Source organism: Ptychodera flava, chromosome 5 (genome assembly GCF_041260155.1).
Source record: "Ptychodera flava strain L36383 chromosome 5, AS_Pfla_20210202, whole genome shotgun sequence".
NCBI classification, from domain to species: Eukaryota; Metazoa; Hemichordata; class Enteropneusta; family Ptychoderidae; genus Ptychodera; species Ptychodera flava.
The window spans coordinates 39353754-39497932 of record NC_091932.1 but is presented as its reverse complement, the minus strand read 5'-3'; the positions used below and the strand labels follow the sequence as shown (position 1 = coordinate 39497932).

The following is a 144179-nucleotide window of genomic DNA, read 5'->3' as shown; positions in this document are numbered from 1 at the left end:
TGTGAGCAGGGAACGACCTGCAAGTGAGCGAGACAACAATGTATCAATTTCGGACAAAAGAATATCGATCGATAACGTTCACTACACGACTACAGTGGAGACTCTGTGCCCGTTCGCCTCCGTTCTGTGTTATTTTTTTCAATTTTCTGCAATTTCCATCGTTCATATTCGCCCAAATTTTGTATAAACTACAACAACTTGACAGGTATTTGGTCTGTACAACTTACGAGACGCTTACTGAATAAAATGCGTCCATTCATGACCCTTCTCTGTATATGTAAACGCTGTCAGATCGCCATTTTATTGAGGGCAGGAGTAAATTTCGGTGATCGGAATAAATACAATGCAAATAAAACAAGTTTCGTCAAGAAATTCAAATTCAAAAATCTAAAACCAAATTAATTTTGTTTATCAATCAGAGGATCACCGTGCCAATTTTCACCGTCATTGGTTCAGAATTGAGGAATTTGAACCGGCGAGAAGTGTGCAATCTGTTTGTACATTAGACGCCATTGTTTTCTATGGGAACTCGAGGTTATTCGCCGCGTCGTAAAATGAAAAATACATCTGAAAAAGCAGTTGGTTCAACTTTGTCATTTCGCAGTCATATTTTATAATATTTGAGATTACACATCTCATGAATGTTAACTAAAACTCTGTGGTTTTATTTTTTTGAGTTTCCGTCTTATTTTTATGAAATGACGAGTTAACGATCGTTTGTGTTGTGTTTTCACGTACTTATACATATGACTATTATCGCTTAGGTATTTTTGCAATTTGTCCGTGATATTCTTGTAAAAATAACATAATTGAAAAGGCAACATGAAAAGGAAATGGAGTATGCAACTTTTTCATCAATATTTTTCTGTGCAGCGAGGAAATCTGGCGAAATTTTCAACACGACGAGGGAGGTGGAGTTAACTCTCTGTACGCGTACTCAACGTATGCGTGGCGAAATGTGTATTGCCAAAATAGGGCGCCTTTGGGCAGTAGTGTTTGAAATTGCTTTCAGGGTCAGTAGGGTCTGCTAGCAACAGGAATCTGGTAAATTTCAGATTGCTTTCGTCCATGCGGGCATTGAAAAATGCTTTCTCAATATCACTGATAACCGCAGCATCATAAAAACGAAAAAGCCGCCATATATCATTTAACAGAGAAGACCCAGTTTGTAAACAATCTTTCAAGCTTGGTGCGTCAATTGATTGTCGACAGCTGCAATCATAAACATTTCAGCTCCGCGTCCACACGAAAATTGACCGATTTGGGATTTTAGCCTGTCAACTAATTCTATTGTTCCCGATATTTTTCCTCAAATATTCGGTTCGTCCGATGTACTTGACACCTTTCAGGAAAACTTGCACCTTAGTGGTCTGAAGGGCTCTTCCGATTATTTTTTTAAGGCCCATTGTGTTGGTGACGTGCTAAAACTTCCTTTTGCCAGTAATAAAGTCATAGCTATAGAAAACTGAAAAGAATTACAACTGCATAGCATCGTTTGAGACGTCATTGAAGGTTTCGCGGTTGATTGTAAAGTAGAGGCTCTTAACGGTGGTAACTGCAGGGCCAAAGGATTTGTCAAAGAAGTAATTGAAAACTAAGGGACATAAACATATCTGGTTGGGTTTAATGGTTTGATGGCAAAATGGGACCGTGCTGTTAATGAAAACAAGTAAAATAAAAATAAGGAGAAAGTGGCAACACACCTCAACTACTTGATTGTGTTTAGTTTTAGTGTGTTTTGTTTGTTGCTGCGTGTGTGGCGTATACCTTTTTCGGTGTCATTTTTTCTGTTGATTGTTTCTCTGTGTGTTCTATTGTACATAGTATTTTGGCAATTTATGTAAGGAGTGTATCGGATCAGTTATGTTTGAGACGACGTGATCCTTAGACGCTTTCGTTTCGGAGCCCTAGGTGTTTCTTCATCAGTTGCTTGAGTTGGGTGACTATTGGGTGACTTTGGTTTGCTATAATCATGATTAACGCAGGAAAAGGCACGGCGACCAAAGCCCATAGTGATCCATGCAGGCCACACACGTAGTTGGTGTCCGTTGAATTTTCTTCGTTTCTAAGGCTGCATTCAAAAACACGCCGGAGGGGGATGGGAGATTCCAAAAAAGTTCTTACATTTTTTCGAATACCCCTAACAATGTCGCAATGTGTTCAAGTCCCCCCCCGTTCTGACTAGTTTATAATTTTGATGGCTCTCCCCCCCCCTAAGAAAGGCAAAATTGGCCAATATGGTGCTTCAAGCAAAATATTAAGTTATGATACATGAGAGTCTATCGGGCAAACTATTTACATAAAACAAACTATATGTTTACATTGATATGTGTGCGGTAATTCATGTAAATGTAAGAAGTGACTGGTAAAAAGTGCATGTATGTACAAAAAAATTTGATTGTTGGATTTTATCAGTAATGTGAATTCACTATACAGGGTAGTCTAAAAGAAAACTATGAACGCGTATTTTCCTATATAAAACTAGCAATATTTGTGCTTATATAGACTCTGAATAATTGACATAATTGTACTCGATTAGAAGAGAGTGGTTACATGTACATTTGTGTACAAGAAATGTAATTTTTGGATTTTTGGTCATTATAGGGGACAGTTATGCACAACAGAGGAGATTGTAAGTGGAAATCATGACAATCTAAATCTTTTGCTTCAATGTGGCTGCTTAGATCATCAATAATTGTACAATATACCCTGAAACTTGTGCCAAAAGGGCGCGTCAAAAATGGAAATGGCAGAAAATGAAAGTGCCTGAAGGTATTTTTTCTTTTTTCTCAGTATTCCATATTCTTTCAATATGTGCACACGCAAGTTCAGCTTTGATGCATGGAAAAAGGTGACCCTCCCCATAAGCTAAGGCTTGCACAAAATTTCATGGTCATTCAAAAAAGCTTAGGCGAATTATGACGACCTACCCCCCCCCCAAAAAAAACAAAACAAACCCCAAAACCACCGGCCCACCCCTCTGTAATTACTGTCAAGTCACTTAATTTTAAGTCGCTTTTGATAGCATTGCGGAGCTGTTTGAATATTTCAAATTGTTCATCGTCGAGTGGACGGTGAAGCATTGTTAGTAGATTGGGCGGAATTCGAAGTTATTCCAACACTATGATTAAGATAATCGATTTGAATCTTTCGTTTGGAACTTCGAAGTGGTATAGATGGCGAACGTACGTTTTAAAATAATCATGAAATGTGGTCAATCATTCGAGTGTGTAAGCGGAGTTTTCCAATTTGTAAAGAGCTTTAATGTTAGCTGTGGGTATTTTTTTCCGATTGGCAATAGTTGTTCACATAAGATTTTTACCGCGTCTTTATAACTATCGTTTGTTGACTGCAGCCGTCCCTCCAGTAGCGAGGATCGAGGACCAACAAGGTTTGCTCTCAAATACCATCTTCATGGTTAAGAGATACGAAGTTATCGAAAAAGCTTGGCAATTTCATTATTTCATTATTTCACGAACTAGTCGGCTCGTCAGTATGCTTTCCAATAAATTTTCGATACAGAGTCAACTTACTGGTGATGTCATATTCATATTTCTATTGCTTTAAACTATTCTTGTAGTTTTTCTTTGTTCTTGATGTGAGAAAAAATTTCGTCGTATAGTTTCCTGATTATTTGTATTTTGTTCGAAATGTTGTAGCTGATTGAAAATTCAATTACTTTTCTTGTGGTTTTTTGGCGGTTATGTTGTCGGCTTGCTTCTGAAGTTTCTTATCCAATCGCCTTCTAATTCTAATTCTTTGGCGTTCCAGCTCTGAAGGTTTCTTGGATCCGTAGGACCCGGAGGATTCGCTGTTTTTCTATCATTGATGGTAGGTAGTCTCGTAATCTTGGTCTCGGTACCAGAAATTATGTGTGGAATATTACCAAATCTGAGAAAGCAGTCGGGCGATATAGTTGTCTAATACTATAAAGGACTACTTTATTACTAGACTAATAATCGACAGTAATTGCATACAGTGAAGCATAACACGAGCGAGAGAAACCGTGCATAGAATCCAATGATGTGAAGGCTCTCTGTTGAGGGTAGAAATGACTCTGATTTGGGAAGACGAGGTTTCCCGTAAATAAAGCACTTTTTGCGGGAAAGTTTCTGTGGGTCACGAGAAAGGCATATGATGGATTATACGTATTGTCTTAGCAGATGGAATCACTGGTCGGTAAAATAAACAGTGATGGTAAGCGGTGCCTCAGCTTAAATCTTAGAAGAAATATAGTTTGAATATCTAAGGTAAGGCACTGTACAAATAATGACGTAACACAAAAATATATTTCCTAAAAATAAGCTCTCTGGTATATATACACATACAAAATGTGAGCTGAATGAACTCGAGTATTTTTCAGAGCACCTCATGGACAGTGATTTTGTCAGGCGTAGCTACACGTTATTAGGTAAATATCCCCATTGGAGCATTCATCAATAAACATTGCGGACATTATTTTATCAGGATAAGCTCGATCATCTACAGCTACACAAAAAATAACTGTTTCTTGACAAACGACATTGGCAAAATGGTAAAGCTGAACACCCGTGCTTCAGCGAGAAAGATACCCAGAGGAGTGGCCAAGCAGAGTGAGCGAATGGTGTTGGGAAAGCCCCTGAGTGGCTCTTATAGTTGATATAGTGTTGTTGCACCGAAAGTAGATGAATTCATTTGTCCTCACGGCTAGAATGACAATTGCTAAGGACGAATGTATGTATGTATCTATGTAGGTAGGTAGGTAGGTAGGATGGATGGATCGATCTGGACAAAATGCATGATATACGTTCAGTAAATTTACTTATATTGACACGTATGGAACACAACATTAGTGGTATAATTAAGCAATAACCCACGCCGCAGAAGGGTACACACGAGATTTTGGTACAATGCGCGACATATAGCACAGCCGACAGGCGAGTGCTATATGGAGGTAATTGTACCAAATCGAGTGTATACCCGACAGCGGCGGGGTAATTGCTATTATATTATATCAACTTGTGTGTCTTTGTTGTCGCACTTTGGTATTTTCGTCACTTTAAGCCCAAATGCAGAAGACGGACGTCTGAGCGATAGAACGTCGGAAATTCAGCGCCCGAGACAGAGTATTTTTGTAAGTTGGGATTGCGTTGACAACACACGCACACAGTATCCTCCGCACGCTGATTACGTTCATCAACATTGCATTTTATTCACATGCAACGCGAACTCTATCTTTGTAAAAATACTACCTGCTGCAGACACAGAAAATAGGTCAAGAGTTCAAATCAAAAGTAAAAGTAACATTTTCTTTCATAAATTTACATAAAACAATAGTCTTGGCTTTTTAGCATACAAAAAATAGAGTACCGTTGCGTCAACAGTCGCAACATTCAGAGGTTACAGGAGCTATTTTTGATGGATAATTTGGACATTAATTGTACCAGAAAACAAGCAGTTCTGAAATAATCCAGGTGTTGGATGACAGCAGCTGTGATGAACAGTTGTGCAGAATGTGTGGCCCGAATTAGCGAGAGCTGGACGCTAACACTGCTAGTTGCATCTGATATCAACTTTCGTCACAATTGTAGGAGTCGTCGCATTCATATTTTGAACGTCTTGGTCTACATCGTTAGAACTCTGGTTTGTTACAGGCCAAACTTCGGGAAAGAATATCTGACATACCGTTATTTTGAGGAAGTGTCAATTTATGCGTCTTTAATGACTACTATCTTCATTCGAAAGAGATGTATGTCACGTCTCGAATCCGCTGAATCAAGCAAAAGAGCGCGGTGTACTTGAACCTAAAGGCAGCCTTAGTTGTTTGTATCGAAATGTGGTGCAATTTTCATATTTGTATTTTTGGCAATTTTCCCATTTTTAATTATCATTTTCTCTGAAATTGCTTTGAAATTGCTTTGAAACTTGATCTGCATATTCCCAGGGGTAAACTTTGTTAAGTATACGCGCTTTTGCCTTTCACATCACAAAAAATTGTGACCCAAGTGTCATTGACATTGTTTTATTCTAGTCATCTGAAGGAATTCTTGTTTTGCGCTTCCCTGGCATGAACGGAACGTCCGTTTTTTAAGAGCAGGTAGTTTTTGCGTTATTGGCGTGCAGTGGTAGCATTGATGTTTGAGTTACTGACTAGCGTCATTGTTGTTATTAAGGGGTTGTCACATAACAAAGCATTGAAAGGAAGAGAAAGGAAGTGCCTAAGCAATTATTAGCAGATCAGTGAACAAATCATCATGTAAATTAGCCTGTGTTGTATTTTTTGTAGGTATATCGGTTAAGCTCTACTAAACGGAGCCAATTAGAGATTTTTGAAAAATTGACCTTTCTCCCAGTTTCTTGTCTTTAATCCTTTAGTTGACAATAAGTATGCGTATTTTTAGTGTATCTCCAACCTCATAAGAGTTATTTAGGTCATTTTCCCCCACCCGTGACCTGAGTTTAAGTAGTCTAGAACATTGTTAGTGTCATTCTCCTTCATAACCTTGGATTCAATTAATCATGTTTTACTACAAGTGGAAATATTTTTAGAACATCAATTACCATACCAATAGAAATTCTTGATCGTTCTTAAACCTTTTGGATGGAACCATTTTTGTTTAAATACGGTCTGGTGCAGCTCTTCAGGCAGACTGTTCGTGATCACGTCACAGTGTTTCCTTCAAGACCTTCACTCTCAAGCTTGATATATTCTGTGAACATTATTGTACAGATCAACTTCAACCCTGGAAACCAAAGGACTTCTCACTTATCAGTCTGTCTGACTCACCTTTGGAGCTTTGTGCTGTCCCTGCTGAGATAAGTAGGTTGCAAACTTTTGCAGTTTGTACTTTATCACTTGATTCAGTGATTAGTTATAATAAATTTAATTTGAAGGAAAATTTAACTTCACATTTTTGGACGTAAGACATGTCACACTTTGAAAGTTGTTTCGTGTTGTAAATGGTAGTGAAAAAAATATCTACACATCGACAGACAAAAAATTCAGTTGCCTACTGACTTTTGCCTCTAAAATGTGGTGACGATCACAGTGACTCTATATAATCCTTGGCATTCTATATCGTTCATACATGTTTTTAATATAATGAATGTGACTGATCAGGGTGTGAGTCAGGTATTAAAGCTATCCCAGCACCACCAAATGCTACAGCTGACAATACTTATTCAGAAATGATGGGCATATTTAATAGAATTTTATCATATATTGACTCAATCCCGAGTTCACCAACATAAATTACATCTGAAAGCTCTCACAAATAATGCTTATCTAAGTCCATCACAAGGCAATCTATAGAGAACTACACTAAAAAGTGTAAACATTGGTAAGCACATCGTTGACACCACATGAAGACATGTGGCAAAATCTGTTTCACTTCCAATTATTACAGTAACACCAGGCTCTGCAGGGGCAGTTTTTAATCCTATAACCTACATTTATAATGGCAGTAAAGAAAGCCAAGGGGCAAACGTTTTACTATAAAGGATGGGGTCTTAAAGAAACCCGTATTCACTCGTGACCAATCATGGGTTGCTTCATCAAGAATGTTTTCATTCAACAACATATGTGTATTTGTCGCAGAAAAGTACACTAAATATTTCTATACAGACAATATGATTCACAAACAAGTACAAGTATATTCTATGCAGTAAAATGTGAGTGCAAATTTCAATCCTTCATTATGCTTAATTTTCCTCTGAAGAAATAAAAATCTATCATTGTACGGAATGATTAAATGGGCACAGTTATTGAATGACTGCCACACTTTCATGCCGCACGTGCATAGCACAGGCGTATTTCAAGTATGCAAAATCAAAAGTCTCAGTTGTGAACAGCCTTTGCGTTTTGAATCTGTTTAACTAGCACGTTAAGTGTTAAACTGTACCTTAGGAATTCATCACAAATACAAGATAGTTTATTGTGCTTGCCGCATTACTTCTGCAACTTCTTCCGAGATCTATATTTTTACAAGACACGGCAATTACTTGCGCAGCAAAAAGCAATTCGCCTCTGCATGGACCCCTAATCAAATCACATGATTAGAGGGTAATCGTCCGAAACCAGCACAAAGATCGACCAGCTGTTTGCAACAGCAAGGCTAAGCAGGATAATGGTATTCAGAAATTAAACCAATTTAATGGCATGCAAAACAAAGATATTACTGCAGGAATTGCAACAACACCTCAACATCACAAGGTTGATTTGCTTATATAGTCCTCACAGACACCGTCAGATGGACTTATTGGTTTGGTCATGTTTGTGCGTCCGTTCGTTCACGCAGATATCTCGGAGATGCCTGGAGCGATTTCATTCAAACTTGGTACAAGGATTACTCAATTTATTTTTTGATACGATCCAATGTGGCCGCCATGCGGCCATCTTGTTACGATTTTTTCATGTAAGGAGCCAGAACTCCGGCACATCTCAATCGATTTCATTGTAAGTTGGTACAGGGACATAACCCTTTGTCATACATATGCATGCTAATTTGTTTTACGATACAATTCAATATGGCCACATGGCGGCCATTTTATTAAATTTTTTCATGTCATATGCACATGTATTTGTTCACAATATGATTCAATATGGCTGCGTGGCGGCCAGTTTTTTCATTTTCTTTCATGTCCAGAGCCATAACTCAGGCACATTTCAACCGATTTTATTGAAAATGGTACAAGGACATTGACTTATGTCACACACACACACACACACACACACACACACACACACACACACTATATATATATATATATATATATATATATATATATATATATATATATATATATATATATATATATATATATATACACACTTCGATTTAATTACGGTGAGATCAAATACAACGGCTGTGTGGCGGCCATTATTTTACGATTTTTTTATGTCCACAGCCATAATTCAGATATGTATCAACCAATTTTATTCAAAGTTGGTACAAAGACATTGACGTATTGTCATAGTATGTAATAGATATGCATGTCAATTTTTTTCACAATCCGATGCAATAGTGCTGTGTTACGTGTTTTTCATGTACAGAGCCATACCTCAGACATATTTCCGCCAATATCATTCAAACTTGGTACAAGGACATTGACCTACGTCATACATATTTTGACCAATAGTTCATTCCAATGAGGGTAGCTTGCATTTTACACTTCTCTCCAAGGAAAGACTTCTCACAATAATTCCAATATGCAACCATTTATTCCACTGACACATAAATAGAGGTACAAATGGGCGACTACTACAAAAAAACCCTGTCGCACAAAACAAAATTACAATTGTTAAGTGACAGACAAAAATAAATTTCTTTATCATGTAAAAACAATAGACGTAGCGTCTTGTCTGTGGTCAATACATGGCTTCAATAAATTCGACGAGAATGGTTTTTATACATATATCAGAGTCCTGAAAGTGTCCATATTCGACTATGAGCTTACGAATGATTCACAATGGAAGCATATATTGGTCTACAGAAACTCACCCCACCACTTGTAGCTTTAACGGAGAGGAGAAGGCCTCCAAAGTCACCATCTTCTACCTTAGAAAACTGCCACAACTGAACAGCACGGTTGTGCGTGAGATACTGAATTGACGTTCAATTTGGCAATAATTTGGGTGTTCTTTTATAGTAAGTAACAGGTGTAAACAGACCAATAACGCAGCACTGGGTAGTAAAAACGATTTGAATAGTTTCCTTGCAAATGCAAATATACAGTGGGAGTTTTGATCGATAAATTTGCAGTCACACAAATAATATGTTCAAACAGGTAATTAAGCAATGAAAACGCCGATATCAGTGGGACACAAAAATACAAATATCCAAATTTATTTTCAATCGTCACAATATGCACAGCTCTATGTGTGTCATCTCGAACACACCAGTCTAGACACCTCAGTATTTTTTCAAATTCAGCATTTACATTTATTTTGTTGATTGTAATCATCCCTCCAGAAGAATTCGTCCAAGTTATCGCTCAATGCAGACACAGCATTACTAAACTCATCAAATTGATTGGCAACCGTTGCTGGGATAGGTTCTCCAGCGACTGCAAATTGAAGGACTGACCTCGGAAATTTATGAGGGTATGGGTTCTTACCAAAGTTTGACCTTGTTGAGCGCTGAGTTGGCGGTCTTTCCTCTGTTACAGTTTCCATAAAAGTCTCATTGCTTCGATCTTGAGAAACTGTGTCAGTTATATTTTTGCTGGGCTTCCCTGCTCTGCATGGACTCTGTCTCTGCTGGTTTTCATCAACAGGCACTTCGGGACGTACAACAAAGTGTCTATCGCCATGACGACTGGCAGGTGGTAGTTGAAAGACATACGATTGGATATCTCCGTCACTACTTGAATCAGATTCTGGTTCAGATTCAAAGTCAGATTGCCTTTCTCCCGGTTCTGGCATTTTAACCATAGATTCACCCACAACCTGTCCTGTGTCGAGCAGTTCATTCCTATGTACAGTTTTTGATTTTCCGATTCCATAAACTGGCACAACAGTGTACATATTTTCATTTGGGTCAGGTCGAGACACCACTTGTAGGGTAGTGGATTCCAAAAATCTTGGATTTTATTTCTCCCTCTGACCTTGCGATTATGAAGAAACACTCTCGCACCAATTTGAATAGATGCTTCCTTGGCAAATCGGTTATGCCGTTCTTGCCGTACATCTGCACGTTGCTTCATGTTGGTGGTAGCTTTTGCATAGGTATCACTCAGCCTTTCCCTGTGACTTTTGATCCAGCCATCTACTCCATCTTCATTAGACGAGGAAGCATCACCTCTCAGTATGAAGTCAATTGGCAATATTGGATCATGTCCGAACAGAATAAAGTTTGGAGATAATCCAGTGATGCATGAGGAGTGGCATTGTACATATACACCAGTTCAGATAAATATTCTGGCCATTTTCTCTTCTTGTCATTCCCAAAAGTACGTAAAAGATCATGCATTATACGATTAAAACGTTCACATTGGGCATTTCCTTCAGGATGATAGGGAGTTGTGCATGATTTTTCAATGCCGTACATTTTACAGAGTTCCTGTATTATGTCGCTCTCAAAGTTGCGTTCCTGGTCACTGTGCAATCGGCGAGGAATTCCATATCACACAAACACTCCTTTACCAATATTTTGGCAACAGTACGAGCCCATTGGTCCTTGGTTGGAATGGCCTGTGTAAATTTGCGAAATACATCTGTCATGATGATGATATTCTCTCTGCCATCTGTTGAATGCTCCAATACTGTAAAGTCCATTGCCACAATGTCAAATGGCTGAGATGCACATAGTGTACCCATTAGTGGTTTTACCTTTTGATAATGCTGTTTGGCATGCATACACCTTTTACATTCCTTGCACCAGTTATTAACATCTTTCACCATAGTTGGCCAGTAGCATCTGTTCTTACAAGAGATAGGCTGCGTTCAATTTCCTGGTGTCCTTTATTGTCATGTAGTGATCTCAACACCAACTTCTTCAGAACTTCTGGTAGCAATAGTTGGTTTACTTTTTTCTCCATCCTTGTATATCAACCTGTATAGGACATCATCTATCATCATTAGTTTAGACCAGCTTCGCAGCAACTTTCTTGTATCTTTTCCTTGTTTTAAGAGCTTACAAAAATTGGGTGCATGACCAGATTTCCAGTATTTCAATACCCGCCCTATGACTGGGTCTTCATGCTGCAGTTTAGACATGTTTGAGTTTGCAATAGTCGGAAGGGAAGTTACCGTTTCCAGTTCGATTGCATTGCTGTCAGTACCCTGGACGAATACAGTCGCCTCTAGACTGGTTTTAAGCTCAACGGGCAATCCTGAACTACATACTACCCTGACAGCGCAGCTTATACATCAACAAGCTTTACAGTATCATAGTCAGGACATGGGTGTCTGCGTAGAGCATCTGCATTCTTGTTCTGTTGACCTGCTCTATACTTGATCGTAATATTGAACTGAGATAGCTGCGAAACCCACCTCATCTCAGTAGCACCCAACTTGGATGTCTGCAGATAGCTGGGCTTGCTCTTGAGATAACACTGCACCAAGGCTTTGTGGCTGGCATCTGTTTCCAATCTGAAAGGCAGGGTAAAATCAGGGTATCCAAGTATAGGAGCTTTTACCAAGGAGTCCTTCAATTTCTAGAAGGCCTGGTGACATTCAGCAGTCCAGCATGATGTTCATGGTTTCGTTGACAACTGTGGGGATACGAGTTTCTTTTTTGTGTGTTTGGTGTCTGCACTCCCTGATAAAAGAGAATGTAATGATGCAACAATCTTCGAGAAGTCATGAATAAAGCATCTATAATACCCAGCAAGACCCAAGAATGCACGGAGTTCTGTTTCATTTGTAAGTTCCTTCCATTGTTCTATAGCTTTTATTTTTCCAGGATCTGTGGCAATACCAGACTCTGATACAAGATGTCCAAGGAAACTTACCACCCTTTTGAATAGATGACATTTTTCTTGTTTCAACTTGAGGCCTTCCTTTTCAAGACGACAAAAGACTAGATCCAAATGGGACAGCATCTGATTAAAGGAAGAAGCAAATATTAGTATGTCGTCAATATCCAACAACAAGGTTTCATAGTTTTGGTCTCCTAAACAGGCCTCCACTAACCTTTGAAAACTTGCTGGTGCATTACAGAGTCCAAAGGGAATCCGTGTAAATTCATACAATCCACCTGTACCAACTCTGAATGCTCTTTTCTGTATATCTTCTTCCTCCATTGCACATTGTAAATATCCCTGTGCCACATCAGGAGTGCTGAAGTACTTTGCACCTTGCAAGGCCTCCAATGACTCATCGATTGAGGAAGGGGATAGGCATATTTTCTTGTTTTCAGGTTGAGTGCCCTGTCGTCAACACATATTCTGAGTAACCCGTCTTTTTTTCTTACAAGAACAGCTTGTGATCCGTATGGACTTGTTCTTGATCTGATAATCCCTCGGGTCAACCATTTCTGAAGGTGTTGCTTGACCTCAGGCTGAAGATGAGGAGGAACTCCTCGGTGTGGAAGTTTGATGGCAGTATCATCAACAACTGGAATCTTGTGCTTGATTCTCTCGGTGTAACCCACGTCATTATCATCTAGGCTGAAAACTTGGGTGTGTCTTTCCAGGAGTGAGTGTAACTGGTTCTGCTGGCTATCTGTTAGATCACTACCAATCTTTCGCCGGTCAAATATATCTTGGGAGGTCTTGCGTTTAGGCTTCGCAGGAATACTGGTTGAACTTGGTCCAATTCGTACCTCCTCTTGGCTTACTTGCTGAATGAAACAGTTTCGAAATTGTTCTTTATCCAGTTCATCTACCAAATACATCTGTGCGAGTCTCGTTTGGGTTGGAGTGTTACATTTTCATTGCCAAGGTTGGCAACGCACTCGGGTACATGGCCATGTCGCACATTTGTACATGATCGTATTAATAATAAACCTTTCGGAAGTATGCAGTCCACAGATTCAATCTTTTTCCACCATGGCACAATATTCTCCACTCATGACATACATCCTGTTCCTTTGATCGTTTTCACCGTTCTTGCAGGGATTACCACTGGCCTTCTTCTAGCAACTTTAACGTAACCAATGCGGTCTTTTACATTCGATGAGTGTTGCGACTGTTCTTTGGTCGTCTTATAAAGCATCAGGACTTCAGCCCATCTTTTCCTTCTGGTTCCGAGACCACAGAAGTTAGAAAATTATCGCCCACTGACTCTTCCAGTGCATCATGTAGTCTACAGAGAATATTGCTGCCAATAATTCCGGGTACTTTCCTCCAGCGATTCTGTCTAGGGGATCTTCTATAACAAGTAAACCAACATTAGGCAGAGTGTAACCAAGCAAGGTAATATCTACTTCTATATAACCACTTATGGAATATTAATACCATTAGCTGCAGATATTTTCAGCCAGCCTGTTGTATCGCAAATTTCAGATTTGTCACTGACCAGTTGTTCTCGACAGAAACTCTCAGTAATTGTGGACACTTCCGCCCCTGTGTCAAGCAGACAATTGACTGGTGTAGATCCAAATAATATGGTAGCTTCAGGACAAGTACCAATGGCGTTTTCAAATACAGCTTGTCTGTCCAAATTTGCTATAGAGCCACAAAAAGTACCACCCACTGCCTGGCTCGTGGAAGTGGGTCCTCCTAGTTTAACTCTTGGTTTTCACTTGTCCTACCTGATGTCTGTCGACTTCTAGTTCCGGTGTTCTGACGGGTTTCAAGGACAATTTCTCTGGATATGTCCGGGCTTGTGACACTGAAAGCACACTTTCTTGGACTGAGATGTCTTGGCAGATGTTATTTCTGTCAGCTTATTGATCTGTTCTTGTTCTTTCTTCAAAACTTCTAGCAGTGATGTCATATCCGGAAAGGTATCTTGTGCAGTGGTCTCCCTTACCATTTTGCTATGTTTCTTGCTTCCATCTTCTCCCGACCATTGAATGGCTTGATCACAAAATTTGTAGAAGGACAGCTCTGGAGATTCTGCATCAAGTCGTCTTAATTCACGATGCAAGTGTTCATCAAATACCCCCTCAGTAAATTTCCCCTTCAATGTGGCATCACGTGTAAGGTCTGCATTCTTGTCTTTCTTGTCACTTTATCAAAAAGGCACATTAAAGAAAGTGAATATTCATGGATTGTCTCTCCTTGAAGTTGGTTTCGTCGGTAGAACTTCTCTTGCAAGTGAGTTACTGATTCTGGATCGCCAAACACTTCGTGCATTATACGGAGAATTTGCCAAGGGTCTGAACGATCTCTGGTGGAGCGGTATCTTACCTCGTACTTGGCTTGATCACGTAGATGTTCCATGATGAAGTCGACTTGTTCCTCCAAAGTTAGGTGTTTTGTTTTCAGATATCATTCAACATCTTCAATCCATTGATCAACGTCTACATCACCCTCGGTCTGAGGTCTTCCACCAAGTTTTGGTATTTTCTTCTGCTCCTTAGCCACCTATACCGTACAAGCAGGTAGACCATCAAAATGTCGTCCCTTTCTCTTTTGACTTCCTTGTCACTGTCTTTACGTTCAAGATCATCTAACTGCTTCTGTGTCTCTTCAAGTTTTTCTTCAGCCCTGTCTGCACGCTCCCTTTCTCTACGGAACTGCTGATCTATAGCCGATGCTTGAGCCACTACCTTCTGTTGGTTATGTACTTCGACACATAATCTGTCAATTTCATGCTGTAACTCTTCCATTTTCAAAGTTTACAGTTTGCAGTGTACAGTTTACAGTGATAAATAGCAACAATTTCTCGTATAGGGGAGAAAACTCAGTACAATTATTTTTTTTTTACATTTGTGTTGCTTATTAAATTGAAAACAATGTGACAATAACAAGCGAAATTCTACAATATTTCGCTAATTACAACACTTGATATGTACACAACATCAAAATCTAAACGACAGAATAACTATACACATATAACAATCACCAAATGTCTGAAATATACTGAAATAAATAAATATAGCAGTTCACAGAGTTGAATAAGAGTTCTGGCAATGATTTCAATAAATCTTCAACTCTGGCACTTGTATTTCCAAAGAGTCTAATAAATCGAAAGAAACGCCAGCGAAAAAGTCGGGAAATAATGTGCCATACGAATTATACAGAAATACTGCTTCAAAGTCATGCAAGATATATCATTAACTGGGAATAAAATTCCAAGTTATACTCAATGTTCACGAAAATAGCACAACACTGTTCTGAATTTTACTTCGATAGTTTTTTTTGCCTATGTCAAGGGAAAGTCAATATATCAAGGGGGAGTAAACAAAAAAAGAGTTATCTGATATACTTCGGAACGCCATTCCCTGCTTTCGTTGTGAACAGTCGTAGACTTCGGGTTTGGTCGCTGAATCTGCGATGGGGGTCCTTTTCAAAGCCGCAACCACATCACTGGATCCTGCCGACTACGCCAAATGTGACCAATAGTTCGTTCCAATGAGGGCAGCTTGCATTTCACACGTCTCTCCAAGCAAAAACTTCTCACAATAATTCCAATATGCAACCATTTATTCCACTGACACATAAATAGAGGTACAAAATGGCGACTACTACAAAAAACCCCTGTCGCACAAAACAAAATTACAATAGTTAAGTGACAGACAAAAATAAATTTCTTTATCACGTACACAGCAAAACAATAGACCTAGCATCTGACGAGAACGGTTTTTATACATATATCAGAGTCCTGAAAGTGTCCATATTCGACTATGAGCTTACGAATGATTCACAATGAAAGCATATATCGGTCTACAGAAACTCACCCCACCACTTGTAGCTTTAACAGAGAGGAGAAGGTCTCTAAAGTCACCGTCCTCTACCTTAGAAAACTGCCACAACTGAACAGCACGGTTGTGCGTGAGATACTGAATTGACGTTCAATGTGGCAATAATTTGGGTGTTCTTTTATAGTAAGTAAGAGGTGTAGACAGACCAATAACGCAGCACTGGGTAGTAAAACGATTTGAATAGTTTCCTTGCAAATGCAAATATACAGTGGGAGTTTTGATCGATAAATTTGCAGTAACACAAATAATATGTTCAAACAGGTAAGTAAGCAATGAAAACGCTGATATCAGTGGGAAGCGAAAATACAAATGTCCAAATTTATTTTCAATCATCACAATATGCACATCAGTTTGTTTCATAACATGTAGTAATACCATGTCAATCATTGAATTTTCGTAATTATGCCTGATATGTCAAGAAATACTGCATCAAATTTCATGAAACTTGGTACAGATGTTAAGGTCACATTGCTTTAACAGTAGATAAAGACATTTATCAGTGGCATGGTAATTAATTTGTAATTGCATATGTATAATGAACTTGCCTAATTAGAGTGATATTTCCACAAATACCGCATCAATTCGATGAAACAGATGTTGATCTCAATGACACTTAGCAGTATCGTTTAGATTAATTGCTAATTTGCATTTACGTGATGAATTTTTCGTTTTTAGGGTGAATGTCTAGAAGCACTGCATCAAACTTTATGGAATATGGTACCGGCGATAATCTGTCAGTGTTTATCATGATAGGATGCAAAATGTTTGGCAACATCCTATCAATTAATTACGAATTGACTCATTTAATGACCTTTGTAATTAGGATGGCGGCCTACGTTACTTTTATGTTTTCACCACCAAAGAACTCGATCATTCTCGGCCATTAAGACCCATCTGTATCGCAGTACCTTTAATCACAAACCAAATTAATGAACAGAACTCTATTCTCTCGAGGACTTGTAATGAAAGTACCCATTAACAAGTGGGGACTGTGTCGTTAACGATGACTTAGGTTAGTGAAGTTCGAATGGTTCCGAGCATACACCAGAAATTGGATTGTGTACGTAATGAAAAGCAAGGAAAGTAGAGCTATGCTGTATATGGACTGTGCATCACCCTAATCACCAGTCGACGTGTGCCGTAGATGCTTTGATGTATTCTTTTTTTGCAAGCTTTTTAGAAGTGTTTTTCTTTTTTGTGGGGCGCCAGTTATTGTTTTAGTTTTTCCTGCTGTTTTGCGCTGTTAGATGTGATTCCTCGTTGCTTCTTTAGTCCTGTCTTTGCCAGCTCCCCTGCTTCAATGTAGAGACGAAATAATGATCAAATTTGTCTACACGGTTAAAGTTTAAAGAGAGAGAATGTCTCTTGTTTTCTCGTTCAATATAAGATATTATGGCGAGTATTGAGATTATTTCCTTCAATGTAAACGGTCTGGCAGATTTCAATAAACGGAAAGATGTCTTTTCACGGTTACGTAAGAAAAAGTGTGCGATCGTCTGCCTTCAAGAAATTCACTGTAGTGCACCCGATTTAAACAGGAGGCAAGTTGAATGGGGCGGTGCATGTGTAATGAATCCAAATGCACACGCTAAAAATAAACGGGGTGTCGGTGTCCTGTTCATGCCAAATATCGACTACACGATTCACAAGACTATACTTTATAATGAAGGCCGTTACATCATTTTAGATATGTCTATGTCTGACAAACGTTTCAATTAAGTGAATCTTTCTGGCCCAAATGAGGATAAACCTGAGTTTTTTCGAGAGATTCGTAATATTTTAGACGAGATCAACAATGAATCCTGCGTTATCTGTGGTGATTGGAATGTTGTTAGAAATTATGAGAGTGATACCCATGGATACAGTCATCATAATAATCAAGCCGCAAAATTAGAAATAGATTCATGGATAGAGGATTATAGCTTAGTCGATGTTTGGCGAGAACTTTATCCCAACGCTCATGGTTTCACGTGGGATAAGAGAACACCTTTTAAACAGAGTAGGCTCGACTATTTTTAGTCACCCCTGATATTGCATACAGGTCAGACCATTCAATGATCCGCCTGAACATTCAGTTGTGTAATATTCAGAGAGGGAAACGGTTCTGGAAATTTAATAATGATCTTTTAAGGGACCTAAATTATGTAAATTCTGTTAAAATCGTGCTTAAGGAAACAGTAAACGACTATAATGTCTCCCCAAGTTCATCAGATTACGACCCTTGGACAGTTCATTTTTCAATAAGTGACCAGTTGTTTTGGGAGACACTTAAAATTAAAATACGAGGTATGACAATTCCATTTGCTGCTAGACGGAAAAAAAACCGCTTCTATGAAAAAGAACGCCATCTTGAAACACAAATTGAACGGCTACACAATGAATATCATAACTTGAAAGATATGAATAAGATAAATGAATACCAGAGAAACGAGACGAACCTGAACAGTTGAGATTAAGTAAAATTCATGATACTCTAGTTCGCTTTAAGGCAAATTGGTCATTGTATGGTGAAAAACCCTCGAAGTATTTCTGTGCTCTTGAGAAACGTCGCTCAATGAACAGAACGATGGGTAAAATTATAAAAGACTTGGGTATTTTTCTTGTAAGATGTTTAAATGAAGCTTACTCATCTGGTAGTTTGTCTCAAATACAAAAACAAGGCGTATTAACCTGTATGCGAAAGTCAAACAAAAGTGGATTTTACATTAAAAATTGGCGCCCAATTCTAACAGAGGCTACAAAATTGGATCTGCTGCCCTTGCCCACCGTATGAAAAAGGTTTTACCAAGTATTATTAGTGAGGATCAGAAGGGATTTTTGAAAGGCCGTTTCATCGGGGAAAACACTAGATTAATATATGATATGCTGGCTCATACTAAATCTCACAAAATTCCAGGAATGCTACTTTTGCTGGATTTTGAAAAAGCATTCGATACTGTGGAATTGGACTATATCAGAGAATCACTTCTGGCTTTTAATTTTGGAGATTCGTTTTGTAAGTGGATTTCAATTTTTTACTCCAGTATTTCAAGCTGCGTTTGAATAACGGCGACTTCTCACCATTTTTCAACCTCGAAAGAGGAGTTAGACAGGGTGACCCTTTGTCCCCCTATTTGTTTTTGGTAGCAGTTGAAATTTTGGCTCTAGCTTGAAAATCAAATAAGAGACTTGCTGGTATCTCTGTAAACGAGAAACAGTTTTTACTTGGCCAGTATGCCGATGGTATGTTCATGTTTCTGGACGGTTCAGTACAATGATTGCAAGAAACTTTGATTACGTTAGATAGATTTGCAGACGTGTCTGGACTGAACCCAAATTATGACAAAACTAAAGAGATCTCGGTTGGTTCTTCCTGCTACTGTGGCAGGATTTTACTTCCCGAAAAAAAATTATGTTGGATTGACGAGCCGTTCACTGTACTCGGTGTAAAATTTAATGTTGATTTGAATGACATGGAGGATCTTAATTATAACCCACAAATAGAAAATATTAAGAATTTGATTCACACCTGGGATAAGCGACCCCTTACTCTTTGGGAAAAATTACGGTAATTAAGACTCTAGCTCTGCCAAAATTAGTTCATACCATGTCAGTTCTTCCAAGTCTTTCAGAGAGCAAGTTTGTGACGTAGTGTCATGTGATTATTATTCATGAGCTGTCATTACTATTCATGACGGCATGTATATCTCTCTTAGCCCACGTGTACTCAAGCCAGTCTCCAGCTTACCAACACACTATGTACGTAGCTTAGAGCTGTAATAAAGTAGCATCTTAGATTATATAGTACTCGCTGTTTCCAGTCGTCTTTACATCCCTTCATCATTGGAATACCAGCCTTGCCGGCCCGACACGCTACCACTTAACCGACAATACCAACATAACCTCGGTTATATCACATTGGAGCCAGCTTATGGGATTCTAACTCACATTCTCAAGACGGACTTGGAGGAAACCTGGTGGTAACAAAGCTTAACCCGTGAGTACTATAAGACACTGATAAGCCGTGTGTAAGACACACTCGGAACTTTGACAAATAACTGTGTGCTACTAAAAGCTGAGAGACTCGGAACGAACGCTTCTATGGTTGTTGTAACCTGACTTTGCTACAAGCAGCAAGTTAAATATCCGCTGGAACTTTGGAAAGTTATCTGCAGGGGGAGACTGTTGTCATTTTATGTATGCATTGGTATGTGGACATACCATCATAGCAGAATCTCCGGTACCTGAGATAGCCCAGCAGGACTGAATTTGCTGATCAACTTAATACTGGTTCAGACGTCGCCGTGGGTACGTAGCTGATAAACCAGAGACGGGAAGTTGGATTTTGTGAGCACTGTCAACCTAGCGGAGAAATCAACCATAGCCAGTAGGAGCCAAGTTCACAGTCAACGGTGGACACATGGTGGACAATTAAGAAGACAAAAGAACTTTTGTGTGAAGTGAACTTAATTGAACTCTGCCGTGGACACTGTCTTAGAAGCAACCGGACTTGCTTATTTTTAAGACTTTGAAATTTCTTGAAAATTTCTGTGTGCAGAGAATTTTCACAATCTTTTTGTTTCAGTGTTTAATTAATCTTTCAGTATACGCGGGAAGACATACCCTGTTGACGCAAAAGACTGTAAGTACTAATATAAACACTTATTGAAACAAAGTCTTAACAATCTAAAGATAGGTTGTTTTTCTGGGGTGAACGCCCCTTAACTAAGTACCTGTGCAAATCGTACGACAGGAAATTTGCATTTCTGTGATTGTGTACTTGTGTATCTTTTCATTAGCTGTGAAAAGCAAAGATGAGAAGCCGTGGGAAATACTATTATTCAGTTGCATACAATTAAGAAATTTACACTGAATGGGTGGGGTCAACGCACCAGGTGGTTGATACCATTACATTCTATGGGTGACCAGGTAAGTGCATATCCCTTAATACAGCCGTGTGCTAGTGAATGAATGAGTATGTCCAATACGGAGGGTGAAGTAAGCTTTCCCAGTATGACAGAAAGCCAAAGCCCGACAAGTAAAAAAGAGCCTGTTGATGATTATGGCGCAACAAGTGGTTTAAGTGGAAAAGAATTAGCTGAAAACCTGTTGCATCAAAAGGAAATTCTTCAGCTCAAATTGAATCTGTATAAACAAGAGCAGGCAAATCACACGCAGCATTTAGAGAGAGAACGCATGCATCTGAATGCAGAAAAACAAAGACATGAGCTAGAAAAAGAAAAACAAAAACTTGAACTAAAGGCAGAAAGAGAACAGCGCAAACACGATTTGAAAATGAAAGAATTAGATGTACAACAAGCGAAAGCAAATTCGCATGATACGGATCGTGAGTTCAATAATTGGACTGCTAAGCTCCCTCAGTTCAAAGAAGGTGACAATGTTGACACACATTTGCGTACATTCGAGAGGCTAGCTCGAACGTACAGTTGGCCTAAGAAGATTTGGCCAAAGAAATTAGCTCCGACTCTTGTAGGTAAGGCCCAGGAGGCATATTCTAGGTTGAAAGAAGATGATGCCCTGGATTATGATAAGGTCAAAGTTGCTATACTTAGGAAGTATGAGCTCACCAGAGAGTCATACAGAGTTAAATTCAGAGCTTGCAAACATACAGATGAAGAGACATTCTGTATGTGGGGTGATATTGTTGCAGATACTTTTGACCGCTGGATGGAAACAAGTGGGGTTCCGTCCTTAAGTGGTGAAGAAAAATATGAATGGGTACGTGAACTATTTATAATGGAGCAATTAGTTGAAGGCGTGCCCAAACAAATGCAAACATGGTTGAAGGAAAGGGATCCTGAAAACTATAAGGAGTTGGTAAAACTTGGTGAGACATATAAATCTGCTCATTCTGGCGCTGTTAGCGATCAGACTGAGCGGAAGCGGGGTTTCAAAAGTTTTAACAACAAACATAAGCAGCAAAAGGGTGAGGGAAAGAAGTCTGATAACTCATCCTGGTAACTCATCCCAGAGTGGTGAGAAGTCAAAGCCCTCAGCTGCATGTTATACTTGTGGGAAAACTGGTCATTTGGCAAGAAATTGTCCCGAACAAAAGTCTGATAAAAATGCAGGTTCAGCAAAGACAAAGGTCGTTGGCCATGTCAGAAGTCAGGATGACAAAGGCTATGATATTTGGGCTGAATTTGGTAATGAGTATCTACTTGGGAGAAATACTTACATTGGGTGTTTAGACGGTAAACCAGTGAGTATACAGAGGGACACGGGTTGTTGTCAAACCTTGGTAAAGCCAGAGGTCGTACAACAATCTTACTATTTGCCTGGAGAGACTTGCAATATTAGTTTTGCAGACAAAACAGTACACGAGGTGCCTGTTGTCAAAGCCCACATCGAAAGTGAAATTTTCACTGGACCTTTGCGTATGGGGGTATGGAAAGGTATACCCAAGGACATTCTGCTAGGCGAGGATGCGCTTGCCTTGCAGGATCGCTGTGAGTTAGTGGTCACAAGACATCAAAAGAAAGCGCAGGATGAGCGCGAGGCTATAGTTAAGCAAAATGAATTGCATCTGGCGTGAGAGCAATACCTGTTGAGGAATTGCCGACTCTCAGTGAAGCGGAACAAAGTGATGATGACTTCGATGAGGAAGTAGAATCATCTGATGAAAGTAACAGTGCTTCAGAACACATTGATAAGGTCAATGAAATCCAAGAGTAGATGGGTCACGTGACGAACACGATGATTCCCTGGGTATCTCTAGATTGTTTGATGAGGACAATCTAAACGATTGGGAAGCGGATGATGTAAACAGTGAGAGTGAGTGTAATGATACCCCCATGATGCATCAGCCCTTGACGAGCCATTTGATGAAACTTCATCAGATCTGAATGACATCAGTGATGACGAGGAAAGTGATGACGTCATTTCTAAAGTGTCCAAGAATATTTCCACTGGATTAAAATGTCAGCAGGAATATGCTGAAATATTAAGATTAGATCGGGATAAGTTAAGAGAACTTCAATCGGCCAATCCTACTCTTGCAAAGGTGCGAGAGCATGCAGATGCAAATCAATTGTCAGAAAATCAAACTGGATTTTTCTGGCATGAGAAATTATTGTATCGTAATGGATTTCTTCACATAAGGTGCATGAAGTTAGACAAATTGTAGTACCGGCGGAATGTCGCAATGCATTGCTAAGAGTGTCACATGACATACCTCTGTCAGGACACCTTGGCATTGAAAAGACTAAACAAAGGCTGCTACAATACTATTATTGGCCCAGTATTTTCAAGGATGTTGCAGAATACTGCAGGACTTGTAGTCCATGTCAAAATCTGCAAGACAGAGAGTGTCTGAGAAAGCGCCTCTTGTTTCGATGCCTATTATTAATACACCATTTGAGTTAATTGCAATGGATATTGTGGGTCCCTTGAAAAGAACTCGACGCGGAAATAAGTTTATTTTAGTCATCGTAGATTATGCAACTCGGTATCCAGAGGCTTTAACTATGCCAGACCAGGAAGCCCAGACGGTTGCAACAGCATTGATCGAAGTTTTATTCGGATGGGATTACCTGGTGAAATTTTGACAGACCAGGGTACAAACTTCATGTTACACCTTATGACTGATATGTGTGCGAAGTTGAAGATCTCAAAATTCGAATGTCCCCATATCACGTACAAGGCAATGGATTAACTGAACGTTTTAACTGAACGTTTTAACGGAACGCTCAAGCCATGTTACAACGTTTCGTAGCGGAAGACCCGAAGGAGTGGGACCGATATTTGCCGTACCTTCTTTTTGCGTATAGAGAAGTACCGCAAGCGAGTACCGGTTTCTCACCTTTCGAGCTAATGTGTGGTCGAAGTATAAGAGGAACACTCACTGTGATCAAGGATCAGTGGACTGAGAAAGGTTCACAGGAAGAAAACTTGGCGCAATACGTAATAACGATGCGAGAAAGGCTTGCCGACATGAGAAAAATTGTCAAAAAGAACATGGAAAAAGCCCAAGCACGACAAAAAAGGTGGTACGATAGGGGAGCAAGGAAACGTTCTTTTAAGAACGGTGATAAAGTACTTGTACTCTTACCTTCCTCCACGCATAAGTTGAGTGCTCAGTGGCAAGGACCATTCACTGTGGTGAGGAAAGTCTCAAACATTGATTACGAAATTGAGCGAGGTGGCCGTAGAAAACCGAAGCGGGTTTATCATATCAACATGCTGAGAGCATGGAAAGAGAGAAATAAACCGGTGTATTTTGTTGACACTGTTGACGCTGTGTGCAACAAGGACATAGAAAACTCTATGTACTACACACCGGAGGATCAGAGCACAGAGACTTGGAGAGATGTAGTAATTGCGGATTCGGTAACTGCGGATCAGCGTGCAGAACTGTTACACTTACTGCAAGAGTACAGTGATGTTTTAACTGATGTACCCGGTTGTACTGATCAGGTAGAACACGATGTGATAACTACTGATGAAACGCCAATTTGTCAGAAGCCATATCGTCTACCGCAGGCAGCTAAACAGACAGTTAAAGAGGAACTGCAGAAAATGCTGAAAGCTGGAATTATTACTGAATCAAAGAGTCCCTATGCCTCGCCTCTCGTTTTAGTCAAGAAAAAACAGGGCGAAATTCGATTCTGCGTTGACTATAAAAGACTGAATCAGGTTACGGTATCTGACGCATATCCGATGCCTAGACCAGATGAATTGATTGAGGAAATCAGCGGATCGAATTATATATCGACGATCGATCTCACAAAGGGATATTGGCAAATTCCTTGAGCAAACTTTTCAGAGGTTAATGGATAAGACATTTAATCAGCCCAGAGAAAAAGCATATATGGATGACTTGGGTCCACATGATCATTCATGGGAAGATCATGTTAAACACCTGCGTAGCATATTTGAGAGGTTGCGTAGTTGTAAACTAACTGCTAGACCAACTAAATGCTATCTTGGTGGCAGTGAGGTTTCTTTCATTGATTACGGTGCTGGAAGTGGAAAAATAAAACCTATGGCAGATAAGGTTAGTGCTATTGTCAATTATCCAACACCAGTGACAAAGCGTGATGTCAGATCATTTTTAGGATTAGCAGGATACTACAGGAAGTTTATCCCAAATTTCTCTGACATTGCAATCCCATTGACTGAGCTAACGTGTAAAAATAGCCCAGCCAATGTTAAATGGACTCAGAGCTGTGAGGATGGTTTCCAGAAGCTGAAAGATGCTTTAGCATCGTCACCAGTTCTGGCGGTTCCAGACTATAATAAGCCATTTGTGGTGCAGACAGACGTGTCTGACCATGGTATTGGTGCAGTTTTGTGTCAGTATGATGACAAGGGAGAGGAACATCCGGTTCAGTATATTAGCCGAAAACTCCTCCCCAGGGAGAGAAATTACCCAACTATAGAAAGAGAGTGTTTAGCCATTGTTTGGGCTGTGGAAGCTTTGAATCCTTACTTGTACGGGAGAGAGTTTACAGTTCAAACAGATCACAATCCGTTGGTTTGGTTAGACAAAATGTGTAGTAAAAATCATAGGTTGTTGCGATGGAGTTTAATACTGCAAGAGCATCAATTTAAGATTGAGTACAAGAAGGGCAGCGAAAAATACAAATGCAGACGCATTGTCGCGAATGTGGAGCTCGGATGTACGGTAGTGAGTGAAGGTGCATGAATGATGTAGTGAAAGGGCTGTAGTGACCTGATATACACTGTTTTCAAAAATGCATGTTGAATTTTCAACCCTTATAGTAATGGTGTTTGCCCAGGTTGCTGTACCCGACTTAGTCAGTAGTTTTTTGTCATGTACTTTCTTTTAGATTCAGTAGTATTAGCATTGTATTATTTCATTTTGATTTTTGCTGATTTTCTGAATTATTTTGCCGTACTAGTGATGTAGACTCCCTGTCTCCATCAAAATAAGGAGGAAGGAATGTGATGTAGTGTCATGTGATTATTATTCATGAGCTGTCATTACTATTCATGAGGGCATGTATATCTCTCTTAGCCCACGTGTACTCAAGCCAGTCTCCAGCTTACCATCACACTATGTACGTAGCTTAGAGCTTAGTGTAATAAAGTAGCATCTTAGATTATATAGTACTCGCTGTTTCCAGTCGTCTTTACATCCCTTTATCATTGGAATACCAGCCTTGCCGGCCCCGACACGCTACCACTTAACCAACAATACCAACGTAACCTCGGTTATATCGCAAAGTTAAAGACTTAGAAATATCTTTTTTTCATTTCTTTGCAACGGGAAACCAGACAAGATTAGTCGGAGGAGAATTCAATCTGATATCAAGGACTGCGGATTGAGAATGACTGATATCAAGTCTGTTGCACACTCCCTCAAAGCAAGATGGATTTACAATTTACTTGATCATACTTATTCTAGTAAATGGAAAATGCTGTTTTGAAGTTTGTTAAAAATAGATGTGAATATATTATTCTACTTTGGAACAGAGCAGATAAAGTCTTTTTCGGCAGTCGATTTTTTTCAATAGAGCGACGTATTAGACTGCTGGGCAAGACTAACTACTGGCCCGAATAACCCTACAGATTATTATAATCAAGTCGTCTGGTTTCACCCCTCCATAAGAATGGCAAAAATCCTTGTGTTTATAAAGCTTTGTATGAAAAAACGGGGTATTTTTGTACACAACTTAATCGGGCTGATGGTAATTTTTTCAGTTATAAAGAATTTAAGACCATTTATCATGTACCTATAGACTGTATTACTGACTATTGATCAATATCAGCGAAACCTAGACATTGGAAAAGAACAATCAAGGAGAATATTGAAATTTTGAAAATTTGTAAATTACGTTTTTACCGCAGCCAGGAACAGCAATACATAAAGACACATACGAATTACTTAGTCAAAAGATCTTAAGTAAAAATAAGGAGTTCAAAGCTGTAAGAAACTGATGTGAACTGAATGAAATTAGGACAGATACATTTTATATTTTCATTTAAATTGCCGGTTCAAGTTACCAACGATTTTTCCCTCAGATATTTTCAATTTAAATTTGTACAAGGGATTATTCCCACACAAAGATTTCTTTTTCCCTGAAATATCTCTGATTCTGATCTTTGTACGTTTTGTGAGAGAGAAATTGAAACAATTAAACATTTGTTCCATGGGTGTACAATTAGTTGCCAATTTTGGAATGACATAATTCATTTATTAAGAACACAAAGTGGAATTTTCCATGGGTTAGCTAAAGTTGATATCTTACTCGGTAACCCAGAGTTTAAAGCTATTGAAAATGTTTTAATTATATTTACTAAAAGATATATTTTCCATTGTAAATGCCGTAAAGTTTACCGAGACAAATGGAAAGGTTAAATAAGTTGAGATACGAGTATGAGTCCGAACACAAAAAGGCTGCGATGACAAATGCAATTAGTACATTCCAGAGGAGTTTTGGTTGTCTTGCTTCTGTGTTGTAACATTTCCTTTGTTTTATTCTTTTTAATAAAGTTGCATGTTAAAGGGAAAAAAAAGTACAAATCATGCTCAGATCACTTTTTTGTTGTTGAAAGATTCTATAAGTCATTTGGTTTGTAAAGCTTCTTTTGCTACAAAGCATTAAATGAAAATTGCAAAAACATCAAATTTATAGTTCGCTATTTTCTCTACTTTAGTATATTATTCAGCACTACCGAGAGAGCCATAAACCACCGAAACATTTTTGTTACAATTTGTTTGATGTCATACCATAGATTGACTGGATTATCTAGTGATCATCAGGCTACTTTTACCCTCAGGACGTTTGCCTTTTATAGGGTATGGACGTACCATTATACTATTGTTCTAGATGGTGTTGCAATTCGACTAACAAATATTATATATCAAATTCAACACCACCTTAAACCAGAGTAGGGTGATATTTAAAAAATACTCGATATTTCTCTTGTGTAAAATGTTAAGAAGTTTACTTTATCATTCACTCGTACAATATTGGAATTTTCAAAACATCAGTTATCATCTTGAGGAACCAATGTTCAGGTGTGAGAAGATTGACGGGATTTTAATATTTTCTATTCCAGGTATTGATGTGGCAATTTCTGGAGTTGATGAGATTAAAAAACAATTTCTATTTGCTCTGATGAACCAAAAATAAGGGACTTGAAGGCAGAGCTCATCTCAAGTGATTTGGCAAAAGGAAAGAGTCTGTATATCTACAAACCTACCAGTATTGAAGGAGATATCAGTAAACCTCTAAGTGATGAAACATCCCTGAATGAACTAAGCAAGGTCGGCCTTATATACTATGCCAAGGGTGAAGCACTTCCTCGAGGTAAGTTTTTATACCGTCATTATTGGTAGCTAGAACATTGTAGTCTAAGTATAAGTCTATTCAACATATTCGAGAATGTTTTATTCGTTTGAATCGTGTAGAACATTATAAAAATGCAAATTTATCAAAATGTTTTGTAAAGAAACAAAAAAGTTATGGTAATACCCGATAGGTATTTTTATATAAGGAACAATTCTACGAACAAAATATGTAAAGTATAGAAGTGTCGTTTCATGGTAATTACTACATTCAACTCTAACAATCCCAACATAAAACAAATAACAGAGTCCCACTTTCACATATTCCATCTGTCGATCGGCTGTCAGAATACCATCCCACAACTCCTGATCATAGCAAATCGCTGCAGTAAAACCTACGTGATCTGCTGGTACAAAGTAACCTATCCAGCACTAAAAAAACCAGCAGGTTTCTTTAAATGCAATTTTACCAGAGGCTGCAATATGCAAATACTCAAACAATGCAACGGAATTCACAAGCACCACATGCAAAACAACACACATTTTAATAATACACAATATCACATGCAAACTAAGAACATAATATATTTCATAACATGCACCCGATGTAAAAAGCAATACGTCGGAGAAACCAAAACAGTGTTCAGACTACGCTTTTATAATCACCTATCATCAATCAGGCGAAATTTGAACACCCCAGTAGCTCTGCACTTCAACCAATCAAACCACACAATCCAAAATGTTGACATAATTGGCATAATTAAGGTCAGGATACCAATGACACCATCCGCAAAAATCTAGAATCCCAATGGGTAGCAAAATTATGTATAGAATATAGATTTTAATGCAGTGACATACGAATTGCAACTTGTAAAACAGGTAAAGGTATTACAGCTCCGCGTGGCATAGCTCTCTCTCTCTCTCTCTCTCTCTCTCTCTCTCTCTCTCTCTCTCTCTCTCTCTCTCTCTCTGAGTGGCAGGGCTATGTTAGGCTATCTTCACAAAGCATGGCGGGGGAAGGGGGGTGAAGAAATTCAAGGGGATTCGAAATTTTGTTTGGTTCCACAAATTTGAATGTCATCCAATGGTTCTAATGTTAGTTATAATTAAACATCTAGAACGATTTTGTCGCATTTCATGACTTTTATCCCCCAAATCTAAAAATGTATGAATGCCATTGAATACCGGTAGTGACAGTGATAGCTCTGACTGTGATGTTGTTGAAGAAGAGTTTTGGTTATAGGACGCTAACGACAATGAAACATACTTGTACACAGGATCGGGCCAGGGGCAACACATGAAAGATAGGAGACTTAAGGAATTATGAATTCTGGCATATGAGAACAATCAAATAATAAAGAAAAAAGATGGGGTCACCATGCTTGATTTTTCACATAACACAAAGCAAAACTTATTGACTCTAATTTAATGAAAAAAGAGTGAGTAAATGGAATTATTGACTTATTAGAAAGTTTGTCATTATCAAACCCAAATTTCAATGATTAAACGTTTATTTGATGGAATATTTTAACTTTCCAGTATTGTCAATTTTATAAAACATTAAGTCATAAATGTCTTGTACTTTCGAAAACAATATTTTTTCGGCAGGTCGCTATGCTCAGTTTTTCACAATTTGGCAAAATTCAGCCAGGAATTTACAATTTGCATGCTCTCTAATGATCGCCATTTTGTGTGCTCTTCAGCTGGTGTAATTGACCTGGACAGAGTTGGATTATCTAAAATCCGCTTAGACTGATAAAGCCAAAGGTCATTAGATGCTTTTAAAAATGAACCGATTTAAGAACTGGCCTCAGGGATATAGCTGTACAAACTGCTACCAACAGGAGGTGTCAACATGTGGGAGCAGAACTGTGCAATACATGTTTATTTTTTCTGTGTGTGAATCCCTATTAAATATGCGACTATATGATAATGGGGGCTTGCAAACTTTTGATGATATAGAGAGGGAGATTAACAACTCTTTGAGGGTGCGAGGGGGATCTGAAAAAATAAGATTTTAATCGCGATTCCGCCAGCCCCCTCACCATTATTTTTGAACACAGCCTTACCAGCTTCGGTCCTCCCAACATAGCTAGATGGAGAATATTCATATTAAAATATAGGACACCACAAAGTCACCAGTCCCTTGTGGTTGTTCGTTACAAAGTGAGCCTGTGTACCAATTGATATTTTTACCCAGAAGGGAGGTTCATCTCGTTGATTGGTGTTAAATTAGGTCTTTTGAAAAATAACCCATAATCGACACTTGTATACTACTCACATTATTATTTGTAGCTATTTTCAATACAATATTTCCCCTATTACCTTCAGATTTTCCGGGACAGACTTTTCGTAATAAGGATTACAGTTTTTTCCGTTTAGTGAAATGTATTTGGGATATGATTTTCTACTTTTTCTAATTTCTCTAATGTGTTAGGTGCCCTATGTCTGAATTTGCAATATTAAAAAATAACTCATCAAAACAAGTGTATAACTTAAAAAGAAAAGCAGATAAGCATACATTTGCAGATTTAACCGACATTACTTCACCATCCAATTATCCAAAATTACTTCTAGTCGTGCTGTATGCAGTTAGGTAATTAGGTGGGTACGAACGCGCGTACGATGACGTTTAAGTAAGAAACAAGATAATTTCATCATCGACATTTGAAAAAACATTTCCTAACGAAAGATTTTTCGAGGGAAGTGTGTGACATCAAAACCATCATTATAGCCTGTTGACTCCAAGAGATTATCACGGCATAGAAATCTTAGTTCCTTCCACCGACTCTTTGAGATTTGACATTTTAAATGTCAAAGTGCTTGCTGTAGTATGACAATTGTTATCACTTGTTGAAAACGGCAACTGAACGTAAGATTTTGGTAAATTGATATTTTCAGCCAACAAATAGTTAACGTTGAAGGATACTACATATAAAAAATCATAATATCCAATTATGGCGAATCAAGAAATCCTGTCATGCAATTTTAGCACCAATTTAAGATTTGTTACATGGTGTAAGGGGAAAATGATATTTCCTTTTTCACAATTATTGTCTTAAACATGTGGCATAAATATGCAGTTAGTTCATACGATGTTTCAAAGTATAGGTGAGATGTATGATGAATAGTACACTTCATCATTGTCGAGTGTTATGGTTTAGCTGTTATCCTGGATATTATTTAAATAGGACTAGAAGGCATGAAGAAATTGGCCTGTGGTCAAAGTATTGCCTTATTTGGAGCCCCAAGCCATGGAAAAAGCAGCACCATTAATACTGCGGGAAAAGTGAGTATTGTAATATTTATATCAATATATATATATATATATATATATATATATATATATATATATATATATATATATATATATATATATATATATATATATATATATATCAATATATCAATATATATATATATATATATATATATATATATATATATATATATATATATATATATATATATATATACATTTATTTATCTATTTATTTATCAAATGAACTGGCCCGTATCAACACCTGTGTCACATACGACAGCACAGATAAGAAATAGATATTACCCCTGTTGTACGTCATCAACCGGAACTTTTTTCCTGTAATGGTATATCGTTCATACATGCACGACGCGACACAGACTGATTTGTAATAATAATAATAATAATTTATTGCCATATGCATTAAAATACAATGGAAATTGATTTTTCACGTGCGCATCAGTGAAAGAATTAAAAATATCATAAACTGGAATAAAAATACTAAAAATAAACACACGTTAAAATACAAAGACTAAAAATACGAAATGTGAAACAAATATATTACATTTGATTTAAAATTCGAACTGCTGATGGATAAAAACTCTTGCGAAAGCGTCAGATTTTGTTTTGATGCGTCGATAGCGCCGCTCAGAAGGTAAAAGTTCAAAATATTTATGGGCTGGATGATTTTCATCATTAATGATAGATGTGGTTTCCGAATGGTCCTGGATCGATAAATTGATGGCAATGAAGGTAAATCTGAACCAATGATATTCTCCGCAGTGCTAACGACTTTTACTAGTGAATGAAACTCTGCAGTAGTGATATTTCCAAACCAAACTGTTATAGCATATGTTAAAATACTCTCAATTGTAGTGCGGTAAAAGTTAATCAAAATGACACGACTCATGCCAATTTTTCTTCAGGCGTCTCAAAAAATACAGGCGTTGCTGAGCTTTCTTAATTAGGGACTGGACACAAATTACAGGGGGGGTGGGCCGGTGTTTTTTGGGGGTGGGTCGCCATTTTTCGCGCAAGCATTTTTGAAGGGTCATAAAATTTTGTGTATGCCTATGGGGGAGGGTCACCTTTTTTTATGCATCAAAGCTGAACTTGCATGTGCACGTATTGAAGAATATGGAATACTGAAAAAAGAAAAAATACCTCCTGGCACTTTCATTTTCTGCCATTTCCATTTTCGGCGCGCCCTTCGGGCGCAATTTTAAGGGTATAATAAACAATGTATTGATGATCCAAGCAGCCACATTGATTTAAGTTGTCATGATTTCTACTTATCCAACTCCTCTATTGTGCATAACTGTCCCCTATTATGACTCTTTCAATAACAATTTGGGAGATCACTTATTTGATATCATTCTCCCATTGGCAATACATTAGGTATAGGTCGGTGTCAATGTTCATGTCGCCGTATGTACATTTTTTATTTTTTGAGGACATTGACAGAATACAAACTATTCAGAATAGTGCAAAATGTCATCAATAACAACTGGAAGCTTCAGGTTGAACAACTTTTGAATAACAATTTAGGATCAGATAACCTATGAGGTATTTGTAGTGTCCTCATAGCCTACAATGTATAGTGAATCAACATTTTGATGAAATTCCAAAATCAAATTTCTTGCACAACCATGGACTTGAAACCACTCTAGTCTAATCATTAACATTAATACTAATAATTAGGTGTACATAAATGCACAGATTTACTTAGTTTTGTATTGAAAAAAAATATTCATAGTTTTGTCATAGACTGCTATGCATAGTGAATCGACATTTCAGTGAAATTCCAAAATCAAATTTCTTGCACAACCATGGACTTGAAACCACTCTGGTCTAATCATTAACATTAATACTAATACTTAGGTGTACATAAATGCACAGATTTACTTAGTTTTGTATTGGAAAAAAATATTCATAGTTTTGTCATAGACTGCTATGCATAGTGAATCGACATTTCAGTGAAATTCCAAAATCAAATTTCTTGCACAACCATGGACTTGAAACCACTCTGGTCTAATCATTAACATTAATACTAATAATTAGGTGTACATAAATGCACAGATTTACTTAGTTTTGTATTGGAAAAAAAAATATTCATAGTTTTGTCATAGACTGCTATGCATAGTGAATCGACATTTCAGTGAAATTCCAAAATCAAATTTCTTGCACAACCATGGACTTGAAACCACTCTGGTCTAATCATGAACATTAATACTAATACTTAGGTGTACATAAATGCACAGATTTACTTAGTTTTGTATTGGAAAAAAAAATATTCATAGTTTTGTCATAGACTGCCATGTATAGTGAATCAACATTTCAGTGATATGCCAAAATGAAATTTCTTGCACAACCATGGACTTGAAACCACTCTAGTCTAATCATGAACATTTATACCAATAATTGAGTGTACATAAATAGACAGATTTGCCAAGTTTTGTATTTTAAAACAATTATTCTTACTTTTGTCATAGACTACAATGTATGATGGATGAACTTTTTATGCGAAATTCCAAAAACAAAGTTCTTGTACACAGATGCACGTGTTACCACCCTCTTCTAATCAAGTACAATTATGTCAATTATTCAGGGTCCATATATGCAGAAAAAGTGCATATTATTAATTGTGAAATAATTTTTTCACAGTTTTGTCATAGACTCCCATGTATAGTGAATCAACATTATCGATGAAATCTAAAAATTACATTGTTTGTACATGCATGCACTTTTTACCTGCCACTTCAAGCAAAGTACATTTACATGAATTATCACACACATATGATTTGAAATTTTTTGGACAAAGCGTTATATCAGCCACATTTTGCCTTCCTTTTGGGAGGGGGATTTCAAAAGTATAGCAAGTCAGAAGGGGGGTCTTGAACACATTGTGGGTTTGTTGGGGGTATTGAGTAACAGGGGAGGGTCATTTATTTTCATGCACGGATAAGGGGGAGGGTCACTAATTTTTGTGCATGAACTTTTGAAGGGTCACTATTTTTGATGCAGCAGTGTTTCGAAAAACACCGGCCCACCCCCCTGTAATTTGTGTCCAGTCCCTTAAAGACTCTGTATTTGTCTGCCAAGACAAAGTATTAGAGGGTTGAATTCCAAGATATTTAAAAACAGACACAATTTCAACCTCACTGCCTTGAGTCACGATGGAATAGTTGGCTGACTGACTTTCCTAAAGTCGATAATGATTTCTTTTGTTTTAACTGACATTGAGTTAAGATCATTTGTATCACACCATTCCACTAAGTTAACGATTTCTTTTCTGTAATTTGACTCATCATTATTGCAATCAATCCAACTGCCGATTTGTCATCTGCAAATTTTACCATTACATTTCCCTCAACATATTTGTACAATCATATGTGTAAAGTGAATACAATAAGGGACTTAAGACACAACCCTGAGACGCCCCTGTTCAGAACAATAGAAGAGGAAAAAACGGTCACCAATCTTGACCAGTTGGGGTCTTTGGTGCAAAAAACTTAAAATCCACTTGCATAATGAAGGATCTATTCCTAGATCAGACAGCTTTGCAACTAATTTCAAAGGCGATATTGTATTGAAAGCTGAGCTGAAATCGATAAACAGAATTCTTGCATATGAATTTCGATTATCAAGGTGAGCTAATACAGTGTGAAGTGTTGCGCTTGTAGTTCGGGGAATTACGAGTTGAGAAGTACCAGTCTGGATCGTAATGCTTTCAGTAACTGAAGCTGACACACCAAGATGTAGATTTAACACAACCTTGTACTTTATTGCAAGATGGCGACCGTAACGTTACCGTCCAAGGTCTGATCTCAAGTCTCTCCCTAGTCTAAGCTCTCTACAAGTTAAATACATATCAAGACTTACATAATTACAAAAGTTATCACGTGGTAATTTTCCCGCCAGTCTTTGATTGTTTCTTAAGATTAAATAAGATCACACCATGGAATATCCCGTTCTCGATTGTTCTCATTGAAATCACAACCATCACACTCTCTCTTATCTGCTTCTCGTACGATCTTAGTCAATGACCTTCACATGCCTTGGCCACGTGAGGGACGCTTCGAGATAAAATCTCTACAGGGAAGGGCGTTACACTCTCCCACCTTTTTAATAACCAGCGTCCTCGCTGGTCAAAACGAGTGACGAAGCATGGCGATAGCTGACAATTACAATCTACTTAAAATAAAAAATACATTAATCGTAAGGCAGTGGGGTTAAAATACGCAGAAGGTGAGTGGTTTCCAAAGTACCAGAAAATTCAACAAAAAAAAAAAAAGTCATGCATGCTTATTTGCGTTGCTGTCGGACCTTATGAGTGGGTTTACCTATAGTGGGGACTGTTTTTGACTTCAAACTTTCCAAAGCTGCGTCATTCAGATTCTCCTCCGGTTCCCATGTGTTATGTTTCGCGTCGTATCCATGCCATTTTATCAAATATTCGCGCTTTCCATTTCGATATCTACATTTTTCAATTTTCTCTATACCAAAGTACCTATTCTTATCATTATCATCACACTCATCATCAGTTTGTGATACAGAAAGCTGACTTAATCTTTCTTCAGCGGGCTCACGAATTTCGCGGTGACGTTGTTTGTTTTGTTGATTATTATCAGATGACTCAAGGGGCATTTCACTGGCACTAAAGTAAATGTCGGTATCTGACTCTAAGTGGTAATCTACAGTTGCTGGGTGTGGCATGTTGTGTACGTCGTCGATTGTCTCACTATCATCAGTGCTTTAGTGACTCGATTGCGAATCTAACAGTCGGCGTGGTCTCAGATGGGCGTGTTTCAATCGATTAACGTGAACAACATTTTTGTACGGCTTTACATTTCCTATTGGTTGTAAACGGTAGTTTACTGGGAACTTTTGACTTTTTCCGACATATCATCACTAGAGTGTAATTCCGCGCCTGTTTTAGATTCAGTCTCCGTTTACAATTGTCGTACATCCGTTACAACATCATCATCGGACGGGACACCTATTTTATTTACTGGGACTACTGATTCGTCCTTTGAATTTCCGTAGACATACCTGTACCATTACCTTCATTTGATTTTGTCGCGTCGAAATCAATATCTACTTCCGATTTCTCATCATCAATGACATCTCTACCACTGAAATCGGAACTATTGTCACAAACGTCCGAGTATTTCCTACGAGACAATCCGTCCGCATGCGCAATAGTCTTCCCTGGTTTATGAACAATTTCAAAATCATAACACTGCACTTTAAGTATCCAACGAGCGATTCTACCTGAAGGTTTCTTAATTCTGAACAAATACGGGATATTTGCGTGATCAGTAATAATTTGAAATTTGTTGAATGCAAGTAAGGGTCGCATTGGGCCAGACCATGTATAACCGCGATAGCCTCCCTTTCTGTAGTTGTGTATCGCTGTTGCGCTGCGCTGAGGGAACGCCCACCAAAAAAACGATAGGTCTCTCTACTCCGTCTTGCTCTTGCATCAATACAAAACCAACGCTATAGGCCGATGCATCTGTGTATAATTTGAAAGGTTCGCCGAAACGTGGAAATCATAGAACTGGGGCAGTAATAAGGGCTTGTTTAAGAGTATCAAACGCTTCCTGACACTTATCATTCCAATAAAATTTAACCTCCTTCTTCAACAATTTGTAAAGGGGACCAGCAATCTTTGCAAAATCTTTGATAAAACGACGATAAAAGCCAACACAACCTAAAAATGCACGTAATTCAGAAACATTCCTGGGGACAGGGAAATCTCGAACAGTACTCACCTTTTTCGAATCAACCAAAATTCCATCTTTGTTGAGGATATGACCAAGAAATTTCACCTGTTTCTTACCAAAGAACACTTCTGAGGACAAAGCTTCAATCCAGCCTCACGGAGGCGAGACAAAACCGCATCGAGATGTTGCAAGTGTTCTTCAAACGTCCTTGAGAAGACAATCAAATCATCAATATACACCAACACATAATGCCATAACATATTCCTGAAAATAAACTGCATAGTACGTTGAAAAGAATTAGCTGAATTTCTCATACCATGGGGAAGTCGATTAAATTCATACAAACCATCATGACAGACAAGGCCGTTTTGTGTGTGTCTTGTTCGTCAATGGCAATTTACCAAATACCGGACATCATGTCTAAAGTCGAAAAGTACTGGGGATTTTGATTACCTATCACTTCAAGAGACTCGGTAAGGTTTGGGACAGGGAATACATTTGGTTTAGTAAGAGAGTTTACTCGGCGATAATCTAAAAAAAACGATACTCGTTCGATGATGATGATTTTTTTACAAGCACGACCAGGGAAGAGAACTGAGAAGTGCTTGGGAAATTATACCTTGGGCCAGCAAATTATCAACTTCCTTCTCAATGACCTTGCGCTTTTCTTGGTCAACTCTATAGGGCGGCATCTTAACAGGTTGAGCCCCGGGACTAATTCTATTCTATGCTTTATGACATCACAATAACCCAACTTCTTATCATCACCAACAAATGCTTGTCGATTTTTCCATAATATTTCTTGCAAACTCTTGTTCTGTTGATCCTTCAAAAATGAATCACTAAAATCAAACTGACTCAGAAATCGTTGACGGGCGGTTTCATTTACTTGCTCATTCACATTCGTACCAACATCAACATCCAAATTATGAATAGTGGCACCCCAGGAAGAAAGCGGAACGCCCCCAGTTTTGTCCCCTTTCTTATGTATACATCCCTTTCGGTCGTATTAACTAATCTTACCGGAACTTCGTTCGTCTTTGTCATCGATAAAACACGTGCTGCCACGACTCCCAAATGGCTCAAAGTTTCGGTGTTTTCTGTATGTCCAAGAATTCCATCGGGCATATGACCATTAAACTTACCGGAAATTTCTAATTCTGATCGAGGTGGAACAGTGAAGCCCTCGGTAGCCTTGACAACCAAAGCCGAACGAAGCTTTAATCTCTTACTGGCAATATCAATTACAGCTCTATATTTCGTAAGAAAATCAACACCAATATTAACTTTTTTTCAGATTTTCAAACAAATGAATTGACATTACAACTTTCTTACCAGCAATATTAACACGTACATTTACAACACCCTTAATTGGAATTTGACGATCATCAGCTAATTTAATTGCGTTGTAATTTGATTTGTAAACTCTTTCATTATGTAATTTCGGAATTTCAGATAACAAACTCACCGGAGCAACCGTAATGGCAGCACCTGTATCAACAATTGCTGGAACACTTTGATTCATTATACTAACATTGATAACATTAATACCTTGTACACAACTATCATCAATATTCAAATTACATACACTCTTAACATTATCATTAACCCCGTTATCTGGCCGTTCACAGGTACCATCCCCTTGATTCTTTATCCAAACACCTGCCGGCTTTATTCGTTTTTTTCTTGGTATCCACGCCCCCTGCCAGACAGTTACGAGCAATATGGCCAGGTTGACCGCAATTGTAACAAACTTTAGCACCTTGCCCAACATTATTATTACTATAATTATTGCACAGACATGCAGATTTAACGTGCCCAACCCCTCCACAATTATAACAAACCACATTTGATTGATTTGCCGGTTTTGAAAAGTCTGTTGTCTCCCATTGTTCCTGAATTGCTGGCTATTGTTCCGTTGGTACGAGTAAGAGTTCTGTCTCTGGTCATAATTATCACTAAAATTAGGACGTACCGTTTCTACTTGTACCGATGCTGGTGAAATCCCGCTCACCGCTGCAACCGGTACGGCGACCTTCTTTTTTCTTCTACCAGCCTTTTATTCTGTTCTGCCAGCATCATGACGATCTTTGTCAGTTCTGATGTTGAATAACCATCGTCCTCGGCCAGATCAATCGCTAACTCGCCGGTCTTTGCGGATGTGAAAGCCGCCCTGAAGTCCTCGGGTCCCGTCCAGCGACGAACTTCTTCAGCTTTGGCCGCAGTCCCTGGAAGAAAGTGCTCAAAAGTTCGGCATCAGTTCGAACATACTGATAACACTTGTCTTTCAGGCGACCTGCATAACTCTCCACAGATTCATTCGGCCCCTGGCAAATGCTGCGAATTTCTTCATCATTACGCCACCTCGGTGTCTGTCGGTCAAACGCTCACGAAAAGCGTTTCTAAGGGCCTCCCAATTTCCCAAGATTTCCCCTGGCTGTGAGTTAAACCAACGCTCAACCTCATCAGTCAGCAGCAAACCAAAGACATCACAGATATTGTTTGGCGCTAATTGTCTTAAGTGCACGTACAGTTCACTCTTCCTCATCCATCTCGCCCGGTGTACCTTAGCAGGAGGCATGATATTTGCACTAATAGTCAAATTGTCAACGTGCCTACCTAGAGCATCCATGTCGGCCTTCTTGCCCTCGGTTTCGCAAACCCTGCACCTGTTGAAGTATCTCTCCGATGCGCTGCTGGAGGTTATCATATCGCTCATCCTGCTGCTGGTTCAGTCATACAGCTACTGGTATTTCTGCTTGTTCTGCCATATCTGGTTCTTGTCGCCCGTTGATTCTACCAGATCTAAGAATCATATATTCGTCCTGCTTCAGTATACTCCAGATTCTCACACCAATTGTTGCGCTCGTAGTTAGAGGAACTACAAGTTGAGAGGTACCAATATGGATCGTAATGCTTTCAGTAACTGAAGCTGACACACCAAGATGTAGATTTAACACACAACCTTGTACTTTATTGCAAGATGGCGACCGCAACGTTACCGTCCAAGGTCTGATCTCAAGTCTCTCTCTACCCAATCTCTCTACAAAGTTAAATACATATTCAAACTTACATAATTACAAAAGTTATCACATGGTAATTTCCCGCCAGTCTTTGATTGTTTCTTAAGATTAAATAAGATCACACCATGGAATATCCCGTTCTCGATTGTGCTCATTGAAATCTTAACCAATAATTAATTAAACTATCACACTATCTCTTATCTGCTTCTCGTACGATCTTAGTCAATGACCTTCACACGCCTTGGCCACGTGAGGGACACTTCAAGATACAATCTCTACAGGGAGGGGCGTTACAGAAGTACAAATGAAACGGCGTCCTCAACAGAGCGGTTGGCACGATACACAAACTGATATGGATCAAGAGATTTTGGCAATATGAACTTGATATATCTTAACACTATACGTTCAAAGCATTTCATAATGACAGATGTAAGTGCAACGGGACGGTAGTCATTCAGGCACTTTGGTTGTGGTTTCTTTGGACCTGGAACAATGATAGAGTTCTTGAAACATTAAGATACGATGCAACGGGAAATTGATGTATTGAAAATATCAGTAAAAACACTCGATAACTGATCGGCACAATGACGAAGGGCGCAAGACGGAATGCCATCCGGGCCAGCTGCTTTGCTAGGATCGACCCTTGAGAAGCACATTTTTACATAAGACTCTTCGATCGTAAAAGGTGGCTGTTCAGTGACAGTCTCCAGGGTTAAATGAGGCTCTGTTTGCTTCTTGTCAAAGAAGGCATAAAAATCGTTCAGAAGATCTGGAAGATTGACATCGCTATTCAAAATACTGTTTGATTTCTTCCTGTATGAGGTTACTGCTGTATCACCCCAATATGTAATAATTAACCCAATATGTAATACTAACCCAATATGTAATAACACTTAACCCAATATGTAATACTAACCCAATATGTAATAACACTTAACCCAATATGTAATACTAACCCAATATGTAATACTAACCCAATATGTAATAACACTTAACCCTATATGTAATAAAAAATGAATTTGGGATATAATACTAAGCAAAATAATACAAAAAATGCCTAACAACCATCAACACGTCCCTGTGTAGCCAAAACACTTCAAAACTTTAGATGAAACTGAAGGCGGCGATAATTATTGAGTTCAGTAAACTTGCAAAAATAAAGCTATGTCCGCCCAGGTACCATTAGCAAGCCGTCGGCGAGCATTTAAATTTTAATTGTGCCTTAATTTTCATACAGTGGAAAATACCTGAAAACACACACATTTCTTACAATCATTTAGCAATAATTTCATGACGGAAAGAAAAGTTTCACCAATATTGCTAGTTCCTGACCGCACAACAATCAGAAAATGACAGCAATGGTTCAAATCTTTTATTTGTTTGTTTACATGCGGAACGGTTGCAGCTGTCAACATTAAAAAAACCAAAGAAAATTTACGGTAAATTTGAAAGCGACTACCTTTACATTAATATGCTGTGTAATATCACATCATTATGAGCAAATAAACGGGAATATTATCCAGACATAAATGTGTCCACAGATTAAAAGAGAGAAGGAACTATACATGATAGCTCTGAAAGGCTGAAGTGACCAACTTTGATTGAATGATAATACTGGCATTTTGTTTATAAGGCTTACTTTATGGGATACAAAGAAATACACATTTATCTATTTTTGGTATTCTCTCAAAGTATGTGCCCACACACAATATTTTTGGGGTTAACCCAATACGTAATTAACCATCTATTTTTTGGTTAACCAAATATGCAATAAACCTTTCATACATTCTGCATAGACAATTTATTACATGTTGGCTTATTCAATATGTAATAAAATCCCGATAGAGAATGCATGGAAGATTTATTACATATTGGGTTAACCCAATATGTAATAAAGTCCCCATAGAGAATGCATGGAAGTTTTATTACATATTGGGTTAACCCAATATGTAATAAAGTCCCCATAGAGAATGCATGGAAGTTTTATTACATATTGGGTTAACCCCATGTGTAATAAGGTCCCCATAGAGAATGTATGGTCATTTTATTCCATATTGGGTTAACCCAATATGTAATAAAGTCCCCATAGAGAATGCATGGACGTTTTATTACATATTGTAATAAAGTCCCCATAGAGAATGCATGGAAGTTTTATTACATATTGGGTTAACCCAATATGTAATAAAGTCCCCATAGAGAATGCATGGACGTTTTATTACATATTGGGTTAACCCAATATGAAATAAAGTCCCATAGAGAATGCATGGACGTTTTATTACATATTGGGTTAACCCAATATGGAATAAAGTCCCCATAGAGAATGCATGGAAGTTTTATTACATATTGGGTTAACCCAATATGTAATAAATTCCCAATAGAGAATACATGGACGTTTTTATTTCATATTGGGTTAACCCAATATGTAATAAAGTCCCCATACAGAATGCATGGACATTTTATACATATTGGCTTAACCCAATATGTAATAAAGTCCCCATAGAGAATGCATGGAAGTTTTATTACATATTGGGTTAACCCAATATGTAATAAAGTCCCCATAGAGAATGCATGGAAGTTTTATTACATATTGGGTTAACCCAATATATTATAAATTCCCAATAGAGAATGCATGGACGTTTTATTACATATTGGGTTAACCCAATATGTAATAAAGTCCCCATAGAGAATGCACTGACGTTTTATTACATATTGGGTTAACCCAATATGTAATAAATTCCAAATAGAGAATGCATGGAAGTTTTATTACATATTGGGTTAACCCAATATGTTATAAAGTCCCCATAGAGAATGCATGGACATTTTATTACATATTGGGTTAACCAAATATGTAACAAAGTCCCCATAGAGAATGCATGGAAGTTTTATTACAGATTGGGTTAACCAAATATGTAATAAAGTCCCCATAGAGAATGCATGGACGTTTTATTTCATATTGGGTTAACCCAATATGTAATAAATTGACTTGTGATCGACTTGTGATGGTGATTTTACAACTATTTGAATTTTAGTGTATCGAAAAACAAATGAGAACATCTGTAAAATCGATGCGGTTCACGATTTGCTAATTACATTTTATGAAGAAAGACTGCATTGCATTAGACTTGAAGTAATCACCAGGCTGTCAGAGTTTACAAAGTGTTTACGTAAAACACCGAGAGTCTGGCGGATGACTGGCCTCAGGATTTTTAATCGTTGGAATGAAACCAAGTTTACTTGGTTCACAATAAAGTTTTGAAGTTGAACTAACTGTTGCAAATTTATATTTTACAGCTCTTCAAAGTTATATAGAAATTAAACTCAAATAAAATGGAAATATTAAAACTGGTATTTATATTATCGCCACCAGTACTCTATGTTTATTGGTTATTCTATGTTCTGCAGAACTTTTCATTTTGTCGTATTGTACTCATTGTTTGCTGACATATTTGTTGGCTTTCGCATGCTAAAATATTGTAGTCGTCTCTGGCGCGAAACTGCCAGACTTAAACTTGCCATAGTGTATCTTCAGTGTATCAACTTCACAGTCTCTATCGATTCCATAGTACCTCCTTAATTTATGTTATGTACTTTGAAAACATAGTCCATTTCTATGTCAAAAGCACTTAGAGGTTTAGAATTTAACTTGAAGATAATGAAGAAATGTCCCGAGGATTTGATGTTGAAGTGATTTTGTATGCGACTGTACGTATCGGGTTAAATGTTATTAATTACCATGCCCTGTCAATTGCGTTTCAATTGGTCGAATTGAACCACGTGACTGCCCACAAATACACAGTAATGGTTTGTTTTCATGTCCGTGAATATAAATAATATCGTAAACATAGTAACTTTACGGCTAAAACGAAAATTGTATCAAACACAAAAGAAAATGGAGCATTTGGGGGCGAAGTTTAGACGCATTTTTTTTTAAAAATATCTCCGGATTTGCAAAATTTTTGCAGCGCGCGCACTACTCACTGACAGGTTCTGGGGCCCCGTTGTCGTTCGCACGGGAAATTTTCGTAAATTTTGACGGTTTTTCGGGGTTCGTTGATAATATAATTGAAATAACAGACTCCGCGCTGACCATTAACGTTTATTTATGGGCGCGGGCGAGAGGAAAGCCAAATTAACGGCTCGGCAAGCCTCGCCCGTTAATTTTTGGCTTCCCTCTCGCCCCTGCCCGTAAATAAACGTTAATGGTCAGCGTGTCGTCCGTTATTTCTATATTACGTATTTGGGTTAGTATTATATATTGGTTAGAATGTTATTACATATTCGTTTAGTATTACAAATTTGGTTGAATATTATTACTTATTGAGTTAAATGTTATTGCATATTGGGTAAAAAAACCTCTAAAAACCTTTGAAAAATTATCAAATTTTATAAATGCTGCAGATTGTGAAGGGGCGTGATCATGGTTGCTATGCATATTTTTGTCATATTTTGTCAGTATTATATACCTAATTTAGTTTTATTACATATAGGGTTAAGTGTTATTACATATTGGGTTAGTATTACATATTGGGTTAAGTGTTATTACATATTGGGTTAGTATTACATATTGGGTTAAGTGTTATTACATATTGGGTTAGTATTACATTGGGTTAATTATTACATATTGGGGTGATACAACTGCCTCTATACCTTGCCACACGCGCCGAGATTCTCTTTCTTTAAACTGACTCTCGAAGTTTGTTTCAGTAGTGTAGTTTAGCTGACTTAATGGTTTTATTTAGATCATATCGTGCCTGCTTGTACGCTGTTACATCATTCGCTTTAAATAACATTTGTTTCGCTTTTACCTTTAAGCCAATTTCTTTACTGAACCAGAGCTTCTGATTGGGATGGCTTCGAATAAGTTTTTTTGGAACACACGATTCTATGCAAAAGTTCACATATTCTGTAACTGCATCTGTGTACTAATTCAGGCTATTTGATGATTCTTTGAAAAGCGACCAGTCGGTTGACTCAAAACACCCTTGAAGCTGCATAATTGAATCCTTGGACCATATGTGGACTAACCTGGTTATTGATTTAAAGCTTTTCAGTGTGGTTTTATAAGCTGGAATCAGAAACACTGAAGCATGGTCCGATTTGCCAAAGGAGAACTAGACACTGAGCGGTATGCACCTTTAATTGTAGAATAACAATGGTCGAGAATCTTTTCCCCTCGGGTTGGACAGGTGACGTGTTGGAAGAATTTAGGAAGCACATTTTTTAGGTTGGTGTGATTGAAATCGCCGGCAATTATTGACACTGCATCGGGGTGATCATTTTCGGACCGGGTGATAATGTTTGACAGCTCGCTGAGTGCTGTTGATGAATTTGCATTTTGATGGATATGAACAGCTGTCAGAATAACGCCTGAGAATTCTCGTGGCAGGTAGAAAGGCCGACACTTGATTGTCAGGCACTCCAAATCCGGGAAACAAAACTCAGAAATAATGGCCCCAGTCGAACACCAAGAATTGTTTATTAAGATCACACACCACCTCCTTTCATCTTGTTCGTAATTTTCCTGGAGCGATCCATCCTAAAAATTGTAAAACCGTCCGGTTGTAGAGAGTTATTTGGGACAGTTGCATCAAGCCAGGTTTCGGTGAAACAAAGAACACAGCAATTCCTCATATCACGCTGATTTCTAATTTGAGCGAACAATTCATCTAGTTTGTTGTCCATAGACTGCAGGTTTGACAAGTAGATACTTGGAAGAGGCGGATGTCTTGATGGATGCCGTGCTTTCATGGCATTTTTACAAAAAGGTGACCCCATAAATCCAGACATGGAAATATACAAAGGCATGTCAAACGAAATTTCGAGTCGCTAAAGCTTCTAGCTATTCCCAAGAATCAAATGAGGATACCGTCGATCGTTTTATTAATAGCGTAACATCACGGCTCCAGTCGAGTCGTAAGGCTCGATGTGGACCTTCGTACCTGGCGATCCCGGTTGTCGATAAACCCGAAAGATACACCTCAACGTAAGTTCAACTTAATAATTAAGTACTGTATAATCTTCTGGAAAGCGACATAGAAGGCACAAGCATTAAGTCATTCGACAAACAACGATAAATTTCCTTCATCACACAAAGAATTCTGTTAAATCTCGATTGGAATCAACCCTGCAGCGTAGGTCTGTAGAAGCTAAGTTAAGATCATATTTAAGCTGTTGAGCTGTAGCCTGAAATCTGCAGTGCAGCGTTGTGGAGTCCGATGTTTCCGAAAGTTGACTCAGACAACACTCTCTACAGAACAGAGTTTCCGTCAAGTAATAAAATTAGGATGTATCTACGGCGATATATATGTCACAGCAAACATCAAAATCCGTAAGACGAAAACATTGACGACCGAGATGGGTAATGACAAGCACTGTGCCCACACAATCGTACACTCTGTGTGTCATCGAACGGAATCTTTTGGGCTCGCCAAAGTCATAAACTTGTGATATTTTTAAAAGCCACGACATCTCTAAGAATGAGAACTACTGTTTCGATCGTGTCATTGCATTTGCTTCATAAATATATTTGTAAATATTCTAAATAACTGAAAATACTAAAGCTCTCTGTTGCTAGCGCGATGAAAGCTATGCCGCCGATGGCTGACTTAGCTTGTCATCAGTCCAGCGCGAGACAATGATTGACACGTTCATGTGACCGAATTCGAATTGCTGGATATATCATTCGATGTATCAAAATTTCAACCAGATCGGATTTATAAATAAAAGTATACCTGTAAACATATGCATATGTCTTGGGTGACAGGCTGCTTTACTCATTAAATGAAAGTAATCGCGACAAAAGTCATGCAATTTGGTACAATAACTTTGATCCATCCACATCAAAAGAAAAATAAGAAGACTATTAAAGGGACATTATTTGTATCTTTTGACCTAATATTGTTGCAAACGAGAGGTTGATAATGTTGTTCGACTTATTGAAAGATGTCTCAAGAACAGTCGACCATAGACAACTTCCATCCCGTTTGCGTACACTGTATAGAAAAACCTTGGGTCATAGGTTAAAGGTATACAGTCACCTGTAATCTAAATATGCCCATATGTGGTCAAAGGGCGTTCCTTGGTATTCAAAATGCCAATGTGAGGGCGCTGTTTTAAAAGCGGCCAGCCACTTAAAATCTGTGATTGGTTCGATTTTCGCTTTCCATGGTAACTGTGGCAAAATTGGAACAGGTGACAGTATACCTTTAATGGTGGGCTACCGTTGACCTGCAATCAGACCACATTGCTAACTGCTATCTAGGCCACTGTAAGCATCCGCGTGTAAAAATAAACCATACGAAGTGACAGTCGAGAGCGCAGTGTAGCAGTTTCGGGATTCCCTATTACCGATGCCGTTTGCTCAGTTACATTTTGACGGTCAGTTTTTCATGGAGTTCTTGACGGCCAATCCTGCTCTTAGATACACCATTCTTTGCTGCTACAGAGCATGTTTTTGTAATGGGCATTTCAAATGCCTACAAGCTGCAAGAAGCCGACGACTCGGACACGGCATATAATTGCGGATTTTTTTGTCTCGTTTGTACCTCCAGATGTAGACTTGCCCAAAGCCTATGGGCATAGAATTGTCAAAACAGAGTACAATGAAGGGATAACTTCAGTAGACAGTCACCTTATTGTCGAGGTGATCGCGAAATTGAAGCATATACAACAGAAGGGCCTCTACTATCCCGGTCTACTGTGTATGATTGAAGCTGCTTTGGCGACTGACACGTACCATCATGTACATTGTTGGGTGAAAGCTAGCTCTGCAGTTTCTCCACCAAAAACAACCCATTTTTAATCCCAAACTCGCACTGAGTTTCGTTTTTGAGTACACCCGCCTCGCCTGGGTACACGATTAGCCCTGCGTACAGGTCTTTGTGTTCCAGGCATTATACGGCGAGGAGGCCGTGTGACGCCGGGAACACACAGACCTGTATGCAGAGCTAGGTACACAATGTGCTCAGCTGCGCTTCTAAACTTTCGCAAAACCCACTTTTGGGAGGTACGGAGGCCGTAAGCGACGTATAGGGTCTTGGCATCTGTCATTGTGATGTACTCACTTTTGGTTCGAAATGCGATTAAACTGTTCAACTGATACAAATAATTACACAATGCATAGAGAATAACAACATTCGAACAGATCTTGTGTGTCGAGAGAAGACTCCAATGGCGAGCAGTATCAATCGACAGTACAGTACCCGCTCGGCGTGGTGTCACGATATCACAGATGCTACATTGTGCACTGTTCAGTCCGTCGAGTGCTATGTTTCCAAGTTCAACAAGTGATCATGTCGTGTTTGTAAAATGAACCAACGTAATGGCAAGAAATGCCCTAAAAATCTTAAAAGTTGAGGAAGATTTGTGAACGATCAAATGCACAGAAAATGCACTAATCTGTACCTGTTTCACTATCACTCAGCAACCTGACATCGTTTTAGTTTTACCATTGACCCAATTGCGTTTATGGTTTTATTTGTTTCACAGTCCGTGTCATCAATACTAAAATCAAACTTACAAGCAAATGCCCTGTTTATTTCACTATTTGACAGTAGTTTGTGAGACGTGCATTTGTTTATGACTTCATCGATGCATTTTGCTGAAGTTAGTGTGTAGGTGACGGCCGCTCAGCGCTCTAGCTGTACTTTGATAGTTTATACGTATGCGTGGTAATATTGGTTATGTGCTTGGGTTCCATCATGACTGTTGGTTCAAATCGCGCGGACGCCCTTACCAACATTGAACCTTGCCATAGAGAGCAAGAAGGTTGTTTTACATATCCTTGAAGCCGTTCATAGTCACAATTTAGCTCTCCTATTGATTTGACCGGGGATTTCAGTCATCGAAAAAATGAAAAAAAAAAAAGGAAAAGATACAAATAATGTCCCTTTAATGTGATAAATATATAATCCCATTAAATGTTTCTCTGTTTGACATCATCGTATACGAGTGTTTCTCGTGGGACCGCACAAGTTCACGCCTTCAGCTCGAAATTGTACGGCTCCGTGAAAAACACCCGAATACTATGACGACAAACAGAGAAAACAAGTCATTGTCAATGATATAGTCCCCGCAAAATATAAATTCTGTCATTGTAATACATTGAAAGTGCATATATCAAATAGTTGAAACATACTTCAATACAAGAAAGCATGTAGGTCTCACATCCACCGAAAAACACTTCTGTAGCATTGATAGGAAGTCTACAATTAGGTATGTGCATAAGGCTCAGGCGGGGGGCCCAGGAAAGGGTACGTGACCAAGTCACCCAGACAGGCCCTAGATATGCTGTTGGTTGGCAGCTATAAAGAATGTACCACAACATGGGACATATTTTATTATATGATAATTGTTTGAGTTAGCCTTTGATCTGTGAAATCAGGTAGGCTTCACTGTAGTCTGCCCAAATCGGAGAGGGTTATAGTATTAGTCCTGTGAAAAGTGCACTTGGTTTGTCCACTACCACACCTTGCTGTACAGGCCATAAAAGAACGTTTTCTTCAGGGCCATCAATATGGACGACTTGTGGTTGTTGTCTTGAGTAAAAAAATAATCAGACTCCAAGCCTACGCACATCCTCCAAAAAGAAAATATCAAAAAATAAAATAAATGCACACACCCACCTCCCCGACTCACACTTACACAGAGACGAGAGTGAAAGTTACAATAGTACAGAAATTGTATTTTTTAAGAAAAAAGAACTGTAAATATTATGAATAATGGACAAAGACACTGCTTATTTTACTTTTATTTATTTTTATTCAAAGCTGATCTCCTCTTCACCTTCACAAAAAAACAAACACACCTAATTTTGATCATCTCACCATGAATTGAAAAGTTCTGGCCTCCACAGCATATTGTTATGTAAATGATATGGACTCCAAAAGGTTAACGCATTTTGTAGACAATGTTAATATAAACTTGTACTGAACACAGTAACTGCTGGTTCTTGAGAAGAAAAATGTTGAAATATTAATGAATTGTTTTGAAAAATCTATCATGGCAGCCAAGGTCATATGACCACTCACGATTTGATTGGCCAGATGTTTCGGGCTAATGGCATGCATGCCAAATACCAAATTGCCAGTTGCAGTTTTTTGGAAGGAGCCATTTATAATATCGTGATAAAAGTTGACGTTAATATGTATGTCATAGTACATTGTCCTTCTGCCAAGTTTGAAAAACGTCAGATCAGGCGTGTCTGCATAATGGCTGAAAATATGAAAAATGCAAAAAAAGGCCGCCAGACGACCATTTTGTGTAAACGTATCGTGACAAAAATTGACATGCATATGTATGTCATAGTACATTGTCATTGTGCCAAGTTTGAACAAAATCAGATCAGGTATGTCTGCGTAATAGCGACAGACAAAAAAAACCGCAACAAAATGGCCATCAGACGGCCATATATTGAGCGTATCACAAGAAAATTGACATTCATATGTATGTCATGGCTCATTGTCCTTTTGCTAAGTTTTAACAAAATCAGTTTTGGCATGTCTGAGTAATGGTTTCAAACATGAAAAAATGCAACAAAATGGCCGCCAGGCGGCCATATTGGATCGTCTAGCAAAACGAACTGATGTGCATATGTATCCCACAGTATCTTGTCCTTGTATCAAGGTTGAATATAACTGGGTCTTGCATCTTTGAGTTACAGCTACGGATGCACGGATGCACAGATGCACGGACGGACGGAACCCAATCTAATAGTCCCCCCGGACTACGTCCGAGGGAAGGAATATCATGGGATTATGAATTATGGTTTATATATATATATATATATATATATATATATATATAATATATATATAATATATATATATAATATATTATATATATATATATATATATATATATATTACAGAGCTCGATGCTAAAGCAGAGCATTATAAATACACAAAATTATTTAAAGTACAAAGTGATACACAAAATTACTTCAAGTAATTAACTTAAGTAACAGATATCATTACTTTGTGTTTGGGTGTATTTATATCTATCTATCTATCTATCTATCTAGCTATCCATCTTTAAATATATATATATATATATATATATAATATATATATATATATACATTTATATAATCCCCCCATATTCCGAACGAGTGTTGCTGCATTGCAGGTGAGTGATTCCCCGTGTAGCGGCCGTATCCCTCCGAGCTGTAGGCGAGTGGGGAAATGGCTGCTACAGGGGGAATCTCGAGTCTGCGACACAGACACACAAGTGAGGAATAGGGGGAATATATATTTATCACAAGCATAGACCCAGTTTTCCTTGAATTAACCTTTCGGGAATGATAATTACTATGAAAGAATGAGAGGGAGTATCTTGAAAGAATTCATACGCTTGTGTTATGCGGTCGTGGCTTGGTCACAGCTGACTTGACTGCGCTCAGCTGTACATGTCGAGGTTAACTTAGAGCACGCTGAAGCTACTCCTATGGATAATTAGCATATCTCGTAGGGCCTTTTCTATGCAAATCAAGTGACACACATATATATATATATATATATATATATATATATATTATATATATATATATATATATATATATATATATATATATATATATATATATATATATAAAAGACCATGGATTTTTAATGCAAGGCATTTATTTGGTACTTACTATGGCATCATTTGAGTGAAAATTCATTCATAAAATTATTGGACGTGCAAGTGGGACTTCGCAACACTCAGCCGCAGCAACCGTGAACGGGTTATCTTTGTCAATATTCCAACATCATTCAGAGAATTCTGCTATGCAAAGTTTGTATGAAATCTTCTAAATTACCAATTATTATGTTTTACAAAATTATCAATTGTATGTTGTTCAACACAAGGTACGATACAGGAAACACACGTGATGCACAATATGCATGGACAAAACAATAGCTTTCACCTTTAAATGCACTGAAACCTTGTGAACTCGTCGCTCCTGAAAAATAAAATAGCGTTTCTCTTGATGAGTTTCAAGTCAGGCGTATTGTCCTTGCTGTCAGAAATGATGAACGCTCTTCGCTTCCTTGGCTCGACCCGGGGGTTTGATTCATTGACTGCTGCGGCAGCATTGATCGTGATGTTGAACTTGAAACCCGTCAATGTTGCTTCAGAAACATTCTTACTGCTGCAGGCATGATTGGTACGTGTCTTGGGTTATCGGCTATGCTTATTATGTTGTTTGATGGAAATCGACAGGGGCTCTTTTGACGAGGTAGACAACAAAAATGGCGGTAACATAGCGTATTAAAATGTCAGTGGTGTGGAATCAAATGTTTCAATCGCAAATCAATGACAAAGAAACACAAATTCATAAATATTCTAGTATCAACGGTATTTTGTATTTTTATACTCCATATTTCCTTATGCTTCATTACCCTCCAACTTTTGCATTTCAGGGATTTGAAAATAAGTTCTTAACAGTTGTTTTTTGTTTATGTTTTTTAAGTAGGTCCGGGTTCCATATCCACCACATGTGGAATATGGATTCATCCTAGTCATATTGAACGTGTTCCCGTTGAAAGCTCTGTTGAAGAGATTGCAAAGGAGGGTCTGAAGTGAAAATGTTATTGCTGCATCGAGAATGAATAAGTCCGTTGTTGTGTTTTTGGCAACACTCGGTAATGTTGAAAGTATATTTGAAACGAAATTTGCTTTGTTTTATGATTTAGTCGATGTTGAACACATGAGGAAATTAATTAGCGGCTTCGAAATTAATTCTGTCGAATGTTCCTTCTTTTATTCCTGATGAAGTTTTGGAAGAATATTTATGGAAACTTGGTAGAGTTGTTTGGAATATTAAAGCGATTCCCCTTGGCTGTAAAACGCTTCTCTGAAACATGTAAAGTCGTTCAGACGACAAGTTCATGTTTTGTTACACAATGAGAATATCAGTGGTGTGATTGAGATCAAACATGATGATCGTTTTATTCCGTTTACGTATCTGTCGATGAATTGCGTTGTTTTTCTTGTGGACTAAAAGGTCATATTCGTAAACGTTGTCCTCACTATAGATCGTCAGAAAACGACGATAATGATACTGAAAATGTTCAGAAAGACTTGTGATGATGAGAATTCTGGTTTAATGGATGTTGTTGAAAGTCGTGAAAATGTAAATGAGGATGTTGATCAGCATATGAATACTCCTGAAATTAACACCTCAACTTTGAGTAACACCTCAACGTCAACTCGCTTTGTTGAAAACAATGAGGTACAATCAGGGTCCGCTCACAAAGTCACATCTGTTGATGAAAATTCTGAAAATCAAAGACCTCTGCCTTGTAAAAACAGTCAACCCACTGAAGTCAAAGAGAAAGATAAAAGTGTTAATCCTGCTGGAGACGTCCATGCCGATGAAGACAGGGTACGAACCCCTGCTTCTCCTTCGTTCTCTCCACTCTTTTCAACTCCCGTTTTTTTTCTTTTGATCCTCCTTCATCGTCATCATCTTCACTTGTTCAGTTTCAATCCCTTGATTTTCCTGAAACTCCTTTTTCAGATGTCAAGTTGACGAGTCTCAAGATTTGTTTGCTTCTCAGTCCGAGTCTTCAAGAAAAGTTTCTCAAAGTCAGTTTCTTTGGTCTCCAGTAAAAACATCAAATTCGTTTGATGTTCTCAGCGAAGTTTCTGATCATGATAATGAGTCTGTTTCTTCTGAAATGTGTTATTTGTCAGAATTTCAGGAAAGATGCAAATCAAGTCGTCTACTTTACTTGAGTTTTAGAAAACATCAAAGGTTCTAAAAATATGATAGAAAAATGTAAAGATTATTGTTCAGATTTCAAATTCTCATAAAATCATTTATTTAACTTACACGGGTCTGATCTTGTCACTATTTGTAATGATATGGTTGTAGTCAAGTGATTGTCACATGGTCTGTACACGTTATTTCCTGTAACTTTTAGTTCCAGCATGGCTTCCATCGAATAAATAACATTTCTGTGGGACTCCGTCGTTGTTTGACTGTCATTAACCCCTCCCGGACATCACATAATGGCGACGAGGATATAGTTGTCTAACATTACTATAACAGAACGTACACAAGTAACTTTTGCGAGATTTGGTGACTTTACAGCCATGTTTTGAGTGTATGAAAATGCCAGAAACGGAGTCTACTCCTGTGACCTTGTCCGGACTGCCAGGAGTGGCAGGATTTGACTGTGAAGGTGAACCGGAGACCCTTCAACAAAGGTGGGAGCGTTGGCTTTAGGAATTTGAACTTCACGAACTCTACAACGTGTTGAAAGGTCTCAGTCAGAAAAATGTAACAACTTAGCCGGCTATTGAACCACTCTTTTTTGGGAGTGGAGATTTAGCCGACTGGTTCTGTCTCAGGCCTCTCAGCTAGGCGACTGATGCCGTATGTTGTGGGTTCGAATCCGATTGAAAACTATCCGTATTTTCTATCCTGGGTCGGTAACACTGCTGGTGGACAGAATTGTCCCCGAGGTTATCGTTCGCCCAGTTAAAGCGATGAAATTCGTTTCTTCGCTTCGATAAAGTGTGTATGTGCGATGTATGATAGTGAGCATGCGTGCGTGAGTGCTTCACGAACTCTACAACGTGTTGAAAGGTCTCAGTCAGAAAATGTAACAACTTAGCCGGCTATTGAACCACTCTTTTTTGGGAGTGGAGATTTAGCCGACTGGTTCTGTCTCAGGCCTCTCAGCTAGGCGACTGATGCCATATGTTGTGGGTTCGAATCCGATTGAAAACTATCCGTATTTTCTATCCTGGGTCGGTAACACTGCTGGTGGACAGAATTGTCCCCGAGGTTATCGTTCGCCCAGTTAAAGCGATGAAATTCGTTTCTTCGCTTCGATAAAGTGTGTATGTGCGATGTATGATAGTGAGCATGCGTGCGTGAGTGCTTCACGAACTCTACAACGTGTTGAAAGGTCTCAGTCAGAAAAATGTAACAACTTAGCCGGCTTTTGAACCACTCTTTTTTGGGAGTGGAGATTTAGCCGACTGGTTCTGTCTCAGGCCTCTCAGCTAGGCGACTGATGCCGTATGTTGTGGGTTCGAATCCGATTGAAAACTATCCGTATTTTCTATCCTGGGTCGGTAACACTGCTGGTGGACAGAATTGTCCCCGAGGTTATCGTTCGCCCAGTTAAAGCGATGAAATTCGTTTCTTCGCTTCGATAAAGTGTGTATGTGCGATGTATGATAGTGAGCATGCGTGCGTGAGTGCTTCACGAACTCTACAACGTGTTGAAAGGTCTCAGTCAGAAAAATGTAACAACTTAGCCGGCTATTGAACCACTCTTTTTTGGGAGTGGAGATTTAGCCGACTGGTTCTGTCTCAGGCCTCTCAGCTAGGCGACTGATGCCGTATGTTGTGGGTTCGAATCCGATTGAAAACTATCCGTATTTTCTATCCTGGGTCGGTAACACTGCTGGTGGACAGAATTGTCCCCGAGGTTATCGTTCGCCCAGTTAAAGCGATGAAATTCGTTTCTTCGCTTCGATAAAGTGTGTATGTGCGATGTATGATAGTGAGCATGCGTGCGTGAGTGCTTCACGAACTCTACAACGTGTTCAAAGGTCTCAATCAGAAAATGTAACAACTTAGCCGGCTATTGAACCACTCTTTTTGGGAGTGGAGATTTAGCCGACTGGTTCTGTCTCAGGCCTCTCAGCTAGGCGACTGATGCCGTATGTTGTGGGTTCGAATCCGATTGAAAACTATCCGTATTTTCTATCCTGGGTCGGTAACACTGCTGGTGGACAGAATTGTCCCCGAGGTTATCGTTCGCCCAGTTAAAGCGATGAAATTCGTTTCTTCGCTTTGATAAAGTGTGTATGTGCGATGTATGATAGTGAGCATGCGTGCGTGAGTGCTTCACGAACTCTACAACGTGTTGAAAGGTCTCAGTCAGAAAAATGTAACAACTTAGCCGGCTATTGGACCACTCTTTTTTGGGAGTGAGATTTAGCCGACTGGTTCTGTCTCAGGCCTCTCAGCTAGGCGACTGATGCCGTATGTTGTGGGTTCGAATCCGATTGAAAACTATCCGTATATACAGTATGTTATATGAAAGAAAGCTTAGAAACCCCAGTGTTCATACAAAATGATACATGAATTTTTTTAGTTTTAAATTTTTATTTTGGTTAAATTGTAATATTGCAAAATTCTCTTCAATAAAGAATATTTTCAGGCAGAATTTAACACAGTTGTCCAATGATGAAAACAACAGGATACCAAATATCATAATCACTCAATACATAAACAAAAATCTACATGGTAAGTTATATGTGGTATGTACTGTAAATACCACATAATCCTTAAGAAAAAGAAAAGTCAAAGGATTAATGATTTGAGAAATACTATTTTTTGAAAAAAAAATTAGATAGGTCAAATAGTGTGTGGAATGCGCAAATTTATCAAACCATGCAACATGACCTTGGAATATGAAATAAATGTACTGAAAAACATCAATACATGAAGGTTATTTCTCTGGACATTGTTTTTAAATGACAAGTTTCAAAAATGCCCTGACGAATTTCAGGAAAAGAAACTTACAATTTTTTGTTTGGTTTACAAGTCATACCACTGAATAGCTGCAATGTAGCCCATGGGCCCTGTTCAAGGTTTTTCTGTGTTGCCGTGTAGCACCGTGCACTAAATATTATAAGGCCATTACCTCAGTCATGTGTCGATCAGAAAGTGAGTCCTACGTTGATACATGCAAACACATTTAGAAAGGTAATTGGCTTGAAATCTGACTACTCATGATCGTTACTTGTATAATCATACATGTCAAGATGACAAAAATTTAATACCCTCCCCCCACATTGCTTGAGTAAAGCTGCACACACAAACACCTTTGGGGTATGGAGCAATAGAATCCAATAAAAGGAGCTACATTTTTTCAAATGACCTTCCTTACAAACTCACAAGTGTTAATTCTCAGGTTTCCTCTTCTGGCTTGCTATAATTTTGAAATTACCCCTCAAAGGGGTTGGACAGAAATTACTGGTGGATCGCAATATTTTTGCACAAGCGTGTGTGTACAAAATTTTTATATTTGGATTTAATTAAAAATCAGCTGTTGATAATGTATGTAATGGTAATGTATGAGAAAACTATCTAATACCTTTTCGATGCAAAACTCTATCTATGCATTTATAGATATTTGCTAATTTACATAAATGTACTTAAATGAAATAGGATTGTTACAACTGGCATGTGGACAAAAAGTTTGACCTTAGAATTTCACCAAAAATGTTCATCAACTATACATGGGAGTCAATGATAAAATTGAGAATAATTTTTTTTCCAATGAAAAACTTGGTATACTTGTACATATACAGACGTTCAATCATTAACTTAATTTTACCTGGTTAGAATATGATGGTTCAAGGTGCATATTATGTGTAAAAGAAATCTGATTATGGAATTTCACTGAAAATGTCCATCCACTATACGTGGGAGTCTATGAGAAGAGTATGAATATCTTTTTTTTTCCAATACAAAAACAGGTAAACCGTGTATTTACGTACTCTCGATTATAATATGATATTAATGTACTTGATTAGATTAGGGTGGTAAAAAAATGGATGTGTTCACCAGAAATTGGATTTTGGAATTATACCAAAATGTAGATTCACTGTACATGGGAGTCTATGAGGAAAATGTGAATATTTTTTTTCCAATACAAACTATCAAATCTGTGTATTTATAGACATTTGATAAATCATTTTAATGTTCTTAGTTAGCCTAGGATGGTTAAAGGTTGATATGTGTGCAAGAAATTGGATTTTGGAATTTCACCGAAATGTTGATTCACTTTACATTGGAGTCTATGAAAAAACTAAGAATAATTTTTTACAATGCTAAACTAAATTGATTTGTACTGTTATAGGTGTTTGATAATTGATACTAATGTACTTGATTCAAATAGGGTATTTAAAGTTCAGATTCGGACAACGATTATGATATTGGAATTTCGCCTAAAAGTATTATTTAACTTTTCATGGTACTAGTAGTCTCAGTACAGGTAACTGTTAAATAATTTCCCTGACAAAACTTGCTATATCTCTAATATGTAAGTAATAGAAATTGTTCATTGCACTCAGTGCAGTGAGCTTGATTTACAATAAGACAAGCCTCAGAGTTGTCAAGTCAAGATGTTCATGTGACAGATAATTATACTTTTGTTCAGATTTACAGTTAAATGACTTCAGAGAATGAAATCATGCAACGAATCATTTTTATCTCCCAGAATATTTCTGAACACTGACACTGCTTTTTGACGGGACGGATACTTATGAAAATTAAGTGACCCCCCTCTGAGCTGTTTGAAAAATACATGACCCCCCTTTGCAGTTTTCAAATTTAAGGTGACCCCCCTGGATTTTGCCGGCCCACCCCCGGCCATAATAACTGAACGCTCCCTTAGTAGCTGCAAATTTTGCCCACACCAAATACTACATGTCTATAAAAAAGGGCCTCGGTTGCTACTCTGGTGTCAGTCTGCACGCATGCTACATTGTTCTGTGCGGTAGGGTTTATAATACGGCTATGGCATAGTCATAGCCGAGCCCCGGAGCCAATCTCAGCACTCTTGACTCATACCGGCGTTAGGGCTAAAACCTTACCATCATGCATCGATATCGGTTAGTACTGTGACAGACAATTGTTTTCAGTAAATACTAATAGTAACCCCCGTTGTTTATTTTACGGCCACGTGTACGTTTTCCATGGAATTCTCTTCTACTTCAAGAATTAGTCGCTCGCTACGATCATTGGAGCCAGAAGCGGAGCAACTACCTCCATGCTATATGGCAAGCCATGGTTGGTGGATGGACCGTGGGCAAGCGTTAACTTGGTCATTATATGCTCAGTGTTTCAAATGTCTTTACAAACGGCTATGCTAGATCTGCATAGTTTTCCTTTTTGATGAACATTAGTATTGTATTTGAAGGGAAAGTTGTAAAAGCAACAATTTGTCTTGCTTTATTCGGAATCATAACTGTCTTACAAAGAGTACTCTTGATTCACTGCCCGCGTGCGGGGGTTGTCAACCTGATGTAATAGCCATTCCCCAGATTTCAACAGATATGAGTGTGTGCGTAAACAAGAAAAGTAAACTCATGAATTTTAATAGACGTGGTGGGTATGGCCGATTTGCCCCAAATAAGCCATACCCACCGCGTTTAAATCTGTGTGGGGAAAAGCTGTCATGCCAAGCACACTCTCCCTCTTTGCCAACACCTAACTCGTTATAGGCACCGTACTCCTTGGCATGAGAAGGGGTAGTAAGTTAAGAAGATTCTTGGCTGGCATGTCCCTTCTCATAGGCGGTTAAGCGGCATTTTCCTGCAAGATTTAAGGTGTTCTTGTCCTAATTCTTAGCAAATTTCTATTGCTCTTTTCTTGCTTCGGAAGTGTGTTTTGCTTTCTCCTATTATATGGAGAGTTTTCATGCACCTCGTATCTTGCCTTCTGCTAACGACAAAATTGTGTTTTTTCAGATTTCGTTGGTACCTTTCCTCATGTTGCTGTGATATAGCTACCTGTTTGCCTTTTTCGCAAGTTTTCTCTGACTTGCTTCGACTTCAGTGTCATATCCATTTTGCAGTTTTTGCTGTTATTCATAGTATCCACTTTGCTTAGTTTTTTCAGTAATTGATCATCATATGGTATTACGCATTTGTATAATTTCAATTGTGTTTTTCGTCCCACAAAATTGAAATAATTTGATAGGTACTTTTCTATACAGGGGTTTTATTTTAGTAATAAACGTTAATTTGAAAAATCAAAAATTCTTCTTCTTCTTCTTCTTTCGTGACGTTTTGCAAACTTCAAGGGCATAATCTAGTTGCTATCTTGGATTGAGCACTGTTTTTCAACATGAAGATTTTCGAGCTGCATATATATATATATATATATATATATATATATATATATATATATATATATATAAAATATATATATATTATGTGTGTGTGTGTGTGTGTGTCAAGTTCGAAAATCTTCACGTTGTACAACAGTGCTCAATACCTGTAGGGGATAGCATTTAGTGTAAAAATTGATGACAAGTTGAAAACAGGACTAATGTGTAACTCAGAGTTTTATGCTTCGTGTGTCCTCTGTAGCGATCATCAGACGAATGGTTCAGCTCAATTTATATTTGAATGTTTCGGTTGCATCGCTATTGTTATTCTGCTCATGGTTCTGTATGTTTTTGTTACGATTACGTGTGTTTCCACATTATGTGCTGGGTGTTCCATTTCTGGAGTACGGCTGTGATACTCAGAAAGGCAGAGTCTGTTCTCAGAGTGACATTTTAGATGAGCTCTGATCGTTTGTTTAGCAGCTTAGACTTGTGAGCATTGATGAGAAGCATTGTTTTTTCTGTCAGACGAAGGTTGCATCATTTGTTGCATTTAGTACGCATTGGCAATGCACAAAACAGACCAGCTAGTTGAGTGTTGCATATTTCTGTTCCTTATATCCCATACGTGTTTGGAAAGTTCTGTAATGTTTTTGCATTTTCGTGGGTGAATGAGAGTAGTTTGTTGAAGAAGCAGGTTTCAAAAGAATTTTCTGTGTGGCCAATGTAATTTATGCTGCCACCGTCGTTCGTCGATACTTTGGAATTGTAAATAATTTCTCTTGTTTGGTATTCACCTGAAAGCGGACATGTAGTTTTTGCCCGACAATATTATTGCAATCAGCTTTATTTGGCTCAACAGTGTGATTCCGTAAAGGAATATCTACAAAACCCGATTCATAGAGAAGGTGAAAGTGTGGTCAAACACATGAGATGTAAGGCTTTGTACTTCCTGAAAGATAGAGACAGTATTGATGAGCAGAAATAGGAGTTCAGACGACTTGTAGGTCTCTTCGTCCAAAACATCCTTGCACAAAAATACGACTAAAATCAAATCCATCTATAGAGAGACGAGGGCCTAGCTGTCTTCAAAATATCTCAGGTAACAATGCAGAGAAAATAAAGAACAATAAATCACTTTCTTCGATATAGGACTGAAAATACTATCGAGACTTTAACTTTAAAATAATTTACTTACTGGGATTTAACATTGAACTTCTCACATTTGAAAGTACTCTCCGTATAGAAAGCCCAACGACGTACCAGTTTATATTTTCAAACCGTCCAACCATCCTCCTGTGATCACCAAAACTTTACTGTCTGCGCATATCAGCGCTCTGAAGTGTTGAAAAGACATTCAACAAAGTAGCATCTATCATTTTGTACTCTTCCAGTTAAAATATCCATATCATGGTATGGAGAATTGTGACATTGTACTTGTAAACGATGTCTGATATAAAATGAAGTAACTGTACCGCTTGTAACATATGCTACAGGATGAATAAAATTTGTTTGGAAAAGATTACTCATCAAAGCCTTCACCCAGGTCTTTTGTTCAATTCTAATATGGATACGTACGGCATATAAATCTATTTTGCGTATGATAACATTGTACGCCAGAGTCTGCGACAGTTGTGTGATACTACAGTATAGCTATAGAAATGCAAGATCTTAAGATGTGGTTTTGATTCGTTTCTTGGGTAGTATCTCAGATAGCAAGAAAGTCTTACTACCTTCAACAATTACTCCACCACCTAGAAACGAAATTCTACGTCCTAACCATGTACATGAGAGTGTAAGTTTAATAATTATTTGAGTTCTGTCTGAAGACCGCAGGATGTATGAATGCATTATGCTCGAAGTAATTTGTTATATACAGGAGATCTGTGGGCTGCTGGGGCAAAATAAAACTTACACCACCCCTTAGCCTAGACTCACTCAGTTGGATAGTTTTGTGCAGCGTTTTAACCAATGCATTGTTAGTTACATTCGTACATACATGGATCCACTTGAAAATCAGTCAGATTAGCATAAGAACTTGAGTCGTGCAACCTTCGCATACCGTTGCATGATCCACCCTTCCAAACCGGAAACATAGGGGTAACGCCAAAGATGTTAATGCTAGGTATGGATTTGATATATCCACTAGATGTAGCAGTTGCATCTGACCCAGCGGATAGGTCAAAGGAGACAGATTTTGTCACGAATTTGAGGGAAAGATTGCATGAGGCACATGAACATGCCCGGACTAATCTAAAAACCACAGCTCGTAGGCAGAAAGTGTTATATGACCGTTCTGCTGCAAAGCATGGGTTTATGTAGGAAGCTGCGTGTGGCTGAAGGATGAAAAGGGGAGACAGGGCTATTCTCCAAAGCCTCAGTTGTTATATGAAGGTCCATAGCTGATTATCAGTAAATTGACTTATGAAGTTTACCGTATACAGAGAAGCCCATGAGCTAAACCTGATATTGTACATTATGAGAAATTAAAGGCTTACCAGGGGAATGATCTCACTTCATCGTTAAACAAGGAGACATTGTTGCCGGTTGACTAGAGACTGCTGATCGGTAAACCACCTTATAGGCTATCACCAAATGTTAAAGTTTTAGGACAGTAAATCAGATGTAGTCACTTCTAAGAGTTTTGTAAAGAGAGATAGAGTGAGCAAAATTGAAGATGACATTTGTCAGTCTTCTGACTCTAAATTGGTAGTTCTCCTACTCCAGTAACGGCAGAGTCAGTAAAAGTGCCTGGAAAAAAGTAATGCTCCGGATTTAGCTGAATTAATCAGTGACATAGATACTCGTGATAATTCTGTGGATTAGTCAGATAATAACAGAATGGGTTAGGTATCCTAGACGACAGAGAAGGTCACCATAGTTTTATAGATACAGTACAAGGTTGTTTTTTGCATTTGTTTTGAGAGTTTAGAAATTTTGTAGGAATTTCTTATATTTCAGAATTGTGTAAATTCACAGTTTTCAAAGTGATTTAATACGTTAGAAATTTTGAAAGAAAATAAAGAGAAAGGATTTTGACGTCAGAGTTTTTTAGAAGTTTTCTAGGATTTGATAAGTTTCTTGTGTGAGAGGTAATTCATTGCCCATTCAGAGAAGTTTCGTTTATGGCAGTATAGTTATATTTAGCGACTGCTTGACGTGTTTAGGACTATATTTTTGTGAGTTATTCTGATTAAGTGAGGATTTTTACTGTTCAAGTTTTGACTGTTTTGTGTTAGCAATTTTGTGTGGAAGCCATACATATTGACACAGTTTTTCTGAGACAAAGTAAATACAATTTAGGGATCTTTTGATAGATTTTTGCTGTAATTGTGGTGTTATAGTGTTTTCAGAGTTTAGTAGGTAGTATGAACTATGACAGAGCAGCTGGTTTGTTAGTTGAGCTGTTGTGACCGAGACTACAGACAGGTGACCAGTGTGCATTTTGCACACAGCAAGTTTTTGGTTGTGTTTATATACAACGGTTTATGTTGTTGACAGACGGTAGGGACCTTGTGGATATCGCAAGTCTTTCCCAGATTGTAGGGCTTTGGATTGGCTAATCCCTTTTCTTCTGTCTTTCCTATATTTTCGTTATTCGTACTCTCAAGGGACTTCGAATGCTTAAGTCTGAGGCAATGTTATGGAAACGGTAATGAATACGTAGCTAGTAGATTGCTCGTGTCACTGCGTTGCTATGATGGCTGTTGCTAAGCATGTCTAGAAAGGTTCTAGAAGGGAAGCTCTGCTGTGTTTTTAACCTAATTTTGCCTTTTCTACTGTGATAGTCAATCCAAGGCCACTCTATCGCAAGATCATAGTGCTGTTTAGCTGCGGAGATGGCGATAGCTTTTGTAAGTCAAGGGCAGAGCAACGTGCAGGTGTTTACTGTGAAGACCTCTCCGCTCAGGCGGGCTTGTTGTCACGCTACCAGAGTCGAGTGGAGCAGTTTGGGTGGAGAGATTTACAACATTACTTTAGTTCGGGGCCATGTACTAGAGTAGTGTCGACTATATCGTCTTTACAAGAGCCCCTATAAGTAATGCAATATATACTTTTAACAATGGTTATATGTCTGTTTGGTTTTTTTTTCTAATTTGATTACCAGCGTGTGTACATTTTGTTTTTTTTTCTGGTGAAACACAAGATCAGTTATATTTCCCAAGATAAATGAAAGTAGGTCCAATATTATCTTAACTTATCAAAATTATGTTTGATCTGGTCAATATACGAACATTCCTTATTTCCTAGCACTTCCTGACTGACTAAATGAATGTATTCAAAGATGCCCAAGGACATCAAAATTTGGGACAACATGTCCATATCCTAAAATTACACAAATAAGAACCATAGAAAACATCATTGTTATAAAAAAAGAAGATCGGGTTGCAAAACACAAAAAAGATAAGATGTTCTCTGCAAGGGTAGAAAAGCTTATATGTAGATATTCATCAGAACTTTTGAAGATTTAATTGATTGTTTTTAGAATCCATTTGAAGTGCACATGTTCTTTAAGTTTCAAAGCGGATGCGATCGCACGTCTGTCAAGAAATATGTTGCAAAATGCTGGGCATGTCCTATACATTTTCTATGCTGCCCTCTAGAGATCATTCATATCTATACATACTCTCGGGTAAAGGTTGCTATAATCAATGTAGACTCCATCATCTAAGCAGTTCAGCTAAATTATGGTCTGTCGTGTCGTTTCCTTATCTAATTAAGAGAGTAACAGATTATGATGATAAATATATAAAAATAAGATTTTCTGTACACCACTTTCATATTTTTTCATTGCAGGCTGTCGACTTTGGAGCATTTGCACAAACTACCAAAAACATGTTGCTGCTACAGAGGTGTACACACGGCATGCATTTAATATTCATAATGCAAAATTTGTACTTTGGGATGTACCAGGTTGTTCATTGGCAGGCTCAACAAAAAATTGACTAAGGTGCTGGAAAACATAATCAAGGGAAAGGAACCACCCAACTGTGACATTGGCACACAAACAGGAACCAGCGACCCAAGTAGAAGAATACATGCTGTTGTTGCAATACAAAATGGGCTATCTGATGTAGAAGCAATGCACTGTATTTTGCGGGACGTCTCAAAATCATTTGGTAAGAACCATAACTTTTAATGGTTACGATACATATTCTTATCCTAAAATCACATAGAAAAAGGGTTATATGATTTTTATTATAGTGAAAACTAGTGTTTGTCCTTATGCATGTCGTCAAATCAAAGAGGGAGAGAGGGAGTGATATGTTGGCTGGTCGGATGGATAGAAAGACGGACGAATGGTCTAGCTGATAAATCAATGGATGATTGATGGTTGTAATTATTATACATTCCATGCCTGTATTGCATGCTCCGATTGTTCAGACATTAGTGATATGAACACGTATTTTAACATGTTAAATACGAATTATATTTTCACTGTTACCGAACTACTTACAGCTACGCATACGCGTGACCTTCGCCGGTATGCGTGACCTTCGTTGGTATGTTCATATATACATGTAAACCAGCTGAGCGAATATGACTTATGACACTCCGAAACGTCATTATTATTGTGGTCAAAATTGTGTTGTTTGCAGTCAGTTCATGGGCATTGCACTTAGGTACAAGTACACTTGTACCAAAAACATACAAACCAACGCACCAAAAATTCGTATGTTCAGCCGACACCTGGTATCGTTCACGGCCGGCCCCATATGGCACAGTGCTTTCACGTCGTCTACGCTGCTAAAGATTACGATCCCGGTTGACAATGCATCATGATAGAACAGCTATACGACAAGTTTCTTATTGAAATATCTTACACTATCTGGTTGGTGAGTTACATCGTTTACAGGAATAAATGAGCTACAAAATCAAACAGCATTGAAAATACTCGAGACAGACAAGGTGAACACATATTTCCGATTTGTACCTGTCAGTGGGATTTACGGGTCATGATCGTGTCCAGCGTACCGGTGCGGGTTTTTGATACAATGTAAGATACTAGGGAAACTCAATTTTTGTTTAGGTTGTTGAAAGAAGTTTAGTTCTATTAAATAACGAAATATACGGGTAGACGATGTAAATACCTTTAAAATGTTTTTTTGTACATCAACGAAATCACGAACGAGTTACAAGGCCGCAGCTAAGTTACTGTGTACTTAGGGACTGGACACAAATTACAGGGTGGGGGTGGGGGTGGGCCGGTGTTTTTTGGGGTGGGTCGCCATTTTTCGCGCAAGCATTTTTGAAGGGTCATAAAATTTTGTGCAAGCCTATGGGGAGGGTCACCTTTTTTCATGCATCAAAGCTGAAATTGCATGTGCACGTATTGAAGAATATGGAATACTGAAAAAAGAAAAAATACCTCCTGGCACTTTCATTTTCTGCCATTTCCATTTTCGGCGCGCCCTTCGAGCGCCAAGGTATAATAAACAATGTATTGATGATCCAAGCAGCCACATTGATTTAAGTTGTCATGATTTCTACTTATCCAACTCCTCTATTGTCCATAATTGTCCCCTTTTATGACTCTTTCAATAACAATTTGGGAGATCACTTATTTCATATCATTCTCCCATTGGCAATACATTAGGTATAGGTCGGTGTCAAATGTTCATGTCGCTGTATGTACATTTTTTATTTTTTGAGGACATTGACAGAATACAAACTATTCAGAATAGTGCAAAATGTCATCAATAACAACTGGAAGCTTCAGGTCGAACAACTTTTGAATAACATTTAGGATCAGATAACCTATGAGTTATTTGTAGTTTCCTCATAGCCTACAATGTATAGTGAATCAACATTTCGATGAAATTCCAAAATCGAATTTCTTGCACAACCATGGACTTGAAACCACTCTGGTCTAATCATGAACATTAATACTAATACTTAGGTGTAAATAAATGCACAGATTTACTTAGTTTTGTATTGGAAAAAAATATTCATAGTTTTGTCATAGACTGCCATGTATAGTGAATCAACATTTCAGTGATATGCCAAAATGAAATTTCTTGCACAACCATAGACTTGAAACCACTCTAGTCTAATCATGAACATTTATACCAATAATCGAGTGTACATAAATAGAAAGATTTACCAAGTTTTGTATTTTAAAACAAGTATTCTTAGTTTCGTCATAGACTACAATGTATAATGGATGAACTTTTTATGCGAAATTCCAAAAACAAAGTTCTTGTACACAGATGCACGTGTTACCACCCTCTTCTAATCAAGTACAATTATGTCAATTATTCAGGGTCAATATATGCACAAAAATTACATATTATTAATTGTGAAAGAATTTTTTACAGTTTTGTCATAGACTCCCATGTATAGTGGATCAACATTTTGAGTGAAATTCCAAAATCAAATATCTTGTTCACATGTGCACTTGTAAACAACCCATGCTTATCAAGTATATTTATATCAGTTATTAAACATCTATAGATGAACAGATATTGCTAGTTTTATATTGGAAAATACACGTTCATAGTTTTCTTATAGTCAACTACCATGTATAGTGAATCAACATTATCGATGAAATCTAAAAATTACATTGTTTGTACACGCATGCACTTTTTACCTGCCACTTCAAGCAAAGTACATTTACATGAATTATCACACACATATGATTTGAAATTTTTGGACAAAGCGTTATATCAGCCACATTTTGCCTTCCTTTTGGGATGGGGATTTCAAAAGTATAGCAAGTCAGAAGGGGGGTCTTGAACACATTGCGGGTTTGTTGGGGGTATTGAGTAACAGGGGAGGGTCATTTATTTTCATGCACGGATAAGGGGGAGGGTCACTAATTTTTGTGCATGAACTTTTGAAGGGTCACTATTTTTGATGCAGCGGTGTTTCGAAAAACACCGGCCCACCCCCTGTAATTTGTGTCCAGTCCCTTACTATATGTTTTTTTTTCTAACCCGCTCACGAATTTCTTTCTAAATTGGTAAATTCGGCATATTTGCAATCTAAGGACATGTATAATTCTTTGAGAAAGACTGACGGCTATTATATCTACTGTGCATTCATAGATGTCGCAGAGCTGCTTGCTCTATGCTCTCAGCTGTTCATACTCGATTGAGTTTGAAATCGAACGCTGGCGTGGCGCGAGTATTTTGACCCGATTTTGGTGGGCCTCATGCATTACTTTAGCGAAGGAATACGGATATGTTTCAATAATAGGGATATGTTTCAATAAATATGAACTAAACGTTATCATCAGAAAGTCAGTTACCCCCAATTTTGCTGTCGTGAGGTCAAAAATTTCCATCAAAGTTCATTAGTTTTCCATACTGCGAGCTGCTACCCGATGTTTATTAGCATTTATAAAAAATATAGCCATATTTTCCATTCGTTCACAAAAAAAATTACAAGTTCCATTTTTGAAGTAAATTCTTAATTAAAGTGGTTTCAAACTTTCCAAAACTACGAATGAATACTTTGTTTTTACGCGAATATACACTCACCCAAACTGTCTACGCAGTACGCGACAGCGTACACACTGGCCTCACTCAAGTCACAATGTCGGTGGCTGCAATAATTGTAGCCCACGGGCCTTTGTTTATCGTGTTGGCTATTCAGTCCCGGCCAGTGGCTGAATAGCCAACACGGCAAACAAAGACCCGTGGACTACAATTATTGCAGCTATGTCGATAGCTATGTCGATAGCTATGTCGCGCTCAACGTACTTGTCGATCAATTTCCATCGAACCGCTCAACAAAATTTCATGAAACCTTCGATTCTTACTAAATATACTGGCCTCACTCAAGTCACAATGTCGGTAGCTGCAATAATTGTAGCCCACGGGCCTTTGTTTATCGTGTTGGCTATTCAGCTTAAGCCACTGGCTGAATAGCCAACACGGCAAACAAAGACCCATGGACTACAATTATTGCAGCTATGTCGATAGCCAACACGGCAAACAAAGGAGCGTGGCTAAAATTTTGCAGTGGAACTGTCGATAGTGGCACTCGTGCTACCTCCCGGTCGCGCTCAACGTACTTGTCGATCAATTTCCATCGAAACCGCTCAACAAAATTTCATGAAACCTTCGAATCTTACTAAATATACACTAAATTTCATCATCAGATAGCCGCTCATCCAAAATTTTGCTGTCTTGAGGTCGAGATTTTCGATCAAAGTTCTTCTTTCAATTTCCAACGATGACAACATGTCATCGCAACATCGAGGCTCTGACGCATTAGAGAATTATCTGACGTTTCCATCAATGGCTCAATCATTGAAAAAATCGGCCCACACGTTTCAGTGGAATGTTCCATTTAAAATAGGGGTCGCAAAATCACCCTTTTCTGGCGATCCGCGCAACAGAACAAACCCAATTTTCAAGTTTTATAACTTTTTATTAGTTTTACTTTTTCGATTGTTTTTCTATACAAATGAAAGAAGTTCATGACAATCAGAATTAAGTATCATGAGTGAAAAAACCTCATTATTTAGGAGAAATATGCCTCTAAATTAGGGACTTTTTAAGTGAACTTCACTCGGCAGAACGATTCTTTGGGTGTTTGACATGGCAATGTTAAATGATTTTTATGAACATAAAAATAGTTTTCAAGACTTTTGCAACACTTTGCTTGCCATGATGTATGTATGTATGTATGTATGTATGTATGTATGTATGTATGTATGTATGTATGTATGTATGTATGTATTTTTATTGTTTGTTAATAGAGGAGAGAGACAGAGATCAGTTTTTTGCTGGGATTCCTTCTCATTTATAAGGTTGGAACCTACCACTGTATTATGTACACTTTTCTAGCTCGTTTTGAAATTAGATAAATAATATTACTTTTTAGAATGGCATAGACAGACAGACAGTCAGACAGACAAAGATAGATAGATAGATAGATAGATAGATCAATAGATAGATAGATAGATAGATAGATAGATAGATAGATAGATAGATAGATAAATTAGTCACGAAATATTATTGGTGCTTGGCAATAGCTCTTAATACACTCGTTTTATGGCTACAACCGGACATTGAGCATCATCAAATATAATCATATAACTGTGGAATGCAGAAGTTCACTCTGGATACCGAACTCTATTTCGTCAAAGTAGCGAAAATTTATACTTTATGACGCATGTGTTTGCATATGCTTTGACGACTCCAAGCAATCCACGAAACAAAATATATTGTTAGTTACTCTATTTCTTTATATTGCAATTTTACAGGTCAAGCTGTTCCTATGTTTATCGTGATCACTCATATTGATTGATGACAAGTGAAGAGGTCGAGACAAAGATAGACGACCTACAAAAAACCATCGGGCTAGATAGGCGTTACATTTTCACGATTGCAAACGCCACAACTTCTGAGATATCTGAAGATCCTGATCCACAGAAAATCATATATGTGCGTCGTGTATTGAATACTATTCTGGAAGCTTCGAACGATACAAGGAAAGTCTAAGTGAACAAGATACCAGTAAATCAGAAGAACGCTCTGGTAAATCAGAAGAACGCTCTTTTAATTGTAGTCTTCTGTAAGTAGCTCTGAAGGACTAATTGTCCACCCAAGCAATGCGTGCGACAATATGATATTTGCTAAAAGAATACAATGTCACGCAATCAGTACAGAAAAAGCGAGACATTCTTACAACCTCTCGATTTTAGATAAAAGCATAAATTGAAGCAACTGCTTTCATTGATTCATATCCGGAAAGAATATCATTTTGCTTTTATAGTGGTTAGGGTGAGATGTTTACCAACTCTGGAATTCAACCCATATAAGCTTATGTACTTAAGCCAGGTGCTATTCCGACCCGTGAACATTGCTTATTTTAACAGTTTGCGCCTAATGTATCCACATTATATTTCTCTACCACAGTTAGCATGTTTTTATGAAATTGACTGTATTTTTGTTTGAGATGTTTACTCTTTAGATGATTATTTTCTCAAGATTTTCATAAATACCGGTAAGCTTTTGGTGATATTGCTTGATTATGATGTTTGTAAATATTAATATTTTCAATCAATATGTGGAGGGTTACTTTTTTAATCAAAACATTTTACTATGGGGAATAGAAAGTGCAAATGTAGATTTTCATGAAAACAATATTTGACTACTGGCGAAAAGAGTCACGCCAGAAACAAAAATACATAACTTTCACTGGAAATTTACCAAACGACGTGTACCACCAACATAACTGAGATTTTAGCAATGGAAAGAATCGAATCATCTTTGTAAAGAATAATATAAACATACATTTTAGGATTGTATTGTTGCAAAACATTTGGAGAGCAACAGAAAATATAATTAGTGATATGTTAGGGTGAGAGTTACTGTTGGATTTCTAAAATGTCATCGGAGGTGTGTCATTGAGAGTTAGGAAAGAAGAAGAGTTTGTTAATTCTGTTACAATAGTTTCAATATGGTCCATTAATAGATATACTATGTATGACATTTATAGTACTTGTTCCTCAGCTAGTGCGAAATGTGCTTTATCAGAGAGCTCAAGCTCAAAAAAATTGATGTACTGTTAGAAGCCTTCAAATGATTTGGTGTAATTTTTCTTCCTCTCTGAGTTGTTAAAATGTCTTAAAGTGTGAAATAAAAGGAATGATATATTACAATAAAAAACAATTTACTTAGTTAAATGTTGATTTAGTTTACTTCCGCCGAGTCAATGAACTGTATGTTTGTCGTTGACATCAATTTTGTAGTTTTAAAAAATTAAAGATTTATGTGCTATGTGCTAGGTTTGACCCGACTTTTACAGACCACAGCTAAATTTTGCATGGAATTCATCTGTGTTGGTAGTTGATTACTGTCAATTCAATTTGTGATCTCAATCCGCTAGATTTTAGTCACTGAAATTTTCAGTTGCAGCAGTACAACCATCGTCAGCAGAATAACCCGATCTCAATGCCATGACCTTTCGGACACGTGACATCAATATCGGGACATAGGCTTTTGGTAATTTATACCTTCCCACTGTCTCTATTAAGAGATGGCTGGTTAACACAGATATACATCGCCTCTTTGACAACCCTTTCGAAGTACCGGGGATCCCTATCAAGAATTCGTACATTTTCCAAATCCACAAAGTTGTTTGATGATTCAATGTGGATCTGTTGGAAAACCTCAGATGACGTTGACATTAAGATCGGGTTATTCTGCTTACGAAGGTTGTAGTGCTTCAACCGAAAATTTCATTGATTAAAATCCAGCGTGTTGAGATCAAACTTTCAATTGACAGTAAAGCCATAGATATATTAATATGAAACGTCGTCTTACTATCAGACATTCACAACGTTATTTAGAAAATAACCGATATTTAGAAATTACGTTACTTCGTTACACTTATACTTGGAAAGCTTAGAGAGCTTATTCGATACTGCTTCTGAGATCAAAAGAAAAGTAAAAAGTTGATTTTTTTTTTCAAATTGGTTCTTATCAACAGCTTTATTGCGTACCTGTTATTTCAAAACAACGCAATTAGCTGCATTATATCACATAAATGCAGGGCTCGAAATTAACTTTTTACCTTGGTAGTCCACTTGGGCTACCATTTTCTGAAGTTGGTAGCCCAGTGACAATGGCTGGTAGTCCATGAATATTTTGGTTTAGGGATACTGTGCTCGTCCCAGTATAAGCCCCTGGTTCAGCAACACAAAACAGCAGTAAAACTAGGGGCTTCTACTCGAGAAACCCCATGTTATGTGTCACGAACGCTTAATTTATGCTTATTTTTGTACATTTGTAACACTTTCTATCACTTTCTAAATCGGCTTATACATCCAAAGAAATTGTAACTTTAGTAAAGAAAAACAGAAAAAATATTCTCATGATCTTTATGAACTGGCATGCCTTGTTACACCCGAGTCTCTCTGTACAGAACGTAATACATTGATACTGATCGACAACCATAGATAAAAGACAGCGAAACTCAGCCACGATTTCCAAGCACAGTGTTTTATATTACTATTTCAAATCAAACTGATTACACAATCTCTTGATATAGAAGTGAAAGTTTTGTGAAATTTCAGCATCAAAACCCCAAAACTTGACACAAGTACGTCTTGTATGCTGCCGATCAACAGCATAGTGTGAACTGGCATGCAAAGACTGCACACGGAAAAGCAACTCAACATTCTAGTATCAAACGCTCTGCATCTTGTGAAAACAACAACATAGCAGTGAAAATTGTAATAGTCACCAGAAAAAAACTCTTCACAGATGAAAGGATAATTGCTTCAAACAAATGAAACTACATGTTGACTGCATTTAGATCGTCCAAAAGTGACGGACATCGCACGCAAAGTATATCATGTCCCAGGCTTTGGTAGTCCGTTTGGGCTACAATTTCATGGACTTTGGTAGCCCTAGGGAAAAGTTGGTAGTCTGTGGACGCAGGACTACCGCTAATTTCGAGCCCTGATAAATAACATTACACAGCAACGGTAAGGAATAATTCAACTCCTGACTCAATGCGCAGGCTCCATCCGAGCAAACATCAACAAGAACGTCCCAAAGAACGTCAAAATACCACCCTAAAAAGGGGTTGTATCGTTTTTCGTGACGTGATGTCGTCTTTTAACTTTAATACATATTTAGCTTAGCCATAGTACGATTGAACCTATACTTGTAAGGTATTGTATCAGACTTCGCAATTATCGTTAGTATTTCTATCTCTTACTCTTGATGGTATGTAGCCATTAGACAAAAGAAATAAACCTTAACGCAAAGACACCTACTATGTTACCTCACGATTTCGCTTTAAAGTTTTTTTTCATCTATAAGTCAATGAACGATCATGAAGATTTAACTTGGTGATTTTTAAATGTTTCAATATGAATATAGATTGATGTATATCAGTTGTAGGATGATTTTATTAGTTGTGTTTTTGTTTGTAATTATTTTTTACATCTGATAGTTTGAAAAAGAAAAAACTATATTGTTCATAATTTCAGATTTTTTATGAAGTCATGACGGAATGCCTGATACAAAATAATGTCGGGCTCTTTACTCGAAAGGTAGGGAGTGCTACGGAGGCAACTCATTTTTCTGATTTACTCCAATATCTCACACGAACGATCATACACCTTGTGGTCATTGACACCATAGCGAGTGCGAAGTTATTTATGAAAACAGCAGGGTTATAAGTCTATCTTTATATGAAATAGACATTATACAATAAGACAGTGTGTGTTTAGCAAGTTCCTATAAGTAACTAAATTAATAAGCAAGGGACTTTCAGGTGATGATTTTGGATAACGTTGCATGTGAACAGTACTAAATACCTATTTTCCATAGCTTTTTACAGTTTATCGGTAATTTTAATCGCATGAAAGTCCTTAATTGATAACGACTGTCTAATATATGTCAATGTATAATTCAAACCTAGCTTTTTAACTTTTAAGCAGACACCGACAGTGTAGATAGCAATTTTATGTCTTATGCAGACACTATGTAATTTCTATCAAAAAGTACAGTGCACTGTACGCGTATGTATGTATGTATGTATGTATGTATGTATGTATGTATGTATCTATGTATCTATGTACGTATGTGTGTATATACCGATATGTAAATCCTCATTAGGAAAATGCTCATTGGGAATGTCTATTTGACTTCTGTTTATGGTAGAGCAGATAAGTGTGGTATTTTGATAAAATATTTTATTTTATGATACAAGCATAAAACTTTGCACAATCATCATAGTGTATCACTTAGTAAGAAAACAACGCTCGCCAACAGAAAATCTAAGACGGCGGCCGAATTGCAGTCATTTTCCAATATGGCTGCCGTGCAAATATTTTAAGGTACAAATAACACAATTTATTAACGATTTAAGTGGTTTCAGTGTCAAAATGTATGGTTTTTATATACCTAAGGCTGTTTTTGCAGGTCGTAAGGCATAGTTTATGATTTTTGTCGATTATTTTTAAATATGGCTTCCATGCAAATCCATACACTAGTTTTTAAGGTGTAAAATGCATAATTTATTAACCATTTAAGTGGTTTTTGCGTCAAATTGTATGTTTTTATGTTCCTGTGAATACTATTGCGTGTTTTAAAGTTATGTTTATTGATTTTGTCATCAAAGATGGCAGCTTAATGGCGATGGCGGGCTCCAAGCAAATCCATATACTATATTTATGGCATAAAAAGCACAATTTATTACCGTTTAAGTGGTTTGAGTGAAATCGTTTATCTAAGATGATGGCTGTATGGTTGCTTTTTTCCAATACAGCTTCTAAGCAAATCTATATGCTGTATTTTAGGGCATAAATGCTCAATTCACTACCGATTATAATGAATCTTATGTCAAATTGCATGTTTTTATGTGCCTTAGACTGTTCTTTAAGGTTTTAAAGGTATATTTTGTAATTTGTAAATTCAAAAAAGGAAAACATTTAAAATTTTACTTTTCAGCTAGCACTCATGTAACCATAGCCAACTTTCAAAAAACTGTTGCGTACTTTTTCAGACCAAATACTAAAACTTTATCTTGTCAACATTAACGTGATTAGTGTAGGCAGTACAACTTAAAAGTAGGGTGCTGTGCAAATCAGACCACTGCGATAACACCTACACCTACCGGCACATTCTCTATTACACAGCCACATTTGTCAACTCTTGACAACTTTCAGCAATGGGATATGGACGGGCCAAGTGTCACCTTGTTATTCCCATCCCCATTCTCTTGGTGTATAGGTCTACTGGGCGAATGATACATTTATATATCACCTGCTTGATATGCATAACGTTTGGCATGTTGTATGAGTGTCAACTGAATCGGAGGAATTAGATTGTATGATCGTTGCGGCTTGCAAATAGATCCAATCTTGCATCATTCACATGTATAGCTGTGCTCAATCTATCATGAATATATTCAAGAATTTTTTTAAAACTGCAAGACCCTCATCAATGACTGATGCCGGTTGTTGAGTGAGTGTTCGAAAGGTGTCAGATATATCCTCAAAGACATTCTATGACTACCATGCAGATTTATTTCCCTTCCCTTGGAAAGCAGATACAGACACACGTTGTTTTTACTTTTCTTTGTGATATGGTATGAGAATAAATCAGTGTGGTTTCATGACAACGGTAAACATGGTGAGACACTAGTGAATCGATTGAGCTTTAAATTTGGCCTTCATCATGTGATCTGGGTCCCCGGACAAACGGTTTTATGTTTCTGTAAATTCGTTCAGATGGTGCTTCAGGACCAAAGTGAGGTCCCTTCATCAGTTGCTCTTATGGTTTTGTATCCCTACATGTTCATTTTGATGCTAGCCATTGTTCATCAAAGAGAGTTGCTAGAATCGTTATGTTGTGGTGTGACTGTTGCATGGTTTGCTCAGACCGTTCGTTTAAACTGCTCTGGTGTTCGATTTTTGCTCGAACGTGGATGTATTTTATGTTTTTATTCCTTTAATCTGCTGTGATAGGTTTTCCTGGAAAATTGTGCCTAGTGTTTGATTGCCCAAGTTTCCAGTTTCTTATCAAACATTATTTGATGAGGATGCTTTTATGGTTGTTGCGTAGATAACTTTAGCTGTTACGTCATTACGTTTTTATTTTCAATGAGGTTTAGCGAAAGTATTGACCAAACAGCAAAACCAGGTGAAAAACGAAAGGAAAGGAGCTTTTCAACATAATTCATTGAATCTGCAAAAAGCAAGGTGAGCTAGGTTTTTGAAAGGCAAGAAAAATTAATCTTCTAAAGCCAACCGGCCTTCATATAGGTCACCACATCCTCCAAAAAGGGAGCTACCGTTGCACTAAACCACGTGTCCGGCACCGCACACACCAAGGCATAACAACAAACAGAAATTCAACACACAACAAAAAGTCTTCTCAAACAAAGAAAGCAAACAACCAGAAATGCAGCCCGTAAAAACAAATAGAAGGTTAAACAAAAACAAGAACTGAGAAAAAACCTCAGATATATCAAAAACCTTTCAAATAAAATGTTAACAATTTTGAATCAAAACATTAAGCAAAGGCTTCAAATATATTCTCACTCCAAAATACCCATATGGAAAAAAACTCATACGAGATAAAAACATATAAAAGCGCATCACGAGATTGCGTATATCATGAGAATCAATCATGGGAATCAATCAATCAAACATCTTTTTATAGATAAGTCCACGTGATCCTTCTGACAATGGAAACAGGAAAATTATCTGGAAGCAATTAATATCATTATATAGCAGAAATTCCTTTTGAAACCCAAATCAGAATCAACATGACTCGGGTAGAAAGAACAATCTTCCCGAAACAAACAAATCACAGTAAGCTCTTGATAAAGGAAGAGGCATAGTAATTGTACGTGAATACGATAGATAACATTAAAGAAAGTAAAAGAAAGCTTCAAAATACAAAATATTACTGTAAAGCAACGCAAGGCGACATTAACCATACGGTGGACATGGAAAAAAGACCTTGGAAACATGTGCGATAGGAAAGTCATTGAGGTGGCAACTTACAGCTTCCTCTATCACACAACCAAAACAATATGCACACCATAATAGTAATTCCACCAAAATACACAAAACCCCACCGGACGGAACAATCTTATAAGATGCCTTGTTATAAGTGGCTGTTTCCAGCCGAAAAAACAAATCTCGGAATTCCTAGCTTATAGACTATTGCATAAAAAACAATAGTCCAAAGACAATCAACAACAAAAAGGACACAAAAGGCTTCTTGAACAAGCTTGAATAAAAAAATACCACAAAACCCTATTTTGATAACATTAGACGTGGTATCAATTTACACAAACACGCCACAAAAGGACGCCATAAGCGCAGTGATCGTCGCAATGGTCTTCAAAATAGCACCACCCAACACGAACAATTACAAAAAACCACACAAAACATGCATGAAAGCCCTACTGTCGATTATTCTGAAACACAATATATTTTGATTCAACGGAAAATACTAAACAAACATGTGGAGGCAGAATGGCTCCATTTTAGAACCCACACAAAACCGACTGACACGTTCTAATATTTATTAAGAAGTTCATGCCACCCAAACAGCATTTTCATGCTCACACATGCAACAACAGTGTGGACTTCATAAGAGAGGTCAATTTCTTCACAACGAAAACTTCAACAACGAGATTACAGAAAAAGAACAATATTTTGTATCAGAAAAAAGTTAGCAAAACGTCAGCTATACCTCATTGACAAAAATAAAAACAATGACGAAATAACATAACGTATCCCAACAACGACCTTTAGTCAATTCATCAAAACCATCCTATTCAAGCAATATGTATTAAAAAACTTAAAATAATTACGGATTATCGAACACGGCTCATAGTTTTTCCAAAAACCCTATCAAAGCAGAGAAAAGGATAAAAACATAAAAAATATTCGCTTTCATGAAAAACCAAGCACAAGCACAATTGAAACGAATGGTCTGAGCAACAAACCACACAACAGCCAGACCACAATAAAAAGATTCTGGCACATCTTTTTGATAAACGATGACTAATGTCAAACTAAACAAGTTGGAAAGCTATTCGAGCAACTGATGAAGGGACCCAATTTGGTCCTAAAACGCCATTAAGACGAATCACACAAACATAAAACTGTTTTCCTGGAGGTCCAGATCACATGACTAGGATCAAAGCAATATCGATTCATAAAAACCACATTGATCCACTCACTATATCGTATCACTGACAAAGGTAGTCCTTTAATCATTTGTTCAACTCATCCAGACTGGCTCTGATCCTTTCAATTCAAGTGCAACTAACTAACGGATAATAGGGCTAGTTAATTAGCATTTCACATTTTTCGCCATCGCTTGATGTAAACTAAATACACTTACAGACATACAGAATTCTGGTATGTTGGAAAGACACCAAAAATGGCAAAAAAGTGGTTGGGAAGTGAAGATCTTTTATTACAATTTTAGTTTTAGTTTTTAACACATTAAATGTACTTTTGTACTGTAATTCACAGGCAGAGCAATTTCTGATTTAAGAGTAGACAATATCACAAAATAAACAACTTGCAGTTCTCCTTTCTGTCACATAATATATTATTTGCTTTCCTGAACCGTAAAATTTAAATTCATTTGTTTCTCATCTTTCATCAAAAACCTTTTCGGAAACCTAATTTCGTGTAACATGTTTATTTACCGTTTATGGAAATTTTCACAAATTTACATATTCCAACATCTATAGTATCATAGATAGCTAATTCTTGAAACTCTTGAATTTTGTTCGTAAACATTAAGGATGGCTTTATCCAGAAAGGCTGAGATGATGTCAAAATTTGCATCATCAAACTTTCTAAGCCAATACTCTCAAAGCTCCCTTTTCATAAAATTGCTGAATGTTCGGCGGATCTTAGGGATGAATGAGTCAGTAATGTTTGATTAAAGGCTAATCAAAACTGCATGAATGCACGCATGTATGTATGTATGTATGTATGTATGTATGTATGTACACTGTAAAAATAGCGGACGCTAGACGCGTCTTTACGCGTTCAAAATGTACATGTCGGTGTTCAAATTTGAACGGCTGGTGTTCATATTGTTAACACTAGTGTTCATAATATTAACAATGATGTTCTAAACCTGAACACTATGTGTTAACAACGATCTCCTTTAAGTGTTCAAAAACTCAGCATCACAGAAATTTTACAATACTGTGAAACAATTAACAGTCTTTTGTGTTTTTTTCTTTACAATGGCTATATTAAATTTACTATTGCTTCACTGTCCGGCAAACGTACACGGATTTTGGTGTAACGAATTTCACACTAAGTGAAAAATATTTCCGGCCTAGAATTGCTGAAAGCATGTTATTTCTAAAACAGGAAGTATTCAAAATAATTTTACACGTTTATTACGGGTAGGAAGTTTAAAAATTAGAAAAGAAAATCAGAAAACACCATTAACGTTTTAATTTAACATCGGCGTGCAAGAGGCGTTCTACTCCTTAATACTTGGTGTTCAAGTTTGGTGTCTTTTCCCATCCCATGATGCATCAAAACGGAAGTTGCGACATTTTTCTTGTAAGCACACCCTGAAGTTGTGATCGTGCGGAAGCAAGACAAGAAAGGGTAAGTTTCCTCTCCAAAATAGTAAAAGGTATCAGATTTTTGAAGCATCTATATTATCGTCCTTTGAAATTAATTGTATTGTATCTTGAAATAGCTTAACTACGTGAAGAAACCTTTTTTCTTTCAGTGGCTGCTATACCAACAGCTAGCTGTGACTACGCAGTGGTACTTTTGGCCATGGTCTATCGGGTCAAGGGTCATCGCAACACAACTGTACCGATAACACTTGACCTGAGCGCGATCTATACGCCTTGCATAGTATCGCTGCGTAATCACAGCTAACACATGTCTTTTCACAATCGCATGTAAAACATCAATTAAACATCGTAGAGTATACAGCCAATTCCGAATTTGCATATTTAAAGAACTTTCCAAATTAGGGATATATATCTGAATTACCTTGATTTTAGTTGTTGTAACTTGCTATATACATCAAAGATACTGTGAGATAACATTTTGAAAGTCAAAAGACATTATTACTTCCGCCAATTCCGATTTGCATATTAAATGAATTTTCATAATTAGGGATATTTATCTGAATTGACTTGATCAAAATTGATGAAACTTGCTATGTACATTAAAGACACTATAATACAATATTATTCAAAGTCATTAAGCATTTTTCTCTTCAGCCAATTCCTAATTTGCATATTTAATGAACTTTGCTAATTAGAGATATATAATTTAATTGACTTGACCAAAGTTGACAAAACTTGCTACATATATTGCAGATACCATGATAGAACATATGACAATCATTAAGCATTTTTACTTAAGTCAATTCCTAATTTACATATTTAATAAACTTTGCTTATTAGGGATATATACTGGGATTTACTTGATCAAAGTTGGCAAAACATGCTATGTACATTAATGATTATATCTGGTTAAAACAATATCGAAGGTCATTTCACATTTTCATGTCAGCTAATTTACAATTTGCATATCTAATGAGCTTTCACAGCTCGGCAAATATGGCTCGAAGGACTTAGCCAACGGTAATTACACTTGCTATATGAAATGGTGATACAATGACAGCAGTCAAAGAACTTTAATAGTTTTATTTCAGCTAATTACATATTTGTATACTTCATGACCTTTCGGCGGTGATTAATGTTCATTATGTTGATCATAATACTTTCAATGAAGTTGCAAACATGTGGCAAAGGTTCAAATTTACACATAACTGCAACATATAATGAAACACGTGAGCATTTTCAGTTCATATCTGGTTTTTAGCTTTGCTGTCAGCTAAATAGGTGGATGTGTAGCATTGTCCTCAAATTTGTATATCCAAGGGTTTTTTTTTCAAAACAGCCTGTACGAATCCTTTAATATTTGGATTACAGGTCCCAAGGGATTACCCTAATCAGATATGTTCAAATTATGATGAAATATGCAAATTTATATTTTTGAGGCTAATTTTGCTATTTTTTTGCAAAAATCTTCTTCTCTTTTACTGACGTCTTCAGTATTTGGTAAGCATGTCCCTAAAAATGACCTTAGTCAAATTTGTGCTAGTTGTGATGAAATATTCAAATTTTTATATTTCATGGCAATTTTTGTCATTTTTGGTCAAAAAATCTTTGAAAAATCTTTTTCAAAACTGCTAATTGAACAGCTTTGATATTTAGGACATAGATCTCTATTGATAGTCTTTTTCAGATTGTTCAGATTATGCAGAAATTTGCAACTTTGTATTTTTAGGACATTTCAGACATTTTTAAGACATAAGGGATTATCAGAATGTGATATATTCAAGTTATGATGAAATGTACATTTTTTCATTTTAAGGGTGATTTTCACCATTTTTGGTAAAACAATTGTATAACAATTAATAGCAGGGTACACCAGAATTTGAAAGGTCTTTACGAATATGTTTTAAATTTGTGAGAAGTATATTTTTGAAATGTCACCCGTTTATTTCAGGGTTTATTTAAATATATTACAAACAAACAAACCTTTTCGTTCATGAAAGACTTTGTTTGACAAGGAAATAGGTTCAACACTGCCAAGGACCCACTTTCTGCATGTTGTGCCTTACTGTGACACTTTGCTACAACTTGACATGTTGTGTTTATTTTAGTGTGGACAACTATATACCATGTGCACCAGAGAAGCCTTGACTAACTTCGTTTTTCTTCAAAATTTACAATTGTCTATACAAGACGAAATGTCTTTAAGAAACCATCTTACGAAAATGGAGTATGCATTTCATACATATACGTCTTTTCAAGACAATAATTATACCACATTTTGAGCTTTTTCAGATGATTTTTGTACATTTTAAACAAGTATGAACATAAAACGTAATCCACAATATGGTGATCTTTATTGCTTATGTTTTTGATGGAAGGTGTTAGCACTGTTGGTTTTTTCCTCTGACAAACTTTACATACAAAGTTGCAATGTTTATTTGCCCATTTTACAGTAAAATATTGTATTTTACTCTAGAAATGTTTCATGTATTTTTAGAATAAAATAATTTTACTGGATATCAATGGTCTGTAATGTTATTTCAAGGCTTGACCACCCATGAACGCCCAAAATTAAAGGTGTTCAACAAGCGCGCATCATGTGTTCTAGCCTTTAACACACTTATTGTTGAACGGCGTCCATGCGTTCAAAAAGTATACAGCCCTTTGAACGCGTAAAAGCGTTCAATTTTTTGAACACATTTCCTGTGAAACGTGTGTTCAGATATGGAACACCATGGTGTTCAATATAATGTCTGATGAACACGTAGCGTTCAAAATCTGCACACGTGTGTTCAAAATTGAACGTTGGTTGAACATGTAGTGTTAAATTTCTGAACGTCTAGAGGCGTTCAAAAAGTGTTACAAAAAGGCGTTTAATTGGTGTTCTATCCTTTAACACTTAATTTAACAGAAAACAATTATAACTGCTAGACGCTGCCCTTCAGCTCACCATTAACAATCAATACGTCAAGAATACGAGGTCCCCAATTACAGGCGTTAAAATGAAGCCAAAAAGGTGTTTATTATAAATATGATTTGATTTCTTGTCATCGATTGAAGTCTTTTTCCCTTTTCTGGCACAAGTTTTTAATTGGCTGAACATCGTATGTTTCCCAAGAGAATACTTAAACACTTCCTGAACTTGACTGAAACACCAATAGAGATACGGATAAATCAAGATACATCGGACCAGGTGAAATCCGTCAGTTGAAATTTGATATCTTACCAACGGCTGTCACAAATTTGATGAAATTTGATAAACATGTACCTAGGGTTATATTTTGATGTAATTTTTTATATTCACATAACAATTTCAACTGTTTCAAATTCAACTGACAGATGCCTTGAAACGACTTCGTTTTGACTTGCTCAACTGACGGAGATATCTTTCGGATGACATGCAGTTTCAGAGCCGATTTCCTCATTTTCCGCATCTTTCGCTTTTCCAATCTTAGCCTGATAGCTTCCACTTCAATGTTGATTTTAAGAGAGACTTCATTAATTTGTGTACGACTGATGAACAGCTTGAAAACCTTGTCTCTTGGGCAATCTAGTTCATAAATGCAAATAAAATTGCCAATGTGCATTGGTAAAGTCTTTTTTGACGAATATTCTTAGTCATTGTCTTAGCCTTTTCTCTGACACTAAATGGCCGATACACAGCGCATATTTCTATTTCTGTTATATCTCGCCTTGTTTGTAATATACACTTTCTGGTTGTACTTCCCAAATCATAACGCTGTGCCTGTATGTCTGAGTGCAATGGGCTATGAGGTTACTGATAACTTAGTTCTAGCGAACACGTTTATAATAATAAAGGAAGATTTATAATGCTCCTATTTTCACTGAGCTCTAGGAGCAGGGCTACAGAGAAGATACATCCCGAGTCCTGTCAGAGCTTGTACATAAAAAAATAAGACTTGGATAAATGTGTTTTAAGAGCAGTGCGAAAAGATGCTAATGATTGGGTGTAACTGAGATTTCAAGGTAGACTATTCCAAGCTGTAGTACCCGTATAGGAAAATGATCCTTCACCGAAGCGTTTCGTGATGATAAGTGGCACTTTTCGAATTCGTTTATCAGAAGAGGAACGAAGTTGTCTAAAAGGGCAATACTGTTGTTGAAGATCTGATAGACATTGTGGCCCCGAGCTAGTAATTGAATTGAAACAGGTTACTGAAAGCTTATTGTATACGAGATGTGATTGGTAGCCAGTGAAGTGAATACAGAGGAGATTCGACTGAGTCTGATTTTTTGACTCTGTACACAAGTCGTGCAGCAGCATTTTGCACTCTGTGTAACTTTTAAAGTAAATGCTTGGGACTACCAAATAAAAGAGAATTACAGTAGTCCAACCGAGAAAGTGCAAGTGCGCAAATTAGATTGTTTGGCTTCAACAGTGTGTAAATGACGTATGGAACTAATCTGTCTGAGCTGGGTGTAGGCTACTCTGCAAACATTTCGAACATGAAGTGACATATTTAATTGACAATTAAGTGTGACACCAAAGTTTTTGACATTGCAAGCCAATAGTACATGGAACTTCCGACATGCATACAAGTTGGGAGCGATGGATTGTGGATATGACTACTATTGCTTCAGTTTTGTTGTCATTTAACTGAAGTTTGTTATTGGTCATCCAAGTTTTGACATCAGTAATACAAGTTTGTACAGCATCAATTGAAGTATCAATTGTGCTGACTTTATATAGTTGGTTATCATCTGCAAAAGCATGGTGCAGAACTCTTTGATTTCTGACAATTTTAAGGAAAGGTTCTGTATACATAACAAACAAGACAGGTCTAAGTACGGAACTCCAAATGAGAGAGTGGACGAATCAGGTAACAGTTTGAGTTCTATCAGGAAGATAAGACTCGAACCAAGACAGAGCAGATGCGGTTATTCCAAAAGTGTGTTGAAGTCGTTGAAGTCGTTGATGTCAAAACAAGCACTTTCCACGCAAAACGGTCACTACACTTTGCACGTTGATTAATACGGCTTTACTATTGCTAGATACATGTATATAAGAAGCTAGTGGTTTTACTTTTCATAGAAAGCCAACTTTCTACAGCAAATGCAGGACCCCCGCGTAGTGAATGATCACTACATTGAACAGAATGAAAAAGAAAAGGGTGAAAATGGAGAACATCTAACACGATTGGAACTAATTTGGGATGATTGGATAATCATATTTTTCAAATTTCTCAAAAGGGTTAGATGCCACATAGCTGAATGTTGTAATATTACAAATTACTCATAAAAACAAGTGTGTAACTTAAAAAGAAAAGCAGATGAGCTTACATTTGCAGTTTAAAACGACCTTACTTCACCATCCAATTATCCCAAATTGGTTCCAATCGTGTTATCTTGCAACAGATGGAAAATTAGACACGCATGATTTCAAAAAAGGCTTTACAAACAGTGAGGGGCTGGCACAGGTAAGGATTCATATCAAAGACAGCAGAATACAACATTTTATCACATGAACTGGTCCGAATCTCCACCTGTGTGACGTAGAACAGGACGGATAAGAAATCCGAATTACCCCTGTTGTACGTCATCAACCGGAACTTTTTTCGTGCATAGTACGGTTCATACATTTGTTGTGATCGATGCGATGCCGTGCTAGCTCGCACGTTATTTTTACAAAAAGGTGACCCGATAAATCCAGACATGGAAACATAGAAGGCATATTTGTCCAACGAAATTTTGAGTCGCTAAAACTATAGCTTTTCCCGAGAATCGAATGGAGATACCGACGATCGTTTTATTTTAATGGCTCAGTAACGTCGCGGCTCCAGTCGAGTCGTGTAGGCTCAAAGTGGACGTCGTACCTGGCGATTCCGGTTGGCGATAAAACCGAAACCTACACCTCAACGTAAGTTAAACTGAATAAATGAGTACAGTATAATCTTCGGGAAAGCGACATAGGAGGCACAAGCATAAAGTCATTCGACTAACAACGATCAATTTCCTTAATCGCACAAAAACTCCGTAAATTCTCGCTCGGAATCAAACTTGCAGCGCGGCATAAGGCTGTAGTAAAGACACAAGCTGTCGAGCTGTGTGCAGCGCTGTGGAATCCCATGTACTTCGAAAGTTGACTCAGACAACACTCAAAACAGAGTTTCCGTCAAGTAACAAAATTAGGATGTATCCTCGGGCGAGATATATGTGTCACTGCAAATTTCAAAGTCTGTAAGACGAAAACATTGAGGACCGAGATCGGGATTGACGAGTTGACACCGGCAGAGACCGGTGACGGCAACGTTGTGGGCACAAACATGCAATGAGTGTGTCATCGAACGGAATCTTTCGCGCTCGCAAAGGTCGTAAACTTGTGTGATATTTTGAAAGCCACGGCATCTCTGAGAATGAGAATTACTGTTTCGATCGTGTCGTTGCATTTACTTCATAAATCTATTTGTAAATATTCTAAGTAACTCTGAATACTATGGCTATCCGTCGCTAGCACGGTGAAAGCTATGTCCGCCGATGGCCAACTTGCCTTGGCATCGGTACAGCGCGAGACAATGATTGACACGTTCACGTGACCGAATCCGTATGTCTGGTTGGTGGAGATAACATTTGATGTAGCAAATTACAGCTTCATGGATTTATGAATGAAAGTATCTCCTGGTTGACGGTTTGTTTTACTCTTTAAATGAAAGTAATCCGCGTAAGTAAAACACTAATCGCGACGAAATTCATGCTTCGGCTCGAAGTTGTACGGCTCCACGAAAAACACTCGTATACGATGACGTCAAACAGAGAAAAATACCACGGGATTATATATAAGTATCTGGGCGAAATCGTTTTAATGAAGGTCGTCATTAAAATGAATAGCCCATGTATTCCTTTGGTATTTCGTTATTCAGAGTTTATGAGATGTTCAATTGTTTATTATTTTAGGCCACTTCTGTTCAAATACTTATTATTTCAGAAGTTTTAAAGCTATTTGAAAAAATTGAATGTGATTTTCTTCGTTGTACACAATATTATTCCAATGAAAAATTACACTTCATCATTGGACAGTAGTTTGAATTGTGGTAAGTGGAGAATTTTCGTTTAACTTCAGTACTCCGTGCACTTGTACTGCCTTTCTGTCATTTCTAATTGTTACGTGTGACATGTTCTAGATTCAAGGCCTCGTCGTAATTTCGTCTTTTGTAATATTTTTCTCGAGCACAGGAGATGTTTCAAATTGATTTCTATCATCCGTTGAGCAGCTTCTTGTCAGTATGTTCTCGCAATTGTACTCAATATAGGCAAATTACCCAAATATTTCTATGACTTCTTATCAAATTCGTATGGCAACCAAAGATATTTTTCACATGTGTTGTAGTGACAGTAGCAGCAGTGATAGTACTAACTTGTTTGACACCGTCAGTCCACGATTCAGTAAACTGAGAATGCCAAATGTGATATCCTTTCTTAGTACCCCGACCTGTTTTGTTTTGTAAAACCGTAGCACTGCTTACATGAAATTAACAGAGTATCATTTCTGTAGATTTGACAGAAAGTGCAACGAGAATGTCACAATCAAAGGATTTCACACGCTCAGTGCATATTTGTTGCAAATATTCATATGAAAGTTCCTCACACGAAATAACATATCTTGACCTAGTCATTTACAAAGTCAACGATACAATACCGAAAACATACTAGACACGAGAACACACACAAACCAACAGATACATTCCAATTCCTACACAGAAAATCATGTCATCCAAAATTAACCTTCAAGGGCCTGATCAAGGCTGATCAAAGGTCAAAGGCGAATATTAAGGTACATGAGGACATGTAATAATGAAGAGGACTTAAACAACAAAGTCAAAACATTTAATGAAAAGATACTACAACGAGGATATCCACAACAAGAAATATCAAAATCAATGCAGAAACAGATAACGCAACACGAAGAACACATTCAAATCACAAACAACGCACAACAACAACACAAATAAATTGATATTTTCTACCACGTATAGTCCACACATCAAAACAAAAGACATCAAACAAGCACTCCTGAAGAACTGGGAAGAAATAGAAAAAGACCAAACACTAAATAATTATTCACGATGAAACCGATCATCGTTTACAAAAGAAATCCAAACATTGGCGACACACTCATAAATGCACAAGTACGCAGTCTTACAGAAACGACCGAACAAAATGAAACACAACAAACTAACCCGAATATAAGTATTCTAGCCTCTTTGCTGGACGAATAAAACACTGACAATAATTAAGCCACAAACAGTGAAACAAAAATCAAAGGGGAGCAATTTTCAAAAAAGCGACTGAGGAAGAGACCACACACTGGTTTCGAAACGTAGCGCCAAAGAATCACTGTGTTATTTCGACATCCAGATTACGGCTTATATCTACAGCAATAGCCAAACACAAAAAATCAAACACGAACACAGAGAACGAAAAAATAGTGTAGGCGATGTGTGCAGCCGCTTTCCCTTTATTACATACAGAACGCGGAAAATTTCCGCGTTACCGAATTAATGGCTTTATGACTCCCCAGAGATTAAATAAACTACCGATCAATTATAACAAAAGATCACAATATTTGTGAATATGACACAACCCATGATATTTGCAGAGCAATTACCAATTGACAGTCAGTTCACACCTCAAGTAAGGTGTCTTTTCATATGGAAATTATTTTGGACCTACAGCGTTTGTGCCGGGGAATCTTTGCATGGCTGTATTGTGCAGTGGTTTGATTGTCTTTCTTGTTTTCGTGATTTCTATACTAATAGTTGCACTATTTTCTTTATCATGAAATTTGCAAATCAAAAGAACGTAAATATAAATATTTTGCGGTGGCACACCGGACCGTGATAATAAAGAAATACGTAGTGTGACAACCGCTTACTGAAAACTATTATTCAAAGCTTGCATCTTGAAAACATGCCAAAGTCTGAAATATCATGTCCTGGGGAATTATAAACTTTTACTGAATGCGATTACCTATTTCTTCTTTACAGCGAAAATTGCGTCGCTGCTACCTCGACCGAAGCGTAACTTATCGAATTATTTACGCGAAATTCGGTCAAAGCCATGTGGGACGGGATGAAATGAATGCGTTTCTTAGTTCATTTGTTTTTATTGTATTCCTTTCCTTTTGTATGTTTAGCTCGGTGATTTGTTTTTGCGCACGATAAAGAGAGTACGTCTCAACATATCGATAGGTACAAATATTCCTTCGGTGATATCACAACCTCTTAGCGTTGCAGAGATTTATGTGTTGTTAGTACAACATCACACACCTCTTCATCTCGGTAATAACCAACAACTCACCATTATCTGAACCACTGAACCATTTTAAGTTAATATCGTCGGTTCTTTCTGTTTAAATTCCTTAATCGGACATGGCCTTCAGATTTTTAATAGGTTATTAAATACATGTAAAATAGTTGTTTGGCAAATGCATAGACTCCTTACTAGTATCTCTTTTTGTGGCCGACTAGACCGTGTAGCACAGATGTAGATGTATCGGGCGTGCATGGTATTGGTCTGGACTAAACAATGCGTCGCTCGAGGGCGCCCTCTACCTCCACCCCACTTCGTAGAGAGTGCCCTCGAGCGACGGATCTTTCAGTCCAGGCATTGACCTTTCTCAACACAACTCCCCTGGTTATCCTCTTTTTACTGTACCATAACAAAATATGCATATATAATACCTGTTTGAAGCTCCTATCAATTGTCATATTATTTTGTTGCAAGTGAATTCTAACGTACGCCCCAATTAGAGGAAATACAGGAAATGACAACGCTTCACTTGGAATTAAAGGGCCTATGACATGATTTCCAAAGTTATCATTTTTCCCTTCAAAAACTCAGCTCGGGGACCTGTCTTTGGATTGCATATTGTGTCAGTTCGGAAAGACGTGCGCGAAGGGCGAAATTGACTCCCTTTTCTTGCTCGGTGATCAGGGGGGCTCTTCGCACCCGAGCCAGGCAGCGGTATTTGCATATTGACCAACAGGTAGAATTGACGTCATTTGTACGACGCTATTGTCACGAAAGTGTATTTAGCGGTCCTTGTATAAATTAGACCACAAACAAAGTCAGCTATATAAACAGTGCTCACAGACGCCCAGTAAACACTGGCAAGGAAGCCACATCGGCGGTCCAGCTGCAGGGACTTATCAAGTTGCTTCCAGCGAGGACAGTGTTGACCAGAATTCAGAAAGTGATTTCGAGGGGAATTAGCTTAAAGACACATAGGCAACCCCAGGCATCCGGGACGAGTGGTTCCAAATCAGAGTCAGATTCTGACTCGGAATGACAAGCGCGAGTGGACAAAGCAATGGAATGCTCGGGACAGATTTAACAGTACGACGAGCCTACTTTTCATTTCTTTGTATGAAATAAGACAGTATCAGTCTTAGTTTGAACATTTCACTGTTGAATTTATTTTGTATAATGCGGAGCAATCCCGCGCCTGAGTATTTCGATTCAATGCATTGCATGTTGTAGCTGCAGTAGGCCTACAGTACACTCAGTGTGCAGTTTTCGGACGACCTCAGTTTTCGGACATGCAACACATTCTGTTCGTCGGATTCACTTCGCTCCGAAATGATAGCGTTTTACAAGTTGTGTGACCTCCTATTAAGTGAAGTGATACTGCTGTCCCGTTTTTGATAGTTTGCTTATAGAAGCTATTTCGGGCTATACAAATTCGGCAATGTTAGCCAGACCATACGATAAAAGGTGCCGAAAGCAACACACAGAGACAGCCAATAGGTAAGCGCCAAACACGTCGAAATATGGTAAATGTCGTATATTAAACGTAACTAATTATCACGAAATATTTACATTCAGCTTTTTAAACACATTGAAAATGAAAATTGGGGTTTTGAAGTTTCAAATTATCAACATTTAGCCCCTACTCACTTTCCAAATACGACGTCCGATTATTGCGATAGCAGTCCGATTGCGGCACTCAACACGGGGTCAAAAATTTTGCAACTTGACCCCCTATATACCACTTCCGTCGTGTTAACACTTTGACGATAAACACAAAAGGTATGGCACGGTCCCTCCACAAAATGAGGGACCGTGGGTATGGTAATAAGAATTCGTAGTGCTCGTCATTTATGAAACGACTTTGGTTGGGCGAAATTCACTACCCTTTCCGAAAACTATCACTCTGAGTGTAGCTGTGTTGGACGTCGACCTTTGACAGAACTATCATTTCCTTGGAGCACGAGACAAATGGTGCAATCGACCCATGTTCCCATGCATTTTCAGAGCAAACGAACCCAGCAAAAATGATGCGTTAGGCCTATTTTGTACATGTTTTGATGAAGAAAAACAAAGAAAGCTTGTCGCCGCATTGTCTGTCGCCATTGGTTGGTTGATACAAATCCCTCCTGTTATGTAGGAGCACCCTCTGATGAGGTAAAATAAAGATTATCAGTATTGCTCAAAGTGCGCACGTGTAGAACGTGACATGCAAATAAGTAGCGCCTGGAAATATCTTCAACTTTGCAAATGACTTCCATGTGGTTTGGTGAAATGAAGTGAGAAGCGTCCAGCATGAAAAGGAGCATATCTTTGTTGGATGATTTGAGGGAGCCAATGAGTGTTGGGTAATTGTTAGCAGCAAGGATATCCCATAAAAGTGGAAAATATTTATCTCTCAAGTGGTTCATATGGATACAATGGCACACTAAATGTAGTCTATCTTCTGCTCCATCTCCACAAAGTTTGCAGGTTGGATCAACTTGGTTTTGGTTAAATTTAGCTTTGTTTGCTTGTAAGGTATAAGTTCCAGTAAGAAATCTTGCTTTGATGCAGGCTCTTTCAATGTCGCGAATGTTAGTGTTAGTTGAAGACCAAACATGATGTGGCTTATTCAGAGAACAGGCTTGAAGATTAACGAATCTGGTTGACTGCTTCTATGCAACATCGTTCTTGAGTTTTGAATGCCAATATGTATCGATGTGAGTCCTTAACAAGGTTTTCCATTGGTTCTTCGATGGAGGTTCTTGAAGAAGCTGATAATAATTTGGAAGAGCATATTTTTGAAGGATATCTTCGACCGTATTAAACCAGGATTTACTCTTGAAGTTGCTCATACTATATTGACGAAGAGCAAGGTTGTATTCTGAAGAGTTTCTAAGACGGCAAATGTTAACAAACAAGGCAATGATAGTTTTGTCACGAAGGGCTTCTAAGGTCTGTGCGCCGAGTAATAGCAGAACAAGAGAGTTAATTGTTGCATCTATTAGGGAGGTGTTGAAGTTGTTTTAGTGTTTTAACTTCAAAACTCTCAATAGTAGTTATGTCCTTCTTCTTTATGTCGATGATTTCAAGACCAAATAGGAGTCTTGGGATAACATAAGTTTTCCAAATATGAGAAGAGATAATTGGGTTTAAGCCGTTACGTCCGTGGAGTCCAGCGCCAAACAATTGGTACAATGTTCTTCTAGCAATTTGAATGTTTTCTGAGGTATCGAATTTTCCGTCTTTTCTTCTTATGATGCCTAAATGTGAAATAATATCACCACTGGAAATGACGTCATTGTTGATCTTTGGTTGGGAAATGGAGAAGTCTGTAGACTTGGCGTTTTTAGAGATGCAGATACTCTTGGATGCGTTAATCAGTTGTCTTTTACTATTAACATTGTCTTCGACGATTTGTACCATGGCGTTTATATTGTGATCACTATCGGACAGTAAAGCGATGTCATCTGCGCATGTTGGACTGCCAATATAGACATGTCCAATGTGCAAACCCAGCTGAGAATTTTCGAGTGTCTGTAAGGTATTATGAATAAAGATTTTGAAAAGTTCAGTGGAGAGGGTGTTGCCTTGTCTTGTGCCTTGCTATGATATCTTGTGACATGAGACCATTCCATTTGACACGGGAAAATTGCTTTGAATACATATCAGCGATGAGGTTCCAGAGTTGACCTTTGATCCCTTGGTGGAACAGTTCTACTAAAAGTTTGTTGTGCCAGACCACGTCGAATGCTTTGTGTGAATAGAAAGACTTGATGAAGAGACGATTTGTTGTTATCTGCAGCCAGGTTGCTTCTGAGATAATCATAGCTGCCATCATAGAAGAACACTTCGCCGTGAATCCTCTTTGCATTGGGTGTTGTTTGTGAGATACTATATTTTGTAGACGGACCAATACAAGCTTTTCAAACACTTTATTAATAATGGACAGGTTGGTGATACCTCTATAGTTTTCTGGTCTAGAGGGGTCTTTGCCTTTCTTGAGAATTGGAATTAAGATACCGCCTTTTAGGCTCTCAGGAATGCATCCATGGTTCTTTATGGCGTTTAAAAGGACGTGAAGAAAGTTGATAACCTTGTCTCCACCATACTTAAGGTGCTCAGCAGAGAGACTTGAGATATCAGGAGATTTGTTGCTGTTGAGGGAGGAAATTGCTTTTTTAACTTCGGCTATGAAAAAATCAGTGAGATTTTGATCTTCGCTGCAAATATTTTCAATCAGCAGCCTATTAAGTTCCGTATTCTTAGTTCGAAGTGGTCGTTGTCTAGTGGTTCAGCTAATTGTTGGAAGTGGCGTTCCCAGGCATATATGGTTTCCTGTTCATTGTAAACAATACCATCAAGTTTTAATTCATTAGGCAAAACAGCACTTGTGGAGCGTTGTCGATTGATAAGCTTATGGAAAAGAATATGATCATCTTATGTGGGCTGACATAATACGATTATATAATTGGTCGCGATTCTGGGCTAATAGTTGTCGTTGAAGACATCTCAGATGATGTTTGCTTTTTGTGCGCTGGATATTACTAGGGTGATCTTTATTTTGGGGTCTATCAGCTGCTTTCCAGTTGAAGTAAGCCATCTTATTTTCTCTAATTGCTTGCGCGAGTGGTGGAGAGTAAGGCATCCGGCAATGAATAGATTTCTTTAGGTGATTATTTTTACTTGAATGGTTAGACAGGGAACCAGCTGCATTATGTAGAGTGTTGATAAAGTAATCAAGTTCAAGTTGTATATCAAGCGAGTTTGTGATAACGTTACAAGGTCGAAGAGCATCTTGAATCTTAGTATAGTATGACTCTTTAATTTTCCACCACTGTGGCCGTCTGTCAACCAAGGTAATCTTTTTGCTGTCAATACGGGTCTTCAAACAAGGTTGATTGGAAAGGATATGTAAACTGATGGGAGTATGGTCAGACATATTATCCAGTTCGAAAGTGGTCACTTTACAGGTGAATCCAGACAGTAAACTGTTGACATGCAGAAGGAAATAATCCAATTGTGCCCTATCTCTTCCATTTACGTGAAGAAAGGTGTAATTGTCTGCAGGAATTAAAGAGTGTAGATTCAGATCCGAGATGATCTTGCCAAATTTTTTGTCCCTGAAGTTATTGTCATGAGTTAGTAGTGATGCGTTAAAGTCTCCAGCTAAAATAACTGTGTGCGAGTCTTTGTATTTCTGGATTATTTCTGCTAATTGATCTAGGTGTTCTTCAAAGTCGTCCTCTGTGTGTCTTGAATTCCTCGCAGGTAGGTAACAGCTAACCAGGCAAATTAATCTAGCACCATTGTTTATTTCTATGGCAATAGTACTTATATTTCCATCTGGAAGCAGAGCGATACTGGATTGCAAATTATTTCGGAAAAGTATGGCAACTCCACTGTAGCCTCTTGGACTTTGGTATGGTGTAATAGGATTAAGAGTGTCGATTGATTTGGAGTAGTAATGAAAATCTGGTTAAGTTGACCCAGCATCTTGGATTCGAATTCAAACAGCCAATGTTCTTGGATGTATATAATATCAGTTGTCTTCAGCAACTTCTTGGTGTATAGATAATTGGATTGATGTTTTTAACATTGAATGAGTAAATACGTAGGGGTCTTTGACTGGGTAGGTGATTGTATCTTTGGTATCCATCTGTAATGTGGGTGGCTTATCCGTAAAAAATGACTCGCTGGGTGTAAAGGCGTAATCTGTGGGCAGGCCAAATTAACTGGTACCTGAAGCTGCAGTGTGGATCGAGGGTTATGTATTGAAGCGACATTACTTACAGAATGGCTCGGGCTCATGCCAGAATGCTTGGGCTCATGTGACTTCTGTGGAGAGACTTTTACTTTACTTTGATGATCTGTCCTCATGGACTGTGGATGGTTTAGAATGTGATTACTGTCCTCTTGCATATTAAAATTGCTAGTTGAAGGTGTCTCTTGCATTATTTGTTGTTTTGTTGTAGAGGGCAAGTCAGTCCTTGAGGAAATTGAAGATGTTCTGTCATCAGAAGTATAAGAAGTTGCGTATGATTGACTGTGCATAGAGTTTGGACCGTGGTGTTCATTGGTTACTTATAAGGTTTCTAGAGTTAACCAGTATAGATTGAGGAGTGTTGCTGTTCTATGTTGTCACCGTACTAAGATTATATTCCGAAGTTACCGGGGTCGCAACAGGCTGATTTAGATCAGGCTCGCTTAGATTGAAGGTATGTGGTGGTCTTTGTCTTTCTAAGGCATCAATACGTTTCACTATATTGTGTAGTTGTTGATCCAGTCAAGCTTAGAGATACGAATAGACAAATCTGTCATGGAAGGAACGGCAAAGGCTTGTGTCGAATGACAATCACAAGATGGATTAGTACTGTGACTTGGGGCCGCTGCCACTTGAATACGTAATAATCTATTGCTTGTTTCAAGGTCTTTAATTTGGACTCTAATTTGGTCACCAGTGCCTGTGCAGCTGCAAGTTGATGTTTAGATCTTTCAAGTTCTATTTCACGTTTCTTAATCTCTTTTTCTCTTTTATCCAGCTCTTTCATTTTCAACTCTGTTTGATTCGTATCTGGAGTACAGGTGGCTTTGTCAATCTTGCTGCGTTTAGAAATCTTGGCGTTAACTGTTCTTGAGGAAGTATGATTTGATGGTCTGGACTCAATGTCCTTGGAAGTGCTGGAAGAGTGGTTTGAAGCAGCAGAGAGTTTGTGTTGTGTATCGTCGTTGGAATCCCGTCTAGTGTTTTTATGTTGTATATGGTCAGGAGGGAAATCAGATTTCTGAATGTTGGGGTTACTTGGACTTGGTCTTGATGTATGACTTTGCACTGTAGAAATAGTTGTGATGGATTTATCTTGAGAATGAGTCGAAGCAATGTCTGGAGAAGGAGTAGTAAGAGTATCGCTGATATGAACCATTTCAATAACTGCTTTTGAAGGTATGACGTCTGCCGAGGTTGTTAGGATTTTACAAGAGTTACAAGTATAATCTAAGCCTGGATTTATGGTATGACGTTTGATATCTTCCGTTGTTAGCTTTTCACAGGAAAAGTGTAACCAGGCGCTGCATTGTGAGCACTCTATACTGTTTTCTTGAACAATATCCGAACATACTTGGCATTGAGTGATGGTGCTTGCAGTGTCAGTATTTTCTTTGCTAGTTGATTCTAGATTAATTTCTTTGCTCTATTCAGTCTGCAGAAAGTGGATGGCTGGTTGTGATTACCTGAGATCATAGTACTCGTAGATGACTGCGAGGATGAAGTGATAATGTTCAGCTCATTAGAGTTGTCAATGGCTTTGCAACTTGAAGGTTGGCTAAACTCAGTATTGTTCTTATGCTCTTTTGTAGCCACGTACTGTTTTACCGCAAGGATGTCTTTTCTTATTTGGTTGTCGAGTTCTTGTTGGTTCTGTTGTGTTATCCAATCAATGAACACGGGGAAAAAAGCATGTACAAGTTCTTGGGCTAGGCCCCATTTATAAGAGCCGAAGAGGTTGTGTTGTAAATGTTTATCGTGCATTTACGGTTTGTGTTAGAAAAACCAATCTTCATGGAGACTTCTACGATAGCACCATTCAAATCATTCTTGGTTTCACAGTGTAATAATTGAAAAGGTTGCTTGCGTTACAAAGAAAAGCTGTAGGCCTAAATCTGTTCTTAAAAAGCTCCAATGTGGCAGCTGACATAGTAATGATACAATTCCTCTTCTTTTCCAATGAATTGACAAAGTATCACGTAGTGAGTGTTCCAGTTTTTTATCAAGAGCCTTGGTTTGGAAAGACTGTAAGGTTTGGTTCTGAAGCGATTTGATTGAACAGGTGATTGCATGAACCTAGGATTGTCCTTTCTAAAACGAGAACTGCGACGAATTAAAGGTTGAGCACATGTGTCGACATCTGCGTTTGTGGCGGCCATCTGGATGCCATCTTGGATTAGAACTCAACAGAACAAAGAGTAAGCGGAATCAGGCAGGAAAACACAGTGAAAGGTGGATCCTACTTTACGCCTAGTCTGGAAGTAGCTTGATTGGAGTGGATGAGGTATAGGCAAACTATAGCGAGGTAATAGATGGTGGCCTGGAGGTGGTGCAGATGTTCCGGTTAGTGTAAGCCAAACCGTCAGCTTCCGGGTGACAAATGAGAGACAGCAATGGTACAGCCACGGAGCGGGAACAGCGACGGTACATCAAAACGACAGGAGACGGGTTAAAAGCGCACTGGAGAGGGGTTAAAAACCACGCACAGCAAACAAGATACAGCCAGAAAGGAAAAAACTGTTAAAAGCAGTTAAAAGCCAGGTTAAAAATTCACAAAAGTTAACTAAAAACAGGAACGTCACGTCCTACGTTCTACGTACGTTTCTGTTGTTGATTTTGAATCGCCATCTTCACCGTTCACGATTGTGTAGAGACGGGAAGCTTCCTGGCTCGCAAATGTTTCCCGATGAAATTTCCCATATTTGGCACGAAAGCATAGTACACCTAATCAGATACCCTGACAAGTCATTTTAATTTCAGTCATTTTAATTTACTCGATCGGCGAGGCGATCGGCAGTACGCGACATGTGACCGTTGGTAATCTCCTGAAAAGACCATGTCACTATACAGTTCGTGTACACTCTAAAATAGGAGACGTTCAAAACATATCCCATAAACGCCCATGTGACTAAAATGAACCAATCACCGTGTCGATTACGTCATGCGGAACAACGCCTCCAACGTTGAGACGTACGTCTGTGGTCTGACACATGCGCATATCACGACTGCTCGCTTCCGCCTATCGAGGAAAACAACAGAGTCGCAGCAACAAAATCATGGAGCTTAAACATCGTAAAGTTCATGCCATGGATGGAAGACACTTTCACATGGTCTTCTAGACGTTTTTAGCTGAGGACTCACAATTGATGTAACCATCGGATGGCCAGTCATTTCATGTCTTCGTCCACAGTCCGATATAACGCCGGGAAAACAGACCTGTACGCAGGGCTTACGGCTGCAATACTAGTCAGGCGACCTGCCATCAACGATGCTTCCCGTTTTCAAAACGCGCACCGTTGCGCACCTATCCGTGGGACCCAAGTGTTAGGCATTATTAGAAAACTGGTTTTCTGCCCCTACGAATGATATCAGAAATAATTAAGTAAGCTAGAACTACGATCGTAAAACGCCCGCAAAAATTAGTCGACTGTCAACGTTAAAATCGCGGGAAAGTGTGATGGCGATTTGCGTATTTCAATGACTAACTTCAAAATGATGTAACGAGAAAAATCTCGCACGTACCACCCTAAAAAGCTGCCATTTCAAAGTGTAGACCATTTTGGAGATATCTTCATTCGAGAGACGCCGAATATCTGTCAACTGCGGTTAAAAAACCCGCCGAAAGTTGCCAATGGTTCGTTCCCGCGAAATCGTACGTTCACTTCCGCTTTTACAAATTTAAATATTCATGAGAAATTCCCTTCTGCCATTGGCCAATACAAAAGGTCATGACTTCAGCAAATGTCTCCTATTTTAGAGTGTACACGAACTGCTATAGCAAACTCAACACTAAGCTTACAATGTTTTCTCGTCCTCTGCGCGCTTGGTTTACGTTCTGAGCAAAGGAAAACCTTGCCTCACACCGTTACGGACATGGGATTTACGAAGATGTGAAAGATTGTTTGCCCGTATTAAGATACAATAAGTCGTCGGCTGAACTTCGAAAAGCCGAAAAAAGTCGAACAAGTTGGGCTAGGGGTACACGCCCACCCGTAACTTTTACTTGCGTTTTATCTGGACAAGGGGGCGATACGCAATGCAAGACAGTGACGTAAGCTAACTTCAAAACCCAAAGAGTGATTTTACGTTTGGTTGTATGGGGCATGTCATAGGCCCTTTAAGAGTGATTTGCCATCCTGTGGTGCACCAGGTTAATACTTCTTTATAAAAGCGAGTTGAATTTAAAAAAAAAACATGTTGCCATGGCATTGTATAGTGCTGTAGGAAAGCTTACTTTTCTATAAGGGAGCGTTCAGTTATAACGGCCGGCAAATTCCTTGGGGTCACCTTAGATTAGAAAACTGCAAAGACGGGTAATATATTTTCACAACAGCAGGAAAACCGCCCTATTCCATCAAGTACATTTATTTCAATTATCAAACGTCTATAAATGCACAGATTTTAGTATCTTTTTATTAAAAAAGTATTACATATTTTTCTCATAGACTACCATGTATAGTAATTCAACATTATCAATTGAATCCAAATATCAAATTTTTCTACACACACGTACTTTTTACTTGCCACTGCAAGCAAAGTGCATTTAAGCTTACATGAATCATCAAACATGTGTAAATGTACAGATTTTTAGGACGAAGCACTATATCAGCCACATCCACATTTTGCCTTCCAATATAGTCATGAAATTTCATGACCCTTCAAAAATGCTTGCGCAAAAAATAAGCGACACACCTGTATTTTTCTGTCACATCCAGGGTGATTTCAAAAATAAAGCAAGTTAGAAGGGAAGATTTTAACGTTAACGCATTGTGAGTTTGTTAGGGGGAGGGGCAATTGAAAAAATCTGAGAATCTTTTTTGGATTCTATCGCTCCTCCTCCTCAAGCAAGAGGTGTTTGTAGCTATACTCAAGCAATTGGGGAAATTTTTGTCATCCTAAAAGCGGGTCTTCATTTCTTTGGTGCAATGAATAGGAGGGGTCACTTATTTTGACTGATGCACAGGAAGAATTTGCCGGCCCATCCTTGGCCATAATAACTAAACGCTCCATAAAACCTTTGTATTAATAAGGTAACTTCAAACAAAATTGGAAATTCATACTTGAAGGAGGCATCTTCACCAACAAAAACTTGTAGACTCAGCCACCACCTCGTGACCACCTAATCATAATGACTTACTTGTGTTAGACCCTGCGCTTTATTGTATTGGGAAGATATGTAAATGAGTTCTATTAATGACTAGATGCTGAAATATTTGCTGCGCGACAGCAAGAAAATTACTGTGGATTGGCAAAACTTACGTGAAGGGGTTCCTAGGAAATTGCAAAGCCTAACACAGAGTATTGAGAGACTCTGGATGCAAGAACTAAAATTTATGTCAAGACTATGCTTGAAACAAGCATGAAAAACAGTTCGGGAAATGTAGTAAATTAGAATTTATAACTGTATATGAATATGAAATTCTTAATTCGATTTTCCCTTGATTTCTACACGGTCCTTCTATAAAGCGACCGTGATTTCTATCACACAATTAGTTTAATAGTTTCTTTATATCTACAGTTCGATTATCCGTGCTCTGAATTTTACAAAAGTGGGGTTTTATGAACATTCAGTGTTTTCAATGTATGTAGGCTAGATTAGTGCACGCTATCTAACCTCATCGAAACAATTACCAAGTACATCTGGTAAACATTCGTCACGTAAAGATATTTACCATGTTTAGTAAGTTCTCAACCTGCACAAAATGAATACGGTGTCGTACAACTAAATTTAGCAGTCATTTTAACTTTTTCCTCCATCATTTTGTTTGTGTGCACTACTGGTATACAGATCGACATGTCGTCTCAAGCTCTCAACGTTATTTACTTTCCCTTCTTGTCTGACAGGTCTGAATCGTCTAGCATCGGATGCAAACAATACGTAATCTACTTGCAAACACGATTACTTCTATGTACCAAATGCCTGTTTCATCAGACCCTGTGACGAAAAGCACAAAAACTGAAAAAGCTGAATTGTCAGCTCATAATCGAGGTAAAACAACATTTCTAAAAGGTATTGTAAGATGAAGACATAAAACACTCGAATAATGTTAGCCGCATTATAAAACTAATGGCTGTATGTGTTTTTTGAATGAGTAATCGACAGTGCACTCATAGAAAGTGACGACCTTAAGATAATGCTAGCGCATCTAGCTTTTACTTCAAATATTGGGAAAGGAAATCTACAGTTCTTACAGACAGGTTCTGTTCAGGTGGTCAGTCACCTGCCGACAACTTTGTAACAATAGTTTTGGTGTCTGTGCGCATGCGTAATTATGGCGTCATTTCTTTTCAATCTTCGTCGCCCTGCATTAGAATCGGGCAAGCAGTCACGGAGCACAAGGTTGTCTGGAGAAATCATGGAGTTTCTTGGCCTTGAAATACCAGCATGGTTACTTCTGTCTGTGATAGCTTTGGTTCTGTTTTACATATAAGTATTTTACATTATGTTTTAACCAGAACCGTGAGTATGTAAATCATTTAGAGTTTTCAGGAACGATGAGTTTGCTGCAGTGATACAAAGTTTACACTCACTAACATTTTGTGGGATATCAAAATTCTGCCCTACAACCCCACAAAGTGTTGACATCTATCAGAATTCCAGTGTGGCTTGATAATTATGTAAGTATACATGTATGACAGAAATTGAACATTTTATCACCGATATTCAGATTCATAAATTTATTAATGACAAAAATAACATTTAACCGTTTATTATGATTTAACAACGGCTTATTTTCCCGTGGTATGAGCTTAAATGTTTGTGGAGACCATGGTAACCGAATTGAACAGGACATTCATGTTGAATATCTGTTGTGGCGCTGTACTTCAAGTTAGAATGTTGCCTGCTCTTAATAATCGATCCTTTTAAAGGTTTTTAAAGAGCAGAAGTAGGACTCAAAGTTTTAGTCAGTGTGAATTTTGAACCGATAAAAGTATTGCCAAGGTAGTATGTTACGTAATGATGTCAACTAGGGCAGCCGACTATGCAGAAGGACAGACTCTAAATATACAGTGACGGCGCACTGTAATCTATGATAAATTTGCCCGAAGCGTGATTTGAAGTCCAAAATCCAGGTCGAGCTGCTCTTCTCCCCACTGGCTATTGGCACGGTGTGAAGTGGAGGGACAGTTATTTACTCTTCCCATGGTGCACCAGTGACGTTCAAACGGATACGTCAGTTTCCAACATTAAAATTCATAAACACATATAAAGTATTGAACATTAACATAAAATGTATGAATATAAAACATAAAAATAAAGAGTATTAGAAGACAAGCATTATCATTAGAACGCACATTTGTCTTTGAATGTTGCAACTAATTAACGACTCACTTATCGAAGATTAATTTTGTTATCGTGCCCTTACAATAGCATATAACTTTTTGAAATATCGTCAGATGAAACCAACGGTGCTCTTTATGCGCTGTTTTTCAGCCAATGGGCAAAATAAAAAATAATCAGTGGAACGGGAGAAAAGTCATTTTACAGTGAGCAGAGAAAAATTTCAGCTTCTGTCGTGGGCGGAGATAAAATTCCTGGCAGTACGTACCGGAAAATACTGAAAATAGGAGTAGTGAGAGGGGAATGCTGTGGTTGATAGAACTTTAGGGAAGATTAAGGAGTGTCAGGGATTGGGAGACGGCAGCGGGAATCTTGAACTGTTGTGGGGAGTGGGGAACATGAAGACCATAGATGCTGGAGGGCAGCGGGCATTATAATTCAGTGGGAGGGTATGTTTTTGGCATATGCTGGTGGAAGGGCAGTTATAAACAGGCTCAATTTCCTCTCAATATTGTAAGTTTAAGGTGAAAAATATGTAACATCACAGTACCAGCTTAAGAAACATTGTTTTGTGATGACTTCGTAAAATTTACTGAAGTGACCAGTTGGCTGCATCCGCATCGTGTCTTCTTGAAATGAAGTTAGGCGACATCAACGTCAACTAGGTGCATCGCAGGACTTTATAAAAGACTGAAGTCTGATATAGTCAACCAGTTACATAATTGTAAAAGTCTGCCTTCTTATTCCAAGAGTGTTTGATAACCATTACTTAAACACAAGGATGAATTTTGTAAGGTGTACCAGATGCTTTAAAATTGTATTATAAGCTTATGGTTTACGGATACTCCTCCAAAGAATGCTTCCATGGTAACAATTGCCACTTCTAAACTGAGACACAATGCAAACTTGGTTTCAGGTACAGCATGCCAAGTTTATTGTTATGTCCATTGCAGGTATGCAACATGGCCTTTTTCCACATTCCGAAAATTGGGAATTCCTGGACCTGCGCCGTGGCCTCTTGTAGGAAACCTCGTTCAATTAGGCATGGTGAGTTTTGAACAATTATTCGGCATTTCAATCAATCAGTTAATCAGTATGCTATCTATGTATCTATGTATCTACGCAACAGCCTACCATTAACGCGACGGTCTGGTAAAGTTTACTTTTTCACTTTATCCTGTTTTGATATTTATAAACCCACAAACTTGGAGCAAGTCTAATCCATACCCTGCACACTCCAAAGTTTCCCACCACCGTTTCATCCGATGAAAAGTTAGTTATCAGACACATTGGAAGTCAAATCTCAAAAATATATGTAGATATTATATCTTGATATCCTCGTTTTTAAAGGAGGGTTTCTGCTGGGGTTAGGACACTGAGATGAAGGACTGAGCAATTCTCGCTACCTTTAAATAGCTATTGCCTTGTGCTGGGGAACACACTTCATGCTATTTAGATGTATTTTGGGTAAAAAGTCGACTTCTCATCACAGCAAGAGTTTGAGATAGTGATCTCACAAATACCTTTAACACAAATGTTATTGCTGGCATAGCAAAAAGTTTTGTTTGTTCGTGAAACCAGCTAAACCTCTATTTCATCTTTTTAGACATTTCTGGCATTAAATTCCTTTATAACCTAATACTTTACTTTCATTTCTGTATTATCTTAAATGTTTTACCCTTGGAAATCCGCCATATTTAGGATATAGTCGACCACCAGAGACTTTTATGACTCACTTCGATGACAAAATTATATCTACGGTATATACATATACGGTATATACGGGTTAACGCCTCCATCTAATTCCCATCTCATGGATATAGTATCAGCCAGTGCTGATTGACTCGCATGTAGAAAAGCCATAATAATCTAATAATCATATTGTTGTTTTAATGAAACTGCCACAATTCAAGCTCCAATACAAGATACCACACTACAATATGGCTCGATTATTTCTTCCTTTTAAAATGATAAATTGCCTGGGCAAAAAACCGGGCAGACTTTTTCTCCGCTTAGATAAATATGAGATCTTGTATCTGCCTTTCTCGGTCGGTAACCCCTTGCACCTTTCCCTGGAATTTTTAGTCATCACATAATCTGGCTTCTCTTAAAGGACCAGGGGTCTGGTCAATTTGAAATTTGGTGTGTAGCAAATATGTTCATTGTTCTTCAAAATTTGCAAAAAAATTGCAAACAGTCACGTGACCTTGGGCGCCATATTGGAATTTAGAAAAATCCAATTTAATCTATAAAAATCTTAAACTCCGGAATCAAATGACAATTTGAATTGAAATTTTACTCATTAGCTCACGTGTTCACACACGTAAGCTGATATCGTATCGATGTCTGTCTGTCTGTCTGTCTGTCTGTCTGTCTGTGTCTGTGTATTTGTCTGTCTGTCTGTCTCTCTGTCTGTCCGTCTGTCTGTGCTCTCGATATCTCAAAAACGACTCATCAGATCAGAATCAAATCTGGTACATAGATACAGTTTTAAATGGCAAGAACTGATTAGTTTTTGGTGGGTGTAGTTTGCTTACTTATTGCTCATTTGCATAATTAATGATTTTAGAAAAAATGGATATACATTCAGAACGACTGCACACAATTTGATGAGATTTGCTACAAATTTTGATCACACCAAGATATATCAGCCGTGAAAGGTATTAAGGGATGACATGAAAGATAATTGCTAATTTGCATATTTAATGAACTTTCCTAATTAGGGATATATATCTGAATTGACTCGATCAAAATTGACGAAACTTGGTATGTATATTGAAGATACTATGATATAACATTATTGAAAGTCATTAAGCATTTTTACTTCAGCCAATTCCTAATTTGCATATTTAATGAACTTTCCTAATTAGGGATTTATATCTGAATTGACTTGACCAAAGTTGATGAAACTTGCTATGTACATTAAAGATACTATGATATAACAATATTGAAAGTCATCAAGCATATTTACTTCAGCCAATCCCTAATTTACATATTTAATGAACTTCCTAATTAGGGTTATATATCTGAATTGACTCGACCAAAGTTGATGAAACTTGCTACATATATTGAAGATACTGTGATACAACATCCTTGAAAGTCATTAAGCATTTTTATTACATCCAACTCCTAATTTGCATATTTAATGCACTTTTGAAATTAGGGATATATATTTGAATTGACTTGACCAAAATTGATCAAACTTGCTATGTAAATTAAAGATACTATGAGATAACATTATTAAAAGTCATGAAGCAGTTTTACTTCAGCCAATTCCTTTTTTGCATATTTAATGAACTTTCCTATTTAGGGATATATAGTTGGATTTACTTGATCACAGTTGGCAAAACATGCTATGTACATTGATGATTATACCAGGTCATAACAATATTGAAAGTCATTTCGCATTTTATGTCAGCTTATTTATAATTTGCATTTCTAATGAGCTCTTACAGTTTGATATATATATAGCTTTAAGGACGTGACCAAAGGCAATTACACTTGCTATATAAAGTGAAGATACAATGACAGCAGTTAAAAGAAATTTAGTATTTTTATTTCAGCTAATTACATATTTGAGTACTTAATGATTTTAGAATTAATCTGTGGTGAATATTGTTCATGATGTTGATCATAACACTTTCAATGAAGTTGCAAACTGTTACATGTGACAAAGGTTCAAATTTCACATAACTGCAATATATTATGAAACACGTGAGTAGTTTCAGTTCATATCTGGTTTTACTCGTGTTACCATTATTGTGAGTACCACCAAGTATGAGAAAGGCACTTGGATCGATCGCATGGTTTGGCCGCAATATCGGATTTTTCATATAATCCAATTTAAACTACAAAAAAACTTAAACTCCAGAACCAACGCACCATTTGAACTGAAATTTTACGCATGTCATAACTGGTTTCAGTACTATCAACTTTGTAAAATGCATATGAATTGGCCACGTGGTTTGGCTGCCACATTTGATTTTTTTAATTCAAATGTTATCTACAAAATGTTAATCTCAAGAACCAACACACTATTTGAACGGTAATTTTACTCGTCTCGTTACTAGAGTGAGTAAGTTTGCAAAGGGTATTTGGATGGATCATGTGGTTTGGCAACCATGTTGGATTTTTTATAAAATCAAATTTAATCTACACAAATCCTAAAATCCACAACCAAAAAACCATGTGAACCGAATTTTACTCATGTTATTACTGGTGTGATAACTATCAAATTTGCAAAAGGCATATGGACTGTACACATGGTTCGGCGGCCATATTGCTTTTCACAAAAATCTACAATAACCACGAAATAATATTCAAATTATTGTTTAAGTGAAAAAGATACCATTTAACCATGAATTTTGCAGTTTGTATATTTCTGAGACATGTTCATAAAAGGTAGCAAAATAAGAAATCAGATTACTGATGAGACTACTTTTTAAAGATAACAATATCTTCCTCGTCTCTCTGAAGAAATAATTTGCCGTCTTTCTCGTAACAACATTCTTCCCTCATGAATGTCATGAAGTCACTGAGTACTCTCTCAGAAACGCTTTTTCGAAAATCAAGAGTGTACGTCAGAAAATCCAGTATCATGTTTCCTTCTCGGGATTCTTCTTTGAAACATTCATCGGCTAATAAAGCGATCTTTTTATAGATGGTGTTTATTTCGACGTCAGGAAGACTGCGTTGTATCATTCTTCGAAGCGAGGCTGATCCTACACACTTGTGTGATTCTGGGTGTATCTCATTTCCCTTGGCAAACAGCTTTTCCAGAGGACCTTAATTGACAGGAAACATGACTTTTGATAAGTTTTACGTTCCTAACTATAAATGTAAGATTGATTTCCTAAGCCGTCCATAAGTAGATGTCAGTTTTACGCTATCTCATGATGTTATTTCTAAAATTGTTACTTCATCTATAAATAAAATCACAGTCTACAAAATGACCGATTTAACGTGATTATGTCTTGTGCCATCCACGAGGTCTTCATCTTGCAAGCTTTTTGATTTGATTTGATTTATTTAGCACTTAAAAAATAATCATACAATACACACAAGGAAAAGACAAACACGAAAGTGCTGGGATAACACAGAAAAGTTAACAACTTATTTCCCTGTGGTCTCACGAAAAATAAATTCACAAGCAAATCGGCACTACAACGATAAAAAAACAAAATCATTTTGCTCACTTTGATTCATTGCTTCATGAAAATACTTCTTTAACTTTCTTTTAAACAGAGAATTTGAAGATACTCTGTATATTTCTTGAAAATTTGTTCCATTCCACACTAGCTGTAATACAAAACTATTCTAATAAAACTGAGCCCCACCTGGAATGAAAATAGAATAGAGTCCGGATCTCGTATTATGTACATGACTGTGAACAACAAAATTATCTGACAAATATTTCGTTGCTAATCCTAATGTAACTCTATGAACACGAATGAGTTTTATATATGCGACTCTGTGGTTAACAGGTAGCCATCCCATTTGTTTGAAGTGAACAGATTCAAGGTGTGCTCTTGCTGACATACCAGGACAAATCGTATAACTTTATTTTGGGAAGTTTTGAAGTTTTTATTTGCTTTTTAGAGTCAAGGCACTGTACCAGTAAGAGCTTGCATATTCAAAAATGTCATTGTATCAAACAGTTAGCCAAAAGTATTCTCATATTACGATATAAAAATTTGAGACGAGAGCATGTCTTTTTAATAACCTAAGATGCTACTGTTTCACCAGACAAGGATTGATCCAAGTCAGTACCAAGATATTGCACACACTGTTTTGCAGTGATGTTAACATCCTGACACAAAACCTGCATTTCCGAACACTGTATAAATTTTCGACTTGAACCAAATAAAATGGATTCTGTTTTACCGATATGAAAAGATAATTCATTATCAATTAGCCATTCATTGAGATACCCACATTCCATACCAAGTTTTGTTTGAATATGTTCAACAATTGTGCTAGACATAAGAAGAGCTGAATCATCAGCATATAAGAGCAATTTGCATGACACTGCAGATTGTATATCGTTTACATATATTGAAAAAAAGTAAAGGCCCCAGTACAGATCCTTGCTAAAGGCGTTTTAGCAACTATTTAGCTAGGGTATAGAATCTGATGTGATTTTTTATCGCAAAATTGCTTAGCATTACACCAAAAACTTTTCGTTCGGTAGGCGGCAAAAATTGAACGGCTAGTACTCGGTTATGTTTCCACAGACAAATTGTGAATCGACTGTATAAAGACGACATTCAGCATTTTAAACAGTTACGTACCAGCAGCCATGGTGTTAAACAGCATCCCTCCTCTTTCAAGGCGCCCATAAAGACCAGCGAAAATACCTCCTGGATCTGACATGGCGTACGCACATTGTATAGTGTGTATGATGTCGAAGTTGTCCTCAGCTACCCTCGTCTGTGATTCTTCGAGATAATTTTCAATGGTAGTTTGGTAAAACTTAAACTTGACTCTTGTCCATTGTCCTTGCTCCTGCTTCGATGCAACCAATGATTTGAATTTCTCCAGTTCGACCACGATAGGTTCTACAACATTGTAGTTGATTTGGCATTGCTTACTGTGCAAAATGTCAATGATTGGAACATCAGAGCTGCCTGAGTGTAGAGACATAAGCATGAGATAAACAAAGTCATACTTTCATAGTTCATACAATAATCTGCGAAACAATAAAAACGCGCAATAAGCGCACTATCTCGGTGTATAGAATATGTATGCATACATACATACATACATACATACATACATACATACATACATACATACATGTATGTATGTATGTATGTATGTATGTATGTATGTATGTATGTATGTATGTATCTATGTATCTATGTATCTATGTATCTATGTATGTAGGCTATGTATGTATGTATGTATGTATGTATGTATGTATGTATGTATGTATGTATGTATGTATGTATGTATGTATGTATGAGTGTGCATGCGTGTGTGTGTATGTAAATGTGTGTGTGTATGTAATGTATGTATGTATTTATGTATGTGCGTATGTACGTAGGTACTTACGCATGCATGCATACATGCATGTATGCATGTATGTTTGCATGCCAGCATGCATGCATGCCAGCATGCATGCATGCATGTATGCATGTATATAGGCACATACATAAAAGTTTACGTATAAATGTCTCTACATATTAAGCCGCTTCAGAAAGTCCTTTCATATGTCGTTAACTTTCGTTTTTGCCGGTTGATCAGCATTACACAAACATAATATGTATAACTTTACAATGCCAAGTTTTCCGTTTGACAATATATGCATGCACAGATGTACATTTCTCATTTGTACAGCCTTCTTCAATTATCGTACTCAAACGTTTTTTTCTTGCCATTTAAAGTTGTTCTAGTAATGAACGTTATAGTCAGGTGGCTTAGCAACAAAAATCAGCAAGATCGTTACACGGATGACAAAGTGCCAAATTTGGTACAGAGGTTCACATATATGTGTAGATCAAAATTAGCTATTGCTCCAAAAATTTGGGCCACCGGAAAGGCTCGATGACGTCATAAATTCAAAATGGCCGCCATTATATTGCTTAAAAATGATAAATACGGTTTATTCGGCCAATGGGCCAAACCCGGAATTCGAATCGACCACGGTACAAACAAAGCCATGTGCGCAAACGCGCATAAATGTACGTGTATTTCCATACGCGTTAGTACACATGTGGGTTTGTTTGTACCGGCATCACGTGATTATTTGGGCGTACTGGGTCTGTAGAATGCATCGCGCGTCGCGTCCTTTTTATTCCGGAGTAGAACCATTTCAATAAATTTTGAATAAACTGACACAAACATTAAATTGACGCAAATCAATTATTATGATGACGTCATAATCCAAAATGGCCGACCAAATTCAAATGTCTGCCGTAACATTGTCTAAAATGTAAAAGCATTTTATCACCTGAACTGAAATTAACACCCCAAATTATAGGCAAAACATATAATTGATGCAAATTAATTATTGTGATGACGTCATAAAACCAAATGGCAACAGAAAGTTATAAAATGGCCGATTATGAAGTTAAAGGTATACAGTCACCTGTAATCTAAATATGCCCATATATGGTCAAAGGGGCGTTCCTTGGTATTCAAAATGCCCATGTGAGGGCACTGTTTTTAAAAAGCGGCCACCCGCTCAAAATCTGTGATTGGTTAGATTTTCTCTTTCCATGGTAACTGTGGCAAAATTGGAACAGGTGACAGTATACCTTTAACTATGCTTGGTACAATTGCCCATTTACGTGACAAAATGATAGTTTCAAGGTAATGTACAATTTCCATAAACTCAAAAGATAAATGTACCAAAACTTAGCCGATAAGTTCAACACAAGTAACAAACTCTTATGAGATTATTTATTATTAAACAATGATCTGTGTTTGAAAATCGAATCGATATAAAAGGAAATGAAGGCAACTTCACACACTGGTTCAACATTGTTTATGATACGGTATAGTGAGTAAATCAATGTGGTTTCGTGATAGGGAAAAATGGTGAGAAACCAGTGAATCGATAGTGCTTTGACCCTCGTAATGTGACCTTGGTCTCAGAGAAAAGGTTTTATGATGGTGATTCCTCCTAGCGGCGTTTCGGGCCAAAGTGGGGTCCCTTCTTCAGTCACTTGAATGGTCTTGTATTCCAACATGCTTAGTTTGATGGTAGCCATCAAGTAGGGATGCTAAGATCATTATGTTATGGTCTGATTGTTACGTGAATTGTTGCTCAGACCGTTCATTTGCACTCTCCTTGTGTCACATTGTTTGATTAGCTGGTTTTGATAAGGTTGTCTTGACAAGTTTTTTGTTGCATCATTACTCTTATTTTTGTTGATGAAGGATGGCTGACATTTTGTTACATTAACTTCTTTTCGATACAAGCTATGTCTTTCTTTTTCTAATCTCGTTGTTGAAGTTTTTGCGTTGAGAAATTGACCTTTTTTATGAAGTCCATATTGTTGTTGCATGTGCGAACATATATGAGTAATTCACCTTTCTTTAATGATCATGTGAAGGTTAGTGGCAGATAATATCGTCAGATGGTTTGGTGTGGGTTTTGCAGTCGAGCAATCTCTCTCAATTGCCTCTCTGGCATTTGAAGACCACAAGGTCAGGGTATGAGATTTTGTTGATAGAATGTTCAATTATGAATTCCCAAGTTGAACCTAGGGTACATTGTGTTGCACTCCTTGACAAATGTTCTGAATGTTATTGGTTTATGTTCTGTTCCTGAGTAAATCATGAAAAGTCGGCTTTTAAACGTTTCCATACGAATATTTGTCCGGATTGGCATTTAATATAACTTTCTCCGTTTCATAGTATGTGATATAAGCTATTTCTGGTGAGCCTATGCTGCATCCATAGATATGTTTGTAATTTTCTCATTTGAAGTAAATATGTTGTGTTTCAGAATAATCGGCAGTAAGGCTTTCATGTACGTTGTTAGTGGGTTTTTGTATCAGTTGGCTGGTACTGTTTCAGAGTCCAACGCTACGATCGCTGCATTTACGGCTTCATTTTTGGCATGTTTTTCTACATCGATACCACGTCTAATGTTACCAGAATAGAGTTTGCCTGTATTTTGTTGATTCTAACCAGTTAATGAAGTTTTTGTGTCCCTGACATAGGTAAGTCGTCTTTGCGTGATTGGTTTTATGACAAGTCTAGAAATTCCGAGATTTGGTTTATTGGGCTCGAGCAGCCATTTCTATTGAGACTTTGGATGATGATTGTTCCTTCTGCTTGGGTTCTGTGTATGTTTGGCGGGAGATACCATCGTGGTGTACAAATTATTCTACTTATGGGAATGGGGAAACTGTAAATCACCTCGTCAAGGATCTGCGTGTCGCAGATAAATGATTTCATATACAATATCCAACGTGTAGTTAATGTCGCCAAGGTTGCCTAACTTTCTTTAATGTCATTTGTCGTATTCACAATTGCTATGCCTCTTCCTTTATTGATGGGTTTTATTGCGAGTTGTTTGTTTTCAGTCAGATTGTTCAGAGCAGTCTTTTCTATAAGAGTAATGTTCTTTCTGATGTGGGTTGCGAATAGAATTTCCTCTATCGATCTAAGTTGCTTCGAGACAGTTTTACAATTTGGGTTTTCCGCTGTTAGTAGTGTCGACATTGGACTTATCTAGAACAGATGTCTGATTGATTGATTGATCGTTTGTTTCTCATGATATTGCACAAATCTTATGATGCGAATAAATTTGTTGATATCTGATAGGGCAATTTTTCTGTATAGGCACTTTGGAATGGAAATAAATTTCAAGCCTTTGCTTAATGCTTTGATTTCAACATTTGTAAGGTTTGATTTTCAAGATTTTTGATGAATCTGAGACTCTTTCTTAGTTCTTGTTTTTGTTTAATCTTCGAATTTCTGTTTATGTTCTTCCTGGCGTTTTTTATGTTTTTGGTTTCCAAACAGCAAAACGATGCCAAACAGGATAGGCAAAGACGCTTTTCATAAAATTCACGAAAGCTTCTAAAAGCAAGGTAAGCTACCTTCAAAAGGCAAAAAAGTATTCAACATTTTTAGGTTTGATTTGCAAGATTTTTTATGAATCTGAGACTCTTTCTGAGTTCTTGTTTTTGTTTAATCTTCGAATTTCTGTTTATGTTCTTCCTGGCGTTTTTATGTTTTTGGTTTCCAAACAGCAAAACGATGCCAAACACGAAAGGCAAAGACGCTTTTCATAAAATTCACGAAAGCTGCTAAAAAAGCAAGGTAAGCTACCTTCAAAAGGCAAAAAAGTATTCTCTTTGTTCATATAACTCTGACGAAACGGTCTTTTTAGGCCAGCACATCCTCCGAAAAGAGAAATACTGTAGTACAAAATTATGTGTCTGTCACCACACATCGAGATATAAATAACAGAAAATTCAACAAACGAAAAAGGCTTCTCAAACAAAGGAAGCAAAAGACCCAAATCACAAACATAAAACCTTTTTTCGGGGACCAAGGTCACATGACCAAGGTCAAGGAATGTTTTTTGTTATCATGAAATCACACTACTATAATTGATCTACTCACTATATCGTAACACTTTCAAAGGTAGAACCGATGCGTAAAGTTGCCCTCATTTCCTTTACATTGATTCAGTTTTCAGACAGAGGCCATTGTTAAATAATCAATAATTTCGTAATAGTTTTGTAACTTGTGTTGAGGTTATTGGCTGAGTTTGGTACATTTATCATTTATTTTGAGTTCATGGATCATCAAGACAAATTGTACATTACCTTTGAACTATCATTTTGTCACATAAATGGGTCATTGTACTAAGCATAGTGAACATCATAATAGGCCATTTTATAATTTTCGGTTGCCATTTCGGTTTTATGACGTCATCAAAATATTTATTTTCATCAATTAAAGGTGTTGTCCGTAATTTGAGGTGTTCATTTCGGCTCAGGCACTAAAATGCTGGACACAGACTTAATTAACAGTATTTGAACATTATCACACGATATTATGGGGGATATTTTGAATTTGGTCGGCCATTTTGGTTTTACGACGTCATCACATTAATTGGTTTGCATCAATTTTATGTTGTATTTGTAATTTTGGATGTTTCTGTCAGTTTATTCAAACAAATATTGAAAACTGACTGAATTAGCCGTATTTTACCATTTTTAAGCAATATAACGGTGGCCATTTTGAATTTATGACATCATCGAGCCTTTCCGCTGGCCAAATTTTGGAGCAATAGCTAATTTTGATCTACACATATATACGAACCTCTGTACCCAATTTGGCACTTTTGTCATCCGTGTAACGATATTTTTGTTAAGCCACCTGACTATTAGGAAAATAATGTTAGCTTTGCTCTTTAGTATTATGGTGACGTACGCATTAAATGAATGTAACTTCACGGATCGGTCTATATTAGTTCGTGATTCAGTTTGGTGGATCTTATGGCGAGCCATGCAGCCATACTCTACTGAATTGCACTTGAACTTGGCATATACCTACAATCACCTGTTATTTCTCATTTTTTTGCTCACGTGTGAACACGTGAGCATATTTCGCAGCGATGTCTGTCTGTCTGTGTGTCTGTGTGTCTGTCTGTCTGTCTGTCTGTCTGTCTGTCTGTTGGTCCATTTTATCAAAAACGGCTGAACGTATTTCAGTCAAATTTGGTAGACATCTTCAGAATTCATATGGCTAGAACTGAAAAGGTTTTGGTGGGCGTGGCTTGGATATTAATGAAGTTATGAAAGTTTTAATTTTTCTGTTACGCCGCGTATGACAAGTGAAAACAATCGACTGTTTGAGGGCGCTGTGAAATGTGCTTGTCCAGGTTGGCTACAGCTGGATAGCTCTGGTTTCAACCACGGTCCCTCCGTGTTTCAACCTCGTATTGAACATTAAAATATGATATTTTATTACTCATTCAACTCACTATTCAAGATAAAATATCGTTTAGCAAATTAGCTTTATCCTTGGTGATTGATTGTTTCCCTCGCTGCTCGATCGCCAGAAATGAGTACATACGTTCTCTACCTAGCCTCATGGCATGGAAGTGCTGATGAATAATAACTTTGGGTCAAAGGTATTGAAGTGTCCAATCAGGTTCGTGCACAGAGTCCAAGGCCTTGACCTACTTCATGTACTTCTGCACTGTTTTGACTTTGCTTCGCCAAGAAACGTGTTCGTCATTGTCCATAGAAGTATGTTGCTCTCCTTTGAGGTTGTTTGTGAAACAAATTCCGGATAGGCCTTGGAATGCATACGATCGGCATCGCGGCAGTGCATGTAGCTAGCCCTACGAGTATGACGAGAGTGTCCGGCTTTGGCTACGCCGCCTCCCACCTCCGGTAGGCGGCGTAGCCAAAGCCGGACACTGTCGCCATACTCGTAGGGCTATGCATGTAGCGTACCATGCTTGTGTAACTGCCGAGCTCAACGTGCATTCACGGTTGATACTCGTGTACAATCATGATGTGTTCAATTCTGATGAAGATTCATAAGTCTTACTTTTGCAGTCTTTTTTTCCGTACGATAATCCCGACAATACGTGTTACTGTTAGACAAGGTGGCCATTTTATGATAAGTTTCAATACTGCACAGCTACATAGCGTCACTATCGTGTGATCGAGGTACAGCGTTGTTGAACGGGATACAGAAACTCTGCAGAGGGAGAACGATCGTTGACATGAACAGTCAATGTACTTCAGCACGTAGTCCGCAGATAGCGGATCGAGAAAATAAACGTGTCCCAGTAAATAACGGAATATTTATGTACATTAACTCGATATTAATCAAATTTCCAGCTCATCGCAAAAAATGTATTGCAAAGATTAATTTGTCACTGACAAATACTGCACTGTATGGAAAAAACAGTCTGTAGAATAGTTCAACTTCAAGTGGTATTCCCGAGACAAACACTTGTGTTGTCAATTTTGATTTCATTTCATAAACTTCATACTTCATCGAGTATCGTGTATTTCAGCCTTTGTGAAGCCATTTTATTGATATTTTCAATTTTTGTCTTGGCTTTGTTGTGGAACATGTTGAATCGTCTCCGTGGACATGTAGGCAAAAGTGTGACGGGGTCGAAATGACCTGGGTACCTGGGGCCGACCAAAACCAGTGTGAATTACTGGGGTCAAAGCGGACAGCGGCCGGGATGACATGTTCCCCAAGCGAGCTACCTTCAGAAGTCTGTTTCATCGCAAAAAACGTCAACTTTTAAAACCCGTCATTTATTTACTGATGTTATTCTCAGCATCACAAACATATACGCCTCTGCTATGTATCACAGAAAATAGTTATATTTGAGCGCCCCGTAAATGGGATCCTCGTTTTTTTTGCGAACCCGGAAGTGTCTCTTGCTCAATGCATTTCCTACCCATAGCGAGGGAAACTGCCCGCGTTCCCATGCTCCTATGCACCCTTTTTCAATGCCAGTGCAACGCCATCTGTGCAAAATTTGTGGTGGTATGCTCCCGTGTGATGGAAACCTCTCTTATTCTAACAATGACGTAGTTGACTTTGGACTTCGATTTCGTGTCCATGCAGTGAGTTTGGGTTGGCGCGCTTATAATGCAATCTTCGCCCGCCTGCGGTCCGATATCCCGCATTTATTAGCGATATTTATCTGTTTTGACTTGACCAAAGTTGGCAAAACTTGCTATGTACATTAAAGATACTATGATACAAGATTATTGAAAGTCATTTGACATTTTTTTCAGCCAATTCCCAATATGCATATTTAATGAACCTTCCAAATTAGGGATATATACTGGCATTTACTTGATAAAATTTGGCGAAACATGCTGTGTACATTGATCATTATACCAGGTTATAACAGTATTGAAAGTCATTTTGCATTTTCATGTCAGCTAATTCATAATTTGCATAAATAGCTAACAAGCTTTCACGGTTGGCATATAGAGCTTGAAGGACTTGACCAAGGTAATTACACATGCTATATTGTGATACAATGACAGTACTCAAAGAAATTAGTTATTTTTATTTCAGCTAATTACATATTTGAATACTTAATGACCTTTAGAATTGGTCTGTGGTGAAATTCATTGTGTTGATCATAACACTTTAAATGTAGCAAAGCATGTAGCAAAGGTTCAAACTTGCACATAAATGCAATATATAATGAAACACGTGAGCATTTTCAGTTCATATCTGGTTTTGATTCGCTGTAACGGGCTTTTCAACAACTGAATGCAACCTCTTCGTTAATAGCTAGATTTATTTTTGTATTCCCACGTTTCACAGTTTTCTGGTTTTGTGTTTGCCATCTGTCCTAAACGAGAGGGCTAGATTGTTTCTGTGGTATTCAGTTGTGTCATCTCCTGTGTTTGGAGTCAAAATAAACTCATCTTTGACAAGGGCTCTCCTTCTTTGACTTTCTTGAGTCAAGCTCTGCTTCTACTTCAAAGTTTGTCAAAGGTTGTTGTAAACAATTTATGAAAGTAGCGTATGTTTCACCTTACGCGTGATGGAAGACACCCTTGTTTTGTGTCAACTGTAGTTGTATGCTATATCCCTAAAGAAAAAAAATATGGTTGGTTGAAAGGGATTTGAACAAGAACTCCCTTTTTATCCAAATACATTATGTGTTAAGAGGTTTGGCTGCTTCTTAAATTTTGGGATTTTTGCCTGTCAATTTGGTTTTCCTCTGTAATGGCTCTGATGCGTCTGTTGGTATGTATCAGATTGAAAGAAATGTAGCATCCTTGTGTTATTCATTTGTGCGCTTGTAATGAAGACTGAATTACAGAAAACAGATTGTAGTAGGAAGGGAATCGAATACAGTCTGACAGTAGGTACAAGTATACAATAATGCCACAATAGTGGCGTTAGAGCCTATGGCATTGACAAACAAATTATTAAGACTGATGTACGTTTAGTACATTTATTGTTCACCTTCATTACATTTATGGTTAACTTGTGTATCTTCTTTTATGGTTTGGTTACATTTATCGTTGACTGTTTTATTTTGATCGTGGTTGATGTTATTACAATTACGGTTTCAATATATTCATGGAGATTATTACATTTATGAAGATTAGAAGTGTCAACGTCAGATGCAATACTGTGGACACACACTGAAAAAATGCAGTACACTGTACATACCATCGCCTGCCCCGACAGCTAGTATCCTGAGTGAATGTCTTTTTGGCTTGAAATTTCCAAACGTTTCGTTTAAGCTTCTCTGCTGGTCTTCCTGGGAATAGCTTGTGTACTTCTTGAAGATACTGAGTCTATTGAAATATTCTTCCGGATAGTGGTACAATGTTTTCATCCCTTTCGACATTTTACGCTGAAAAGAGAAACATTCTTTAATTGAGGAAAAATCGTGGCCTTAGGTCAAAGGAAAACATTATTCCTCGAATTTATTTTGCAAAGCTGCAGAGGCGGCGTACGATTGTTTTTGCGAAGCAGCGATATCTTCCATTAGTTACATTGTTACTGGTGGAGTCTATTTTTTACAATCGTCCACAGTAATAGACGCATTACATATACAGGCAGTGTTGACAGAACACAATCATTGTAGAGTATTTCAACATGCTTCCTGAAGAAAAGAAAACAGTTCCTTTAAAAGTGCAGAAATGCGCGTAAAGCACAGGAATAAATTGCAATGCGGGAGTATAAATTTTGCGCAATTTCAAGGAAGAACCCGAATTGGCTAAAGTAAAACGGTAATTTCGAGGATCAATTTAAATCAACTTTCAGGTCTCATGGAATTTAAGTGAGATCATCATTTGGTGACGATTTATGATGGGCGCAGAACGGTATCACATTTCCCTCGGCCACGAATGCATCAGAACCGATAAACCCTTCGCAATTTCAAAACAGTGAAAACAGATCAGTCTTGTCAACACTTTTATTCCTTCAGGAACAAGCTATTGATATTTCACTGACCTGCGGCAATAGTGGGCGCGATAAAGCAATCATCACTGCATACCAATGCTACACATTTTGTGATGAGAGGAGAAACATTTGATATCTTGGAGACATAGAAGAATTGCCGAAATGGAAATATGTTATTCCACCTTTCCGAGGAATTTATTAAGGTAGGATACGCCTGGGAGAAAAATATTCGGACTCAAATTTTATCATTATAACACACCTCATCCGCAGTCTGTATTCTAATTCGCCAATTGATAGTCACGTGGGATGCGTTCTTTTTGTGCTGATCCACGTAAACAACGTCATCAGGCATCATTTGTCGGAACTGTTGCCTGCCAGGCATCAGTTCCGAAAAATGATGCCCGCTGACGTCAAAAAACATTGGCGCATGCGCGAACTGGAATGTAAACAAAGATGTCGTCTGCGGCCGAGCGAAAAACGATAGTCGAGAAATTTCTCGGTTTATCCTACTTTCTGAAGAAGAACTGAATGCTCTGGTTGCCAACAAGGACTCGAAACGAACGAAAACGATAATCAAAGGTGCATTGAACGTTTTGCAGAATTATTGCGATCCTGTCGGGAAAAGCTTTTTTGCCGAACCACTTCAACATCAGCTTATTACATCATTATTGCGACAAGTTTTGTGTATAGTATGTTCTTATGCAAGGCTACGGATGAGGTGTGTTATAAAACACATATTGACTGGCCATGCGGGCAACAGCATACGTCTTTAACCCCTCGGGCCTGTGAGTCACCCCCAAAAACAGACTGTTTCCCTCGGCCGTAGACCCCAAAAACAGACTGTTTCCCTCGGCCTACGGCCTCGGAAACAGTCTGTTTTTGGGGGTGACTCACAGTCCCTCGGGGTACAGACGTATGCTGTTGCCCTAATGGCCAGTCAATATGTGTATACTGTTCCATCCTGATCTACCAATTGTAAGGGCTCATTTTAAGCTCTTGGAGTATGAAAATTTTCACCACCTTAGTTTATCGAAAATCGAAATTTTCATTTTTCTAAATATAGAGTTAACACAGGGCTGGCTGCCATTTTGAATTACAAATGTCAATGCATTTTCATGTCATTTTCTGATAATTTGCACTTAATTGGACATTCTACATGAGGCACATACACTAGAAAAACTTGGCCAAAGCTGTTGAAAGTTGCTATGTCGACTAAATTTAAAGTTGTACATGTCATGTTATACTGCTTGAGTTGAATAGAAATTTGTCTTGTTTGATCAACATGTTGATAATGTTTCTCATTGTTCTTCACAACTCTTCTAACAACATTCTCAATCGTTTAATCAGATACCACCAAAGCTGGGAAATAATGGACTTCTCTTACCACCAAATGGCATCAAAATCGACGTCAAGCCAAGACTATGAAGTGGACGAGTGGTTTTTTTTATCAACATCACTCGTAAATTCCACTGCAAGAGTCAGCACTGAATGATTTTTATACATCTACATATTGGCTTTTAAACGATTCTGATTAACGTACAGCTAGTGATTGGGATGAAGTTTTTTTAATACATTTGTCGTTTGTCTCTTTAAAAGATTAAAATATTTTGGACCCGTGTTTGCTTACCGATTGGACTTGTAGTCTATAGTCATCGAATATATTTGTAAAATATTACTGTATCTCCGCTCTCTTAATACGAACGACAATTTTTGGAGTAAAATCTAAATATATCAAAACACTATTTTTCATTTGTATTTTTCTTCTTTTGAAGGCTTCATAATAAGATAATAATAATGATTTGCTTGGCAAATTTTTCATATGGTTAGAGAGTAGTTTTGATGAAAAGTTCCAAAAGGACAGGTTAACAGTCAATTCTTTGCTACACTGTATTCTGAAAAATTGTGAAGTGTATTTTGAACATTTTGCAACATGACTATAACAAAAAAGGGTAGGTGGGCTGGACAATTCTATAAAATATCAGCACTGGTAAAACTCAATAAACAATAGTGCACTCATAATATGGTAATCAATTAGTGCGCATGCCTCGTTCCTCGGAGTAGAGCCAAGGGCCCTATCGAGTGAGGGCGCTGTTTGACACAAAATCGAAACTGCTGCCGGAGCGCAAGACTTACCAAAATAGTTGAATCTTGCTGTTTTCTCCTTGAATTCAAATAAATAAACCTGGTTTAAGAAATAGGATGACAATTAAATGTTTTATTACCTTTCCGGACAATAGCTGCTTAGTGGATCAATGTTTGGAAGAAAAAACTCCACACGTCGGTAAAATTTAATCCAGTTCAAAAATACATATAAATTGTATTTTGCCACGTAACAATTGTGCATTATCTCACTTCTTCCCCGAATTAACCGGGACAATAAATAGCACACCATGGTTAGCGCGACACTGTTTTACTTTTGCGAACATGTATGGTTGAATACCCTGATTAACCCGATGCCAACCCGACGTGGAGACAATTGTTTTTCGTTTTTGTGTTGTTTTTGGCCTTTTTTAATTGTTGCCAATATCGGTTGATCCATTATTATTATTATTATTATTATTATTATTATTATTATTACAAGTTTAGGGGCTATAAGTATTATATAGAAATGTAATAACACTAGTTCATTGAAGCTCTGGGAATTCTGAAAAAGAGGTGTTGTTTATTTTAATTTTGTCAAAAGGGGTGACTTCTAATTGTTGTACGTGCAGTGCAGAATTATACATAATACTGTACAGAGAGAGGGACATTATTAGGCCAAGGAGTAATTAAATGCTTGTCGGAAAAGTGACACTAAGCAGTTTAAAGCGATACCTAGCAGGCCCAGACTTTTAACTTGTGTGCGAACTTTATGGATACACATTCAATCGGAAGCCACAGAACAGTGCCACAAACGGCAAAAATTAGAGAGGCACCTTTTTCATCATATAGGCAGAAATCAATGTATTATGCCTTATTTGTATTATACGGTGATTGTTTTAACAGCACAATGGCAAATTAACTGTAATGTTATTAAAATTACTTCAAACCATAACATAAATGATCAAAACAGGCACGTGCATATAGAATAAACATTTTTTTTTATTTCTTGAAGTGACAAGACTCAAATAAATTACATGTACCGATAACAAAGTTTCGGGCAAACATCTTTTACAAACTCTCTGAATATCAAAAGTAACTTATCCCACAAAGTTTTATTTTAAAAAGGGACAAATAAAGAGCTTTACAAAATATAGGAAACGAAAAGGAAAGGTACACAGAAACTGAAAAAAACAAATTGAAATGATCAAATACCTTTATTTTAAATACAATATGAAAATACAGACAAAATTAAAAAATGAGATATACTTGAAATCAAATGGACACCTGCAACTGCCAGGGTCGTTGTATTCTGTAACTAGATAAGCAAAACAAGGTTATTTACATCTGTACTTGTTAGTATATATACTAAATCATAATGAAAGCATTTAGAAGTATTTCATTCTTATATTTTCATGCTAAAAATTCAACTTTTCCAATGATATTTCATGTAAGATAAAACTGAAGGAAGTTTCATTTGAACATGTGAAAACATCCTAAAATGGTAAGTCATCATTACATATACTGGTCCATGAACTGAGAATGCTAATATATTCATCTGACATTCTATTGCTTGTACTCTAAAGATTATGGCAGGCTGCAAATTTTGAAAATATTGGCTTATACAGACCACAAATGTGTGCAGCCTGTTCATTCAGCTATGGGCATATTCTTGCTGTGGTCCTGATGACGCTCTTGCACAACGTTTGAATGTTTTCTTACTGAAACACAAAAAATAAAAAAAAGGATATGATAACTTTCTTTCAAAGAAGCAAACAGAGTTGTTTCACTGAAAGTAGGTCAAAATAATGTAGACGAAATACATCTTCTGTAGTATATATATAACACATAATAAATCTGACACTGAAAGCTTGAAAATCATGACAAGCAGAATACTGAACCTTTTACTGACTTTAGCAACAAAACAGTGTACAGTTGTAAAACACATACTTTACAGCACTTGTTCACATGATTTCCGATGAATGCCTGCCCGTGGTAAGAATGACGTCCAACACCAAATGACTGCAGAGCTTGGTCAATACCGCAGACTACAAAACCACATTGTTTTGGCAGTTTCGCTTTTACGTCTGTAGCTTCAGATATCTAAGAAAACAAAGATAAACACTGTGTTGTCTGGAAAGTATTGACTGCACTACAAATGTGCACAAGCCAAAATTCTGAAAATGCAGCATAGACATGACTGTGCACTTGAGATTGACAATGTTATTGCTTATCATCACAAAAATGATCTTACTTCTGGTATCAATATGCCATTTTCAAAGATGAAGGAGACCCTCTGAGATCTCAGGTTGCTAGACAGGTTATCTGTGGGTGTTCTCACATGATACAGGCTAAACAACATTACATGCTTATTTAAGGTAGTGACTCAGTTTCGTTGACACATATTTTCAATCAAAAGTTTCACATAGAAAACAGGGTCTCACACCCAACATGTGGTACATTTTCTAATAGGTCTATATTTGAAGAAGGTAAAAATTTTGTTTAGTTGTCAAAACATGCATTGGTATGTTTGTTTAAGTCAAAAACATGTGATTTTGAATTTTTTCACTAAAAAAAGTATAAGTAAGAATTGGCAGCACCCCTAAGTGATCTGTTAACGGCACTAGACAGCTGCATATACAGGGGGAAAAACCGTGTTTTGGATTTTTGAAATTCGCTTTTTTTCTGCACAGTGAGCCTTCGAAGTGTGAACTGTCGGATTTTCGCACAAATTATCGGCTTTTGTTCACGTTTGTCAAGTTATCGTCACTTCAGGGGGGTTTATCAAAATATAAGACACGGTTTTTCAGGTCTATTCATGAAGTGTTAGCATGCGAAAAATCGGGGAAATCCGCCCACGCGTCGCCGACTTACACTCTTTGAAGGTGCGCATACATAGCAAAAATCGGAACTGAGAAAATCGACGATTTGTGTAAACGTCCCATTTTTCACACAAAATCGCCGAAAAAGTCGGATTTTTGTGCGTTTCAAAATAAATCATTCGATCTCGGTCTAGGTTAAATATTGGGCATCAGGTTAGAGAATTTCTGACAAGTCCTAAACACTAGTTCGCCTAAAAATGATGAAAATTGTGCGTAGAAACGTGAGGCTGGTCAGCGTAAGCGGTGGGTACTATTTACACGATAAACACAAGAAAGATAATTCAGGGCATAATCTGTTTGTCAAATACGTATCTAGCTTATAATTATATTAACTGTACACTGTTTGGTAACGGTTAGAGTCTGGTTACAAGACGAGAAAAGTTTTAAAAACTCATACAGCCGGAATGGTTTACAGGTCGGCGTTCTGCCGACGACGCGCGCTCGCTCTCAAGCAAGCGCTCGACTTCCGTCTCACAGCCCGTAATTTATGCACGTACCAAGTGTGAAATGGTTGCCCAGTTCATTTTAGCGCCGATTTTTGTGCCTATAGTACAGGACGTCACTTGCTTGCTTGCTTGCTTTCGAAGATGAGACGACCAACTCTCGATGCTCTAAAAATTCTGTAGTTGAGAAGTTCAAGGAATGCGGGTAACTAGTCGCACTTGTTTTTGTGGTTTCACATGTGATCTGCTGCAGCCCTTTTGCTCACCATAAAAAATGACCGGCGTTTCGTGCGCTATTTCGCTTTCCACTGTGACATTATTATGGCCTCGGGTATGAAACCAAAATCAACTTCAGTTACACGTAAAAGCGATTCTTCATGACTTAAAATAAACGACTGAGGCGATACTCGACAGATTCACTCATTGTAAAATTGAAACGGCGACATATCGCGACACCCAGCGACACTCTCTTGACAAAGATAGAAATTGACCGGCAACGATCGTGAAGCGACGTTTCGCGTACGTTGCTGTGCTCTAGACCGACATAACAGTGTCGGATTGACAAATTGGACAAACCATACTTCCTACCTCCAAGTCCAAGATATGGGCTGCTGTTATAGAACCATATTTTCCAGTGAAGATTAAATAGATTCTCTTTGGACGGCAGTGTAATCTATAGCCCCGCGTACGATGCTATGTGTTCCGCTACAGCTAATCGCCCCGCTCACCACAGCCCTGCAAAGACCCGTACGCGTACGTAGGGTCGGTGACTTCAAATCCATTTTGGGACTTGACGTAAAAGCCAATTACTGCCGAAATTCAGCGTTCTTGGGCCCAAGTCGTATCCCTGCCTACCTCAGCTACTCGATCGCTTCCAAAAATGCCAGTCTTTTATTCACTTTTCGTAAATAACCGTCGATGTCGGCAACTCTCTCGCTAGCCCTGCGTACGATGCTGTGTGTTAGCTGTAGCGGCCAACACACAACATCGCGTCCATCAGCTTTCCATTTTGCTTCTTCGGCCCCCGTTTGCGTTTTCTACACTGCTTATACTGCCGGCAGTCATCAGCCATATGTTGGATAGCGTCTCTTATGAAGACGTGCGCGCATGCGCAACATGGTGCGTAGAAATTTACATAATCTCCTCAAGGTATAACGATAACGCTGACAGTAATCCGGACCGTTAAAACAAAAAGGAAATAATAACTCACGCAGTGGTTAGAAGGCCGTGTTTTCACTAAAATTTAAGACATTTTCCAGTACAATGTTACCTCACAGTTTTCTCTAATAAAAAGATCATATTTCAGGGGTTCAGAATATGAAATAATCACAAAATCGCTAAAATTTACAAAGGAACCTGAGTCACTACCTTAACATGGCAACTATTCCAGTTTGATAAAAAGTTTGACTTGGCTAGCAACTCACTGCCACTGAAATTAAGTGCGTCTCACAAGATTTCAAAATTATCACAAATCATGTATTTTTATTTTGTAATGTAGTTTGGTCTTCTATTAATAAATACTAACCTTCCTGTCAGCTTCTTCACTGAGTTCCTGCACTTTCTCCTGGGCTTTTTTAACTTTGCCCAAGGTCATTAGTGGCGGTCTGCCATCATCTTCACTGTTGTCGTCATCATCATCATCATTGTCACAGTCATCATCAGCAAGGAGAGCCTTTTCAACACTATCAGCCAAGGTCTTAGCTTCTTCTTGGAGTTCTTTCGCTTCACACTGTAATGTCTCGACTTGTTTCAACATGGCCACATATGTGTCAAATCCAGCAGGCTTGAGCACGGGTTCAACAATGTCATCATCTCTCTCCAGATGATCTTGATATCCAGTACTGCACAGCTAGCTTCCATCATGGTGAAAAACTTTTAAAACAAGCCAGGACTGATGTGCAACCCTGGGACTGCAACCTGTGATAAAATATAAGGGTTAGCACTTGTATCTTTTACTTTTAATGTATGACAATATCTTGTAACTTTCATACCTACCTATTTATGAAGAAAACACTACATAAAAATATACAACAACTAGATTGATCACAAATGCTGACATATGTGCTGGCTTCATTGTCAACTTGTTTTCTCATATAGCTTCACTAATAAACTTCTATTTGTGCACACCGTTATGACATAGTGGCATGCATACATGTAGATAGGTCACAGTGTGGTCTGTTGAACTGTTCAGAGAAAGGTAAAGTGAACTAATTGAAACAGAACAGAGCTATATGTTTAGTTGGTCAATGGAACAAACAACATAGTGGATTGAATTGATTAGTACATACTCTGTGCAGTGGTACATTGAAAAGTGGCTTTCTGACACTATTGTAGTGCTGCATGGCATGCCTTAGGTTTCCACCAGTTGAAAGAAATTCACTGTGACATTTTCTGATATCATCAAGGTTTCTCATCTTCATTGATGACAATAGTTCCTGCTTCAGCAACTGTGCTTGTTCCTTGCTGATCACACAGCATACGCAAAATATTTCCCTAAATTATTTCAATGTGAGGAAGACAAGGAACAAAAACTGACATAATTACTTAAAAACCTTAGTAGGTATAGACATGACTGGTGTTCATAAAGTCAATTTGATGTGCATGTGTGAACTCTTGGAGAGGATGTACCTGTAATATGCAAACTTATCAATTTAAAATATTTATTTCAAAGAAATTCATGGTTACGACATTTTGCATTGCCAGTATACATATTAATACTATGTGTAAGAATTCAATTGAGAAATAAATACAAGAATTTCTACAGAGGAAAACAATCATTTGTCAATAGCTTGCAAATATTTATCAAGATCTGACCCACTGTGTACCCCTTCCTTTAAATTTATCTGACTAATCAATGTTAGCTGTGAATGTCTTAAGTCAACGAAAAACTACAACAAATTATCATAATTGTGTTCTACAGCATATCATACACAATGCATGCTGATTATTAACAGACGCACAAATTGCAAACTGATAGGTCAAGGACGTACACATATAAATCATAGGTAAAACTGAAGTGTACACAATAAACTGCCTGTCCTGTCAGTGCCTCAACTTTTCTTATGTATAAATCATAGCATGCAAGTATACATTTCATACCATTTGGTCCAGACAATCCTAACTCTTGGCCAGATACTCATAATCTCCCATCATCCGTGCTAATAGTGTCTTGTCCCTGAAATAATTGTCCACACCATTCTAAATTAATGCCCATGTTTCTACACATCAATGCATTTTGTACATGCAAGAAAACAACTTTGCCTTTTGTACTATTTAATGTAGGTATCATATTTATGCTGCATAAGTTTGGTCAGATTTGCACATTGTTTTTCAGATTTTTGGATCAGCAGTATAATGCATGTATTAAACTTGGATAACCTATATGTATGTATCTTAAGTTCCAAATATTGTACCCTGACCCTTGTCCCCACCTAACTTTATCAAAATTTCACTGGTAGGTATTGTACCATGCCAGGTAAGTTTGCTAGACCTGAAGACAAATATGAACAAGATGCAAAAACAACAGTAACACATATATTCAGTAATATGTGATAACAAGATTACTTATCCACAGTCTTTCTCTACATGATCATAATAGAGTTTGCACACAATCCCAAAAGTCTGACTGCAAGCCTGCTGTCCCAATATTAATACTCATGTGCTTATATAAGAACAATCTAGAACTTTTATTGACATGCTAATTACTGTTCTAAAATTCTCTCTCTTACACAACTAATTAAATTTCCAGAAAATTCCAAACATGACTTATTAAATTCATGGTTGTGAGGTCAAGAAGGACAGTGACCTTGATGAGTGTGGGGGAAAATGACCTGCATAACATACCTCACTTCCAATATTCACATGCCATGCCTTGAAGTAACGCCGTAATTTCCTCTTGGAAGCCCATGTTGTTCCCATAGCAACTTCCAAATGAAGGCCAGCACCTGGAGGTATGTCAGAAGTGAGTCCCAAGATCTGGAGGATTTTCCTTCTTGTCCTTTTGTTGGTGTCTCACCTCCTCTCACTCAGCTGCAGCATCGCATCACCACCACTGACAATGTCTCTCCTCTGACTTAACTGCAACACCCTCTGACGTCTTGTCCTAGTGCTAGCTTCTGAGGTTGTTTTTCGTGGCTTTGGTGTATATGTTAAACAACATGGCTGAAAAAAATCACACCAAAATTGAAAAACCAAATTTATCTTTCAAAAGTATATGTGGGTGATAAATTCATGAAATTGGACTAGCTCATTACTTGATGAAATTAATTTGTTGAACCACTACCAGGTCACACATGTACTACAAAACCAAATAAATGTTATTACAAATACAAATTTACAAATTATCATATTCCATGATAACTTTATCAGAATTTACTCCAAAATCTAACTGTTTATTGATATGTGGGTATAGATCAGCAAGAGTAATGCAGGTAAAAACTCACCTGGCCCTTTGTTTTAACCTTTATCAAACTATCATCACTTCTGTTTGCTTCTATTTTTTTTCTTGACAAGTGTTGTTGCCATTTCTTCATACTGGCAGCATATGCACCGCTGATACATTCTGCAACATAATTTCTGCGGCCTTCACTGCACATATATTGTTCTGCCTATCCCTTGATGTTTCATCATTTGATGTCTCGGTATTGATTGTGTCAGGAATGGGACTGGAGTATGGTGGCTTCTGATGGGAAATGGGCTCACTGACGAGAAGCAGTGGTCTCCAGCAATTGACTGGTAAACACACCGTTCCGTGTTGTGTTGCAGATCTTGCAGTGGCACAACTGACTTACAACCGACATTCCCATAATCACATGTGACTGTGGCATTTGATAGCATGTTTGCAAAGGCAATGGGGGGACTTACAATAGATTCACACATAATAGAGAGACGGCACACAGGACAGGATGAAGAAACTTGCAACCACTGACACAAACATTCAGCACAAAACACATGTGGTCCATCACACAAAAGTTGTATTGGTCCATCTATTATGTCTTTGCAAATGGGACACTCCATTTCTTCAATGAGATCATTGAACCTCTGTCTCTGCAAGGGAATGAATCTTCTCATCTTTTTTTCCTGCCCTCTGTTTTACAGCTGCTGTTAGATTTGTACTGCCATGAGTTTCACTCTGTAGTTTCCCCGTCTTTCCTGTCTCCTTGCCAGTGATACCAGAAATGTCACTGCCTTGGTATTGACTTGGTCTGCCCCTGTTTTTACTGTCTTTCTTTTTCTTTCCTGCCTTACACAATGCATCACACACCGCACATCTCCGTACTCTACAGTGTCTGGACCATTTCACTAAGTGTGTCCCTGGCCGATAGGTTTTGTTATTGCTTTCTGCCTGCTGCCATGAAGCAATGACTCTCTTACAGAGACAACAAAATTGGACGGGTGAACGTCAGAATGTCTTCACTAAAACTGTACTCTGAAACAATTCTTTACCTCCACGATAAATTGGAGCATGGATAACTTGTGCCATTTATTTTCCGTGCCCAAATACGACACCGGTTTTTTAGCACACGAGCATGAAATTCGAATGACATTTTCACAGTCTAGGCCAACAGACGATTGAAAAAGGCGCCAGAAAATATGCCAGTGTGTAAACAACCCGTTACCAGGGAGACATGCGTGATGGTCCGAAAAACTATGCTCAACTGCAACGCACATATGGACGTAAATAAAAAACCCACACGCATAAAAAATAAATCACGCCATGAAATGTACAGATTAAATCACTGCGGACACGGTGAAATCGGTTTCAATCTTGTTAAAATTGATTTACTTAAAATCTGAACCTCGTAAATTACACAACACATTAATGAAAATACTTACAGACCGCCATGCTTTATGTTATCAAGTTTTCCGTGCTAAGAAACTTCTCCTGCAAATGTCTCGAGGTCAAAGGTAAACTAGCGATAAACATCCAGCTATGCTGAGTATGCCACCTTATTAATTGAGAACAGCTTTCAATATCACATTTGAATGCATTTTTTAAATGATTATGGGTCAGAATTCGAGGAATAACACGCGCACGGCGAGCGATCGTCTCGGTATGCACACAATACAATGGCCGCCATCACTGAGAGTGCGTTCGGCAGTTCGTTATTTGTTTGCTCAACCTAAGTTGCCAAGTCGGCCGCGCCGGAGCGAAGCAAAACACAGGTGACGTAGTCTGCCAGTATGAGCATGCGCAATTGAGCCTGGGAGCGCGAGAATGTGTATAGTAGTACCGTAGAACTGTCTCGCGCTATCATGTCGTTCAGCTATAAAATGTGTGCATGTTAACAGAAACTGGAATTACTGCAGAGAATACTTTCCAGGACATCACATGTAAGTCTCTTAGGTACCAAAGAGGACGTTTAGGAAATCCTTTCAGAAAGTTCACGCAGTCTGTGGCCATTTTGTGGAGTATATACGTACCTGCACTGGCTGCAGCGTATACAGTATTTCTACTGTACAGTGCACATATTGCCGGAACATATGCGATGGAATTTTGCGTTTCACGTCGTTCAATCATTCAGATGGAAATACCGCCCTTCTCAAAACTTTGAAAAAAAGGGTGACAGACTTTGGAATGCTAACTCTTGTATAACAATGACGTAATTTAATGAGAAGATATTTGTATTCGAGCACGGCTACAGTTTTTGATTCGAGAACTCTCATCATGGACCATGGTTGTATTCAACAATCGAGAGGGCTAGGGTGAGTCGAAGTTTTTCCTATGTCCATGTAGCACTTGTGCAAAAATAAGCGAATCCACAGGCCTTTGGCGAATCAATAAATGCGTTTTTCACCAAGCTGAAAGGTTGAAAGATGCGTCCGTCACTTTGGGACGAGCTAGATAAATGCAGTCAAACCAAACTGGGCACAGAAATTTGCCATAATATGACATTGTTCTGGTAATGGTTACCATGGCAACTCGAAACATTAAAATAAGTCTGGTTTTTGTGTTCTCTGACCCGAACACCCCCAATAGATAATTTTCATATCAATCAAAGTAACGTTTCATGGGATATTAGAAAAACTGAAATTTTCAACCCCTAAAATGGTTACCATGGAAACATGGGGCAGTGAATTCGATATAATATTTGGTCTTTTCGACCCAAAATACCCATATGATGAAATTTTCACAGAAATTGAACCTATTATTATTCGCGTTATTATTTCTATATAATACTTATATTAATTATTATTATTAATCCTTATTTAAACTCGATAGCCCCATTGGTGGAACACCTCTTTTCATTTAGGTCGAATATACAAACAAAATCATACAGCACCAACTTGAAAACACAAAAAACACAGAAGTACAAATATAAAAAAACTACGAAGAGGCATCAGACAAGTAAATAGAATACAGGAAGTTGTTTCAAGATTTCTTAAAACTAGTTAGTGACTCGGAGTCCCTGATTGATTTGGGGAGATTTTAATATTCATCCACACCCACAACAGACAAGGTGTTTTGATAAAGAAGTGTACGTGCTTTGGGCACTTTAAGGAGGTTCTGATTGGAAGAACGAAGTGATCCGGAGGGGATATAATTATTTAACATACTGGTTATATAGTCAGGGGTTAGATTGTGAGTTGCTCTGTAAATTTGGGCCATACGGTTGAAACGGAGTTTCAAGTTAATCGGCAGCCAATGAAGCTGGGTATTCATTTGATAAGTGGAAAGAGCGCCACTGTCAAACCAAGAGAATGAACTTCACCTTCTGTTTCCGTACACACATCACATACTATTCCCTGGGTCAAGATGAAATCTTTTTAAATCTACGAAGACGGTAAGAATTTGCTGAGACAAATCTACGTATCTTATATATGGTCATATGTGTTACTTAATTTAAAGATTATATCGCGCAACAATATCGGCAACATTTTAAAAACTCTCCTTTCAAATAATCTTATATGGGAACTTCGTTTTGCTGGACTTAAAATAATACACAGTTAAATACAACGCTAAAAACTATTGCTTGTATAGAATATTTACGATACAGAATGAAGAAAAACATCCAGAAACAATTGTCCGCAACAGATACGTAGATATCCCGTATTATAACATTCCTAAAACTATCAATTGATCACTCAGTAATCATTCTGATCAAAGGCACAACAGCTTTTATTTTATTCCCAATTGTATATTTCTGAAACATGTTCATAAAAAGTAGCAAAATACAAAATCCAGATTGGAGACTACTTTTTAAAGATAACAATATCTTCCTCGTCTCTCTGAAGAAATAATTTGCCGTCTTTCTCGTAACAACATTCTTCTCTCATGAATGCCATGTAGTCACTGAGTTCTCTCTCGGAAACGTTTTTTTTTTCTCGAAAATCAATAGTGTACGTCAGCAAATCCAGTATCATATTTCCTTCTCGGGATTCTTCTTTGAAACATTCATCGGCTAATAAGGTGACCCTATTATAGATGGTGTTTATTTCGACGTCAGGTAGTTTGCCTTGTATTTGAAGATATCGGGATGGGGTCACGTCTTTCAATGGTTAAAAAGAATTCGTGAGTGATGTCGACATGCAAATAGCTGTCCAGGTCATACTCTTGGCTTTACGGTGAGTTTAATGCCAGCCGGTGGTGTCAGAAATCCAGTCTTGCCGAGCTTTGGAGGTATCTAATAAAAAGGTTGGGGAAAAATTTCATTAATCTCTGAATAAGGCAGAGAAAGATCATTGCCATAGTAATAATATATCAACAACAATGAATATTCACCATCACCACAATAATCTTTCACTTGTAAATGGAGACTTTACAAACTGAATACTGTGCATAACAACATGTTTTGGAGTGAAGAACAAAGAATTATGCTTGACATTAAAACAAAAATAGTGAAAGTTTCATCAAAAGTTAGCATGGCTGGCCTTTTTATGGTAAATGTTCTATACATGTTTCAAATTAATTACATGGTGACCACTATGTTATGCAATCTACATCTATGTGTTAGCTGGTCGGAACAGCGAGCTCAAATTGTCCATACCCCAGTCTCCGCGCAAGGTTCAAAGTTGAATCTCTTAAAAATACGGGCCAAACCGATCTTAGCTTCAAACATGACAAATTTCATTCCAATACAGTTACGAGGACCAACTCCAAATGGCAGCCATGCGTAAGGATGACGTTTCTCTTTCTCTTCCTTGCTAAATCTACAAAAAATCACATTATTTTGCAAATAATATCGACATTTTTGTGTAAGTAGATTTCAACATCTTTCTAGGTGCATAATATGATTTGCATTTCATTTCCTGTTGTATTCAGATGCAAAATATTTCCGTCTTTATCATAAAATGATAATACTTTATATACTGTCATTGAATAACACTGGATGAGCTTCGCAGTCACTAATATTTAATGTTTTTGATCGCTTGCTTGATAGACTAGTTGTAGGTTTCAGGTATTTTGAAGACTCAGCTATGACAACAGAAATGTGGAGCAATGGAAATAACTTGTGATGTGAGATCTAGCCGCCTGCCTTTCGGGGATGAATTTCTCCGGTTCAGGGTATATCTTTGGATCATGATGGATTACATTGATCGGTACGGCAATAATCATTCCCTTCGGAATGTGAATCCCAGAGATTGTGACATCCTCATTACACTCTCGGTCAAATCTGTAGGGATAAGATATATCATAACTTTAGCAACAACTACTCCTGAACATGCTAACATGTGTACGCATGAAAATACACCAAGTAATAATCGTAAGGAATTGCTATATTTAAGTTTCTTTTCTTTGTTAGGGATTCTCGATCATCGCAGGCACAATGAATGTACAATTACGAATCTGTTTTACGATCTTGGCCAAAAAATACATCGTCGAGATGACGATGGTAATTATCATGATCACTATCATCATCATCATCATCATCATCATCATCATCGTAGTCGTCGTCATCGTCATCATCATCTCTTTATCAAAATTATTATTATTATTATTATTATTATTATTATTATTATTATTATGTTCGTTGTTGTTGTTGTGTTGTGTTGTTGTTAAATAAATAAAAGGAACGTAGGTGATTTTTTAGTCATAAAGAGTTTTCCTCATTTTTACTTGTAATAAATTCACTGTGCATGATAGTTTTGGTGATGAACGTTTGTGCTAGCCAACAATGAAATATCGTTTATGAAAAACCAAATCAATGCAAGACAAAAATTAAAGTGTATTCAGTTATATTTTGCACACGCTCACAAACATGCAAAAAAGAGCCATGCAATTAACGTTTATGTTTTTCGTTATTGGTGTTGACGATAGTAATACAAAAAATGACAGTCTAGGCCTAGACAGTAACTATTACATTCAATTAAGGTAAAGGGCGACGAATTCGGACGCGCACACGCTTTAGAACGTTTCTGCGCAGATTTAACTCCAGCCTGCCGCAAATGGGTTATTTTGTAGCGCATGTATTTAACATCACCTGTCATTGTTGAAATTGCGCTTATACCTAATTTTTTGACCCAGTGTCTTAGAAATACATGTGACCTATAACCTTGTCATATTTTGACCCCCTAGGAAGCTGGTTTTTATTCAGTATGAGCGAAAAATTAACATTTCTCTCACATTTATATGGTGCAAATTACCCATTCACCTGGAGATATTGTAAAAAGTAGCGTGGTGACCCCCTTTTATTAAAAGTGTAAACTAAATGGTATTATGTCAGGAGTTTATTCGCCAAGTTTGGTCAAAATGACACCATTCAAAGCGACAGGAAGAAAGTTCGAAAATTATGTAGTGATATAATTTCGATATGGTCATTTTGTAATCGATACTTATGTTAAAATTTTTTCACAAACATCATGAAAACTATACATTCGATAGATATGGATCTTAAGTTTTGGTATTTATTAAAATTAACTCATTCGCTAAGCGTTTTATGATTGCTTTCTTTAGTTTAAGTGAATTATATCATTTTTATTTATTTCTAACGACGCCATTTTAACGTCCGTTTCCATGGAAACAAGCGTGGTGACCCCCATTTTTTATTTCATTTTTGCACTTGCACAACTTCCAAGAATATTTGTGCAAAGTTTCAAGAAAATGACACCACAACTTAATTTTGACGTACTTCGTAGTACTTCACCTTAAGGATTTTTCGCCTGGATCTTAATAATGAACGCTTTTTCTAACCTTATGCCAGGTGGATACATCTTGAGAGTTTCACAGACAACAAATCCAGATACGGCATCTTAGACACCGCTTCGTAGGTAGGTTCATCGTTATCTGCCATTACGTCATCGATTTCAGCGCACAGCTTCTCCTGAACGTCTGGATTGGTTGCCATGGAGTAGGCAAGAAAACTCGTGGTCTCACAACCACCCAGGAAGAAAATTAATGAGTGTAAAATGGAAATATTTTAGAGTGATGAAAGCTTGAAAGATCGGTGATTCAAAGTTACCACTCCAAAATAATGAATTATTTGTTTATAATTTTGTAAAATAACAGAATTGGCACAATTACGGAAAATCAATGTTAGGAGTGGCTAATTCTCTATATACCCTTCAACTCCATCCACAATGGCAAGCTGAAAACAATGACAATATAGTATTACTGTATACCTTGTCATTGCATAAACTCATACCGTACATTAACATAACTACCAAACCGTTGATAAAAATATCTTGTGGAAATCACTGTATAAATATGTTTCTGAAACAAAAGTGTAATCATGAGAACAGATTAAAAAACATTTAAAGGTAGGAGGCGCCTTGAAATTGAATGGCTTAATCTTTGCTCAAATTTTCCTCAGTGAAGCTTTCGACTTTTTTTCTACCAATAAACATCAAGGGTCACCCTGCAAAATTTTTAGTAGAGAGGCAAATTACCTCAGATTGTCCGATATTTTAAATTCAAAATTGCCGCCATCCGGGGGTTAATGCTATGAGAAAACAGAATTTCGAATTGAGAATAACTAAGAGGGTAAAAACTTTTCTTACACCAAGAGCTTTAAAATGGACCACAAGTTATAGATCAGAATAGAATGAATAAAATATGAAAGCTTGATTATCTGTCTGCGAGACACATTCTACCTAAATAATGACGAACAATGTAGCTTGTACACCTGAAGAAAAGTTGGTCCTAAATGTCTAACTATTGTAATCTGCTTGTCGTAGAACATCTTCAAAAACAAATTTAAATAAGAGCAAAACTCATTGTCTGTTGGTGAGGCATACCTCTTTAGGTAGGTATGTCTGCTTTTCATCTAGTCTAACACTCTTACCTGTGCCAGCACCTTATCGATTGTAAAACCTTTATGGAAATCATGTGTGTCTAATTTTCCATCTTTCACAAATTGAACTCCATTCTCGTCTTCTTCTGCTGCATTTTCTTTGATGTATTGATCATAAGCTTCGTGGGAGTCTACATTCGCTGCAGGAAGTCGACTTTCTGGTAAAAAGTAGGTGTACATGTATATGTTAACAAGTCACAATTAAAATCATTTAAAGCCGTTTGAAGGATTCAGTTTCTTTATCTGAGAGACTCTTTGATTTCTGCCTTTCACTGTCCTGCTCTCCTTTTTAACATTCGTATTCAATTACATTTTAGTGTAAATGGTAATGTGAATTGCGTTTTGTAGCTTTTTTACAGCCCATACGACTGACAATCTGAATTAACAGACTGCTTCAAGATTCTCAGAATCTACTTTTCTGTCAGGGATAAACTTGAAGCCGGGGTCTTCGAAATATAATCCATACCTTCTCTGACGGATCTTGGTTCTTCCGTATTTCGATTGTGGTTTCGGTTAAATTCAAAAAGTATTCAGTACTCTCTTTGAGAAAAATCCGATGTTCAGCCAGTTAAGGATTGGTGTCAGAAACGGTAAAATGACTGCCGTTGGATAAAGATATTCAACAGATTAGTAGCTCGAAAAGTTGAAGGAATGGTGGGGGGCATGACATTCAGAACGTATTATGCATATTTGATTAACCATGATCATGTTTGCTTGACTTAAAGCAAATATACTGATTATTGAATGACATACAGAAGCATGATTTTGCAAATGAAAAATGAAAAACGATTCGAAATCTAGTGATCTGAACAAGAGCTCGGGTTGAACGGACTCATGAGCATGCGCAATAAAAGCGTCCGCAGAGCTTGTCTATTACATTACAAGAACTTCAGCGAAATAACCATAGGATAACATTGCAAAATTAAATACATTTTCCCAGTATTTAGCAACCAAAAATATCCCTCCATTCCTCAAATCCCTTCAATTTTTTTTTATGTTGGCAACAAGACACCATAGGCATCGAGCGGGAACCATTTTGTTTTTGTACTTTCACTGTGAAATTACAAATGTAGTTAGGGAACTTTCCAAAACTGATGACGCTTATCGTGCATATCCCGATGTTTGCCGCAAACTACCATGGGTGACATTCTACGGTAAAGGTCATCGGGATGGAACGATATGGACATGGGTATGATAAAATTGATGATGATGATGATAATTGTTGATGATGATGATGATGATGATGATGATGATGATGATGATTGATGTTGATGATGATGATTAATGATGATGATGATGATGGTGCTGATGATGATGATGCATCTAGGATTAATATGCACGAACATGGCCAAACTAAGATACGCAACCAGTAATAGTATCGTTCGCAAGAAGTAACGAAAGGCTACTTAAAAACAGCTATAAGCACTGGATTATAAAAGCCAGAGGAAAAGGCTTCCTTGACATGCTTGACGAAGGGTGGTTAGGTTGCTCTTGTGAGTTCACATCCACTCCAAATCCAGCACTGCCAATACTATCAACCACATAGCCGCCAAAGACGCTGAGGTAATTAAAAATAAACTTACTTCTTAATTGCAGTAAAGACCAGCATTTTACCCTTGCACTACTGAGTTTGCATCTTTAGTATATAATTTGTCGTTTACCGCAGAAAATTATGTTCAATAGGTGAAATTGTGTCAAACATGCGTAGGTAGCAAGCTATTTTTTTTTCTTTGAACGTTTCCTTTGATTTTCGGAATTCCTTGGCAACATGCTTTTCTTACTGATATACCCTCCCCCACATTCAGTAGTAATATACGCCAATTGTAATTTTAACATGTCACTACTTTTATATATTTATTTTTCTTACAAAGAACATATGCGGCATATATGATATTTTTGTATTTATGCATTGTAAAACATGGGGTAATTCATGTGTAAAACTTTTGTGGAGGAAGAAAATAGTGAAACGGACCAAATATATGTCTGTCGGGCCGTTGAACATGTACTGTTCGCTCTTATGTCTTAATTTTCTTTACTTTATGAGCGGCTACGACAGTTGTTTTTTCGAGGAAATTCGACGGAAAAAATCAATGTTCTTGTATTGAAACTCGGGAACTCTATTCCTCACTGACTGTCAGAAATGACAACTTACTTTTTACATTGAACTGTTTTTCCTTCTTTGCAATGTTTACCAAGCACTCGTATCATGGTGGTTGCAGCAATGTTGACAATAGGAGACGTCTGTAAAGATACTGTTTTTTTATTTTATTTTGAAAAGTGATTGAACCCATTGTCTTCGTTAGACAGCTACTTTCATTGTTGACAGATTGAGACTTTTCTAGAGTAGACTTTTTTTCTTTGCAGTGGCCATTTTTGAAATAGTATTGCATGGTATATTTTCAGACTGACGCGAGCTACAGTATTCCCTTTATCCCGACGTTAGCTGTAGTAAATGAACAGAATACATATTTCAAGTCGTTCAAATGTATGTTCTCATCTCTTTCTTCGTCTATCCCTTGTGTTGTTATAATTATTAATTACTTCTTGGTTTAAAGGGATATAGTCGTCGGAACTGCGCTCAAAGGTCGTATGGGACCCATACGGCCCATGGCAACAATGTATTCAAGGCACAATGGTGATTTGTTGACAGTTAAAACATGTCTGTCATAATCTATCATCGTATAATTTAAATGTTGCAGCTATGATGATGAGGTGCATCTTGATATCGTGCACGAAATACATTGTTTGTAAACAAGAAACTCGCACAGGCGCAGTTCCGACGACTATATCCCTTTAAGTCGGGTGAGCAGTTGTTGAATATTATATCCACAGCATGACCTCTCCATAGTGATACATAACGCTGTCTTTTTTTATCTTGTCAGAGATACCTAGGTTTTGTGATTTGAAACCTGTATTATCAACCGTTATTGTCTTTGTTTATGTTTTATGCATCTTTATTGTGCAAAACGGCTTCTCATGTATTTGTAATTGTAGTCTGCAAAATACGGTCTGCGATTTAGTACGTCTCAGGTGTTACAAATAACAACACAGCAAAAGTTTATGAAATTTCAGAATTCTGCAATAATGACTTTGCAATATTATATTATGATATTCGTTTTTAACTTTAAACACGTATTTCGTCCTATGGGAAGTTTGATGGCCCGCTGTTTTGCGTCGTTGGCGTAAGTCATCCTACGTGAAGTTGAGAAGAACATAAAGAACATGTGGCCTTAAACTTCTTATTTTCGCTTCGCTGAAAGCTGGAGTAAGAGTGTTTCTCTGTTTCTGTTTCTCATCCACAAGAGATATCAGCGCGTGGTTGAGGGGTTTACTGTCAAGTGGTAAACGCTGAAAAGAAAGATGCAAGCGTTGTTGAACTATAGAATGTTTGCCATTTCGTTGCATGTATACCAATATAAGATTATATTACGTAATCAACCTTAAATGATTGGTTAGCACTAGGTCAACACTAGTTATTGGACGCACATTGTTGATTTGACAATGTGATTTGGAATACTCTTCTATATTCTTTAAGACGCGCTTATCCTTGGCAGGTGTTTCACTATGTTCACTTCTGTGAAGCTACACAGGTTTCCAATACTATTCAAAAATTTTGCAGTAAGTTTATCAAGTGTCCATTGACTACAATTTGACGTTCCTGTGATACCATGCTCATCTTTTGACGTTTAGTGTCATCTTGATACAACAAGCGAAATCATCAATTATACAACCTAATACTTTACACGAATGATTAAATAAAGGTTCACTGAATCATGAAATTGAATCTACGCACTCTTCTGTTGTAAAAGGAGGTGAAGAGCTTGACGCAAATCTGCTTACACATCTCAGAGTCTACCACTTCAAGCACTGGTTGACGCCCTTCGTAAATCCTAAGTGAATTGATTGCAAAACTTTAGTTATGTTGGAATATTTTTAAGACATTAAATAGAAATAACAGCAAGAAAGATATTTTATAGTTCGCGTTTAATGGACGAACCGGGGACATAGAATCCTTAGAGATCTGGGCAAACAGGAAGGAAACAATCCCAATTTATTTCACAATTTATTTCACACCCTTACAAACGGCAAAATTACTGCAAGACACATGTTGTAGTGTTTCGCGCCGACAGGATCTACCAGTGTGCGTACATTGATAAATGTTTCAACATGACAGCTAGAAAAATATTGTCAAGAAGGGACGAAACACGTGTTTAAAGTTAAAAACGAATATCATGCATTGTTGCCATGGCAAAGACTGACTATGGAAGACTGACTTATGGGGTGGCGCATTGTCCTGATGGACCAAGTCATCTTTTCTCAATTTTTGTAGCCTCCCGTGACTGCCTCAATAGGTTAGAATAGTACTCTCCATTGATAGTTTGTCCCTTTTCTAGGTTGTCAACTGAAGAGTTGAAATAAAATGCAAACTAAGCTTCATTGATCTGGCATCGCTCCCTCATAGTTAGGCTCAAAACTTTCATCCACCCCTCGTAAGATATATATATATAGATATATATATATATATATATATATATATATATATATATATATATATATATATATATATATATAGATATATTTTAATTAATAAATTTAAATTGACTAAGACAATGATGGATTTGTGAGTCTCACCGTACTCAACTGAATTAAATTTCCTACAAGTGGCCATGGTGTTGGTCCGGGAATACCCATTTTCCGGAACATGGAAAATGGCCATCTTGCATACCTATGATATAGATTACATAAACCTTTTCAAGCTGTTACCTATTGTTTCGAAACCTTTCACTGAGTAGATCTAGTGCAGGTAGATCGACAATTTATTCTGTTAAAATCGAGTTACTGGGGTGTTTAATTCGAATAAGGTATTGCAGACTTCACACTCTTTAGACAAAGAGCACGTTTTCGAAAATGTCACATGCTAACTCTGTCGGACACATGGCATTGATGGCACTGCATTTGATGACGAGTGTTTTAACCCGGCTCTGTCGGGCCTAAACTCCTATATATACAAAGCGTAAACTCTGGTAGATAAGTCAGGCCTGAAAGGGTTAATGTTGGCATACAGTAATATTCACAGGACCTGGAATTCAACAATTTTGTTTGGTTTTCTTTAACTTACAGTTGGATATGTATTGTCCAATACAATATTGCTGCTGCTGTAATTCACGAAAGAAAAACACCACCGGCAGTAGAGCCGTGTTTGTGGCTTTGGCCATGACCTTAAAAGTCTCCACTACCATTGTATCTGCCAATATTAACTGTTTCAATGGATCAAACCGACAAAGAGAATGTACTGCGGCATTTTGTAATATGACGCATTTTGTAACAACTTACGCAAAATGTAATAAGGGTACCAGCATTTTGTAATAAAGTATTGTTTACGCGATTTGTAATAATAAGGGTATCAGCGTTTTGTAATAAAACGCGTTTTGTAACATTAGTTAACGCATTTTGTAATAATTATAAACATCCGCTGATATTGTAGGTATTTCAAAATACTTCGTGGTTTCTGAATACGTTAAAATGTAACTGTACAGCATATAATAATGTCGAGATTATATCTCACTACCAGTACTAGGTTATCAAAATAACGTCAGATGAGGGGGTCTGTTTTCAACTGATTCCCGGTATTAGGCCAACAATTATGAGTGTAATTAATTGTTAGTAAAATAATCGTCCACTGGCGTTGGTTTCCTTATTTCAAGACTCAATTCAACTTTCAACACTGTTACGAACGGTTCAGAACAAGTGATCACGTACTTCTACCAAATCAACCTCAGCGGGCGTTGTTCGGACAATTATTAAGTTAGTTTAACTTTTTGTGAAACCAAATGTCAGGCAGCTGGAACTACATTAAGGTAACGACTCTGCTCTTTCCCTGAAACCTTTTAACCCATATTGCCCAGTCAAGACAACAAGGTCAGCCCTAAGTGTATTTTACTTTCAAGTACGTGTAGCTGAAATTTATTTCTATATGTATCTTTACTTGTAAACCAGAAATGGATCGCTTCTGGGCAAATAAATCCATATGTCAGTATGACGGTTCAAATTGATATAGGTACATCAGTCACATTTACTTTTTCAGACTCTTTATTTCATTCAAGACATCAGCTTACGTGGGAAAACAAGGTCAAACTGTCTTCCCATATTAGCTGTCGATCATGATTGGCAACTCTCTACAGATTTACGTTTTATAAAAGTGATCAAGTATACGTGATTGCTCATAGCACTGTTCTAACTCTGCGCAGTTTATCACAAGACGTTTCTTACACCTTTTCTATAAAGAGCAACTGAATATTTTTTTACAAAATTACCACGCACAGCCGAGTATATTCTTCAAATTTATATTGCAAGTCAAAATTGAGGCCGAGGTGCACTTTTGTGACAAGAAACTGCTTTCTCTTTGATCATGATCTTCATAATCGGACAACCGCTAACATAAGACATGCTCTCACTAGTAACATTGTCACATATATGAAGCGCGATGCCTTGACATTTTGTTAGGAAAAGTGAATTTGACATAAAACGCCGATTAAAGTGGAAAATAAACGTACGAAAGGTTGCAGTTGTTTAAGCAACTTCTATACGTATGATATGTGATTTTCTAAAGTTTATTGTCGATGAGTTACGGTAATAAGAGGGGGGGGGGCACGTTAATATGTCAATGCTGACAGCTGATATTTATCAAAATATACTGAAACAAATCATTGACAATGACATAGTCCCCCCTTGTAATTGGGAATTTGTCACTGGAAGTGACTAAAAATTGAAGTCGATATGATGTGCATGAAACAAGGAATGCGGGTACCAAAGCCCTGTCTGTGACTGATGCCCTTTTTGGATTGGATTGTAAACAAGTAGTGGCATAGGGCTATGTCCTTTTACCAAGTTTGACAGAATTAGGTATGCCATGCCCTGGCTTTTTAAATGTCAAAATTCAAATTATATGCAAGAAACTGGTCTAGGCATGTCTGAGTAATGGCTCTTGATATAAACAAGTCAGAACACCAGATGTGAACCAAAAATGTCCTCATGTTCAGTAAAGACGAGACTTCCTATTGATACTGCTAAAATTAAAACGCCTTTCTTGACTGGTAAATCTCTCATTACAAACATTGTTTCCCTATTCAGCAAATCTGGGGTACCACCCTTATCACATATGTCATCAAATAAGTCAATAAATAATTCATCAACATGATGTCACTATTCAGTTTTACACTTCTGGAAGATCAATATCTGTACGATGTTTCATAGAATTTGATACAGGATTTCTGGACGTATAACACTAATAAGGAAAAGTCATGAAATATGCAAATTAGCAATTAATTAACATTATACTGATAAATGTACTTATACACAGTTAAAGCAAGATGAGCACAACATCTATACCAAGTTTCAAC

The 144179-nt window shown here is 37.6% G+C and overlaps 1 protein-coding gene, 3 long non-coding RNA genes and 1 pseudogene across 4 annotated transcripts; 1 reads left to right on the top strand and 4 right to left on the bottom strand.

Annotated features, from left to right (window-relative positions):
- Positions 1–28323: 28323 nt before the first annotated feature.
- On the top strand, positions 28324–72001 carry LOC139132616 (uncharacterized). The gene is made up of 4 exons (XR_011552377.1): positions 28324–28570; positions 31740–31837; positions 65204–65526; positions 70623–72001. It is a non-coding gene; the product is annotated as an uncharacterized lncRNA (long non-coding RNA).
- A 35189-nt stretch (positions 72002–107190) lies between these two features.
- LOC139133709 (histamine N-methyltransferase-like) lies at positions 107191–118588 on the bottom strand. Its single transcript, XM_070700472.1, has 3 exons — positions 118408–118588; positions 109047–109382; positions 107191–107540 (listed from the first exon to the last, which is right to left on the bottom strand). The coding sequence occupies exons 1-3, from the start codon at positions 118586–118588 to the stop codon at positions 107191–107193; spliced, it is 867 nt and encodes a 288-aa protein (XP_070556573.1).
- A 3889-nt stretch (positions 118589–122477) lies between these two features.
- Positions 122478–123812, bottom strand: LOC139132615 (uncharacterized). The gene is made up of 3 exons (XR_011552376.1): positions 123175–123812; positions 122855–122945; positions 122478–122536 (listed from the first exon to the last, which is right to left on the bottom strand). It is a non-coding gene; the product is annotated as an uncharacterized lncRNA (long non-coding RNA).
- A 2262-nt stretch (positions 123813–126074) lies between these two features.
- On the bottom strand, positions 126075–126977 carry LOC139133898 (uncharacterized). Its single transcript, XR_011552672.1, has 2 exons — positions 126838–126977; positions 126075–126466 (listed from the first exon to the last, which is right to left on the bottom strand). It is a non-coding gene; the product is annotated as an uncharacterized lncRNA (long non-coding RNA).
- A 5797-nt stretch (positions 126978–132774) lies between these two features.
- Positions 132775–142019, bottom strand: LOC139133708 (cytochrome P450 3A19-like; annotated as a pseudogene).
- Between the last annotated feature and the right edge of the window lie 2160 nt (positions 142020–144179).

Bases quoted from the DNA above. Each gene is read 5' to 3' on its own strand.
- LOC139133709 (XM_070700472.1), bottom strand. From the start codon at position 118,588: ATGTCGAAAGGGATGAAAACATTGTACCACTATCCGGAAGAATATTTC. The intron at 109,383-118,407 runs GTATGTACAGTG...CTCTACACTCAG, and splicing joins AGCTGTCGGGGCAGGCGATG to GCAGCTCTGATGTTCCAATC. The intron at 107,541-109,046 runs GTACGTAACTGT...CTGTCAATTAAG, and splicing joins GTTTAACACCATGGCTGCTG to GTCCTCTGGAAAAGCTGTTT.